Raw genomic sequence first — 135,781 nt, forward strand, 5'->3', positions numbered from 1 at the left:
AAATTCTCTCTTCTCCAAAGATCTGACAGGTAAACTATCCCTTGCTCTCCTAATTTGTTTATAGTATCACTCTTTATCTCTACATAGTAAACTCATTTAAACTGTATTTTCATAAAGGCTCCGAGATGTTTCTGCCTAGCTTCTGCCATACTATTTTCCAGTTTTCTTTAATGGTATTTTTTTTCTTTTCCACAAGACAATTGAGATTAAATAACTTGTCCAAAGTCACATAGCTAGCAAGTGTTATATCTGAAACCAAATGTGAACTCAGGTTCTCTTGACTTTGGAGCCAGTGCTCTATCCACTGGAACAACTAGCTATCCTCCTAGAACATTTTTAAAATAATTTTTATTGTCCCTCCCTCCTTTAAAGAGACCCATCCCATATGACAAAGAGGATTTTTTTAAGCGGGGAAAAAAATCAGCATAAGTAATAGATATACTGAGAAAGTACAAAATGTATGCAAAAAGTATAACACCTGTGGACATGCTCCATCAAGGACTAAGTTCAGAATGTATTCTCCTACCTCTTCATTTGGATTCCACTTGATTTCTATAATTTGCTTCATTTTTGTTTGACTTTTTCATTCCATTTACTTTGTTTTATTTAATGTTTATGTTGTTTTCTTGACTCTCTTTTACTCTGTTTCAATTCATATCAATTGTTCCATGTTTCTCTGTATTCGTTCCATACATAATGTATCAGTTTGTTTAACACTTTTCCAACTCATGGACATCTACTTTGTTTCCAATTCCTAGTGATCATAAAAAGTGCTACTTAAAACATTTTGGAGTATTTGAGGTCTTTTTTTTTCTTACCAATGATTTTCTTGGAGTATAAACTCAGTAATAGAATCTCTGATTCAAAATGTATAGATATTTTAGTCATATTATTTGCATAATTCCAACTTGCTTTCCAAATGGTTGTGTCATTCCATAGTTCAACCAATAATGTATTGTTGTTTAGTCATTTTTTGTAATGTCTGACTCTTCATGACCCCATTTGGAGTTTTCTTGGCAAAGATATTGGAGTAGTTTACTATTTTCTTCTCCCGTTCATTTTACAAATGAGGAATCTGAAGCAAACAAGATTAAAAAACTCACCTAGGGTCACACAGCTAGTAAGTGTGTGAGGTCACACTTGAACTCAGCTCTTCCTGATTCCAGGTCCAGCACTAATTTCATTTTCTGATTAATTTATTCTTTCTATATTCCTCATTGGGGATAAAAGTTTTTAAGTAACAGATTTGTGTCCCTTTTTCTATCTAATATCTTAATGTCTTTGTAAATTTTACCCTGTTCTCTTTTTTCTCCTGCTGTGCTTCACTTTTTTCCTCAGGGTAAAAATTTTCATATTTTTCCAACTACATATGAGGGGGAAATATTTTTAACATTCATTTTTTAAAAATTTTATCTGCTTTAATAATGTGATGATGTGTTTATCTTCTCACAACCTCTCCAACATTGACTGCTGCCATTTTTTGTCATTTTTGCCAATTTTCAGGGTATGAGGTAAGACTTCAGGGTTGTTTTAATTTGTACTCTTATCAATAGGGATTTGGAGTCTTTTTATGTTCTTCCAAATACTTAAAAAAAACTTTTAAATTCTTTTAAGAAAGTTTTACTCATATCCTCTGATCATTTATCTATTGGGAAAAGGCTATTAGCTCTGTGTGTGTGTGTGTGTGTGTGTGTGTGTGTGTGTGTGTGTTATGTGTGTGTATGTGTGTTTATCTTGGATATCAAACCCTATGAGAGAAATTGCATGCAAAAAATTTTCCCCCATTTGACTACTTTTCTTTTTATCTTAAATGTACCATGTTGTCTGTGCAAAAACGTTTCAGTTTCAAGTAATCAAAGTAATTGATTTTATCCTTTAGTAATTGCTTCTATCTTGTTTGGGGTTAAGAACACATCTCTTGCCCAAAGCTGTGAAAAGCTATAAGATCTGTTTCTCATCCAATTTTTTTGTAGTATGATCTTTAATATTAAGATTAACTAGGGACAGATAGGTGGTAGAGTGGATAGCATGCCAGCCTCTAAATCAGGAGGACCTGAGTTCAAATCAAGCCTCAGACATATAACTAGTTGTGTGACTTTGGATAAGTCACATAATTCCATTTCCTCCCTCCACCCCACCCACCACAAATTAAGGTTAAGCATTCATATAGAATAGATCATGGAATGCACTATAAGATGTTGGTCTAAGCCTAATTTCTGCCAAACTACTTTCCAATTTTCTCAGCAGTTTTTCTCATATGGGGAGGTTTTCTCTAATTAAGTTACATTTTCTATTCTAATCAGACACTGTGGTTATTAATTTTTATTGTTTTTGAATCTCCCTTATCTATTCTATTCTATTTTTAACCCCATTTATGGTTATGATAACTGCTGCTATGTATCATAGTTTGAGGTCTAGAAGTACAATTTTCTCTTGGTTCTTACTTCTTTTCATCATTTCCCTTAATTGCTAGATTTTTTTTTCCAAATGAATTTTGTTATTTTTAAAAGGTCTGTAAAAATCCTCTTTACAATTTGATTGGTATATCATTAAAAGTGTAAATTAATTTTGGTATTATTATCATTTTTAATATGTTGGCAAGATCTACCCATGAACACTAACTATTCCTCTATTTGGGTTGTTCTTTCTTTAAGGTATGCATTGTAATTGAATTTATATAAATCTCTATGTGCTTTTTGAAGATTGATCACCACATATTTTTGCATTTTTTAATTATTTGGAATAAGATTCCCCTTTTTATATTGCTTCTTGTATTTTGTTATTATTATATTGAAAGACTATTGATTTTGGAGGATTTATTTTTAAGTTAATTAATTGCCTTAATTGGTATCTTTACTAATTCCTTGGGGTTGTTGTCATTTGTTCTCAAAGAGGACCAAAATATTCTTACTACATTGAAGTCAAAATACAGTGTGTGTCTGACTGTGGTTGATCAGACTCATATGAGCTTGGAACACTCTATCACAGGTCAGGCACAAATAGGCCATTCAAATATTTGGAATGAAAATGTCAAAATTTATGTATCTCACTTTTCTTTTGTTCTAATACAATTCTGCTTCACTCATGGAACATAGTGCCTTTTTAGAAGTATATTTTTTAATTTCTTGAACCAGTTCAGATGTAAGTGAATTTCATATATTGCTCACTACCTACCACTTCCCCATTCATTGTATAAACTCTTCCTTGACTGTCTCATTTATGTGAAATAATTTTCCCTTTCTTACTCTATCTGCCCCCTTCTCTTAGTGCATTTGCCCTACCCTTCCATTTTCATTTTCAGATCATTCACACAAAGTAAATTATGTTCAGAATCTCTTATCAGTCTAAACTCAAGACCTCTAGTAATGATAATTTCTAAGGGTTTACATATATATATATATTGTCTTCATGTAATCATGTAAATAGCTTAATCCTTTTAAAATCCCTTATTATTTCTCATACATGTTAACTTTTTATGTTTCTCTTCAATGTCATATTTTTATTCTTTTCCATCAGAAACCCTTGAAAATTATCCCCTTGTAGGATTATACTCGATTTTGCTGAGTAAGTTATTCCTGGTCATAATTGTATATCCTTTACTTTCCAGAATATCATATTCCAAGCTTTTCATTCTTTTATAGTAGTGGCTGCTAGATATTATGGGATCTGCACTATGGCTTAACAGTAATGGAATTTTTTTCTTTTTGACTGCAGTATTTTCTCTCTAATTTGTGTTCTATGTTTGGCTACAATATTACAGAGAATTTTGATTTTAAAAAAATTCTTCAGTAAAGTTTTTTACCTGTTTTTATCAAGTTGCTAATTCTCTTTTCACAACTTTCTTAGCTTTCATTTCTTTCCCCATTTTTTCTACTATTTTTGATTCCCATTTTTTGTTGTTGTTGTTGTTGCTCTCTTAAAAAATCTCTTTCTTGATCTCATACTTTAAAATCTTTTGGGAATTATTGTTGAGTTTGTGTCCAAGCTGTATTTTTCTTTGAGGTTTTGCTTATAAATATTTTGAAGACATTGTCTTCTTATGCATCTGTGTCTTTTTCTTGCCATGACAAGATTTTTATGGTCAGTTTTTGTTTGTTTGTTTGCTTATTCTTCCATTTTACTTCTTGACTTTGGATTTTAAGTTAGTATTGAGCTCTGTTCACTTCTGGGATTTGGGGGGAGGGTAGTATCATGTCTGGCCTGAGCTTCAGCTGCTTTCATAATCTGAAGGTCTGCAGGTTTTCAATGCCTCCAAAGTGGTATGATCCAGAAAGAAATCTATTCCTATCCTTCTTGGTCTGAACTCTTTTGTTCCTGACCCAGGTTTGGATCTGTTGACTTCTGTTGAATTTCAGTAGATTTTTGTTGATCTCAGAAACAGCTAGCCCACTCTGAGGTTCTACAGTTCAGAGTAATTAATCTACTAGTCCCCTCTGGTCTTATTCTTTAACATTGGTTTCTCTACTATAAGATTTTTGTGCTAAAGCAAAGGTGAGAACTGAGTCACCATTCTGTTCCTGTTTTCAGAGTCACACAGCTGAGTTTCAGGAAGTTGGTTTGTGCTCAGTACTCAGCCAGGGCACTGATTCCTTCACAGCTGTTCCTTTCCACCCTGAAATAGTGATATAGAACTGAGTAATGGTTGACAGAGGTACCAGATGGCACCTGTTCCTGCTCCTAGAACTAGATCTGGGATCCCCTAGGTACTCCTATCTTGGTGCTCTATCTTAGTTCCCTTTCTGCCTCTAGGAACTTGAATGCTCCTACTCTACTACAAGCTTATATACTGGAATAAAGGTTAAAACAGAATCATCACTCTGCTCTTTTGATAAGATCTACACAAGGAAGTTTCTGGTATTTGTTTTGTGCTCAGGACTTAGGGCTCTATGATCCATTGAGACTACTCATCTCCACTGTGGATTGGACCTAGAAATGGGTAATGGGGTAATAATGCAGCCATAGTGCTCCCATTCCAGCTTCCAGTACTAGTTCAGGGATTGCTGGGCTCTCTTTCTGTCACAGTGCTTCCCACCATGGTGTTCTATCCATTCCTTTTACATTCCTGGGCACCACAATTTTACAGTTCCACTGTGCTACCACTACCACTATGCCTTACTCTTAACCAGTCTCTACACCAATGTCTCTACACCAGACATTTTAAATCTGTCTTCTTAAGTTGCTTTGTAGTGCAAAAATGATCCACTGTGACTTTTTCTTGGTTTTCCTGATCAAAATTTGGGGTAACATATTTTCTATGTTATTGTAGAAGAATTGTATTATAAGAGCTAGACAAAAATGCTAACTCTCACTCTACCATCTTGACTCTATCTCCACTTTATAGCATCTTCTAAATCTTCTAAATGGGATTGCAAAAAATATATACATATTTTTCAGCACTTCATGGAACTTTTACAATAATTGATCATATATTGGGATACAGAGATATTACAAATTTTAAAAGGAAAAAATAGTAAATAGGTTCATTACAGACTATAATATAATTTTTTAAAAAATCATTGATTTAAGGCCTATACACAAATGGAGGCTTAATAATGAAATCCTAAATCCTACTCATAAATGGACCAAAGAACAAGTCATAGAAACAATTAGTAGTATATGAAAATAATGATGATGATAAAACAATATATCAAAATTTCTGGGATTTAGCTAAGAGCAATCTTCAAGGGGAAAAAAATCAGATCCCTATAAGCATATATTAACAAACTAAACAAAAAAGAAGATTTAATTAACTAATATACATTTCAAAAACTTAGAAAGTCAATAAATAAAAAACCAAAGAAATTATATTCAAAATTTGAAGAGAAAAATAAATTAGAAACAATTCCCCCATAGAAACAGTAAATAAAACTAAACCTGGTCATTTGAAAATATAAACAAAATTGACAAACCTTTAGCTATTTAGCTGATTAAAAAGAAGGCAGAAAATCAAATCAATAAAATAGCAAATCAAGCTGCAAACATAAATAGCAAATGAAGAAGATGAAATCACAACAAAGGCAGAAAAAAAGTTTTAAATAATCAGAATATGTTCTATGCAAATATATGCTTAAAAAAACTCTGAGAACACAAAATAAAGAGGAATGTCTACAAAAATATAAAATACTCATAGTATCAGAAAATCAGATAGAAATCTTAAGTAGCCCATTCTCAATAAAGGAAATATGTCTAGAAGTAAAGGAACTATCAAAGAAAAAAACTGCTGGTTTTTTTTTTGGATTCATAGGAGAGTTCTATCAAACTATTAAAGAATAATTAGTAACCACTAACATATTTTCAAAAGTTGATAAAGAAAGCATTCCTCCCTAAATCCTTAATGAGACAAATATGGTCCTGTTATTCATCTTTCATCCTTGAAGAGGACCAATGACATCACAATGTTGGGATCAATGTACAGTGTGTCTCACTGATCAGACTGGCTGATCAGTCCAATATGAGCTTGGAAGGCTCTAGCTCAGGTTAGGCACAAATAGTCCATTTGAACATTTGGGATAGAGATGTCTCCAGATTTATTCATCTCACATTTCCTTTGTGCTCTTGTGATTCTGCTTTGTTCATGGAGCAAAGTGCCTTCTTTGATGTGGACATGCCAGGCTGGGAAGTCCAGTGCCAGCATCTCCCCATATCTTACAGAGAGACCTTGCACCGTTACAATTGACCTCCAAGGGAGCTTTTGTCTTGTGTGAGTTCTTTGTAAAAAAAAAAAAAACAGTCTCTTCAAACATAAAAAAGGGAAAAGTACTTGTGTGTAAAAGTTTTTGTAGCAGCCCTTTTTGTAGTGGCAAGGAACTGGAAACTGAGTAGATGCCCATCAATTGGGGAATGGATGAATAAATGATACTATATGAATATACTTTCTATAAGAAATGATGAGAATGTGATTTTAGAAAAGCCTGGAAAGACTTACATGAACTGATGCTAAGGGAAGTAGCAGAAACAAAAGAATTGCTCATAGTAATAGCAAGATTATGTGATGATCAACTATAAAGGACTTAGTTCTTCTCAGCAATGCAGTGATTCAAGATAATTCCAATAGACTTGGGATGAAAAAATGCCATCTGCATCCTGAGAGAGAGAACTATGGAGGCTGAATATGGATCAAAGCTGAAAATAGATCAAAACATATTATTTTTACATTTTTGTTTGTACTTTTTCTGTCTCATGGTTTTTTCCCTTTTGGTTTGATTTTTCTTGCACAACATGACAAACATGAAAATATGTTTAAAAGGATTACATTTTTTTAACCTATATCTGATTGCTTGCTATCTTGGGAGAGGGGAGGGAGGAAGAGAGGGGGAAATTTTGCAACACAAAGTTTTACAAAAACGAATGTTGAAAATTCTACATGTATTTGGAAAAATAAAATACTATTGAGAAAAAAAGTAAAACAAATAAAATAAAACAATCTCTCTTCAAGTGATGGGGAAGCAGGCATTGTGTACTTAGAACTTAGTCAGACATGGAAGACACCAAAATCATCTATTACATCCTAGGCCATTGTCAGTTGTCCTGACTTTTGATCTTGCCACTGAACTTCAGTGACTGGAAGAGAAAGTGAGGTTGATGATTTTATGCAATTCTGCTTCACTTAAATCCAATTCATAAGCAAGTCATCACCTTGTGATGTTATTGGTCCTCTCTGAAAATAAAGGACAAAAAAAGAGCCAATATATACATACCTATATACCCATATAGATACACACATGTATGTATATGATTGATAACTACTCTTCAAAAGTAGTCAGAGCTTACGAATTGTCAGTTCTCAAAAGAAGAATGGAAAAATATTACCACCATATGAAAGATTGCTTCAAATATTTAATAATAAGAAAAATGCATATCAAACCAGACCTGAGGTTTCACCTTATACTCTGAAAATTAACAAAGATACCAAAAAAATGGCAATAGTCAATGTTGGAAGGGATGTGGCACACTAGGCACACCAATACATTATTGGTGAAATTGTGAAATAGTACAATTATTTTGGAAAGCAATTTATAATTATGCAAATTAAGATGTCCATACCATTTGAACCAGAGACTATATTACTGGGTTTATGCCCCAAAGAAGCTATTGATAGGAAGAAAGTTCCCATAATATTCCAAAATAATTATGGCAGCACTTTTTGTGATAGCAAAGAATTAGAAATAAAGTAGATGTCCATCAATTGGGAAATGGCTAAACAAATTCTGGTGCATTCTTATAATGGAATATTTCTATGCTGTAAGCAATGATATATGGGATACATACAGGGAAGCAACAAAAAACTGATATGAACTCATGCAGATGGAAGTAAACATAGTCAAGAAAATATTATACACAGTAACTACAACAATATAAATAGAATGAACAACCCTACATACATAAATCTAAAGTGAACATAATAAAATTATAAATTTATTCCTAGTTCTAGTTCTAAAACTTATTGATATGAAACACTTTCTTGGTGTTCAATGCCCTATGTCTATGTGAAGAACAACATTAATGAATATGAGAGATAGAGGAACTCCAGTTCTTTTCAAACTTCAAGTTACTTCAGATTCTGTAGTCACTCTGGGCTTTGAGCCATTTCAGAGGCTTCTGGCTTCCTATTTCAAGAGAGAAGATAGATGAAACCAATTCCACTTGAAAGGATAATGTAGGAGGAGCTATCAATCTCCATCAGGTCCATATTCCCAATTCTATAACAAGAATTTTGGGGAATTTCCCTGTGGATGAGATCTGGACCACTCTCTTGGTTAAACTGAGTTATCTTGCTTCAAATGAAAGCTGTTGTCTAAAACATACTCTCCTATGTATACCTTCTCTTTTTTCTGTTTTGCCATGGATTTAGGTAAATGGGTTTCTTTGAAATTTTCTGGGTGTTTATTGTGGACCTGGTATTTAGGGGGGAAAGAATCAAACTGCAAACATAAAGCATGAGGTCCTGTTTTCTACCCAATAATGAGTAGCTATCAAAAGTTAACCTAAATCTGAAAACTTCATCCCCATAAATAGTAATATGTAAAGAAACAGATATAATTCTATTATATCTCTATGAGGAGAGCAGAGTGGCCAAACCATTTAACTTTCACCTCCTGCTTCCTCTCCTGGAAGGAATTAAGTCTCTTTCAAAGAAAAGTTAGGTATAGGCCAGAAATGGGTTTTTTGCCTTCTTTCTACCTACATAAGCAAACTTTCTTATTACATATAGGTAACAGCCCTCACAATTAGAGAGGCTCTCTACATAATAAAGATCAAGCAGACGATATTCCAAACCCACTCCTTCATAAAGATGGGAAGTCTACAAGTGTTACACATTGCACGTGTTTTCAAATCTTTTCAATGACTTGATCAATTGTGCTGATCTTTCCCCCTCTTTTTCTTTCTTTTATTCTTTTTGTCTTTTAAAAATATATATGGGATGACCCACTGGTAGGGAGAGGGAGATGGGAAGAGTTTTAGAGATAACTATGATGTTGTGTAAAAAGAAAAAAAATGCAAAAGGGGCTAGCTAAATGGTATAGTGGATAGAGTACTAGGCCTGGGAGACTCCTTTTTTTGAGTTCAAATTTAGCCTGAGACACTTAATAGACATGATGTATTGGTACTCAGGAAGCTTATGGAAGCATAACCTTCATAGGAATTGCTTTTCTCATCCCTGTTGGGATCAGGTTGGAAGCATAGCTAGTTGTCAGGGTGGGGTAGGAGAGGCACTGCTACCTCCATTAGGGTTCTAGGAGGGGTAATTGAACTTGTAATCATCATTTGGCTTAACTGGTATATGTTGTCTCCTGTCACTTCCTCAGAATGCTTAAGCTATTTGGTCCAGTCTGGCTGCTTTTCCCATTTTTGGTCTCACCTGCACCATTTTTACATCTTCTATAAACACTTCAGTGACAGGGATGGTAGGAGCTAATTATACTTGATGGAGAAAGTAGTTTGTTGAAATGGTTTTTACAAATCTATTTTTTCTTGTTAATTTTTTCATTTTCATCTTTGAATGGCCTTAATAGAACTTTGCATAGTTGAATATTTTTCCAACTGGTTTTATTAAACCTGTTTTTATCCCTATACTCTTTTTTTCTATTGTATAAGATAATAAAGTTATAATCATCCACCATCTTTCTTTAATAAAATTTACAAATGAATTTATATTCTAATCTGGGGTTGCTTTTTGCAACCATCTTTTCTCTTTTTGGCAAGGAAGTTAGAAGTTTGTTTACTAAGGCATATTCTGGATTCTTTTGCACTCTTTGTTGTGAAAGTTTATATTGGTTTAACTTCTGGATAAAATTATTGTGAACAATGTTGAGATCAGTTGTGTTACCCAATTCCCCATTTTAAAATTCATAATAACTTGTTTATTTCAGAGTCAAATTGCTTTTTCCATTATATTTTTTTCACAAATATTAGCTCTGAAAAATCAATAATCTATTTGCTCAGACATTAATAAGTCTTTCCTAGGTCAATGTCATACTAGACATACATAGTGTCTAGGTCATATGTGCCACTCATATTATGTAAATAATTGAATTCTACAATCTCAAAAGAATCAAAATTGGAAATGACCCAAATGACAATAGTAAGTAACAGGATTAATAGAAGCAGATGGCAGCATATTTACCAACAGTGAGTTACATATGATAAAAAAAATATGATCTGGGAGAGAAAAGCCAAAATGGCAGAAAAAAGGGAAAAAATTGCCTGAACTCTACCCCAAATTCCTTGAAACAACTTTAAATAATGCCTCAAAACAAATTCTGGGGCAGCAAAAACCACAAAAGAATGGGGCTAAACAATTTTCCAGTCCAAGACAATTTAGCAGGTTGTCAGGAAAGGTCTGTTGCACTTGTGTGAGAGTGGAACACAGTCCAGAGCAAATGGCCTCAGAAAACCAGTAGTAAGCCTTGGAGGCAAATGAATCAGTAATAGCAATAGTGGTTTCCTGATGTCCCAGCCCTCACAGGGTAAATGGTCATTTTGCTGGAATTAGGGGCAAGAATCTGTTGCATTGCCCACACTTGGATCTGAGTGAAAGACCTGGGTCTTAATCCCATAATAAAGAGGAGCATTACCACATTAGACCTTATGGCTTCCAGATAATCCTGGACCCTGGCCACAGTTCTGAAGCAGAAAAGAGTGCTTGTGGTCATTCATGGGTCAGGAGAATAGTACACACATCCATTCAAGGTGATGTGATCTCTCCCTAGATCATACCATCTTAGAAGAACTACAGAGGGCACAAGAATTATCTCTGAAAACAGACATATACACACACATACACACACACACACACACACAACACACACACACACACACAAAACCTGAAACTTGGGGAAATGCCTTCTCCACTTCAAAAGCAAAACCCCATTTTAGCATAGAATTAAAAGTCAAGAAATAGACAAAAAATGAGCAAACAGTGAGAAAAGATCCTGACTATAAAAAGTTATTATGGTGACAGGAAAGCTCAAAACACAAACTCAGAAGACAAAAAAGTCAAAAGTGCTACATCCAAAATCTTAAAGAAAAATAAAGAATTTATAGAAATAAGAACCATTCCTCAGTTGATAATGATCAAAGTATATGAACAGGCAGGTTTCAGGCAAAGTAATCAAAACTATGTATAGTTATAGGCATATGGAAACATACTCCAAATCAAAGCTTAAACTGTAGGTCAAGACCTCATGGGGTCTTATGGGGTCACATAATTGAATGTGGGGGTCAAGAAAAACTTGGCAATAGTAAGAGATATCAAATATTACACTAAGATTTAATTTTGTATGTAAAAACAAATAAGCACATCTCAGTAGTATGCAAATGTGTTTTCATTTTTAATAAATGATAAAATTATATGTATACCAAAGAACTGTTTTAAAACCAATTTCTTTACGATTTGTTATTAATAAATGCTTGATTCGTATAACTATATGCTTAGAATCCCATAAAAATTTCTTGGGCAAAAAGGGGTCAAGGAAAAGTTTAAGAAGCCCTTCTCTAGATCACTATGAATTAAAGAAATACAACTCTTAGCTACCATCCCACAACTATCAGATTGGCTAATATGACAGAAAATGAAAATGACAAGTGTTGGAAAGGATCTAGAAAAATTGAAACACTAATGAACTATTGATGAAATGGTATACAAAATTGAACGTTTTGTAGAGCAATTTGAAACTATGCCCAAAATATTACTAAATCATGCATACTCTTTGATGAATTAATACCACTACTAGCTCTATATCCCAAAAAGATTTAAAAAAAAAGAAAAAGACCTTTATATGCAAAAATGCTTATATCAGCTCTTTTAGTAGTGACAAAAAAACTTGGAAATTGAGGGTATATTCATGAACTGGGGAATGGCGAACAAATTATGGTATAAGATGTGATGGTATACTATTGGGCTATAAGAAATAATGAGCAGGATGCTCTCAGAAAAATCTTCAAAGATTTATAAGAATTGATACAAAGTGAAATAAGTAAAACCAGAATATTGTACACAGTAATAGCAATATTGTATGATGATCAATTGAGAATGACTCAATTTTTCAGCAATACAATGATCTGAGACAGTTCTGAAGGACTTATGAGAAAAAATGCTATCAATTTCCAGAGAAAGAACTGGAGTCTGATGCTGATAAAAGTCATATATTCTTTATTTTTCTTGTGTTTTTTGGTCTGTTTTTTTTTCAAAATGAATCTAGTTTGGAAAAGTTTTGCAAACTGCACATATTAGTATAACATATCAAATTGTTTCTCAAATGAAGAAAGTGGGAGAAAATTTGGAACTCAAAAAAATTTTTAAACATGTTAAAAATTGTTTTTACATGTAATTCAGAGGAAAATATTTTTTAAAAAAAATTTAAAACCACATGATTTTCAGCATGTATGATTGGAAAAGGAGATGAGCTTTTCATGAAGTAAGAATGAGGGAATCATCAAACTGAACATAGCATTGCTATCAGCAAATTATTAAAAACTCTAAAGTAAGACTTCCTGCAGGTTAAGGAGATCATAAAATCTCAGGGTAAAAAGAGTTCTCAGAAGCCATCTAGTCCAACAAGATCTGAACAAGATTCTCTTCTACAATATATGTAAAAAAATGGTCATCTATTCATCCTTTTCTTGAAGATCTTCAGAAAGGGGAAACCTACCATCTTCCAGAAGGGTTTATTTCACTTTTAGAAAATTCTTGTCATTATAAGACCTAAATCTGCCTTTCAGCAACTTACTCATCATACTTAGTTTTTACTTCTGGGTCCAGAAGAACAAGATTAATTTTTTTTCTATAGAAAAGTCTTTAACATACTTTTAAACAACTATAATTTTCTTTTACATTTTACCTCTTCATTTTAAAACATCCTCACAGTTTCCTTACACATCCTCCAACTCAAATCCTTTTACTATCTTGGTTGAAATCTTCTAAACACTGTCTTATTAATGAATTTCCTAAACTACCTTGCTGCACTGAACATAATACTCCAAATGTGATCAGATTGGGCAAAGTCCAGTAGAACCAGTAAATCCTAATGCCCATCAGTTTGAGAATGACTGAACAAACTGTGGCTTGTGACTATAATGGAATACTATGATGAACAGATAAGATTTCAGAAAAACATGGAAAATCTTGTATAAACTGATACAAAATGAAATGATCAGAATTCAGAAAACATTGTATACAATATTAGCAACATGGTATGATGATCAACTATTAATGACTTAACTCTTCTCAGCAACACAATGATCCAAGACAAATATAAAGGGGCCTTGAGGGAAAAATGTTATCCACATCTGGATAAAGAAAGAACTGATGGATTCTAATTACAGATTGAAGCATACTTTTTTAAACTTTATTTTTATGAGGTTTTTTTCCTTTTGATCTGTTTCTTTTTTCACATGTGTGACTAAAATGGAAATGCTTTACACAATCACCCATATATAACCAATATCAAATTGCCTGCTATTTTAGAAAAAGAGAAAGGGAAGGAAGGAGAAAATATAAAATTCAAAATCTTATAAAAATATATGCTAAAATTGTCTTGATATACAATTGAAAAAAATAGAATACTATTTTTAAAAAAAAGAACTAGAAGTCCTATACAGAGAACCTCTCTTGATCTGCATAAGATTGAATTTATTGACTACATCTTTATTGATTCATTACTCATTGATTCATATTGATTTGCAGTTCACTAAATCCCTAGATAGATTTCTAGTGAATGTTATTTAGATATTCCAGATTTAAAAGTTGTTTTGTCTAACAGCATTTCTTTTACATTGATCTCTCACATTTCACAATATAAGAGCATTTGGAAATACAACTAATAACACAAACATCATGTATTTAAAACACAAAACAAAACTCCACATGATAGCAATACTTTTCTAAGTTATCCCATGTAAAAAATCATTAATCTTACTACCTTTGACATTAAAACCATTTTAGAGTTATGAGGTATAGAACAATTACATTCAATTAAAGAAATAATAATATAGTGATTACCACATGTCTTCTCATGTTAAGCACTTTGTAATCATTATATTATTTTGATCTCACAATAACTCTAGGAGGTTGGTACTATTATTATTTTTCTCTTTACTGATCAGGAAACTGGGGCAAACAGATATAAGATAACTTGTCTAAGATTACACAGCTAATAAATTTCTGCAATTAGAATGTAATTCAAGTTTCCCAACATTTTTTCAACACCTTTATTTGGGAATATCTGAGATAAGAAGCATTAATGGGGAGGGGGGAGGGGTAGAGAAAGGGATCCTCTAACCTGCAGTAGTCACAAGAGATCTTTGGTTTGAACAATCTTTTCTCTTTTCATGGTCAGAAATATTTAAGAAAGGTTAACAAAAGTTGCTTATAAAGGACAAAGTGTTTACCTTTTTTTTTCTTTCATCATTCTCTGATTACTTCTAAACTAGCTACTTTCCTTCTTTGCCCTAAAACAATGAAGCTATTAATCTTGCCATTTACTTTTCAATTTTATAAAATCTAATCATTATTTTTTTCCTTAAAACAAATTCTACAGTGGTACATCAAAACTAAGGTATTTCAAAAGGGAGCTCGTTCCCGGAATTATCCCCAAAGTATCTAATTGGCTCCTGCAAGCGTAAGGATAATAATTCTTCAAACCTCCAAAATATGCTGAGATTTTTAGCAGTTCTACAAACTTGGATTTCTGACTTTTTTTTCCTATGAATCCAACATAACTAAAAACTGAAATGACAGGGGGGAAAATGTCTTACAGGTTTTTTCTTTTTCTTATATCCTAATCTCTCGTGGAAAGCCTAAAAGAGGAATTAGCCCTGCTTACTGGCACAATACTTCAATTGTAAAAGTCCATTAATCTTTCCCAGTGTTCTAAACTCTCTAGCTATAGGCTGCATTTTAAACCTTTCAGGATAACAGAATCTAGCTCACAACACAAACATGAAACAAACATTTTACTAGCACAGAGAAAACAAGACATATGGAAACACACAGTTTTAACAAAGTGTGCCATATATAATACATACAGAGGCACATGGGTTCAATTTTACAGAGGCATGCAGTTAAAAAAAAAAAAAAAAAAAAGCAGAGGCATAGAGAAAGATTGACCCAAGACAAACTGGGTCGCTGGAGGGACCCTAGAATTTTCCTTACAAAAAATGGCAAGCTGGACTAAGGCAGGACCTCAGAGGATTGGAGCAGGGACAAGGGCAAAGGACTCACCAGTTTGGGGGGGGCGGAGTAGGAGGACTCCAGGGAAATAAATCTCTGGTGGCACCTAGTTCATTCCCACTGGTACTAGAGCGTCCATTGGCCCGGTTCCAAGTCCAATCCCACTTCTGACACTAATTAATGTCAACCGGATGGAACTGGCCTCTAACCTGTGGGTGGCCAGAGCCAAATAGAACAGGCTAGAGACAGGAGAGTCAGGAATCAAACAGAAGTTTAATTTCAAAGTGAGAGAGACGGCTTGCCAACAAGACCCCATGTGCTAGGGCCCCACCCCTAGTGAGAGGACCCACTTTCGTGGGGCTGAACCTTGATTTATATACTTGTGACTGACTAGACAAAGAGTCAAACAGTGTAGTGTAGCAACAGTAGTGAGGCACAACAGCAACAGTGAGTTATAGCAGCCACAGTGAGGCAAAATTGCCTAGTGACAATAAGACCACTCACAGCAGGGCTTCGTGGCTGAGCCTGTTAGTGCTTGCCCAGGCTCAGGGACCATCAGTTCCAGAAGGTAAAAGAAAAGGATTGTTGTTATGTCAAGCTCAGGGCAAAGCTTGCTTGCTGGGCCCTCGCTCTGAAAAACAGGATGTTTCCTATTATCTTAACAAAAGAAGGGCAAAAATAGTGCTTGCCCTCATAGAGTTCACATTTCAATCAAAGAGATAACATATATAAAAAACAAAATATGTAGAATATAAATTGGACATTGTTGTTCATCCTTAGTTCTCGAAAAGAAATATGACACTACAAGGTGATTGAGGTCTTAAATTGCACATGAACTGAACATGACTGAGGCAGAGCTGTGAAAGACATCAGTCCCTACTTTATCTTCCAATCCAGTGGCAAGACAAAATCAAGATGACAGCAATGGCTCAAGATGCAGTAAGTGACTTTGATTTTCTAAATTTAGGTCTTTCCCAGGTTTCAGTTGGTCTGAAACAATGCCCATTCAACGACTAAAAGCTGGGTGAGAGTCGAGATCAAAGATACCCCAATTTACCATCACAAAGATATCATTCTGGGAAGGGAAGACCTCTGGCCAGAGAATTTCTGTCCAGAACAAAAAATAATTGATATTTATACTCATCCTAAACCATCAAAATCTAAAAAACCTTCAATAACCACAAAAGCGATTATTGGTCATTCAATGTAAGCCAGAGTGTTTTGGGTTTTAAGACAAGTCAACAACAATTTTGTTGTTTTATTCCTAACAATACATTTTTATTTGTCATAAGTATACTATATATAAGTGTAGTACCAACTTGAAAATAAGTTGCCTACTTATTCTTAGTAACAAGTAACAACTTTATATATTGGTTTAATATACAATAAATGATTCTCTTAATATTAATATCATTGTTTAATAATTACTTTTTGTTTGAGAAACATGATGACACATTTATGATTTGAGTACATGGGGAAAGGAAATATAATAAAGTTGGTATTGTATTCACAACAAAAATTAAATGATCAAAAAATAAAAGTGTTGTCCACCTTCATGAGCCAGATTTTTAAAGGTGATAAATTTTACATAAAGAAATTTGAGAATTAAAAAAAAAAAAAAAAAACGAGAATAGCCTATACAGAAAAGGCAAATGAACAGTTTGATATTTCAAATTGAGGTATTCTTATTTTTAAAGATTTTTTTTTAAAGAGTATAGCCTGTACAGAAAAGGTAAATGAACAAATTTTTAGTTATTTCAAATAGAAGTATCCTTATTTTTAAAGACATATGGTCACTATTAAACTAATTTAAAGAGAAAATTATAAACTTCTCAGTAGTTCATGGTATTATAAACTTTGGGTTGCTGTAATGAATAAAGGGCCAATCTTAAGAGTCTAATTTCTAATACAAACTCATTCTGTGATCTTGGCAGTCATTTAAACTCTCAATGTCTGAGGCAGCTCTCAAAAACCATAAAGTTATAGAACAGTTATTCAACTGCATTGGTAGAGAAAGTTTGGAAATTAAATATACTGTACATGTAAATGCTAGTGTTGCTTATATACTGAATATAATACCAGAGGGAAGGCACTTGTAGTGATGAGAGAAAGCTAGCAGAACTCTTGAAGAAGGTGGGATTTAAGATAAACATTGAAGAAAGGTGGATAGAACAGTGGGCTTGGAATCAAAGACTCATTTTCCTAAGTTCAAATCCAGTCTCAACTTAATAGCTGTGTGACTTGAGCAAGTTACTTAACTCTGTCTCAGTTTCCTCATCTGTAAAATGACTTGGAGAAAGCAATGGCAAACCACTCCAGTATCTTTGTCAAGAAACCATAAATGTACAGAGAGGCTTGGAGAGACTTACATGAACTGATGCTAAGTGAAATGAGCAGAACCAGGAGATCATTATACACTTCAACAACGATATTGTATGAGGATGTATTCTGATGGAAGTGGATTTCTTTGACAAAGAGACCTAACTCCATTTCAATTGATAAATGATGGACAGAAGCAGCTACATTCAAAGAAAGAACACTGGGAAAGGAATGTGAACTATTTGCATTGCTTTTTTGTTTTTCTTCCCGGGTTATTTTTACCTTCTGAATCCAATTCTCCCTGTGCAACAAGAGAACTGTTCGGTTCTGCAAACATATATTGTTATCTAGGATATACTGCAACATATCTAACATATATAGGACTGCTTACCATCTAGGGGAGGGGGTGGAGAGAGGGAGGGGACAAATCGGAACAGAAATGAGTGCAAGGGATAATGTTGTAAAAAAAAAATTACCCTGGCATGTATTATGTCAATATAAAGTTATTATAAAATAAAATAAAATATTAAAAAAAAGAAAAGAAAAGAAAACATTGCATAAGGGGAAAAAAAAATCATGGGACATTGTGATCTAAAATTAGAATTAACCTAAAGGACAATGGAAAGATGAATAGCTAGTTCAAGAAAGTTGCAACATGTTACTAATGATAACTTGTACATAAGAACTCCATTCTACTCAATAAAGATGTACTACATGATTCCCATGGGAAAAAAAAAAAAACCATAAATGGAGTCACAAAGAGTTGGACACAACTGAAAAAAGAATGAACAACTTTAAAAAAAGACAGAAAAGCCAACAATAGTATTTGTTGAAGTATTTATTAAATTCCCATTAAGTATCTCTTGCAAATTTCAAATATGGAATCAGCAGATAAAAAAGGCTGGGATCAGGGGAAGGTCATGTACAAGGTCAACATAGCAGCAGCAAAGCTTGTATGGAGGGGGGGAAATATAAAGTTTTAGTGATGGGTTAGAGTATAGAGAAACTAGAATCAGAGAGCACTGGAAAGGCTATTGCAATCACCCAGGTAAAGAGGGACTGAATTAGGGTGATGGTTGTGGGAGTGCCAAGTACTGAGAGGGGAGATTCACAACAGTTGTGGAAATAGGCCATGACTCAGAAACTGGTTATGTGACATGAATGAAGAGGGGTTGAAGATGATAACCACTTTTCTAGTGTAGGTAATTAGGATGTAGTACTTATGATAGTAAGAAAGTTCAAAAGGGAAGGTTTGACAAGGGACCTTGTAAAAAGTTGCAGACCTAAATATTAGCAATTATGAGATCATCAATAATCTTGTAGAGAGGACTCTTCAGTTAAATGAGAACTTAAGCCAGATTGCAGGTGATTTAGAAGGGAATTGAATTTCCCATATGCTACATTTTGCCTTCTGCTTCTGAACCATGCACAGACTATCTTTGAGACTGTTCCTAAACCCCACCCCACTCCCAACCTGGATGGTGTTCTCTCTTCACCTCTATTTCTTAGAATCCTTAACTTCAAAAATGTTCCTTCAGAGTCACTTCCTACAAAAGAGGATTTTCCTGATTTCCTGAACTGTTATGATCCTGATCTCTGTAAATTACTTTTAATTTACTTACTGTGTATATATGTTTCATCTCACCTACCACTCATTCCCACTTCCCATTTGAATGTCCTTGAGGGCAGACTTTCATTTAGTCTGTCTCTATCGTGTGGTCAGTGTGTGGCACTTAGAAAAATTTAACATTTATCCAAATTCAAATTTGAATTCCCTGAATGATTTTTTTAAAAGTCCATTATATACCATAAGTTCTTCAAGTGCATTTAAGAGCTGACAGTACAGCAGGATATTTTTCAATGGACACAGAAACACTATTGCATAATGATTAACTATGAATGACTTATTTTCAGCAATATGTGATCTAAGACAATTACAAAGGACTTGTGAAGAAAAATGCTATCCGCCTCCAGAGAAAAAACTCATGGAGTCTTAAGTGCAAATCAAAACATAATTTTTAAGCTTATTTTGCTCCATTTGTAGAAGGTTTGGGGGGTATGGAAGGACTCTATTTTCCTTTACAACATGATTAATATGGAAATGTATTCTGCATGACTGTGTGTGTGTGCGTGTGTGTGTGTGTGTGTAAATTGGTTATATATGTGTATATATAATCAATCTGCTTGCCTTCCCAATAAAAAGGGAAGGGAAGGAGTATAGGAGAAAATTTGGAATTCAAAATAAAAGAAAAAGCACACATGTTAAAAATTGTTTCTACATGTAATTGAAAAAATAGAAAATAAAAAGATAAAATGTTTTAAACTAAACCTGATTCAAAAATCCTCAATAATCAGGAGACACAAGATATGAAAAAAAATTTTTTTTATTTTAAATCAAAATATCAAGCAGATACTGGCAAAAACAATATACAAAACAGAACTCAAAATGTCAACCCTTCCTCCCAAATCATCTCTGAGCAGGCACTGATAGGAAACAAATATTCCCTTAGGAAAAGCAACTTTCAATTCCAGATCTTCTGGAAAATGGAAGTCAAATAAAACCAGTCTGTCTATATTTACAGTTTTCATTTTATGGCAAACCTGTCTCTTGTACACGGTTTCAGAGTATTCTTACTTTTAGTTTTAGGGTTAAAGTCCTGACCCATGTAAGAAGAGCAGAATCCTTTGAGGGGTTTGTGAGGGCAAAGAATGCTAACTGGAACCTGTGTCCTAAAAAGACAGTATGTAGAGTACATGTGCTACTTTTAATTTACATAAATTAAATACAGCAGGGGTTTTGGGAAGGGGGCCTGCTGTGTGCTGCTGTATATGAAAATATTAGCTACAGAAGCAATAATTTGTTTGTAGATGAGTTTAAGTGGGGTATGATTTCTGTAAGTATGTATCACTATCTTCCAGAAATCATACCTTTCATTATCTAATACCGTATCTCGGCCTTAGCCCCATATTTCCAAATGAAGCAAAAGATTCAATTATTAAAATATTACTTAAGGGTTTGAAAAGAACAAGAACTTTTCATTCAGTTGAAGTCATCTTTTATTAGGTACAATGAATACTAAAAGTTAACTAAGGAGTCTCTACTGACAGGGTTCAAAAATCATTGTAAAGAACAAATGGATCCATACCTTTGCACATAAAAAAAAAAAAAAAATCTCTCCCTTTTAGGAGAAAATCATTTACTAATTACGTTAGAAACTTAAACTGGTAGCATCATCCTCTAAGACTATGGCCCAAAGACTGGGGTTGTCCTTCTCTGCTTGATTTTATCTAGCCAGTGGCAAGTCCTTAAAAAAATACAGGTCTTTAAAAGATGCACTTTTAGAAAAACACTTTTTAATGTGTGTGGTCTATCAATTCTTTAAAGGTACTGATGATGGAGTGAGGGAACAGAGTTAATGAAATCATGAACTTGAAGTTGAGAACATGTTAACAATAGGCAACAAATTTTTAAATTTTGTTTGTGGCACTTCATTGTTGCTTTTGATTTGTGCTAGATTGTAAAACTGAATTTCTCCCTCATGGGTCAATAGGTCAAAAGGGGGCAAAGATGGAAAGGTTTCCTGCTCTTGCTTTAAGTGAAATTAACCCACTTACTCCATTTGGTCCTTTAGCTTCATATTTATTAAAGATCATAGGATCATAGATTTAGAGCTAGAAAGGACCGTGGATGTTATATAGACAGCCTGAAAAAGGTAGAGTGCAATTAAGTATTTAAAATAGAAAACCATATGAAAGGCTTTTCCCAAGGGTAACAACCATTTTTTTTAATTAGTGACATGATTCTTATCCCAACAGCACCCCATTAAGAAAGGAAAATATGAGGATGACTATTGTTAAGTCTGATTCACTGTGTATACAGAGCCTTCAAGAATGAGGACATTGATAAGATCAGCATAGGATTCTATGAGCATCAGAAAAAAAACCTGTTGCTAGATTGGCCTGCTGAACCACTGTTAACATAGTAAGGCTACAGGGCTTAATGAAAATGGTAGGTATACTTTAACCTACAGCACTGAGAGAACATTTAGCCTTTGGACTTAAATTTGTTACATCATATATAAGATAATGAGTCAATACCACCACTCCCTTTTAGTCCCTTAAGCTAATTATGTCAAGTATAATCAAATTTCTACAGGTAATATGACTCATAACTGAAGCATGAAAAAATTATTTTAAAAGTGAGTATAATTAAGTCATTATTGGTATGTAACCAAATGACTCATAACAGAAAAGTGAACAAAGTTTAACAGAGAAGACACCAGGGCTTCAGTAATTTGACACAGTGAGAGAATAGCAGTATTGGATAAAAGTCTCAATAGAGAAGTGGGAATGTCTTAGGAAAAACAATAGATTTATATATGAATCAATTCGAAGGAATATAGTGTGATACGTTTTAAAATAAACTCCACTTGAAGCCACACTATGTTAAATCAAGTCAGTTTTCTAATAATGGCTTCAAATAGAGTAAAGAAACAATGAGTGACCTACTGGTCTCCTCATATAGCCCTGATGTACTTAAGAAAAAAGATACCCACAATAGTCACTAGTCAGACAATGAATGAAAGGGCTGCTGGGCTGCTGGGCTGCAAGACTGTTATAGGAAACAAACGTTAAACTGGCTTGACCTATAAGCAAAGGCATAATTAGTCTATGAGGGCAGGAACTGGGCTATGGCCAAAATTTCCTTCAAAATACATGCACACACAAGTACACGTGCATGCACAAATAAAGAAAAATATGTTTTAGGCCAGTGATGAGATTGTATACTTTTAGCTGCCCTAATAAAGTAAACTTACAACACAGGACACACTCTATAGCCAGAAAGAAGTGTAAGAAAAATCACTTCAATAAATATTTTCACTTCCTTCTATTTCTTAAGAAATTATACCTGACAGACTTCAACTTCCTTATCACCAAGCTCCCTGGAATAAGCTATGAGGCTGCTGGAAAGAATAACACATGCTGGAGCTAATCAATCCTTCCCAATAAATCAGGGGACAATTTGAAGAAGGAATTTAAGAGTCAGCAAAGGCCAGAAAATTACAAAAAGTAATAATTTAAATTCAAGAATTTCCAAATTTAAAATTGTGACTCAGGCACTTTGATCTTCCAGATTACTGCAAGATATTTTCCTGCAAGAAAATGTCCTTAGTCTTAAGAAAGAATTTTTCTTCTTTAAAAAATAAACAAAAAAGACAAAGGAAACTTCAAAATTAGTTAATGAAAAATAACTTTTTCTTTGACCCAGAATGTAATTTGTATTCTTTATTCTAAGACCAATCTCTCTAGCAGCTCAAGAGTATCTTATGAGCAATGCTTTCCCTTTACGCATGTGACACGGAACACAGAACATCTCAGCAAGTTGCTTACGACCTCACAATCAAGCAGAATTCAATGGTTTGTTTCCTTACTATATTCTGACTATGAGCAGAGTCCTCCTAAACCCAGATCCCAGAGCAGGAAACATTTTCACTGCACATGATCTTTCTGCAGCCATATATTTGTGCCATTTTAAACTTTTAGTAATAGCCAGTTGGACTTCATGATTTAAATATTATTGGCAAATCCAAAGTAATGCTCTGAGGCCAAGGATATGCTTAAGCATATCCAACTCTGCTATTTAAACAGGATTTGTACACACCAGACTTCCAGTTGTTGAAGGCTCAGGTGGCAGAGAGAGTCAGGCTATGTCTGACAAAATGTGCTATAGTGGTGGCTCTTGAGATAAATCTATGCTAAAAAGCTGTATGTGTGAGGTATGAAAGCAACACTGAGTAACCACCAAATTTAAATCTTATAACCCAGTAACATTTAATATACTGTATGTATCTTATTCATAGATTTACAAAGAGTTGAGTGCCCTACTATTATCAAAATTTTAGTTATATTTCTGGTAACCTGTTATTGTTTTAATATCTATTTAGTATATATCCCAACACTGGGCAAAGCCTAATCATACTGGGTTCCTAGATGATAGGTGTATTCTTATGTTCCTGGGGTTACTTAATGTGAATGTAATACAATTTTAAAAAATAACCTACTAGCTGTTGTGATGGCCACTAAAAAGCCAGAATTACTTCTTCTCAGTGCAAGGTCCCCAAGTCCCCAAGCATAGAGAAAAGCAAAGTAGCCCAAGAATTTTCAATATTGGTTCAGATAAACTTATGAGATTATCTTCTGAGGATTCCAATACAATGCTAGGCCATTTAAAAATATAAAACATACAAACTCGAGTCATTTTAGGAAACCTATATATCTAGCATTCTTTTGTTAAAAATGTTACAAATTTAACTTTCCCTGAATGTTGAAATGATTCTTTTTGAAATATTCAAACTACTTGTTTAATCTGGCCTAGTCAGGATCATATATAGGACAAATAGACTGACTCATTAGCTCAATCTTCCTAGATTGGGGGTAAAATATTCACATTTATTGGCCCCTTTTATGCCCTCTCCTTTCTTAGTACCCACCTTGAGACAGAGAAAGGAAGTTTGTATCTCAATGTGGCCTGCTTTGAACTCATTCACCTGCACCTTGAAAGATTCCTCTAAAGTTTTCTCCCAGACCTGTGTGTGTACACATATACATTATATAAAAATATAATGTATATATAATTATAAAAGGAAGGGGAAGGAAGGAAACTATTCAAATTAAAACCTACAGAAAAACTGTGGGAAGACACCAAATCCATAGGATCCATGGATTTTCCACACTTGGGTATGGTCCCCAAGACCTTTATTATTGTCCCTTTTTTCCCTTGAACACTTCTCAGACCTCAGGCAAGGAACTTGGCTAGAACTGGGAAAAAAAAACAAAAACAGGCACATGTGACTACTGATTTGCACCAAGTTGTGCAGATATTTGCCATCCCAAGCTCCTAAGTCTTATATAGACCTCATCTGGTGCAAAAATGCATTAACTGAACTTTACCAAATACCCTATGCTGTAAACCAAACTAACCTTCACAGGAAATGACAACAAAGCGACAGAAAACCCTGGGATCAAAATCCCAAGAACTGATATGTAATGTTACTCTTAGAGAATCAACATTTTCCTGAGGCTCTTTAGGTCCACATTCACAAATATCTCTTCAATTATTTTTCATCTTCTACTTTTCATCCACCCTCCTATTTTATCTGGACTTGCTTCTTGCTACTCATTTTCCTGTTACTTCTAAATGTGAAACCATGTTATTAAGCAATAGATGGAAAAATACATATCCCAGGAAAAAAGGGGGAGAAAAGTTTAGTACTTGAAAATTTTTTATAAGTTGTAATAATTCATCTAACCCTTTTTTGTTTGTTTATTTTTGGTGTTTTTTCTCTCTTTTCTCTCTCTTTGGTTCAGCAGCCTCACCATTACCCACTTTAGCCAAGTTATCTCCAAGTTTTGATTCCTTCTACCTTTTTTACCCTCATTTTCTTAACTCTGCAGCACAGACTGGGAAAAGGCAGCTCTCAAAGACACAATCCATTTTTAAGTGTTCTGTTACAGGTCCATTTCCTTCTTTTAAAAAAATTTTTATTCTTTTTACTTCTGATCATGATCTTCTGACACCGTGGTTACCTCAATGGTGGTATGCTCCTCTGATGTTGCTCCACTCTCCACAGCGCTAGATGGCACGGTCACAATTGTACTACCACTAGGAGACACCTGTGTTACGTTCTGTATGGTGGTACCCAAGCCAGGCAAAGTGAGCAGTTGGAAAGGGCTCACCACTTTAACCACAGTGCTGCCATCCTGCATTGCTGCTGTGCTGAGTACAGTGAGATTGGAAGCATCAGGATGGATCTCCACAGTGCTGGGGAAATTAGAACCTGAAGAAGCCAATACAGTATATCCCCCAAGTAGTGGTGAGGCTGGGGAACTCGCAGGAGAAACTTGGGTTGAACTTTTCCCCAATATGGTAGATGGAAGAGTAGATACCACTTTGCTCAGGGGTAGGTTGGCAAGCTGAGAGACTGGTACTCCTTGAGTGAGGGCTATCTGTGCAGACTGGGTCAGTACTTGAGAGGTTATGGCAGCTGGCCCAGATGTAGCCCTTGTAAGTCGGGGACGTTTCATTGGTGGTGGAAGAGAGACAGGGGTCAAAGTCATTAGTACATTATTCAGGTGTTGGGATTTATGCTTCAGTTCCTTGGCTCTTTTCCGGTGCTCATCACACTGCTGCTCTAAAGCTGAGGGGGAAACAAGAAACAAAATGAGACAAGCCAATGATTGTGGGGAAAGAGTACCATCTGCAACTGATGAGGAACCCAAACACAACAAAAATGTATTGAAAGACATACAATTATGCTGAACACTGTGCTATTATCCTTGTTTAATTAAAATACTACAGAGGAAAAAAAAAGAAAGAAAGATAAGTATAATATGAGTACTGTGGTTTGACAGGAAAGGTTGTTCCTACCATGAGAACACAGGTTTCATGAAGAGGTGATTATTTTAGTCAGATGTTAAAGGATGGGTAAAAATTCAGCATGTACAGAATGGGACAAAGGATATGAGTAAAAACATAGAAACCAGAAAACATAATGGAGAACTTCTAAGGGGATAAAGTGATTCAGTTTGATTGAAATGGATCAAGTTTAGAATGCAAAGAGGAAAATAATATGAACTTAAGGCTAGAAAACAAAGGTGTTAAGATGTAGAGGGCTTAGATTGTAAGCAAAGAAATTTCAGTTTTATATGATGGTTAATAGGGACCCACTGGAGATTCTTTCTTTTTAAACTGGTATCTTTTTGTTTTTACATTAGCTTCTTTGCAAAATATACCTTCTCCCTGCTCCAATCCTTTCTGTAAAGCAAAATTATCTCCTGTAACAAAATTTTTTTTTAATGAAGAGGAAAAAAAAATCAGGTCAGCAAAACTGACACATCATCCTACACTAGGTGCATTCTCTTTCCATCCACCATGTTACACTCTAAAACAAAGACCATTATCTAGGAAGTTAATACTTTCAAATCTTGAGCTCTTTACCCAAAGGCTCATTCTATTCTCTTAGTGTCTATATCTAAGATAGCTCTAGTCATTTTCTTGCTATCTAATCTGTCACTAAGCAAATACACTATTTTCTCTTGGTGTCTATATCTAAGATGGCTCCAGCCATTTTCTTGCTATCTAATCTGTCACTAAGCAAATACACTATTTTCTCTTGGTGTCTATATCTAAAATGGCTTCAGTCATTTTCTTGCTATCTAATCTGTCACTAAGGAAATACTATTTTTCCAGCTCTAGACTCATCATCAAATCATTAATAGCACTGGAAATATGGACCACCCAACATCACTTACCAAAATATTCCTTACAGACACCACTACCCTACATGTATTATCTCCCATTATTAGAATGCAAGCTCCCTGAGGGAAAAGAACTTTTTCTCTTTTTGAATTTGTTTCCAGCAGCATTTAGTACAGGACTTTGTACACAGTAAGTCCTTAAAAAATGCTTCTTTATTCACTTTTATTAACCAAATATGAGTAAATACAAAGGGAAAGAAGTATATTTTCTCAGTTCTTCTCCAGAAGCAAACTTAGTCATCATAATTTCACAACACTCAATTTTGGTTTTTTGTTTGCTTTGTTGTGCTCATTGTGGATATTACTTTCCTTTTTCTGCTTAGTTCTCTAGGAGCAAGAATACAACACTTTAAGTTGATATAAATGATATAACAATAATTTCACATCTGTGTACCTCTTACCTTTAGAAAAAAAGGGAAATTATCTTCTTTTATCTCTCCTTTGGGACCTTGCTTATACTCTGTAATTTTGTAACATTCACTTTTACTTTGTGGCTGCTGTTCTTTACATTGATATTGTCACTGTTTCCTTGGTTTTGCTTACTTCATTTTTTATCAGTTCATTTAAATTTTACACTTCTCTATATTCATCACTTACAATTTCTTACAGCATAGTAATAATCCATCACATCCTTGCATCATATTTTGTTTAGATATTGCCCACTAGATGAGAACCTATTTTGTTTCTAGATCTTTACTGCCAGAGAATGGGTACTACAAATATTTTGTTGTACAAGGAATCTTTCAACCTCCTTGTGCTATAGACCTAACAATGAGATCTCTGGGTCAAAGGGCACAGACATGTAAGCCACTTTTTTTTAACCACTTATCAATTAATCAATCAGCAGGCATTTATTGAGCACTTACTTGCAAAGGTGATATCTGGGTCAGGATGGGCTGAAGTAGGGAGGGACCTGAAGCAAGGACCAAGTAGGCTATTGTAATAGCCCAAATAAAAGGTGAAAAGGGACTGATCAAGGGTGATGGCTGTGACGATGCTAAGGGACAAGTATGCAATTAGATGTGAAGAAAGAATATGATTTGGCAACTGACAAGAGTGAAGAGATAGAGATAAGACTGAGATTGTGAACTTGGGTGACTAGAAGAAGGATGTTAGCATCCTGGACAGTTCTAGAGAAGTTCAGAAGAGTAGGATTAAGAGAAAAGAAAATGAGTTCTATTTTGGACATGTTAAGTTTGAGATGTCTGCATCTCAGTTCAAAATACTGAATAGATAAGTTTATATTTAGGATTAGAACTCAGGAAAAAAAAAAAAAACTAGAGCTAGAGATCCATATAGATCTATTCAAGCTAGGCACTGAAAATTACCTTTGCTCCTTCACACAAAGATGAAGCAACTGTTCTAACTGGGTTCACTATAAATACATGGCATGTATCACCACCTGGGTCCTAGTTGCTTCTAGGCAATCCTTCTACATTACCCTTATCAATTCACTGTTCCACTCTCCACAGAGGCTCTTCCAAACTTTTTCAACCTTCCTCAAATCTCTCATGGCTCCCTCCTATTCCTCTCCTCGCAGATTAGAATCTTCATATTTTATAGAAAAAAATTGAGGATATTCATTGTGAGTTCTGTCATCTCTTAAACTCAGATGCTTTCTCCCACTATCTCCTTTCACTCATCTTAGAAAAGATGTTCTTAATTAAGCAAACCCCTTTCCCTGTAAAAGAAATTCCATTCCCTCCTGTCTTCTCTAACAGATTGACCCCCTCTTGTCATTCTCACTCTATCTTAATTTCAACTCTCCCTGCCATCGATAAATATTCTTAAGTTTCCTTCTCTTCAAAAAACAAAACATTCTCATCTGATCCATCCCCACTATTTTCCTCTATTCTTTCTTTTGTGACAAAATATAACAGGTGTCTCTACTTTTTTTCTCTCTTTCTCTTAAGCTTCTACCAACACCATTCTCTCCAATGATCTTGCCAATCCTTCTTGACTGCTTTGCTCGCTTTTGACACTGTTGAACATCATCTCCTTGATATTCTCTTCTCTCAACACTTTTAGGACATTACTTGTTCCTGATTCTCTACCTGACTACTCTTCCTCAGTTTCCTGTTAGATTTGCTTCCACATCACATTCTCTTAACCATATGTGCCCCACAAGGTTTGTCCTGGACCGAATTCACTTCTTTCTCTATATTACCAAGTGAAGTCATTTGGTTACCTCATTAGTTCCCATGGATTTAATTATCATCTCTATAATTCTCAAATCTTAAGATTCTTATATCTACCTTTCTCTCTTTTACTAACCTTCAGTTTCCCTTCTACAAATGCCTTTCAAACATCTCGCAACTGGATGTCCAGTAGATATCTTAAACTTTAACAGTCCAAACTGAATCATTATTTTTCCCCCAACAACTTCCTTATTATTGTCAAAGGCAACACTATCCTGCCATTACCCTAGGCTAACAACCTGAGTTGTCAAGCTTGACTTCTCCCTATCTCTTACCACAACCATCACCCATCCAATCTGTTGTGATGTCACTTTTAACTGTGCAACATCTCAGATACGCCCCTTATTCCCTCTGATACTGACGCTACCACAGTGTAGGCCTTCATCACTTCACATCAGGACTACTGCAAAAACCTGCTGATGGGTCTGCCTACTTCATATTTCTCCCCATACCAATTTATCCATTAAAGTGACTTTTCTAAAGAATAGCTCTGATAGGGGCAGTTAGGTAGTGCAGTAGATAGAGCACCACCCATGAAATCAGAAGGATCTGGGTTCAAATTTAGTCTCAGACACTTAACACTTCCTGGCTGTGTGGCCCTGGGCAAGTCACTGAACCCCAACTGCCTCAGGAAAAAAAAAAAGAATAAAGAATAGATCTGATGTTCTTCACCTACTCCATCCCCACTCAATAAACTCTGATCTTTTGTCATTTTTTAGGATTGAAAACAAAAATGTCTGTTTGGTGTTCAGAACCTTTCATAATAGAACCTCCCCATTTTCCAGCCTTCTTATTCTTTACTTCCTAGCAAATACTTTTTAATTCAGTAACACTGGCCTCCTTCTTGTTCCACAAATCTCTGGGCTTCAGACATTTTCTTTGGATAGACCCCATGACTGAAATGCTTCAAAATGGTTGTACCAAATCAAAGCTAAACCAACACAGTATTAAATACATGACTCTGCTTCCACAACCCTTCCAACACTATTACCATCTTTTGTCATCTTTAATGGATGGAATGAAATCTCAGGCTTCTTTTGATTTGAACTTCTCTTATAATGAGACATATGGAGCAATGTTCCATATAGCTAACAATATATTTTAATATTTCACTGTATTTCATGGAGTCATTAACTTTCGTTGGGTCAACTTGAATTTTCAGGGAGTATTTTTTTCCCCTTTGCATAAGGTTTTGTATAACTTGTTCCAAGCTGTTAATTCTCTTCATGTAGTTTTTTTTACATAGCTCTCATTTCTATTCTACTTTCTTCCTCTATCACTCTCATTGAGTCTTTAATTACCTTTAATTCTTTTCCCTTTAAATTCTTACTTTATTTTTTCCAGAAATTCTGGTTGGGACTTTTGCCCAAGCTGCCTTTTTTTTTTCCCTGAGGCTTTGCTTGTAATTGTTTTGGAATCATACTCTTCTGAATATATCTCAAGTTTCTTGTCACCAAAACAACTCTTATTATTACAACCTACTTTCTGACTCTGGACTTTGTTAGAGCCAGTCTCTCTATATTTCTAGGGGTAATATCTGAGCTGAGCTTTTGTTGTCTTAGGACCTTCTCCAACTTTCGTGGCATATTGAATGTTGTATCATTCTGGTTCTTTCAGGGATCTGCAAGCCTTCAGTGCTCCAAAAGTGGTGTAATTTAGGACAAAGTCTGCTAATTGTCCTCCTTGTCTAAAGTTCTGCAGGTTTCTGACTCTGATTTGGGTTTGTAACTGAAATGATCTATTTGTGATCATATCTATCCTTTGTTTTCTTAAGAACTCTTCCCTAAGCCATATTTGGGAATACCTGAAATCATTCTCTGTAATCAAAGAATAATGGAAATTAATGGACTATTACAAAAGTCCAAGAAGTAGAAAGATTATATAATAAGATATTGTTAGTAGAAACAGAGAAAAGGAGATACAAAAGATATCAGAAATAGAATCAAGAGGATATGGAAACTAAATAAACAAAACAGAGTAATCAAAGATAAGACCAGTATTTCAAACATGGGAAGAGCTTGATGTAATAGAATAATCATATTTATTGTCAAAAGACTCAAAATACTTGATTGAATTTCAGCCTCATATTTACAATGTAACATGAAGTAACATTTTTCTTATTTATAAGATCAATCTAAAGGAATAATTACCTCAAATGATTCCTTTCAGCTCTAATATTCTGACTTTATGGGTAAAGGCTGGTATTCCTTCTTGAAATAATCAAGTAAAGAGAAACAGGTTTATAGTTAAAGATAATTTTGATCTAGGGCACATTTAATGTAAGCTAATAGTGTAACATCCAGCTGGAGTTATCTTGCAGATATAGTTGAAATGAAGGTCTAGAGCTAATAAAAAAAAATGAGAACCACAGAGAAACATTTTGGAGTCATTTAAATAAAGATAGAAGCTAACGCTATAGGGGTGAATGAGAATGCCATGTAATAAGATTATGAAAAGTGAAGAGAAGATGAAAGAGGACAGAAATTTGGTAAGCATCCATTATTTTAAGTATCTGGAAGAAAATAAATAACCAATAAAAAGACAAGGATTAGTTATTTAGGTAGGAGAACTATGAATGATATGATTACTCAAAAGCTTTTCAATTTTTTGTTAACTCATATTAACAATTTCATTCTTTGTTACGGATAACCTTTATCCCTTATATGTTTAAGAACTTCCCTCAGGCACATCTGTGAAACATATCTAAAAAAGCCTTAATAGGAAGAGTCAAAAGTATAAAATGTCATGCAGAGGTCACAGAATACAGATACTTCACTGGATCTATAAGCTAAATGATATGGCTATTTTTCTTCAATGATGAAAACTACAACTCACCCTTTGTGCCTCTTGTCCATGTTCTCCCATAAATTTGCCATACGACTCAACCTAGTAAGCCAGTGGCCTTCCTCAAATTCTTTTCATATTGCATGAATACCAATGAAGAAAGTACAAAGCCTGTCAGTTATATCTTGTACTTGTTATGTGACTAACCCTTTTTTTTTTGGGCTGTGTATGTCCCCAACAACATTCTTTATACCGATTCCTTATTTGTATAACTTTTCAGTCTGTTCACATTCACCACAGACTTCTTCTTTGACCTTAGGGTGATCCTCAACTTCAGTTCTCTGGAGATTACAGTACTCCATGAATCATAGTTACATATCACCAATGGAAGAAAACTGGTGTTTAAAAGATGCATCTTTAATTTTAAAAAATTGTAGCTTCCCAAAGGCAAACCTCCATTTCCTGTTCAATTCTGAGGTGCAACTCATTACTCATTTACATTTATAAAAAAATATGGAGGATAGCTTTAAGTTGTCCAAGAAAGTGAATAGAGTGTAACAATAAACAATCTTCATCTTTTTGGTTTTTCTATTTTGATAAGGCAAAAAGTTGAGTGATTATGAATTTAGAGACTACTCCATGATATTCTGAGATTTGATGTGATCAGTATAATATCACCCATCTGGTAATATCTGGAAGGTACTCATTATTTATGTGAAATCTCTCTTAAACTTAAAACTGTTACACTGATTATTTTCCAGGGTGCTGGTAAATGTCTGACAAATATACATCTCCTTGTCTATGCTTTACTTTATATAAATAATCAGAGAATTGTTAAATTCTCTCATTCTCATATTCTTTCAAGGTAATATCTGATTTTCAATATACATGGAAAAACCTTCTAGAAAAGTACATTTTTGAAGTATATTTTTGCCATACAAATTTTTTATAATCATCAAATAATAAGCACAATGGAATTCTGTAATCCCTAGAATTCAGATAAAATTATGCAACCATACAGCTGTAATCTAAGGAAGAATATCATTTATGAAAGCCAAATTTCATTAGAAACTCCCTTTATGTGTACATGTGTATTATTCTCATAAAAAGACTGTAAAGATTGGAAAACAGGCATGTGGATCAATAATTATTAATGTCCTTTCTGTTGCCTTTTCAAAATAATAAAAGTTTATAATTTCTCTTCACATCTTTGGCCATATACCTTGAGACTTTTACATGCCAATATACTCTCACATACACACATATAGACATATATGCTGTTTATACACATGTGTTCTTACATATACTCTTAAAAAAGTATACATAGATATATGCATGTGAATATATATATATGTACACATATATATATGTATATATGTATATATACACATACACACATACATGCTCCACAATTCCTATTTTGATCTACTATCATCTATACCAATCTGATGAGTATTTATCACAAGGGAGCACTTCTGCTGAGCACTAGGGATAGGTAGACAAAGTGGGTCAAGTGATGGAAAAGAAAAGAAAAAAGTGATAATTCATTCGCTGAAATTAGTAACTAAATTTTGCTATTAAACTAGTTTAAGTAATTATAATGATGTTTCAATATTAGGATTTAAGTAAAAGCTTAATTAAACAATTAAACATTTGAAATTTTGAACTAAATTACTAAAAATAAGAGAAATTTAAACCAAAACAATTCTGAAATTTTAGCTCATAGGCAGAAATGTCAAAAGAGGAAACAGCCATTGTTAGAGGGGTTTTGAGAGGGCAAGGTCATTAATTCACTGTTGGTAGAGTTATGAATTAATTCAAACATTCTGGGAAACAGTTTTGAAATTAATATCCCTATAGTCACTAAACTTTTAATCTTACTCACATGTCTACAATTAGTCATATACTCCAAAGGACATGAAGAACAAAAGAAAACTATGTATGTAGAGAAAGAATATAGCAACACATTTTGTGGTAGCAGAGAAACTAGAAATAAAATAGGTGCCCATGAATTGAGAAGTGGCAATACAACTCCTGATATGCAAATATGATGAGACTTTATTGTTCCATGTGAAGTGAAGAATATGATGGTTTCAAAGAAATATGAAGAGATTTATGTGAATTGATACAGAACCAGTAGAACAATTTATATCAATAATAATAATAATGTGAAAAGAGAAGAAACAACTTTGAAAGACCTCAGAACTCTGAGGTTGGTAATGAAACAATTTCTCATCTCTTAGAAAAGAAGCAATGAACTAGAGGTACAGAAATCAGACAAGTATTCTCAGATGTGATCCATGCACTGGTCTTGTATCAGTGAAAAACTTTTATTCAGGAATTCAGAGGAAGAACTGTAAGTACTGATAAACATGGGGGGAAAACATCATTAATAATTTTTATTTTAAAAGATGCACATTCAGAACGGTAATGTTAAAGTTCACACGTTCATTTCACTATCCTTATAGCTTGGTTCCTGACCTCATCAAAACACTAAGATTGTCAACAATTTCTTAACTGACAAATCAGCAGCTTTTTCTTGACCTCGTCTTCATCCTTCTTGACCTGTATAGTGCTTGATACTACTGACCATCCCCTCTGGATACTCTTTTCTTACCTGGACTTCCCTGGTTTTCCAATTACTTATCTGTCTACTCTTTTTCTTAGTTTCTTGCTGGCTCTTCATCTATGTGCTATCCATATATATTCCTCTAGGGGTTTTTCCTAAATTCTCTTCTCTTTTCTCCATGCACTCTCATAAAAGCTCCCGTAGATTCAAATATCTTGTGAGAATCATTTCTAAATCTATATATCCATATCCTATTTATCTACTGAGTTTTAGAGATTACATATCTATTTGAACATTCTATGGAAATCTTAAAAATAGAACCAACCCCTCTTGACCAAGGACCAGAACAGTAGAGTAGAAAGTCAAAGGATCTGTGTGACTTTAAGCAAGTCAAATAATTACCCTGGGCCTCAGTTTCCTAATCTGTTAAAAGAAAAAAGTGCAGGTTAGATTATATGGAATCTCAAATCCCTTGATATTCTAGAATTGTGATCCTAAATTCCCTATATTTAGTGTAATCACTACTATCCTCCAATGGCCAGGTTTAAAATCTCAAAGGAATCTTGGATTATTTTCTTTCTCACCCCTCACAACCAACTAATTGGCAAGTTTTGTTTTTGGCTTTGCAACATCTCTCTCATTCACTATTTCCCTCCACTCACCTGATCAACAAACTACGTCCTTGGCTCTTATCACCTTTAACATAAAGTACATAGCTTCCTAACTGATCTGACTCCAATCTGTCTCCTCTCCAACTTGTCCATACCTTCAATTGCTAATATTCTCTTCCCATCCTCAAATTACTTTGTATTTACTCTATACATACTTTCAACATACTTATCCATCTACATGTTGTTTCCCCCAACAGAACAGAAGCTGTTTAAAAACAAGAACTACTTTGGTTTGTCTTTGTTACCCGTTTGTTGGACAGTCTGTCTAGTCTATAGAAAGTGCTTAATAACTGTTTGCGGAATTAAATTGAAATAAACATTTCATACTTATTATTTTGTTGTTAAAATACATTATGCATCAACACAGCTATGACAGCACATAATCTAAAAATAATACTGGGCAGTTCTGAATTTTTACAATGTTCATTTGATGCTAATAATGGAGATAACCGATGTTTAACAGATTTCTTAACATGTATTCTGGGAAACCATTCTATTCTAAAGCATGATTCTTGGCCATAATTATGGCTGAGTTTTTCTTTCCCAGTGGTACATACCTGCCAAATCTCGAGTGTACTGTTCTCTGGACCGGTCCATCTGGCACTTGTGACTAGCCAGGACTTTCTTCACTAAATCCAACATTCCAAAATTCTGTACAATATTGTTGAGTAAGACAGCATCTTTAAAAGAAAAAATGTGAGACAGGAATAACAATTTCTAAAAGAATATTGAAAATTTCCCACAGGAAGGGCCTATACCTTTTCTCAGAGAGAGAGAATGGTTTTCTAGGACATTGAATTGTTCTTAGGAAAACATACTAGAAACTAAATCCAAAAGAACTTTTTTAATAAGCAAATTATTTTGGCATGTTTCTTGGGAAAACAACAAATCAGGATCCCAGAGTAAGAACTAATGGTAAGAGGTATAAAATGTAAAAAAAAAAAAAAAAAACTTCTTGAAATCTGGAGGACTCTTTAATGTAATAAAGGCGGAATCTTTCATCTAGGTGTTACTTTGTAGCCTACATTTCCTTTAAGACTTTGAATGCTATTCATATAATACAAAAGACTTAACTTAAAATAAATAAGGTACAATTTTCTTAACTGGCAGAAATTACTAAAAACAGACTTTTGTAGACCAGTCAGGCCCATGCTGTAGGATGTATATTAGGTATGATTCTCCCAAACTTACCTCCATTTAGGCAGGAAAATGGAAGAAGAGGGAAGTTACTATACTAATCATCAAACAATATAGGAACAAAATCAGTATCTATTATAATGATTACTATCAAATTCTTACCTCGAAGCTGTAAAGGAGGATCCTGAACACGCTGCTGCAATCCCTTCATCATCTCTACCAGCTCCTGGTGAAACTCTTGAATCACTTCTTCTAAGAGACCAGCATCCTTCAGCCCTCGCCAAAAGGCAAAAGTCTCATCTGGAGAAATAAAAAGAAAATAACCTCTGGTGTCAAGAATAAAGTTCAATGCAATTAACAATGTCTCTTCTTCCCAGAATTCAATTCAACAAAAGTTAATTACATACTTTCTATACACACAACATAATGCTAGCATCTAAGGCTGCAAAAACAAAACTGTAACAGTACCTTCCCTTGAGGAGCTAACATTCTACTGGGGAAAAACAACATGCCAACAATTACAATGTAATTTGAAGAAGGAGAGACTACTTGTAACTAGGGTGAGAAGGGAAGGTGTCACATAGTAAGTGGCACCTGAGCTAAGCCTTAAAAAGAGGTAAAATGGAATTTTTAATATGGTCCTAGCACATAAGAAACAGGTCTTTCATTTCAGGATTTCAGAATCCCAGAATAGGAAAAAAAAAAAAAAAATCCAATCTCCTCTAATCCAATCCTCAGTTGAACATTTAAGAATCTTCTCTTTAATGTTGCCAATGAATACTTATAATAGCAATGGGAAACCTACTATCTCCTAAGGTATTTCATTCCTCTTTTAGATAGCTATAATTGTTAGAAAGCTTTTATTCACATTAAACTATAAACTTCATCTGTAACTTCCATTCATTGCTTCTAGCTTCATCCTCTGGAAACTAAAAGAATAATGACCTTTCCATATATTTAAATATAGCTATCACATTCTCTTCTCCAGGATAAACAAATCCATTCTTTTCAAACAATAACAATATAGAATGGTCACCATCCTAACCATCCTCTTCTGGACCACATCTAATTGGTTAGTCTATTTGCTAAAATATAGTATCCATCACTAAACTCCATACTGTAAGGTTATCTGACCAGAACAGTCATGTCCCATGTTCCAGGATATTAAATGCTTATTAATGCTGCCATCCTGTATTTCTGTTGATGATTTTTTTGAATCCAAATACAGAACTTGACATATTTCTATTTCTTCTTTGTGGAAAATACCACAGAAAAAATAATGTACCACTTCCCACCCCACCCCCAAAATGGCAGAAAAAATCATGGACTATATTAATACCTAAAAGGTGATTAAGATTATCAATAACTATTGACCCATTATATCTATTTAATCATGTTTATAGAATCTTTAAAAGAATATCTACATCTGTATCTTTGTCTTACTTGGTATTAAATAAAATGAGAATGGGGAGAATTTCATAATGGATTATATATCTTTTTAACTTTCAAGTGATGCAAAAGTACACATTTACTAGATTCTTTTTTTATTGTTTGATGGTTTAAAAAAAATGGTCAGGAGGACCCGAGTTCAAATCTGATCTGGCCTCAGATACTTAAGACTTCCTAGCTGTGTGACCCTAGGTAAGTCACTTAACCCCAATTGCCTCAGCAAAAACAAATAAATAAAAATAAAAGCATTTGATTTAATGGAGTAAATCAGAACCTTAAGAGGACTCTGAGGATTTTCTTGTGCATATGCTCAAATTACATGAGTCATTGATAAATGTAACCACAGAAATATCTTTGTTAAATGACCTTTTGACTATTACTATCTAATGAGAAATATAGCAAGAAAGTGTGGGCTAGTCAAAGATGTGTGTACTATCATGAATCTCTTGAACAGATAGGGTACCTAAGGGAATGTCCATAAATGGTCAAGATATCTAGGAACACACATACACACACACACATCCCATTTGACAGGCAATGAATGGGATTTAATATACTCTATCACATTACCAAGCTTCCTCAATGACAAGACATTAGCCAATCAATCTTGACAGGAAAAACTTGTGTGGACCATGACAAGCCTTTGGACAACCAGTTCACTACATTAGTACAATATATATGGAGATATTTGGGGATGATACAACAATGAGTTGATAGCAAAATGAACAAGAGAAACAGAGTGGGCTAATAGATTAGAGTGCTGGCAAACAACAGAATGCTTTTAATGATCCAAAATACTACAATTTCAAAAAAGTCAAGGGAATGCATGATTCAAAGAATGAAGTATATGGTAAGTACAAGGAGGCAAAAGCATGTTTCAAATCAATCCAATTCAACATGTATTATGTGCCTACTATGTAACAAATACTATGATGGGCACAAGATGATATGAAGACAAAAATGAAACAAACCCTGCCCTCAAAGCTTACATTCTATTATGAGGATACAATATGTATTCAAGTAATACAAAGTATGTAAAAAGTAATAAAAAGTAATTTCAAGTTGAAGAGACTGGTAGTAATTAAAAGGGTCAGGAAAATGCTTTTCACATAGGTGGTAGCACTTAAGCAGAACATAAATTTAAGCGTGCTTGCACCTAATCTACACAAAATGCTTCTAACTTAAGAATGGAAGAAGGAAAAAAAAGAATTTTCTATAATTTCCTGCCTTCAAATATATACTAATTAGTACTGAAACAAAAATTTCTTATGTTGAAACTCATTATGAATAAGCAAATGATACCAACTAGACTCCTTTAAAGGAAAATGAAACATTACAAAGATGACCTTCATTACTGGGAAATAAAAAAATAAAGGATCAAGAAGCATCTATGATTTCCAATGATGATTTTCCTTCTGCAACTAGAGTAAGAAATGTCATTAGAAAAGATGAGTCAATCATATATGTATTGATAGCCAGTGTTCTACCAATATTCACAAAATGTAAAGTCCTAGAAGGTGGCCCTCTGGATCTTATCTGGACTCTCTGTGGGAAGGGACTCTTACTATGAAAGATCATTGATAAAAGTAGGATGAATTGAGATTTGGATCATGAGATCTCAAATCTTTAGGCACTGAAGTATAAATTTTATACATTTGTTTCACAATTCTAGGCCAAGGTTTTTTAAACCCTTACATGGACAGATTTCAGAGGATATATGGACTTAAAATGGTGGAGGGGAATTACTATTTGTTTCAATATAATTTATTTTCTTTGTACTTGTCTATTTTATGCAATTAAGAACATTTTTTTTAAAGAACAATGGTTTTTACCAGACTTCCAAAGGGATCTATGACACAAAGAATTCCTGTTCTAGTCCATCAATTTTTTTGAATCCTCATTATATTATCCAATTGAATTATCTATCCTAATTCTGTGTCATCTGCAAATTTAAAGCTGTGTTACCTATGTTTTTAATCTAGGTCACTGATAGAAATTATTGAGTAATGCAAGGGGAATCAATCCCTCAAAAACTAGGTAAGACCTCTTTTCATGCCATGCTACCAGAAATTAAATAATTATAGAATTTTCCCCAAAATTAAAGGTAAGCTTACACACATATAAATACTGATGTCTTATTCTGAAAATCAAGACATTTGACTATGTCTCTCTCCAGTCTTGCAGCTTCATATTCATTATCCATGATTTTTCAGAAAGTACTTAGGCAACAGTTCAGAACATCAGCCAGTTCTTCTGAACTCTAAAATGTGACTTGAACACACTGAAGACAGTTAGATGCTCTGTTTCCTCACTTATCTTCTCCCTCAAATGCCTGTCAACCACTTTTGCTGTATCCTTTTCAACAAAAAAACGTTCTCTTTGGTGGAGAGTGCAGAAGCAAAATCAGAAATAACTAGTTCTGTCTTTTCTCGGTTAGTCTAGTATAACTTCCTCTGTCCAGAATCTTGGTGGTTCCATCTCTTCTTTAAACTTTCTTATACTCTTAAGAAACTTTTGGTTGTCCTTGGCAGTCACTACAAGTAACAGTTCATTTTAAGCTTTAGCATACTTGTCACTTCCTTACAGGGCGTGACATTTTAAAATATTCATTCTGATAACCTATCTTTGCTTCCATCTTTTATATTACAAAAAAAAAAAAAAAAACCCAGCCATGAGCTGATTAAGAAATTTCTTACACTTCCATATCTGTCACTTCCACTCTTTCTTACTTGACAAAACAGTCTATTTGCAGAATTGCATTTACTTAGTTTCTCATCCATCCTCCTATGCCACTTTTCTCAGTAGAATTTTAGGCATTGGGATCCTACCTCGCCTGTCTCTTAATTCTTTGAAATCAATTCCTCCCAAATATAAATGTGCAGTGCATAATGCCAAGCTTTCCCCTTCTTTTTCTACAAGGCTCAAAGATGCAATATTCACTTCCTCCCAAGGTTTCCATAGGTTCTACCTCAGCAACCCGTTCCTCTTAGCTTATCAGAATCAAGTCCAGAATAGGAGTTCCTACCATCACTTTATTTGCCTTTTGAAGAACGAAATAATAATTAAAGCAAATCAAGAATATATTACATGCTCTTTTTTGATAAAGAGCTCCAGCAGATATCCAGATGACCTTTGTATCAAGTTTGTGTTAGGTTTCCTTAAATTTTCATCTACTTCATCCTTTTGGTTAGTAGTCCTCAGTATCATTTACGAATAATCTTTATTTTCATTGAAATATGTTCCACCATGTTTTTCCCCTATATTTCATATACTTCCTTTGTTTTTAATATACAATATTTACTAATCCATTCCTTTTGAATAAAACTTAAACCTTTAATCATCAAATTCCAGTCATGAGTAGCAACCCAGCAATCATACCCAGGAGAGGTAGTAACTAACTTTCCCACATTAATAACTTTTGTTCATCTTGTTTATTACTCATATTTTGCATTATGTGGAATATGAGATTGCATGTTTCTCTCTTCTTGGATATCATCTATTTTGAAATACTAGTCATCTTGAGTTCAGAATCTTCTTCCTATGTACCATTTTTTATATTCTGTAATGTCTAGTTGGGTGGGTATATATATATATATATATATATACACACACACACACACACATTTTTTTCTCCAACACTTTCCATTTTCAGTTAGTTTAAAGCCTTTTTGATGAAATTCACAGGTTTCAAGGTAAAGAAATTTTTTTTACTAGCTTCTGTTTGTTATACTCCATTCCAGAACAAACTATTTATATTTCTTTTATTTTAAGCTATATGAAATCTATTCTTTGATACCATCTTCTTAGATAGCTATTCATTCTCCTATACTTAAAAAATTAGTTTCCAAACCCTATCTTACCATGTGTACAAGTATAACAAAATATAGTTCCTATATTTTACCTAATTGTTTACCATACATAAAATTTTTACAATGCTGCATATATAGCACCTTCCCTTCAGGTTCCCTTTTTCATTTCCTCAAAGTTCTAATAAGAGTTTCCAATTGTATGATTAATGACAAATAAATGGTCAACAATCACTACCCTTTGTCTTGCAGTTTTCATGCATTATACCTCCAATGGTGGTAGTCCAGTCACCAGTGTCCTCACAAGTTTCTATGGTGATTGTAGCAGGAGACCCATTCACTGCAACCAAAACAAAAACAAAAACAAAAACAAAAACCAAACCCATAATCATTTATACAGATTTTGTTTTTCAAAATAGTAGGCAGCTTTTGTTAATTTTGATTTATTTCCTCTCTGTTATCTGTTATATCACTGCTCTCTTTAATTTTCACTCCAAGATAATGCTATATATAGAGACAGATATACATATGTATATCTATATCTATCTATCTATATATGTATCTCAGAATTTGAATATTAAGTAGTCTCAAATAAAGTTCCTACTTTTATTTTCTCTATTATTTACTCTCTAATTTATAACATCTTTTCCATAAATATCAATAACATGATAGAATGTCAATATTTTTCTGGCTGAATCTGTTCTATTTAGCACTGTGTAGGCTCATCCTAAGAGAAGTCATTTCTTATTATCATACAGGACTATAATAGTCATTTTTAATTTCATTGACTTTTTTTCATATTTCTATACTTCTAAATTTAAAAATTGAAGACTTTGTATGTTGCTAGGAGAAATATCAATGGTTAATCAGTAGTCAATCTTACATCTAAGAAAAGTAGCACAGTATAATGGAAAGAAACACTGGACTACAAATCAAGAGACCTAAATTCTAGTCCCAGATTTGTTAGAAAAAATCTGTGAGATCACAGGCCAATCAACTAACCTCATTGGTCAAAGGTTTCTTATCAGTAAGGTAAGGCAGTTGTATTAGAACAGATCTAATCTAATTTATATCTCTCAAGGCCTAGATTCAAGGCACTGTTAAGCAATGAGAATAAAATAAAAAATAAAATAGCCTCAAGCTTACATACTAAATGACCTAGAAAGTCTCTTTTGAATCTAAATTTCTGATTCAATGTAAAAACAACATATAAAATATATTAATCCAAGTGCCACCTTATTTAATACTGGAGAATTTTACTACAAATGCTGATATGCCATTCAACATTCTAGACCTGATTTATCACAATTTCTTCAAATCCTATGACTTAAGAGTAGCTATTCCAAATACCTTTTCTTCTCTCGTTAAAGCCTTCCAAAATAGTTATCCTTCCCACTTCCTTTAGAGAACTCTCATAATTTTTTGAGAATACAGAGGTCCTTCACTTGGAATTTCCTCTTCTTCTTTTCAAGACCCCTTAATTGCATTTCCATTCTCTCTTCCTCTACTTTTGCCCTAGGTTCTATTTCTTCCAGCAGGTTACATGCTGCTCCTTCCACTGCTTCCATCCTTCTACCCTCATCCCAAATTGATTCTTTCCCCTCCTCCTTCCTTCCCAGTTCCTTCACTTTGGGCTCAAATTATGCTCAGCTTTCCCCCATTCTTAAAAAAACCTTCATTTGATGCTACCATTTATTCAAGCTCTGTCATTAAATCACAGCCATTAGATTCACTGCTTCTACTCCCTCTCATTTGCTTCTTAGCCCCTCACAATCTGACTTCCAATAACATCATTCATCTAAAACTTCTCTCTCCCAATAATCGTTTAGCTGCCAGATCCTCTGGCATTTTTTTAATCCTCTTCCCATTTGATCTCTATGAAGTATGTGACACTATTGACTACCTTCCTCTCATCAATACTCTTCTACTTCTCTCTTGGTTTTCTTCATATTTAGACGGCTATTCCTTCTTAGTCTCTTTTGCCCGATCATCATCTACAGCACTCTTGATTACTATGGGACTACTATTCTATACCTTTTTTCTTGATAATCTTATCAGTTTTCTTGTAAGTTCATTTATCATTTCTACAAAGACAACTCAAATACCACACACACACACACACACACACACACACACACCCTCTCTCAATCCATCCAACTTTAACTTCTCTCTCTTGGGCTCTAGTTCCAAATCATTAATGGCTAACTGGACAATTTCAACTGAAAGGCTTGAAGGCATCTTAAATTCAACAGGTTTTTTTGCTATTTGCTGAGGCAATTGGGGTTAAGTGACTTGCCCAGAGTCACACAGCTAGGATGTGTTAAGTGCCTGAGACCAGAATTGAACTCAGATTCTCCTGACTTCAAGTCTGGTGCTTCATCCATTGTGCCACCTAGCTGCCCCCTCACACTCTACATATTTCAAACTGAATTCATTATCTTTCTCCTAAAACTCTTCTCTTCTGAACTTCCTGATTTTACCTAAGAGTACCACTGTCCTTCCTATTGCCCAGATTCACAGCTTAATCTCTCCATGTTCTTCCACTGTTGCCAAGGATAATCTAGTCTATTTCATATCTATCTCCTTCTTATACACATGGAAAGCCTCCTACTTCAGTCCTTCTTACTTGGTGTATTGCAATAGCCTCCTAATTGGTTTCCTTGCCTCAGTTCTCATCCATCTCTAATTCAACAGTCACACAAATGAAAAAGTATTTCTAAATTAACTGTATCATTACTCTGGTCAAAAAGCTCTAGAGCAGTGGTTCTCAAAGTGTGATGCAGTGAATCCTAGAGGGTCTCTGAAATCCTTTCAAAGGATCTAAAAATTCAAAATTAGTTTTTTTTTTCTATTTATGATAAATATCTATTATGTAACCCATATAAACAAAAACTCTTTGGACATATTCTCAATAGTTGTTAATACCATAAAAATACTGAGAAAAAGAGTTTGAGAACCATTGCTCTAGATAGAGGCTGGCTCTGTTTTATCGCTAACTCTTCTGTTTGGAATTTAAAGCTCTTTTCTTCCTGATTCCAGCCTACCTTTCCAGAATTATTACATATTGCTTTCCTTTACCTAGTCCACATGCCAGTCCAAATGATCTCTTTGTTGTTGTTCCTCCCATATAATACTCAATTTTCCAACCCAATGCCTTTACATCAGTCCTCTACCACACATAGAATGCATTTCCTCTTCACTTACATCTATCAGAATGCCATTTCCTACAAGAGCCCTTTCCTGATACTGTTAACTATTTGTTCTCTCCCAAAAGTACTTTTTGTGTTTTCTATTTGTGTCTTATTGTACACAAGTTGTTTCCACCAATTGAATTCAAGACCCTTGAGGGCAAGGACTATTTTAGTCTTTGTATGTTTCGTGCCTAGCGCTGTACAAGGCCCATAAGAAGAATCTAATGTTTGCTGAATGAATAAAAACTAGGGACAGTGGAAAGGGCAGAGGATTTAAAAATTATTTGAAAGTTCAAATTCCAGTTACTCCGATTCTTCTCTGTATCTTGGACCTTGGCCAAGTCACTCAGTCTCTTTGACACTTATTTTACCCATCTGTAAAATGAGGGAGCTGTTCAACTCTTCTTGTTCAAGAAGAATTCTATAGTCTCTTTTCGGTCTTAATTTGATTCTACAAAATGGAGGTTTTGACAAGGTACTTTGCTAAATTATTTGAGTATATCTCAATTTGGCCATCCTGGATTTTCTCCAGAATTTCCAATCAAATCTACCACTTACACACAGTATTTTTAAAACTGTACGTACTCTAGCCTTAACTATATAAAATAATTTAATTTAAAAAACTATTAATGATTGGTAGCTTAATTTTTTTTCTCTAGACAAGACTAACAAATTTTTATGAGCATTTTCCACATTACATTGATAATGTACAATTTAGCAAAGAACATAAATAATATAAAGAATGATGAGTTAATATTCTCTGATAAGCATATATTCTTGCTTGTCAACAACCTGATTTATTTTAGGCCTGGATTAATTTTTAATTTGTTTCAGATACTAGGGTCTATGAACTGATAATAATTCTAAATTAGTTTAAGTACTCATATTATAAGTTACTTAGAAAAGAAAAATCTCCAAGCCCTCAAGGAGCTGTATTACAAAATTTTCTTATTTTATACATAATGGATATTGGTTACAGCCATTATAAGACCCCTTAATTATTTCAAAAGTAATTTGGGTTAATGTCCCTAATTTGGACTTTTATTTGGTTAGTTTGCACTGACTAGGAAAGATCAAAAATATAAGAGTTATTTTTAACATAACATGAAGCATATTTATTTCAGTGTTGTAGCAAGTATAGAACTGGGATCTGTGATATTAGTGCAACAAAAGCATTTTTCTAGTAATCAGAAAACAACTAATTAACTGACTGTATTTAAGTCATTTTAAATATTCCTAATTTCAGTGTCTTCCTCTGTAAAATTAGGATCGTTAAGTTACGCTTATCCTTTACATGCCTAATTCTATTTCCAATTATATACCTCAATATTGATAAACCATCTATTGGCATTAGGTTGCTTTTTTCAGAAATTGGGATAAATTTCTGAAAATCCATGCATGGGCTCTGAACCAATCATATGATCAAAACCACTGATTTGTGAGACTAGGAAAATCTTTGTAACAAGTTTCTCTGACAAGAGACCCATTTCCAAGCTTTATAAGGAACTGAATCAAATTTGTAATAGCCATTTCCCAACTGGATATGAATAGGTAAGGAAAAAATTCAAGCTATGAAGAGTCATATGATCTGAAATCACTGATAATCAGAAAAATACAAATTAAGGTAACTCTGAGATATTGGCAAAGTTGACAAAAAAAGGAGAACGATTTGCAAGACTTGAGGAAAAATGTTTTTAGCAAATAAAGCTAAATAACCTTTACATAGCTCTAATTCACTATCAACACATTTTAATTAGCACTTAGTGAAAGTCCACTCTACTCTCATAAAATGCAAAAGAAGTATCAATGACCACATATCTAACTTGCCTAAAGCTTTTAAGTCTTACCAGGGTTTCTTGGGCACGACTTTTAAATGAGATACTGTATATCACACATTCTGCATAAGAAGGAACATGCAAACTTTTAAAGTTAGTGTCAGATAAAATGGATCTACAACTCTCAAAATTCTTCCCTCAATACTAAAAGGCATGAATGTACAATAATTAAAGAACTATCAAGAAAAGAACTACTGCTTTAGGACTAGTTACTAGTTCCAAAAAAAAACCTCTTTCAAATGAAGTTCTTCTTCAGTAACAATTGAGAAAATATTAATTTTAATTAATAAGAATTGAAAACCCAACTCAGCCCACTGAAATATTATTAATTAAATTTAGGATTTAATCATGGCTTTCAAAAAAAACCCACACCCATGAGATAGAATTCTAAGGATTACTTAATTCTATCAGATGAAAATGGCAATTCAATTAAGGCAAAATAGTGAAAAAAGTTATGATTTATTAATCATTTGTTCAAACTTCATATGCTGATAGAAAATATGAAGTAGTAAAGTTACTGTATAATATTCTTAATAAAAACAAAGATAAACAGAAAGAAGCCAACACAGTTGAGACAAAGAGGACTTCTTGTAATTTTTAGTAGGCAGTCTCACTTGTTCATCTCTCCTTTTGCAACAGAAGCCACTGAAAGGAAGAGTTTGCTATACTCAGATCTTATTTACCTGAACTGCCTAAATAAGCTTATTCTGGGCAGTGATTATTCTGTTATACTTAATTGACAAATAAATTTAGAGAAGGAAACAGCATAAATATGGAACAAAATATAATATGAAACAATCTTGTATTTGGAATATAGTCACATAGAATAAAGCCATATTTATATAGCTCAGTCAGTAATGGGCACAAAGAAAACATACCATCTGCAGAAGCAGGAGTGATAGGGATGTATTCTGTTGAAGTCTGACTACTTAAAGCCACTCTGGCACCAGACAAGTCGATTTTAGTGCTGCGGCAGGTGTTGGAACAGACCTTGTCATGTTGATAAAAGTCCAGCTCTCCAGAATCCATGATCTTCCTGTGGCAAAGGATTATATATACTCACAAGTTGATCATCAAAAACCAAAGGGACACTGAAGTAAAAAGTTACAATTGTCCCAATTAAAACAAACTATTTATCTTTCTACTTAATCATCTTTTATTCCTTCTTAACTTGGAAAAAGGAACTTCAGCAATGACTTTATGGCAACTAAGAACATGTTGAAACTTCTGCTAAGCAGCCCCTACAAGGTTTGAGTCCCTCATGCTAAAGGATCACAGAATCTTTTCTTTGATAATCTAGTTAAATCCCCTCATTTTAAAGATGAAGAAAACTGAGGTCCACAGAAGTTAAATGACTTACCTATGGATAGAAAGGTATAGGTGGCAGAGCTAGAATTAGAAGCCAGGTCCTCTGACTCAAAATACAGCACTCTTTCCACTAAACTAAAAAGCCAAACAGAAAAGTCACAGTAGCTATCCCAGTTAGCAATAGCTTCAACTTACTAATTCATCAAAAGATATTTACATTATTATCAAAAATCTCTTAAATTCTATAAAATCAAGAGGAAATATTATATGGAGAAAACAGCACTGGGCTAGGAATCAGGAGACCTAGGTTCTAGTCCTGGCTTGCCACTCACTGGTTCCTTAAACTTTCCTGGGCTTCCATTTCGTTATTTATAAGAGTAGCATACAAGGAAAGCTTTTTCTAAGATTCCCCCCTCTATCCCTAAATCCCCATGACAGTGATTTCTCAGAAACATATTACTGAAACTGCATAAATTATCAATTTGACCAAGATTCTCATTCTCTTTCTGCATGGGAAAAGTAAAAAAGCTAATGGAAAACAAGAGTAGAGAAATCAGAAGAAAGAAGTAGCTAACTAAGGTTCCTCAACAAACTACAAATGCTTACCAAATCCCTGCACTGCAACTAGGTTCTGCAGAGTATTAGGCTTTACAATGAAAAGATAAGATTATCCTTTTTTATGTTTTTGCTTGAAAATCCAAATGCCCTATTACATATTTGTAAAGCCAATGAAGACAGAAAAATAATGGTGTTTGATTCATAATGTATTATTATCCAATTCTTGATTGAGCAAAAATGACTCAGATAGTGGTAAGAAGTAATTTTGAAGAATGTTTGTGGAAACTAGAAGGAAAGGAATAGTATTTAAGAATTATGGTTATTAGTGCAAATCCCAAAAGGATATGTGAAGAAAATTACTGTCTAACAAAAGGAACTGTTAGAGAATCCCCCCTCCAGAAGCTAACTAGACAATCCCCAGGCCATTTTCTCATGTCATTTTAGAAGCAAAATTCAAACCAAAAAAAAAAAAAAAAGGTTGGGGGAAGAAGGAATAAGCAACAAAGTCTAAGATATTGGAACATAAGAGCTTGTATAATTTATGCTAATTAAACCCTAAGAAATAAATGTGCTAATTAAATCCTAAATGTCAGAAAGCCTACTACAGATAACCCTCTGCCTTGAACTCTGGTCAATGGAGACAACCTAGCAGATCATTTTCATCTCTGGATTCCTTAACACTTATTATTGTTAGATATATAGTATCAGCTGTATATATTTTTTAAACTTCCTATATGAATGAGGATTCTCTAGTTCCTCCTTATAGCAATACTACTCAAGCAGAGATTATTCAAAAATGAGATGAAAAAATATCAGAAAAACCAGTTTGAAAATATATAAAAGTGTTATACAAACATAAAGTGTTACTGAAAGGAGGAAAAAAAAACAAGTTATACTTTAAGAGAAAAACTAAGATATAAAGTTCAGAAGGGGGTCAGGCTTAATTTTGAAGCTTATTTATTTGTAAATCTATATCTAAAATCTGTTTGCCAATGACAGGCACAGATGGATTGATCATTTTGCTACTGAGATTCTACCAAAAGGTTCCATTTTTTCAAACAGAAATTTATTCTGCTAGAGAAATAGTTTCTTCCTCAGAAAGTAAGTTCTGACAAACCAGAAAATAAGAATGGGATAACAAAAGTGATAAGCTTTTCTGCCTTAGGACAAATTTGAAAAGAAGTTATCACTGCTAAAACAGCCAGGCAGAGATTTGGCCAAAAATTAAATAGACTGGAAGGAATATAACATTCAATTTTACTTGATAATAAAAAACCTTTCTAGAAATATCAGCTGAAAGGTATTATGTTTTTACATTCAACCCGAGTGTCCCATTCCTTCTTAAGAATATTGAGGACAGTGTGTTAAACATTCTAGGACTGACTGTGCAACTAGGGAACTCTGGGTACTTAAGCAGATTGTAAATTATCAAAGAAAAGTAAAGAGGGCTCATTTCAAAGTATAGACCAGTAATTCTAAAAGTATGGTCGAGGGACCTCTAGGGGTCATCAAGATCCCTTCAGAAGATTCAAAGGTTTTAATTTTTAACATGGTAAATATTAATAGATTAAAAATCACATAAAAAAACCTCTCTGGAGATCCTCAAAATTTTTTTAAGAGCATAAAAGGATCCTAAGATCAAAAAGATCCTAAGATCAAAAGGATTGAGAACCACTAGTTTTGACAGACACAGATATACTCAAAAGGTAATGGAAAAATATATCCAGGAGACCACTAATGAAAGAAGATGAAGAAAGTTGCCATTATACAAAGTGGGCAACTTGAAATTATATCTGTAAACTGGAAAGTACTTAAAAGGACCTTAAGGACTATATAAGGTAGTAGTATTATATGCCTAAAAATGTCAACAAATATACTTCTAAAACTATTAATAATAAACATTTTAATTGACAAATCCCTATATAACCCCAGAACAATTCCAGAACCTGTTACAGATTCTGTAATGTAAAACACTTTGCAAACATTAAAGCACTATATCAGCTATTCTTACTAAACAAAGGAAACATTAAGAGGAAGTCTAAATTAATTCAACTTTTCATCTTACTAAAATTTGTTCAAAAGAATGGGTTCAGCCAAAATGAAAAGGGGGGAGGATAGAGAGAGAGAAAGAAAGGGAAAAGAGAAGAGAGAGAGGTGAGAGAAGGCAGAGAGTGGAAAGAGAAGGAAGAAAGAAAAAAAAGTTTTTGAGAGCCGTATTCTAAACATTTCAAGCAAGATGTTTATGGAAGAATTGTTGATCAGAATAAGTTTCACTTACACTCCCTGTAGGAGGACAATATGAAAAACAAGAGTCTTAAGAGCTTTGCCACTAATTTTGGAATGACCTGCCAGAAAAAGGATAAACATAGAAAAGAGCCACAAATGCCTGGCTGATGAATAAGAAGTAAGAAATTATTATTAAGCACTCTTTTCTTTTGGCAAATATTATTTCATTGATCCTCACAACAATTCTACAGTTGAAGATATTGAAGCAGATAGATGTTAAATAACTTGCCCAGGGTAAACTAGTAAATGACTAAGTCTACATTTGAACTCAGTTTTTCCTGACTCCAGCTCTATCTGCTAAGCCACCTAGCTATTTTAAGGAGGTAGTTAGATGAAAACATGGAACTGAAAGCCAGGTGAAATAAAAAATTTTATCAAGTTGCTTTAAATTTCTTGTCATGCTAAGACAAGAAGGAGCTAGGAAATTATTTGTACAGTAAAGTATCGGCTTTCTAAACATAACAGAGAAAAGAAAAACTGAAATGTCTATAAATAAAATGGGCTCTCTCAAACTCTAAAGTAGAGAGTTCTCTTTTCCTCATCTTCCTTCTGTCCTTATTTAACTAGGGAATTAGTCTCACTCATTATCTCCAATTCTCCAAATCTTCTGTGATGGGTCCTCCTGCTAAGTCATTACCTGTCCTTAAATCAACTGCAGAGGACAAGCAGCCTCATGCCAAAGATCAAGGCCAATTCCAGAATAGTTGAGGATTTTAAACTACTAATTTTTAACATTCTGTGCAGTAAAAATTACCCGCTACTAAAATTTTGTTTGTTTGGCCTTTTTTAAATGGAGAGAGACTTTTCAGTTCCTATCACAAAAAACTTATGAATATTGATAGCTTATCCTTAAAGGGCTTACCCAGATGCAAATGAGCAAAGAGAGAAGGAAAGCTTAGGCCCTAGCAATTGAGCTGCTTACTTTGGGTATTTCTGATAGTAATCATAATGACATATATAGATGATTACTTTGGGTATTTCTGATAATAATCATAATGTCATATATGGATGATTAAAGTTGCAATGTCTTATCAGTTCAACTTATGGCTCAGAACTTGTTGTTCAGCCTGAGATTCTCCCTATCAGAGGGAGGCTAGATTGTCATCCAGGTGTTTGCTACCAAATAGGCTGACCTGAGCATGATCCCATTCATGCGGATTGCTCTTTTCCAGTCCTTCAGAGTTGACTTGCCAGCCAAGTGGACAAACTCCTTAGGGCTGATCACATGCTCATCATACTGAAGAAGAAAGAAAAACAAAACAATCAGTAGCTACGTGTAAAATTCTGACTATATTATATTAGCAAAAATCTACAGAGTATTCAAAGATTACCAGAAATTTATTCACTCATTACATTCACCACCTTTGTGCTTCTTAAATGCAAAGTACAATGCTAGATACTTGAGGAGATACAAAGAAAATTAAGAAGTAATCCTTGCCCTCATGAGGCTTACAATCTGTGTGTGACACACAAATGTGTTTATTATTGAATAAAGCTATAATAATTGGGAAAAAAAATTTAAAAAGAATAAGACAGATAGATACAAAGAATTATGCAAGAATATAGGAAATTTAGGATCATTTTCTATATTAGCAATCTTGTAGTAATAGTAATAACAATCTTCCAGTAGTAAGTAATCTTTACTGCATAGAATGTTGGAAGTTATTTGATCAGATAAAATCTTTGGTTCTATCGAGATTTGGCATGGTTTTAGGGATAAACTTGATTATTCAAAAAATCTAAAGTTGATGGAAACAAATGACTGGCTAACAGGAAAGGGGCTAACAGGAAGGGGGTTAAGAGCAGAAGATTTTCATGGAAATGAAAGGTAGCAGAGACTAAAGAAAGCATCTGACCTTGGAAATTAGGAAGAACTAGGTTCAAATCTTGTCTCTCCTACTTAATTAGTTGACTAACCTTAAGCAAGTCATTAAACCTCTTTAAACTAAGGCAGCTAAAATTATACTATTTTATATGGATTAGAATCTGCCTTAGTGGAGGGAATTGTCACACCAACAAAATCCCAAATCCTTAAAGTACTAATGCACTCCAACTTTGGAAATTTGGAGGAGATTTACTAGAGACCCTGACATGTAATCTGAATCTTGAAAGATAAGAATTCTTTCAAAGGGTATAGAAATGATGACAGAGGTAACTCCAGGCATAAGAAAATACTGGCTATATAAATAAGAGATTTCATGTAATCTAGTTTGCATGAAGAACAATATAGACGTGAGCTATGGACGATAAAATTAGAAAGATCGTGTCACATCATTCAGTGAAAAGAATAAGCTGCTATAGAAATGCTTTCACTCATTTTGTTTCTATATGTCCTGATTTAATCTATAAATGTCTCTGGAATAATCTGGCTTAGTTGGATTTCATGCCCAGCTTTCTGGGGACTTGTTTTCCTTTTATTGTTTTTCACTGTTGTATAGCATTGCTCAAAATGTTCCATCTTTCTCAATGTTTTACAATTGAGCTTGTATTCTAAACTGTTGTTACCTTGGCTACCATGCTTCTCCACTTGGCAAGGAAATTGTTTGCTGGCTAAGGCAGTTTCTAGATTCTTTTGGTCTCCTAGTTAAAGTTTAAGAAAAGGGAATAATCACACTCAAGTCTTTACTTTTGTCTATTTCCCATTTTTAAAGGTAATATCTCACCTAAATGAGTTATTATAATAACAGCATTCAGTTTCTCATCTTTTTTATCATAATTTAATATTTCTGCCTTTTAAAACAATCTATATATAGATGTCTATAGGTGTGTTAAAATATAACTAGCTTAACTTTTTGTGATGTTAGTAAGAAACTAGTCATAATATAAATCTTTTTGAGTAAGATATAAGCTTTTGGCTTCATTCCTTATCCTGAATTATATTTTCCCAACATAACTTTTATACTTCTGTTTACTCACCTTCACACTGTACTAATCGAAGCACAGGTTAATATGGTTTAGTGGAACCTGGCTTGTTCCTTGTAGAATTTCTCTACTTTTTCATCCACTGCAATAGAGCTACAACTATGTTCATGGCAGGGTAGTGCCCTTACCTATTTTCATCATGAATGCTGCAAATATAAAATAGCTAAGTGTTCTTTGAAGAAGTTTTTCTTGTTACTATTGAGTGAACAATAAAATGAATATGGCTAACTTCTTTAATTGCCTTTCAAGAAGAGTTTGTGAAGCTATCCTTCCATTTAGCTTGGAACTTCCTCTTGTGAACTGGTTTCACTTGTATTGAAACTGATCTTACAAACATAATTTAGGGGCATATCAATTCACTAAAGCTCAGGAATGACCAAAAAAATTAAGAAACATCCATTGTCCCTTTGCCACTATGAATATGGAAGAAAGCTACAAAGGATTAAGAGCCATTTTGGATTTTTACTTGTTTCATTATTTGCCTTGGTCAAATAAATCATCATTTAGTGACCAATCAAAAGTTACTATACTTAGATTGGTACTGGGTTTATAGATAAACGTTTTAAGACCTATATTTTACATCATTCCAGTTTGGTATGACCTGCCACAACTTGCACTCTGCTGGTATAGCCTTAGGGGGAAAAAAAAAAATTAGGGCTTCTTCCACAACATAAGAGGCATTAAAGAAAAATTCTAGGAATATCTTTACATAAAGAAGATTCATCTGGCAATAATGTGAAAGACAGATGGCATGGGGGGCGGGGGGGGAGGGGAATAAGTAGATATCAGCAGGAAGACTATCAAGGAAGCTTTTGTGGTAAAGCAGGCAATAAGGCCCATATTAGGATAATATTGGCAAGAACAGAAAAGCAAAGTGCTGAAACTGACTGAAATGGTGGAATTAAAGGCAATTGGTAACTAACTGGCTACAGATGATGAGGGGAGAGGAAAGAATCAAAGATAACAGACTTTGAATGTAGATGAATTCACAAACGGCAGTGCCATTGACAGACACAAAGAAGTAAGGATGAAGAGTCAGTAAGTTTTATTTTGGGTATATCAAGCTGTAAGTGCTACCAGCACATGAGGGTGGAGATATGCATCTGGAGTTCAGGATAAAAATTTGGGAGTCATCCCCACAAAGATGAGAACTGAAGCTGTGAGAGTAAATGAAAATGTTGAGAGGATAGAACTCTGGGAAGCCACGAATTTAAGGAGTTGGGAAGAAGACTCAAAGAAGGAGCCACAGAAAATATCTAAGAACATTAAAAGAGAGACAGAGAGAGAGACAGAGAGAGAGAGAGAGAGAGAGAGAGAGAGAAATGAAATCTACATTTGTATCCATATAGGATTATAAATACCTTGAGAGTTAGTGGTATATCTGAATATCTAGATATAGTCACTACCCTCAAGGGATTTATTATCTAATACCAAATCTTAAAAGTCTAAATATATATAATATGGAAGACTAGAAAAATAAACAAACAGAATCAGATTCCTCTGGACTACATGTTGATTTAGAAAACCACAAGTTTATATTATTGATATTGTAATGTATTTTTATTTGTTTTGTTAAACATTTCCTAATTACATTTTAATCTGGTTTGGTACTTGGGTTTTTTGCAAGCTAATTTTGATATCTGGTAGAAAAAACAAAAATAAAATTCATAAATACTTATTAAATATTACTTATACAAAAGGAAGGGTTAAGTCGAATGAAATAGTTTGATATAGTTTATGAGGTATGTTTGATTAGTAAAAGAAGGTTTCCTAAAGGAGATAGAATATATGTTATTAAAAAAACAAACAAAAAAACCCAGGGCAATATGGCATGGCAATCTAGTTTAAACACAAGGCAATTTAGATAAAACATTAGATGTAGCAAAAAGGATAAAGGATGATGTAGAGGTTGATCTGATTACAACAGTAGGAAGCAGCTATAAGTAGAGTAAGACAAGTTTATGGAGTGTCCTGGAAATATGAAAGATAAATCAATGCTTGCTAGATCTATAAGGTAAGCCTCAAGAAATCTAAAAGTGGTTATGTACAACTGATAGATTGTCTTGTCTTCATTACATAAATTGGACTTAAATAGGGAGAAAAACGCTAAAGAATCCAAAATATTCAGAATATAAACAAAAAGACTTTCCCTCTAACAAAAGACTTTATAATTACAATTATTAAAGCTAAATATAAAATATTTACAATTATAAGATATATTAAATATAAAAACAACTGTTAAGATTAAATAGTCAAACCAAAGTGTTATTTACTTAAAAAAGTAAAAAACTGAGGATGAGTTACTGGGTCTTGGCAGAGACAGAAAAAAAAGAATTCTCTGATATTAGTTTTGCTTATTAAGAACTATGCTTCAGGGAGGAAGACTGGACAATTTCCTAACAGAATTTGAATAAAGAACCATTTGTAGAAAAGTATCTAGCTTTCCACCTCTCATCTTTAATTGTATTTTCTTATTATTTTCTTAGAATAGTCTTTTATAAAACATCTAATGCCTTTAAAGATTATTTTCTTAGAATACTCTTCTATATAAAATTCCTATTTCAAAATTGGATTTTTTTTTCTTAAAAAGCTTTACAATCTTAAATGTGATAAACCTCTCCATAGGCTCCATAAAAATAACTGTATATATATAAATACTCTAAGTATATGAATATACTCTGCACACAGTAATCATTTAATATTTGCTGAATTCCTAAGAATAGTGAATGATCATAAATGAAGGAAACTTTACAGTCTTAAATGTGGTAAACCTCTCCACACGCTCCATAAAAATAACTGTGTATATATGAATATCATGAATATTATGAATATATTCTGCACACAGTAGTCACAGTAGTAATTTAATATTTGAGAAACCAAGAAGTTTTCACTAACGGAATAGTGAAAGATCATAAGTAAAGGAATAAGAAATCTCATACTTAATGACATCTCATTGTTGACAAGTAGCCTAGTAAATAGTTTTCTTTGTAGGTACAATTCCAATTAAAAATTTTCTTCAGAGAATTGAATCAACAAAATGGTAAATGTTACTTTTCTTTTAACTAGTGAGTAAATGGAGAAGATACTTAAAGTCTACGTATACAAAGGGCTTGAAATGTCTAACAACTTTTAATATAAAATTTCCACTTATAACTTCCTCTTGTACTCTTTCAAAATGTAGACCTTATATACACCTATATTTATATACATATTGTCTCTCCCTTCCCTATGGCTACCTTTAAAATCTAAGTTATTTGAGGGCAAGAAACTTTTGCCCTTTTTTTTGAATGCTATGCAATTAACAATTCCTGGCCCATAGTAAACACTTAGTAAATTCTTGTTGATTTAATCATCTAGACATCATAGAGCAATCCTACTATTATCACTGGAGTGGAATATGCATTTTCTAATCCCTAGAACCTATTAGTCCACAGGAAGAGTTTAATTCCTATTGCAGAAGGAAGTTACACTTTAATCTTCTTTAATTTTTCAACTGAAAGTCTAGTTGTAACTCAGGATTGTATGCAACTTCTGGTTTACTCTCAGAAATATATTATCATCACTAGTCTTCCCACTCAAAAATAAGGTCTATCATCTTTCAGTCTCATTCAATCCCAGAAGAATGTTATATATCCTCACCTGAACACATTTCACATTAATGCCAGGACATACAAACTTCCTCCATATCAAGTTGGCTTTACTATCTCCACAGGTGATGGGATAAACAATCTCAGTCTCCAAACTCTCCTCCTCTTCAGCCATCTTCACTTCTCACAAAGTATACAGATAGGAAGAAGGAAATGAAAGAAAATCAATTACAATCTCTCAGTACCATTTTCTGCAAATGCAGAAAGCACAACTAATTATCTACAGACTAAAAGAATTAATTATAGGCAATTCCTGAGATAGGACACTTAGTTTACAAGTATCTATTATACTCTGGGGAGGAAAAAAAAAAGACAAGGGTAAAGGACTCCCTTTTGCTGCTACTTACAGATGTGTTCTCACCATCCTGAATTCCAGTTTGGCAATCCAAAAATCTTCTCCCATAGAAATAATGCCTAAAAGTGGTGGTAGTGTTCTCAGGCTAGCCCATCAGTTTCTATGTCAATTCAATTTAACAAACATGTTCTGGACCTTAGGGACAAAAAGGTAAAACCTGCCCTACAAATCTACATAGGAATAAGACACATATTTAGATAACTATTAAAAAAAAAAATCCACATGTAAAAATTGCCTAATCCCATAAGAGAGGTCACTAACAGAATGGAAGGAGAAATATGAATAAGAGATGATTACTTTATAGCTAGAAGGTATCTGGAAAGATTCTATGGATGTAGTGTTATCCAAACTGAGCTGTAAAGGAAAAGAAAAATTTCACATTTGGAAGAAGTATATTCCAGCAATGGAAGGCAGCATGTGATAAAGCACAGAAGAAGAAATCATAGAATGAGATTAGAGAAAGGCAAGTAGTCTGATTTTGCTAGCATTTAGTCAATGATATAACTTAAAATTATAGTTTAGCTATAACGTGGGCTTCAATATGGATTATTGATAGATGGAACCCATCTATCACCTAAAATACTTTTTCTATGTGAAATTGTGATCTAATTTCCAATCAATTAATTTACAAATCAACTTTTGGGTTGCTTATAAAAACTTCATAGATATTCATGAAATGCCCCAAATTTAGTAAAGTCGAAAGTCCAGAAGCTGAAGAATTCCTTTAGAAGGTAAAATAAAGTTTTATTTAAAACAATTATACTGAAATTTTCTTATACTGTTTTCAATGATTATGGGATTTTTCATTTTATGGAAAGAAAAATATTAAAATTGTCATAAAAACATCTACTAACATTTTCTGTAAATAATTTTTGATTGTGAGGTATCAACACAATCCTAACAATCCTGATAAATTATTCAAATGAACAAACAATAAAAGATTGAAACAGAAGAGGGCAGCAAAGTGCTGTGATAAGCTCTCTATCAGTTAAAATAATAGTAAAGATATACTCATAGACTCAGATTTTTAAAGCTGGAATAATATTATAGAAATAATCTTTTAAAAAAATTACTACTGTAATGGAAGTTAAAAAGAAAATTTATTTAAAATAACAGCCTCTTCCAAAAATAAAACAAGTCTTCTAAGTTAGGATAATGTCCAATTATTGATAAATGGCAAACAGTTCTTTAAAATATTATGATGTAGAATAATGGGAATAAATTATGAAAAAATGCTTTGCATGTTTCCTACCTAATACTGCTTCCTTCAGCTGTGAAGAAGCTGTGAAAGCAGCTGCAGCTGCAGCTGCTGCATTTTCTGTTTCCATATTGTCTTCTGTAAGGTCTCCCCTAAAAAGCAATTAAAATTTAAATCATTAGCATGCATATAAAAACTACTGAACTTTAGCAGACAATCTAATCTGAGCAGTTATTTCTCTAGAACAGAGTTCAAAGCTTCCCTTTGAAGTGACTTTCATTATTCAGTATATTTTCTATATATTTAGTTATTTTCAAGCTGTCTCCTCCACTAGAATTCAAACTACAGGCAGATCTATACTGTAGCCCTTCTTTTTTGTCCCTTGTAGCACAGTCCCTAGCACTTATTAAGTGCATACATGTTGGCAGACTGATTTATCTTGTTAATTAAATGTTTAGTCAAGACCATTTTCTCTTTTAACATGATATGTCCCATGTTGAACTGATAATAAATACATTTTTGGTTTCTGCTCTTTGACAAAGAAATAAGTAGAAACCAGAGAATGCTGAAAGGGATATTAGGAATTATTTCATCCTCAATTTTACAGATAATCAATTTTAATATTCTTTTGTTTTCAGTCACATAACTACTGTCCTTATTTAGCATCCCAAAGAAGGCATGCCCAGGACATTGCTTTATACTTAGATAAAATAGATCTCTAAAGTCCTTTAAAAAAAAAAAAATTCCTGAAAATTAAGAAGCATTATTATGACTAGATAGCACAATGGGGTGCTGGGCCTGGAGTCAAGAAGATTCATTCATCTTCCTGAGCTCAAATTTGGCCTCAGACACTTACTAGCTGTGTGACTCTAGGCAAGTGACTTCACCCTGTTTTGCCTCAGTTTCCTCATCAGTAAAATGAGCTGGAGAAGAAAATGGCAAACCATTCTAGTATCTGCCAAGAAAATCCCAAATGGGATTAAGAGTCAGACACAACTGGAAACAATAAACATACAAGAAAAAATATGAACAATGACATTTAATCCATTCATTAAAATAAATTAATCACAGTTCTGGAGCTAATTTCCTAAATAACTTGGTGTTTCCTGATCTTTATCTTTAATTTTCTTTTTTGAATATCTGTTCAAGTTACTATAGAACCAAATTTCCTTTCTAGTCAGCATGCAGAGTCTGTAATTTAAGGTTTACCAGACTCAATCTTTGTTCAAAGAAAGTGAAGCCCTGGAAGGATAACAGCTTTCACATTGTCAACATAGCATCATCATCATAAAAACAACTAGTAAAAACTTGAAGATACTCAAACACTTATTTCATTGGAATGTTCTGTTTCTGTCTACCATTGCTCAGTCATAAGCATCATCACTTGAGCTAGGTTGTTTGGAACATGATTCAATTAATAAGTATTGAGTTAATCAATAAGCATTTATTAAGCACTTACTATTTGTTCAGGCACCATGCTTTGACTGTTTACTACATATTAAGCACAGTGCTAAATGCTAGAAACAATCACAAAAATGAAATATTTTATACCCGCAGGAGTTAATTGCATTGTAATGTGGAATTCTATGAGGTAGAAATGAGGAAGAACAAACCAAGCATGGGGAAACAGCCTGTTCAAAAGCATAGAGGTAGAAGAGATAAATTTGGCAAAAATATAAAAGTACATAATATTAATGAGAAAAGGCGACATTAGGAAGGCCCCAGTATGGGCCAGTTAACTTCATTCTATTTCACAGTTTAAGGACTGTGTCACCAATAAATGACATAAATACTATCTTATCAGTTTCACCAAAAAAAAAACCCTCTCTCAGAGTCAATACAAATCCACACAAGCTTATGGAAAAGATTTCAGAGTATGTTACTAGGCACATCACTTGTTCAACCTCAGAAATAAGCTATGCCAGAAACTGAAAGTTACAAAGATAAATAAGATATTCTTACTGAATACCCTCAAGAATGAGTGTAAACTGTAATAAGGCACTTTGGAGTATGGGGTTAGGGATGGGAGGTAGAGATAAGATATGTACACATAAACATATTGGGTATCCCAAAGTCTTAGTGCAGTTGAAGCTACTGGAACACCCTTTATAATACAAAAGAGAATACGGTTACTATATAAGGAGTACAAAAGCCTCAGGTATTTTCTTTATCTTCCTCAGGCATGCTGTCTATCCCCAAGGTGTCTGTTGATACCATGTGTTTCCATATTTTCATATATACATTTATAATAGTCAGGCTAGAAATAGAGCATACATACTTTAGAACAGTCTGTCTTTGGCTGACATTCAGAAGGAAGCTACCACAGACTGAGTTCAAACCCTCTTGTGACTAATAACAATTCTTGTTAATATAGTGTTTTAAGATTCAAGGAGCAATTTTCTCATGAATCTGCAAGATAGGCATTTTCTCCCAAAAAATCCTAAGATCCCTTCTGCAGAGCAAAATGGGCACAAAGACTACTTTAAAGATTATGTATAGTAATGTCTTGCTTAAGATTGTTCTCTCCATCCTAAGGGCCATCAGCAATCTCTTCCAGTCAAAGACCTAAATTAATTGCTATGGTAACACCCTTCTGTGCCAGAGAGTTCTGTACTAAAAAGAGATAATCACTTTCCAAAATTTCAAAGTTTTGTTCTACTTTAAACCAGGCTAGAAATTAGAGTTTATTAAAAATGCAAACTTGGAATCTGTTCATTAATACTCAGGACTTATTATATTAATATGATTATTCATTATTTGATTCAAGAATAAGGCCATGAGGTGACATTACAAAATTATCTCCCTAGGAGTTTCTTCTGCAATCTCACTCAATAACAAGTGTTTGGGAATAAGTATGTCTGGAATCTGAAAGAAGAGAATCTGACAACAAGCATTTGTTAAGCACCTACTATGTGTTAGGCATACCAGACCCTGAAGTCAGGAAGACCAGAATATAGGTTCTGTAGTAGATTCATATATGACCTCTGGACAGGTCATTTCACTTTGTGGTGGCTCTAACTCTTTAAGACTAAGTTGAAGAGCAGCTATTTATATGCTTTGATAAAAGTTCCTCACTAGGAGCTACTTATTTGTTCAGTAGTGTCCTACTCTTCTTTGCCGGTTTTCTTTTTTTTTTTCTTTTAATGTATTCTGTATTTTATTTCTCCTCAATTACATGTAAAAAACAATTTTTAACACTTGTTTTAAAAATTGTGAGTATCAAATTTTCTTCTTCACTTCCCGCCCCCTCAATGAGAAAGCAAAAAATTTAATAAAGGTTATGTAATTACAGTCATGAAAAATATATTTCCATATTAGTCATGTTGTAAAAGAAAATACTGGCCAAACTCCTCCTTCTCCCCCACCCCACCCTTCTATTCCCCCACCAAAAAAAAGAAAAAAAGAAAAAAGAAATTAAAAAATATGCTTCAATTTGTAGTCAGACTCCATCAATTATTGTAGGGATGGTAGAGCATTTTTCACTGTAAGTCATTTGGGGTTTTCTTGGCAAAGATAATGGAGCAGTTTGCCATTTCCTTCTTGAGTTTAAACAGGGTTCAGTTGCTTACCCAGGGTCACATAACTAGCGTCTAGGTCAGAATATGAACTCAGGAAGATAAGGAGTAGGACTCTATCCATTGCACCACCTAGCTGTTCTTATACAGATGAAATTATAGGCTATTAAAAAAAAAAAAAAAAAAGTACCAGGCACATCCCTACTAGCTACTAGGAATACAAAGACACAAGTGCAACAATCCTTGCACTTAAGAAGCTTACTTTCTACTGGAAATATATACATTTATAATTACATAAGGTATAAATAAAAAATAAACACAATAAACACATGGTAGTTTAGGGAGTTGGGAGACAGCAGAATCATTAGATTAGGAAAGGTTCTTTCTAAAAGATGGGAAACTTGACATTGAAAATCCCACATATGTGCCTCTACATGTGTTCATGTTACTTCAAGGTGGCCAGTTTGTGAAGCAAATTAATATGTAAGACCAGAAAAGTAGATTGGGGATGGGCGATGAAAGGCTTTAAATGCCTAAATATCAAACAAATTGACTCTAAAAGCAATAGGAGCAGCATACTGGAGTTTATTGAGTGGGGAAATGAAATGACCAATTGCACTTAGAAATAGAGGATTTATTCAAATGGGAAGAGATCTGAGGCAAGAGGTCAGTATAATAATTCAGGTAAGAGGTAACAGAAGCCTGAACTAAGATGAAGGCTATTTAAGTGGAGAAGGGGTAAAAGAAACTGTAGAGGTAAAAAACATCCAGATTTATGAATACACTGGATAAGTGAAGTAAAAGAGAATAAGGCATTAACAAAAGTGCCAAAATGGTGAACCTGTAGGGCTAGAAAGATTGTAGCACCCTTAATAAAAATAGGGAAGCTAGAAAGAGGGATGGCTTTAAAGGGAAAATTAAAACAAATGTTAAGTTCAGTTTTGCATATACTGAACTGAAAATGTCCTCAGGACATCTAACTTGAGATGGCTAACAGATAATTAGTGATGTATGACTGGAACTCAAGAGAAAGATTAAGGTTAGATATATGCAAACTGGAATCACCTGCATAGATATGATCATTAAAACAATGGAAGCTGATGCAGTTCACCAAGTAAAAAAGTAGGACAGAGCCCAAGGGTATAAGCACTATGATATGAATGATGATCTAATAAAGAAGACTGAGAAAAAGATCAAATAGGAAAGAACCAAAAGAGAATATAGTCACAAAAACCCAGAGAAGATAAAGTATCCAAGATGAGGTGTTCATCTAAGCCAAATGCTACAAAAGAGGTCAAGAAGACTAAGAACTGGGAAAAGACCATCAGATTTGAAAATTAAATGGTCAATAAAAACACTGAACAAGAGTTCATTCAGTTGAATGAGGTAAGAAGCCAGACTGTGGAAATCAGTCAGCAAGCATTTATTAAACACTTACTATACTGTGCTAAAAGCTAGGATATGAAAAATAAGGCAAAAATATGGTCATTCCCCTCAAGGATTTTATATTCTAATGTGGGAAGGATAACATTCAAACAATTATGAACATATGAGCTCTGTAGAATATAAAATAAAAAGTAATCTCAAATGGAAGACACAAGCAGTAGGGAGGAAGAGCCTCTTTAAAAGGAATAAAGAAATCAATGAGGAAAAAAAAAAAAGGGGGGGGGGGGAATAAAATAGGCTGGACTTAAAGTTAGGAAGACCTGAGCTCAAATCTCACTTCAAATATCTACCAGTTATGTGACCCTGCACAGGTCAGGTGAGCTATGTGTGCCTCAGTTTCCACTCTAAAAATAAGGAAATGAAAAAAAAATTAAAAAATAAAAATAAAAATAAGGAAATGGAACACAACAGACTAAAGCCACTTACCATCTAAATCTAAGACAGATGAGTCAGAAGACCCAGACTTTACACCCCATTTTGGTGCTTTACCTCTTTTAGTGTCAATTTCCTCATCTATAAAAGAGGTTTGCATTTTGCACTTTTTATAAATGCTTTCTAAACTTTTAGCCACATGAAATGTTATTCTGATGAAACCAGATAGCAAAAACAAAGCAAAACAAATTAAAAAAAAAAAACAACTCAGGAAGTTTTAACCTTCACCTCAAAGCAAGTTGGGTGCTGTTTATTTCCAGGGTCAACCAATGTAAAAATCATCATACTTTAAAGTGAAGGTAGCAATGTGAATCTTTCTCAGAACTTTATTTAGGTGACTTAACTTTTTAAAAAATTTCTATTAGTAGAGTCTACAAAGCATTTCACAAGGAAAATTCCTCTTAATCCTCATTACCCCCTAGTAAAGTAAATTGGGTAGCTATGATTTTACAGAGGAAAGAATTGAAGTTCAGGAAGGTCAAGGTCTCAAAGTGACAGAGCTAATTAAGTCCAAAATCCTCTCAAGTTTATCCAATGCCCTTTCTGTTGTTCCTATTAAGAAACATGAAACTTCATTGATTTAGTTATAACTTTTCTTCAGAGGCAATTTTTTAAGTGTAAGTGAATAAGATAGTTGATAGAACAATGTGGAAACTGGATAGCATGGGTTGAAAGAGAATCAGATTTAGAGTCTGAGGATCCAAGTTTAAATTCCAACTCTTCCAACTACTAACTGTTTCATCTTACACAAATCACTTAAATTCTCTGGGCCTCTATTTATTCATTTGTAAAATGAAATGCTAAATTTGACAATTTCCCAAGTGTCCTACCAGCTATAAAATATAATATTTTTTGACACATTCCATCAAGTCAGTTTATGGAGGATGGCTTTTATGTGCAAATTGATCACTGCTGCAATACTTCAAACTAACCACAGCTAAAGAGAGCCTAATTCACTAAAACTTACATTTCATATTTTTCTTGAAAAGCTTCCAGTCATTTTTATACAAACCAAGGAGTAAAGAAGCCTTAGAAATCCTAAACTTTGAATCAAAGGTTGGTATATAATGCTGAGCTGGAGAAGTGCTATGAAATGTTCCTTTTAATAGATGTTCAAGAAGACATTTAAAACCAAGAATAGCAGTATAGCATTCCCCTTCCTCTCTTTTTCAGATATGGAACAGACTAACTGTCCATTCAAGTAAGAGAAAATAGGAAGGAAAAAAAGTCACATAAAATGTGTTTCACCCTCCAACAGTACATTATTTCCACGCAAAAGAAATCAACCAGATGCCAAGAAAAAACAATGGAGAGGAGAAAAGAACTACTAGAATGTCATTAATGGGAAAATCTTCCCCAGAAAAACATCCAACACCCAACAAAAGAGAAAATCCAGTGCTCACAAAGGAATTGATTTGCTGATGTTCTTTCAAAACAAATGTCAAACTCAATCAAACCTCTAGGGTGGGGTTGGATAAAAAGAAAATCCCAACAGAAAGAGAAAAAAGTAGACAAAAAAATAGAGTCCATTTTGGGACCCTTTAAACAATCTGCCACAGAATTGGATTTCTGCTCCAAGTAGAATGTACAGATTTGTTTTCCTTTCTGTGACACAGTAAAATGAATGGAGAACTTTAGTCAAAGGATCTGAGTTGAATCCCAGCTCTGTCATTTACCACCTTAAGTAATTTCCAACTTCTGGGAAACTCAGTTTCCTCATTTATAAAAAGGGACTTGGACCAGATGATCCAAATATTTCTTTCAACCTTAGTGCTATAACTCTATGAATGTCTAACAAATAAAAGAACAGTTCTTGAGAATTATACACATAAAAAAATAGGACAAAGTGAGAAGTGACAAACATTTGCCTTTATTGTTAGTGCTTAATTTTCTTTAAAAACCTGTTTAACATAAAACTCAAAGATCATTCGTTAATAGTTTAAAAAATAAACTTAAACATGCTACAATAAAAAATTATAACGTTTGTAAGAATAAAATTGGGCAGTTTCTGGAAAACTAATAAGCCCATGATATAATCAAGTAAAAACTAATGTTTAGATAGCCCCTCTGTAACTAGCAGATAAAGCACATATATAAAGAGACCATGAAACATTTTTTTAATCATAGTTTTTGCATAGATATTTACAGTCACCTACTTTAAAAGTTCTACATACACACACACACACTTCCTTCAGGATTTTATAGTTAGAACTTTCTCTTCATGATTTACAGTTAGAAAGGAAAAAAACCTGTTAGAGCTAAAATGTGGGTTGTGACTTTTGAGGTTGTATCTCACCAACATGAACAAGTTAGAGAAAGAGGGCAAGATGCATGCAAACTTTCGCCTTTAAATCTCTTCTTCAGAGATATTCAAAAGCTCAGATACATACATATTATTTTTAAAGCAGATTTTAACTAAGAGGGGAAAAATCTCAGAAGAAAAAATGGGAAACACCTGGAGTTCAGTGGCAGCTCTAACATTTAATAGATGTAGATGTGTGACCTTAGGCAAACCACTTCATTTTTCTCAGTTCAGTTTCCTCATTTTCAAAATAGAAATACTTAATACTACCTCTTCATTAGTATGCTAGTAGGTATACATTTTTACAAATCTTAAAGTTCTCCCTGCATGGGAACTATATCACCATCATTATCTTTTATGTGGGAATGGAAAGACAGATAATCACTCTGGTGATTTTTGGCTGTTCTGTGGCTGTGCTTTTTGTTTATAAAAAAGCCAGTGAAAACAAAATATCAGTTTCTTATTAATTGGCATTTTTTATGGCTATAGAATATAGTAAGAATAACATAAAAAATAAAGTTAATAAAAATTTAATACAAATCATTAAATTTTCAATTCTATGTGGAAAAAGTTTTTAACAAATAACTAATTTGACTAATAAGAAAAATCTATAAAGATACCACTCCATGGTAGCTAACCTGACATGAAAACAAATACTAAGACATCAATCTGATAAAAGCAAAATTGAAGACAAATATCATAGGGTTACAATGAGGTTTTCTTGGATTTCAAGCAAAGATGGGTATGTTTTATTTCCTCTCAAAAAAAAAAAATCACTTTAACATGTCAATTGATTCAAAAACAACTGTATCCAAGTAAAAGAAATGGTAATAAGCATTTAATAAGTACCTATTATGTGCCAGACACTGCGCTAAGTGTTTTGCAAATATTATTTCACTTGATCCTCATAGCAATCCTACAAGGCTAAGTACTACTATTACACCCAATTTACCTTTCAGGAGCCTGAGGCAGACAGGTTTTTTGGTTTGTCTTTTTTTAATTGAGAATGACAACTAGGTGTTTTTCTGTCTTATAAGGTCAGGGTTTTATGCAATGTGCCATCAAATGGCCCTGAAAACAAAAGCTTGAAGAATGCTACAAATATTCAAGAAAAAAAAGTATAGGCTTCGATGAGAACAAAGCCCTAATAAGATTCTAATTGTTAACCTTGCAAAAAGCAATAAGATGAGTTTCTTACCCATGAGGAGCCAGGTTTGTTGTCACCAACACAGTTTTCACTTCTTCTACACCACTGCCATCAACTGCATTGTCAGGTGTTGTCACAACCACTACTTCCTCCATGTGGACACTCACATCAGGGGTTGCCATGATTAGTCAGATGAGGATACCAATTACCAGTAATGTAGTAACTCCCCCAGGATTATAAGTCCTGGCCAAAAAATAAATAAGATCACAAATGGGTCACACGGAAATCATCTTTTTTTGGATAAAATAACTAGAGGGCAAACCCAAGTATTTTTTAAAATGCCTAATATAATGTAAATAATTCCCCAATCCAACTGATGGCACAATTATTTTGAGCAAAATCTGTTAACATTAAAATTCCAGTACCAACAAAAAGATCACAGCAACATTGTCCAGGTTATCTTAAGAAGTTTTAATACACAGTGACTAGGATATTTTGGTAAAAACTATAGAAAAAAATGAACACTTACAACTACATTTCTCTTACAATAGTTTTCACATTGAAAAGCACAATGCACAGTGTACAAAATTATATAAGCTTTATCTTAAGCCTACTATAATAAAAAATCTTGAGTAAATAGGAATATTCAAAATAAAACTACTGAGCTGCAATTAAATGATTATAGGCAAGGATCCAACTATTATTACAATCCTTTTCCTCTTAGTTAAAATAAGCATATCCTAGCATAACCTAGCAATTTTTTTTTGACTCAGAAATGACAAGACTTTTAAGGTCACATTGCTTGCTAGGAAGCCAAAGTCCAACTCTCTAGTTCTGATCTAATTAGCCCTGCAGCAAGACCCTAAAAGTTAAGGCAGCACTTAAAAGAAAGTGTTACAGGCCTGAACAACTCAAGGTTTTTAAGTAGCAACTCAGGATTGTCATCAGCAACTGAGTTTCTTTCCAAATGATGTGGAAATTGGTGAAAAGAACCTTGTCAAAGAATGTCATTGTGGCTGTGCTCTATCCTTTCAGCAGCCACAAATCTGAGCACAATTCAATTTACTAAACAAGAAAAGCAATCAGCTGGATAAGATAGTCTCCCCTCTTTCTATAATAAGTACAATCCAGAAAAGAATGGACAATCAGGGTTTTTTAAATCATTTAAATTCTCCCAAATAAAATCTAGGAACTTTTTATTAATCTTCACTAAATGATTTAAAACAACACAGGTCATGTCAAATTTTATTAAACTCTCAACTCCAATAATGACTAAGGGGGCCACATTTTAAGAAATTACTGTTATCTTTAAGAGTGCTATCAAGATAATATCACTAACACTTGGGTTTTCAATTGCTTTACTAATAAAGGTGATAAATTTGCCTGGATCCATACTTATTTTCTCACTCGTTTTGTGAGTGCAGACAACTGGCCAATTCAACATTTAATTTCTGCGAAATTGAATGGCTCAAGGCAAATCTAAAATCTTGGTTTAAACCCATACTCAATATTTAGTATCTTCAAGGTAAAAAGTTCTATAAAAGAATATCTCAGTAGTTAGCCCTTCTTTTTAAAAAACTACAAATACTATTTTCTCTACTTAATATAAATGTACATACATGGGCAGTAAGTGGAGCAATAGAGTGTAGGGATTGGAGTTAAAAAGACTCATCTTCCCCAATCCAAATTTAGCTTTAGGGATTTTACTAGCTGTGTGACCCTGGGCAAGTCATTTAGCTCTGGTTGCCTAAGTTTCCTCATGTCAAATGAGCTGGAGAAGGAAATGATAAAGGCACTCCAGTAGCTTTGCCAAGAAAACTCCAAATGGGGTCATAGAGTGAGATATGACCAAAAGACAAAATATAAAAGGAAGATAGGGCAAATTTTAAGCAACTTTGCCTGAATTCTCAGGAGTTATCTCAGGATATTTGACTCTAGCTTTTAAATACAAGCAAAAAAAAAAAAAAAAATTTAGACCACTTAACTATGATGCTCTCATGTTTATGTACAAATATTGCACTAATAACAAATATAACAGCTTTTGATCTAAATTCATTTGGCTGAGGGGAGGAGGAAGAGGAGAAATATGCATACCTTTACCAAAGGCTGGTTAAGTTGGATATTCAGCTGGCTATCCATTCTTGGTCCACAAATAATGATGAAGAGAGTAGGCAACTATAAGGACCATGGTATTAGCCCATAACTTTTAGAATTGTCCTCTCCCTAACTGAGAATGGTCCTCCCCAACACTCCTGATTCAGCCAGAAACAGACAAATTTGGTACTAAGTGAGGTAAAGGAGCATGGTGATCAAGTAGAGTTACAAATTCCATCAAATTGCAAATGACAGTCCTAAATAGGACTCAAGAAATAAACCAAGTATGAAGATAGAACTTAAATTTAAATTTCTAAGATATCAGAGAAGGAAAAATAGCATTTTTCAACAAAATAAATTTTTTCCATGTTTCTTAAGGGAAAGAGCAAGAAAAAAATTATAGGTGGATGTCTTAAGAGTGGCATTCTTCTGAGAAAGGAAAAGTTTCAGTGGGCAGGGAATTCTGAGAAAAAAGTGAAAAGAATTCTAGGAATAAAAATGACATCTTAGAATAAAACTCAAGTAACTTCCAAGTTATTAACAGGTTAAGGAAAAAGATAGTGCTTTAGAGGGCTATGGGAAAGTGACAAATGTGGAAGAGTATTTAAAGAATAAGTTTAAGTATATAAATAAAGAAACTGCTCCAGAAAGTACTCATACATAATATGTTGTTTATTAACATTTCAAATTTTAAACAAAACAATAAGCTAATACAATGTCTGTATAGAGTGGAAGGAAGTGTTCACATGTGCATGAGCATATCTTCCAGTTGCTGCATGTGACCCAGCCTGTGCCAGAATCTCCAGAAGATGGACTCCATTTTCAAACAATTCTGTGAGAGAAGCTGCAAAATTGAAGCTAGTTATATTTACAGTTTTAAATTCATACTCTAAAGTGTATTAAACACTTACTTTATGCACAGTATATGCTTAAAACAAATTTTACATTTACATAAGCAGCTTAAAGCTTCTACACAAAAATCTGTAAATTTAAGACATTCGATCAATTATTTTAAGCATGTCACTTTTTAAAATATTATATTTAATAATCCTAAAGTAAACATCCTATATTGATTCAAGTTCTAGTTCTTCCTTAAATTTAACTTTCCTTCTTGATGTTAGATGAAGAGAGCCTTCAATAACTGGAAACATTTAAATCAAAAGTGACATTCAAATTTTATCTTGTTATTAATTCACCTGCTGAAAACTGCTCTAATTCATTTTCCCTAAGCTGAGCTCTGAACTTTGAAGTTACACTAAAATAGCCAAACTATTCAGTTTAAGAAAACTGACTCTGAGTGTCAAAGGCACATCCTCAAGTGAATTTTTTTCAATTTTTTACATATTTATTTGCATTTTGTCTTCCTCATTAGAATATGAGTTCCTAGAGGGCAGAGACCAGGTTTTTATTATTCTTTCCATCTCTAATAGCACAAACTGGGGCATTGTGTCTGGAATAGATTATTGAATAAACTCCAAATTCCTTACCCAGGGATTCAAGGCCTTCCAAATCTTGCTTGCTTTATTAGTTGCTTTATGTAACAGCACTGAACACAATTCTTATTTTTTTCAAAATAAACTTAGAATACTTTAATACTAAATTGGAAGTAAATTTAATACAGGTTATACATTATTCTTGGCTACAAAATAAATTAACTGCATGGCACCTAAATAGCTTTCCGTATCTTCAATATGAGGTCCAAAGTATCTTTACTGTGTGATAAATCCAAACACAACAGATTTTATTCTATGCCTAAAAAAGAAATTACAAAAAGTACCTGAATTGAAATCACAAAAACTATGAACTACATTTTACAGAAGAGCCTATATACAAAAACAAGGTAAATACAAATACTGTTCCAACTTTAATGTTATACTGGTACACTTAAAATTAAAAGCTTGACTTTTCCATTTATTATGGAAATACCAGTCATTTCTCTTTGGATAAAATGTCATACAAAAATAGAGAAATGTTCATGGAAAACTGTCTTTTATTCTGAAAGTCCATCTGAGGAACCTTGCTTGTAAAAAGGAAAGCTTGTCAAAAAGCTTTTTGGGAGTAAATGAACACACTTAATAAAAGTACTCTAAAATATAAATGTGTGCATGTGTGTGTATGTATATGTGTGTATATGTGTCTACACACACACTCCAAACATTTTTTCCAAGTCTTCTTCCTAAGATAACTTATGAAAGCTTTTATTCCACTTATCTATGTCACCTCTTTCAGATTCTCTTTTCAAAAGATGACTGGCATGACTAACACCCTATGTTGTATATTATTTTCATAGATTTAAAACTTTTGGTCATTTCAAGAGTCAGCTTGCTAAAAGAAGTAGAAGTATGAGAATTGTGACAATAAAACAATTTCATGGCACTTACCCAGTTCTTACTAGTTCAAAGACTAGTATAGGAACTTTCAATATGGTATAGAAGATCTGACACCGAGACATCCAAAAAATATACTAGTATGGTGACACGAATAGGCAATGCAGAACTTATCCTTACCAGAAAAATACTATAAAACATATATACATTAAGCTCTGAAAGCCAAAAGATGATATCTATTTGGGGGGGCTTTTCAATAATCAGTTTAATATTTCCCCCTCAACTATGATCATTATACTTTTTTAAAAAACGAGCAAGCTATTGTTTAGTATTTAAAATTCATCTTTCTTCAAAGGAAAGTAATGAAAAAAATATATACTTTATCAATGAAAAAATGTTTTCCACACAAAATAGTCAAGTCTACATTAATGCAGCTGGCAAACTAGGTCTATTTTTTAAATGCAGAGTTGAACAACATTCTTTAAATTATAGTGCTTAACTTCATAAATTAAACCTTGATTGTTAAATTAGGTGTTTGGGAAAGTAAAGAGTTCAAGACAGTTTAGTTTAAACAATTTTGTTAAAGAAGGCTACAAGTGGAATATATTTTTAAATGTGAATGTGAAGTGAAAGCAAATAGCTTCAAAACATAATTTAACAGTTAAACCCATATCATATTCAGAACTCACAAATTTATCAGAAACCTCTTCAATTTTAATGGCTACTTCAATGTTAATATATTAAGTTTCATCCAAATTAATTTCTTAGTTTTTAAATTAACAGGGACTACCAATTACATGTATAGTTAAATTTTACTAGCCAGCTAAATAACACTGCAACTAAAGCATATAGATCCCTTCACACAACACAGTTTTATCATCAACCAATATTTTGTTCCTTTTAAAACTATTTTAAAATATCAACTTCACCCACAGAGATATGTACTCCCCCACATCTTTAGCAACCAAAGAGAAATACATAGATGAACTTCTCATTTCTACAGATACTCTACACCCACATATAAGTTACATGTACAAGTTCCCACTTGAGCACACCTACGATTGGTTGGTTTGCTCACCCACTTTCCTAAATGAATTCAGTTCTTCATAAAGCAGAAATATTGCTTAAGTTCATCAAATCTCCTAACACGCTCAGTAAGAACTCATTTCACACATACTTTCAGGGTCATATTAGTTTCATGTCCATTAAAAAAGTCTCTTCTATTTTTCTTCAAACACTCATCACTCACCATGCAAAAAAACGACACAGACCAGAATACCCAAGAAAAGTATTGCAATTTGCTTTTTTTTTTTTCTTTTGGAGGAAAAAAAAGCCTAGAAATGGCCATATTTATTATACATGAAGTTTCTCCTTCCCAGTTTACCCACAAGGTTAGCAGGTTTGTCAAACAAGAATCTGTTTAAGTAAAGGATTATCTCCAGATAAACTCAGATTTGGGACCTTACACGTATATAGACAACAGTACTATTATGCATCATTGGTTGTATAATACTGTACAATGCCAATGACATCCCTGTCAAATAATGTAATTTGGCATCAACTGTGGTCATAATAGTTCTGGCATATTAAGATTCTTCTATTATTTTTCATGTTCATTAACTGTTTTAATATTGATTCTGTATCACTAGTGACCAAAATAAAAGAGTAGATTTTCCTTATAGGACTCAGCACGATGCTGTTCTGCAAGGAGTGCAGTATTTTGCCAGAATATGCCGGAAGGGGGGTGGGTAGGTATGAAAAGAGGACTTCCTTAGTAAACAAGGAGCTCAGAGGAAGACAGGCTCAGGGCCGTCCGTGGCCGAGTGGGGTTAGTGTCAGGAGTGTTGGGAGACTGTGACCTAGCAGTCCCACAGCAGCGCCAGGGGAACCTGGGACTGAGTAGAAGACAGCAGGGCTGGGCAGGGAGGGGCTGGGGGCCCGGCGCGGGCGGCGAGCAGCCCCGAGACCGAGCGGCGAGGGCGGAAACACTGCCTCCCCACGGCGTAGCAGAGAAGGGCACAACGCCCAGCCCCGTCCAACGCGGCGCGGGGCCCCCCTCCTTTCTTCTGCCACCACCGCCTTCTCCTCCCAGCCACCCAAGCTGGCCAGCTTGGGAAGCGCCGGCCTGGGCAGCCGCATGGAGCCGGCAAACCCAGATCGGGGGGCTTCCACTGGGGCGGGGGTGGGGATAGAGCTTTTGCAGGCAGCACCATCCGGGGCGGGGAGGGCTTCGGACCAACCTGGACACGGTACATGCAACAGCAGGGAAGCCGCGCGGTGGCGGGGGGCGGGGAGCCAGCTGTAGGCATGTAGTGGAACTAAAAGAGCGCATCGGAGAGCTATTCACGGGGCATGCGGCTGCGGAGGGGAGGCCTGCATGCTGCATGCAACCGGAGGAGGAGCTGCTCCGGAGGAGGAAGCGAGCGAGCGGAATGAGGGGGGAAGCTAAGGGAAACTGCACTCTCCGGGACAGAGAGGAGCTGGCCAGCATGCACGCCCCACCCGCCCTCCCCGGAAAGCTGAAGTTGGAAGATGCGGGGGCGGTTGACGGGGACATCACTAACCTTCCCCTACCCAAGTCGCCTTTTGCACCATGTCCCAGTCCCTTACCTCCCTTCCCCCACCTCTATCCTCCCTTCCCCCACCTCTATCCTCCCTTCCCCCCTTCCCACTTCCCTCCCCCTCCCCCGTGGGGGGCAGAGGCGCGAGGCGAGGGGGAGGGCGTGGGAATGGCCTGACGCACGCGGCTGCCGGCTTCGTCTCGCGCCGTATTTACGCTGTAGTCACTGCCGCCGGCGGCCGTTGCGGCCGTTGCCGCCGCCGTCGCCGTCGCCGTCGCCTCCTCCTCCTCTTCCCCCCCCTCCTGCCGTAACGTCCTGACGCTCCGCAGGGACCCCTGACTGGACGGACGGGTGCGTGAGGGGAGCCGGAGAGGCCTCGCCGCGGGGGGGTGAGAGGGAGGTGAGAGGAAGGGATTGGGCCGGGAAGACCCCGCTGTGGCTGCCGCTTACCTCGGGGAGAATCGAAACCAGTCTTGCTCAAACGCCCAACGACGGGGGCAGGGAAGGGGACGGCGGCGGCGACTCCGCTGGCGAGGACGGCGGCCACTGGGCTCGCTCCTTGTTGGATATTCGGCGGCGGCGGCGGCGGCAGCTCGGGCGCGCGCCTCCCGGGTGACGCAGGAGGCGAGGAGCGCGCACGCAGGAGGGGTGCGGAAGGGGGAGGGGGTGACTTTTTTGGTGCTCTTGTGGTTTGAAAAGCCTCCGTAGGGAGGCGGGAGCAGGGCTGATTGGGAACTGTGAAATAAGTCCTGGGCGGGCCCTTACGCGCTTGCGCGCAGAAGGTAGATCCATGCTGCAGCGAGCAACCGCGTTAGCAGACTCGGTCTTCAAGCTGGGTGGAGAGGTCAGGGCGTCTTCTCTATTAGCGTCCTGCTTTAAGGGAAGCTGATCGTGGGTGGGCCGCTAAGTGAAACTAGAAAGGAAAACAGGAAGGTAGCTCTAATCTAGGGAGAGTGGTGGAAATATCCAGAAAGCACCCCTCCCCAAAACCAGCTGTGAGAGCTTCTGTTTCCCCACCTGTAAAATGGGCGTCATAAAATAAGTTAGCCCTTTCACTTTGTAGGAAATTGGAGACAGGAATACTGTATTTTATGATATATTCAAAACTACATTTTTACTTTAGAAGAAATTCCAGCAGAACTGAATAGGGGACAGTCTGAATTTCTCCTTAAGACCCAGAAAGTATCGTGCAAATTCCTCATTTTTTCCTACAGCTGACCCTGCCCCCAACAATCAGGCCTAGTTAGAAAAGTATGTATCAATAGTCAGTATTTGGACCTTTGCTTTCTTGATTCCCAATTGGTGTATTTTTTTTTTTCATTACTCCTTTCTGGTAGTATGTATGGGTGTTGATGCTTTCAGTCCCAATGAGAAAAAACTTGAGTGGCTGCATATGTAAGCACTTGTAATATTGGAAGAATCACTCCTGAAAACACTGTATTTTCTCATTGTTTGCCAAGAAATGAATGCCTAATGGTTATGCCAAAATGAGTAGCAAAATATTTTGGGCACCTGAGAAACTTGTTTCTCTCCTCTATGTGTTGGTAACCACAAGGTTCCACCTTTGTGTTAATTATATCGTAATGTTTTATTCTTAGAAAGGTTTCTTTACATATGTCATCTTCAGTTCTTTTAACTTTAAAATTTTAGGTTTTTCTTGTAGCTGTTATAGAGAGAGGTACACAAAGTAGGGGGAGTAATTTCCCATTAAATTGTGTGGGGATGCTAAAGTAAAAAAAAGTTGGGACGTTTAGGAATTCGACCATAATGTGGCCTTGATGCAATAGTGCACCTAAGTCCTTAGTTTTTGTTTGTTTGTTTAAAAAGACAAAATTTGTGTTTGATTATGTAAGCCAGAGAGTTTCTATGGATGATAGAAATGAAATTGATCTCGAGTCAGAATACCGAGGTTCCAGTTATCTCTACTCTGGACATTTCTCTTTAATTTTTTTGAGCCCTAGTTTGTGAAGTAGAGTAGATAAGATTATATCCATCTCATTAGATTGTGAGGAAGGGATTGTAAACTTTGATGTGCTTTATTATTTCCAAAAGATTCCCCCAGTTATACTTGTAAAATTTCGGTGGTTTCTATACTTAGTCCAAAGTAACATGAAGCTTGTTAGGGATATTTATGCATATCTTGTATTTTAAAGAAAGCTTAATGAAATTATTTTCTGAGATGTTACTTGTAGAAGGTACTTCTGTCCTTTGAAATAAATCACTTTACAAAATATAGTAAAAGATAAGCTTGGTTTTATATCTTTGCAATGCATTTGTATTCATTTGGTTTTGAAAAGCCAAAGGCAAATAATATGTAACAGAATATTACTGTTAAGTTAAAAAGATGAATATGATGAATATAGGGAAAGTAAGGTAGATATAAACTGATATGAAGCAAAACAATGTATACTATGAGTGTATGTAACGACTTTTTCCTCATGAGGACTACAATGTGGAACACTACTTAGAATGTCAGGCTTTTTTGCTATGTTGGTTACTTTTGCTAAACTGCTTTTTCCTCTTATTCTTGTAGAAGTGGTTCTGGGAGGGGGGATAGAGAAAAGAATATATATGATGTAAAAGCAAAATATGTCAATAAAAGCTGTTTTAAAAGCCCAAGAAAAGATTGGATTTTGTAGCTCGCTCAAAAATATGTAGACTAAGGCATGTTTAATTGTGTTTCCAGCCATTTGTTTTTAAACTAGTAAATATATTGGGTGGTATTGATTTCTTCCGATATTTTACTATAATAAAAATCTCATTCCAAAATTTAGTTTAATATCAACTTTATTTTATCATCACTTCTTTTGCACAACAACAACCTTAAGTTGACAATGAAATGCACTAAAGGAACTATATGATGTCAGATTGGTAGGAAATCCATCACAGGCTTCTTGTTCTATGTATTTGAAAACTGTACACACTGTTTTGTGAAAAATGGATTCTATATAGGGTCAGTGATATTAAAGCCCAAACTTGATCCATTTAGAGCTGTACTGAGCATCTATTTTTGGCTTTGATTTTGTCATGGTCTGGCTTTTTTTTAAAAGGAACTGGATTAGTTAAAAGATATAATCTACCAGTTTAATGATTAAAAGCCTTAATAGTAGCCAGCACTTTTTGTTCCATAAAGGACATCTAACAGATGCAATATTAGTCCTAAAATATAACCTTATCCCCTAGCATGGTTAGGAACTAAATCACTATAGCACCATAACCAGCCTTTCCCTGACCATGTGGGGATGAAAGTGTCAGTGAGTACATATTACATAGACGTACATCTCTATACTTCATAGTGGATGCATACACATTACAGATGTATGTTTGCAGGATCGATACTAAGAGTACAGCAGACAGAGGTGACTTATGCAATATAAGATCGTTAGAAATCACTTTGGCCCAGTGACCAATCCAAATGAAACATTAAGATTTCGGTTTTTAAATGGAATCTTATAGTCTTTGTATGAAGTGTGTATTAATTTGTAAACAACTACTTACACTGACAGTCAGCAATCAGTATTTCTAATTATATTTCTACCACAAAAATTGTTTACAACAAAAAACTTCCCTCCTACCCCATGACTACAACTTTTATATGGTGTGATTATAACAGGATTACCCTGATTTGATAAGGGGGGTTGGGGAGGAAATAACTAAAAATTTAAAGAGATAATGGGCTATAATTGCAAATGTCCTAAGATCACAGATCCATGTCAACTCACACCCACACATATTCAACATTCCCTCCCTCCCTCCTTCCCTCCCCAGAATACCTAATCTCATCAGACAACTCTGCACAGAGAAGATGGTATTGGATTGGCTTTTTTTTTTTTTTCTCCTCAATCTTTTACCAAATCCCAGCCTCTTTTCTGACATTTTTACTTGTCCAGGGTTTCCAATGATAAGTTTTTTTTTAAATCTCCCTTCTTATTTTCCTCCCATAAAGCCATGGAAAGTTATGATAGGAAGTAGCCAAATGAAGCAGTTTTATTTTCTACCTACTCATGGGGAATTGCTATTTGTGTCACACAATTTAAGACTTCTCTTCTGGCTTTAAAGAATACCCATTGAGCTAGTAGCAAGAGAAAGAGGGGTTGGTTGAGGTTTTCTAGTCACATATAGGAGATAGGCATTTTGCCTTCTCTAAGGATGGGGATTCAGAATCTGGGTAAGCTCAAAAATGACTTGCAGATATAATTGAAGGTATAACCCTCATCAATGTTGGTCTTATATAGCTAGCAGTAGCACACTTTTGTGCTTGAGAGGTCAGAAATAATTTCCAGCACTAAAGATAATTAACAATTTCTACTAAGTTCTCCATGACCAAGGGATATTATCTGCCTCTTTATTATAATCTAGGCAATATCAGGGGTTCAGTGCAAAAAGAAGAAATGTCCATAAATTTTTTAAGACTTACTGTTTCTTAATGAAGTTGGAAGAAATGAGGAGAGAGTGAGAGTATAGAATAAGATGAAGAGATAGGAGTCTTTTCCTAAACTGCCCAGACCTGACAGAAGCTAACCAAATAACTGGCATGTACTATAAGAGCAAGTTAGCAAGAGAGCAAAGTAATAAGCAAAGCCACCAAGGAAAAAAAAAAGTCCTTGGGGAATTGCATTGAACTTCCCTAATGCTGGATCATATTCTCTCAGCCAAATGATGAAGTGGTCGAAGAATGCTGTGTAGCATCCAAGGATTAAGATAAGGAATATGAAGTCTTCTACTCACAGAAACATGGAGGATTGGTCTTGATCTATCTTAACCATTTCTTTTTCTTCTAAATTACATGTATCTTAGTCCTTAATAGGACTCCCAAGGAAAACGCTTGAGATTATCATAGGTTACTCTCAGGAAATTGGTAGTTAGACTAAATCCTCTGAGTAGGAGGCACTGACAAACATTCTTAGCAAATCCAAATTTACTCAGAAGGCTCTTTTAACCCCTTTAAGAGTAGCTTCTATACCCCGAGGCTGTCCTATTTCCTAACCAATCCGGCTCCTTTGGTCAAAAGGGGAAATGGTTTTCCTGTATTGTATTCAAACTCATGAGTACAACATTTCTTAGGATTCTCACTAATAAAGAGTATTTACAAGTTTTAGTTTAAAATTTTGTCCCAAGCAAACAATTACAGAACAGGACAGAGTTGATAAATTGCAGACAGTTTCCTATATCCCACAGATATAGGACCCCCAACATTTGGACCATTTCAACTATTACACTCTAGCACACATAGAGATTTTATTACTATTAATTTAAGTAATTTTTAACTTTTAAAATTTACCTTATGATATGAATAAAATGAATCTGAATTATAGTAAGTTTCTGCTACAAGAATTGCTACCTGCTAGAAACTGATGACTATTAAGAAATTCAACCTTCAGTTTCATCTTTTTCCTTGCCCTAAGCAACTTTAGCTTTTAGCAATTGCCAAATCCTAATCATGGCCTCCAGTTTCCGCTGCAACTTTAGGAGAGAAATAACGGCTAAACTTATTCAGCTATGGGGACTCAGTCTTTTTGATGTAGGAGTAGGATCCTTACACGCAGATTTAAATCAACACATTTTGAAATGGGATATGAATGAACACAAAGTAACAATTTCACTTCAACATTGCTCCCAGCATAATGGAAATTAAAAGTAGCTCGTTTTTACATAGAGGGTGGGGAGCAAATTGGCACCAGATACAATTAGCCAAAAGGATTCAGACACTTGTTAAACTTTTGTGTGAGTACTAGAGTAACAACTTTGTGTAAAAGCAATATGTTGGCCAAGGTAAGATAACTGCATGTCTACCTGCTTTGGCTTTTACTCATGAATGTGATTGAGAAGGCAAAAGGAATTAATCCAGTTTTCCCTAATAAGATTGAGCAAATTTATGAAAAGGAAAATTTGTTCTGAGTTCCCAGATAAGACTGAAAGATGATCCCAACATTTTGAAAGAAATTGCAATATTAAAGATGGTCAGCATGGTAATTTGATATTGACTGCTCTCTTTCATAAACCAAAAAGAAAGACCCCACTGGAACTGCTAGAGAGGTTTGGGATTTTTATTTTTCCCATTAGTAAAATGGAAAATATGATAAGCAATGTTTGAGTGAGATTCAGCTAAGGATTTCAGCCCTTTTTACCTTCTCCCAACACTTAAATCACCAGATAACTGAATCTACTAACTTTATATTACTGCCTGTGTGACTTTGAACAAGTTATCTGTGGACCTCAGTTTCCTTATCTTTAAAATGAGGGCATTAGATTACGTGACCTCTAAGATCTCAGCCAACTCTAACTCACAGGGATAGATCATGAGCCTATGATGTAGCCATTTGCTGCTACCTATGTCCTATGAAAGAAAAGAATCCTCAAGTGATTATCTAAATTACACTCATGGACTGCCAGAAAGAAGTAAATAAAAAATTTTAAAGGTTGTTAAAAGTTAAAAGCAAACAGTCTTTTCACAAGTTTTAAAAATATGATAAAGAAAAGAATTTAAATCTTCAGTGTCCTCCAAGAATAAAATAGTAGGTCCTAGCAGATAAAGGAACAGCCCTTAGAGTCTGGAAGTTCTGAGTTCGATCTTATGACAGACAAGCTGTGTTCCCAGAGGAAGTCACTTGATATCTCAGTAGTATAAGGCAATTCTCAATAAATTACAGATGAACTGCTAAGCTCAAAGTCACAAATCTGCTAATGGCCACCAAAGAAACTATAGTTTGGCTATTTTAAAAAGATGAAAAGGTCTAGGTCATACCTAGCAGTTGCCTTTTATTTTGAGTTCTAATATTCAACCTATTCCCATTTGTAGTCTGGATTTGGAATTTGTGTCCACCTAAGCTGTTGTTTTCATAAAACAAGTAGACACGCCAAACCATTCACATCAGAGAATGTGTCCACACTGGTAGCCTCCTCCACAGTTAAAAGAAAACCTGGTCTTCCAACTACTGTGCAGCAGAAGTGAGTCTACCTATTGCTCTTTCTCTTCTAGTTTTTGAGTCCTTTGAAAAAAATAAACTATGAACTTTACATATATTTGTAGATGGATAAAGCAGAGTTTCTAATGAACTCAACTCTGTTGGTACTAAATACTTCATAGAATGTCTGACAAGTTGATATCCCTTATGCAAAGTTTTGGATTTTCAGTGCTTTAGATTAGATTATAATACTCATCCTAATGCTTTTTGAAAATTTCTGCTCTAGGTAACAGCATGTCCATGTTCCTGATTAGAACTATCAAATAGCCTCAGACTTCCCAACTCCTTAGAATGTAGATCTTCAGTTTTATATTCTCTCTAAGCACTGCTATTATGATTAATAATGAAAAAACAGCTGAGTTAATATTTGGCGTCCATATATTCAACCTCTTATATTTGTTTTCTGGGAATAAAGCTATGACATAGACCATCTGAGCAAGTCCACTACCAGTTGTCCCCAGGTTTATCTTTTGGAACTTCAGGCCTCATCAGTGCTAGAAACAGTAACCCAAAAAGAAACAGAATTTTAACTCTCCCATTCAATTTCCTTTCTTCTCTAATCCTGAAGATAACTGGATACATTCATTATTCTTCCTCCCCTGGTTTACCATCAGTGAAGAAATGATTACTTTTGACTCCTTATCCCTTTGACACTGAAAGCCGGCTCAGAATAAATTCCCTTAAATGAAAAAAAAAAAAAAAAAAAGTACCATGAACAAACTTTGGATAAGAAATCCACATGTCCATGCCACTGTTGGTTGAATTTATTAATGTCTCCTTCTTTTACATTATTTAAGAAAGACTCCAGGAACCAAGTAGATTGAATTATCGGGTGATTAATGTGATTGATTATATTTATATGACTAGTGGGCTACTCATTTAGAGTTCTCCAAGGCCAGCAAGGCCCTCCACAAGGACTGGACAGATAAGGATCCTAAAAGAGAAGCATAAACTAGGGAAGTCAGCATAGGAGTAAGCAGAAGAGAAAGGGAAGGGTAAGTAAAGAAACAAAGTTGCATCTAGACAAACAAAAAATTTTTTGTTGTTGTTTTATATCAGGAACCAGGTGGTAAGCACATAGAAAAGCACATTAACCAGAGATCTCCTCCCGCTGCTCCTTGTTCCTGCGGACTTCAGCTGCATGAAGTTCCTGCAAAGACACAGGAAGAGTTAAGCAGAGGAAGAAGAGATCACCTAGAGATGTTGATTTTCTGGACATTCTTGCTTTCCCCCCTGATTGTAGTTTTCCTCCTTCTTTTATCATGGAAATCTCTTATACCTAAGTTCAGATTCTTCAACCTCCATTTTAGACTCCTATTCAGAAGAAGGGTAGCAGAGACCAGATTAATGGAAAGAACTTGGATTAATGGAATTAGTCTAGCCTAATAGGCTCTTAGGCTTTATAGAGTAACATAAATTATCCTTCCCCAATCTTCCTGACATTCTAGTGTTACTGAGCATTGTGATGTGGCAACCAAAAAGAACTAATGTGCTATTAGGCCAAATCAATAGCAATAACAGAACTACGGTCACAAGTATCAACTATAAGAGAAAGAACTGCTGTATTGAGCCCTGGTTGTAGTATCGGGGGATTACACAGACCAATGCCAAATATTTGAGTGCCAAGAATGAGAATTTTTAATTATGGTGGGAAGGTGTTGGGGCTGAAGTGGGAAGGAAGAGAAGGCTTCTGAGAAGAAAGATTACCTGAGGACAAAATGACTAGAGTTCAGGGGATTCTACTCTTCCTCTTAGTCTCTCTGTGCACATAACATACAATCAGGTTATTTATATTGAAAGTAATTAGGCTGGAGAAAACGCTCTTTATTAGGGATGCTTATTACAGTTCCAACCCACCAAAATCGGTACTAAGGGTCACTAATTAATATGGAAACTGCATTTTTCCATGGATTTTCATTGGATTCATTGTATGGGGATTTTTAGAGTGGGGTAGGTAAAGTTAGTCATTCCAATCTGCCAAAAGAAGGATGAAATTCTTCCATAAGGATTCTTAGTCCTAATGAAAGAGAAAGGGAATGGAATGTGAGAGAAGCAATAAGACTCACCTTCTCCCTAAGCCGCTCTCTCAAGGCAGCCAGATGAGCCTCCCGAATCTCTTTGCTGAGTTCCATCTTATAGTTGAGTTTTTCTTCCGCTAAACGGCTGAAGTTGTTGTTTTCCTCCAGGGCCTTGTGTAGAACCTCTCTCTCATGTTCCCGCTTCTCTGCCAGCTGCTTGAGTACCTGTGCCTCCTGAGTCTGGCAAATTAAAGGGCTCCAGGTGAAAACCAGTGATCTATTCCAGAAGAGTCCCTCTTCTTTCCTTTCCCCAACATAAAAAATCTTTGCTTACCTAACTAAATAATCATAGAGTGGTCTTTCCTTGACAGATACCCAACAAGAAGAATCAAAGATGTATGCTTTAAATTATATAGGACACGAAAAAACAACAGAAACAGGACAAATAATTTGCCACTTTTTCAGCAACAGACTTATGGTGCTGAAGCTATTCCCACAAACCTCTCAGTTCACAATCATGCAATTAGAGGGTTGTCCCCATTTCACAAAAACTAATTTTCCCCACAACTGCTATTTTAATGTCAGAACCATGCAGAATAAACTTCAATAGTTCTAAAACATCAAACCTTTCATTTCAATTCAACAATCATTTATTACACCTTTCATCTCATGTGCAAAACCCAACACAGGCACTAAGAGCACAGAGATGAAAATTAAGACAGTTCTGGTTCTTATTGTCTCTGACTTGGACAACTGCCATATCCTCCTAACCAATCTCCCTGCCCAATCTCTGCTTATTTCAGTTCATCCTCCACCAGGCTGCCAAAGTGATTTTACTAAAGCACAGGTGTTGCCATGCTACCTCTTTACTCTGTAATTCCAGTGTCTCCCTGTTACATCTAGAATCAAATATTAAAGCTCTTCATAGTCTGGCCCCTTCCTAGCGCTCCAATCTTCTCCAATCCCATCCAAAAATTTTAAAAGCTAATCATATTTGCTGTTTCTCACACATAACCAAGCATTCTCTGTATTTACATCAGCTGAAGGCTGTTCCTGGCATGTTTATTTCTGTAACATTCTTAAGGTTATTTTCTATCTACCTTTTTATGTATCCTGTATATACTTAAATATTTGCATGTTGTCTAACCTGTTAGAATGGAAGCTTTTTGAGGACACTTTTTTCTTTGTACTGTTGTGCCACATTTTCCTTTTATTGTCCTGCTTCAATTCCTTGAATTGTTCTACTTCAATCCCCCTGCAAGCAACCCCCATTTTCTGTTCATTAAATAATTAGGGCTGTAGAGATCTGGCCTCTCTGGCATTCTAAAAGATAAAACTCCAGATGTCCTATCTCAGATATCTAATTAGCATCCTCTATCTCTTGGTTCAGACTTTCTGTCTCTAATTGACTACCCCCTTTATTCCCAGTTTATCAGAATTTATGGTCCTACCCCCAACCTGTCAGAACCGAATTGATGGTCCCTGACTGGAAATTCCTGCTGTTTACCAATGCTCAGACTCCACCCCTTGCCTTTGTCTCCCCGATCTTGGAGCCACATATAAAAATCATTGGAATCTCACATTTGAGGCGAATGCTGAATGATTTAAAACATCAGCTCTAGGACCAAAATGGATCCTTTGGTCCCAGAAAATCTCTCCCTCTGAGGAATCCAAATAAAATATTAAAAACTCTCTAATCTTTATCTTGCCTCAGTTTCTCTGGCATTACAGTTCCCTAATGTTTAGTGCTTAACACATTGTAAAAGTTTGTTGATTAATTGAAAAATGACAATAGTTAAGAGTATTCTTACCGTCCACAAATTTTCTTTTCTTTCTTTTGCCTCCTTCACATACCACTTGTATTATAATTATCTGTGAATGTTATATTGTCTTATACTCCTCTTTCCTACCTCAATTTAAGGTCATGACTGCCTGGAACTATATTATTTTGTAATCTTCATTACTACCAGCACCACCCACCCTACCCCAGTTCCTAACATAGACGAAACGGTGGATAGAATGTTGACTTAGAATCAGGAAGACCTGAGTTTAAATCTTGCTTCAGATATCTTCATGATTCTATTAGGTCCCTTAACCTCTCTTGTCCTTAGTTTTCTCATCTGTAAAATGGGAATGATAATATTGATGAGGTACTGAATAACTGGGTGCAGCTGGCAGAGAAAGAATGAAATATTGATGGATTTGCTCCTTGAGGCAAGCAGGAAAGGCACTGATGGGGAACACTATGACGTTATGGCTCCACCTTGCTGTGTCCAGCCAAAAAAATCCATGTTACATCAAACCCAAGGTTAAGTTTCCGCTATAAATTTGTCTATGGTTCACACCATTTTTGCTGTATTCCCTTTATAGCCCTCCAATGCACTCTGCCTCTTGGTGTCTTTCTCCTCACCCCTCTCCCATGTCATATGGTGTCTCTCCTCTCAAAATCCCACCATGCCTTATAGTGTCTTTCTCCTTGTAGTTAACTATCTCTTTTAGGGTTCTAAATCTCTTTTGCTATTTCACCTGCTAGCTAAATCCATACTCCAGCCTCATGGGATGTTCCCTTTCCCCTGGTAAATTGTGATTTCATTAGAGAACTTGTCTTTTCTATCATTAATTGTTAAAAACACCTTTCCTTGCTAACTATATGCTCTCTCAACTCATTTCATATTTATCACTCCTAGTGCCTTTTGAATCTCTCCATTTTCTCTGTAACCTCTTCTCCTTAATAAATCTATCTTTTGCCAAAGAGAATTCTTTACAGGTCAGAACCCCAACATTTGATGCCTATACCAATCTCAACCTTTGATGCCCTCCTAAACCAGATCAATATCACTTGTCTTACCTGGTTGTTGTGAAGATCAAATGAAATAGTGTATATGAGGAGCTTTGCAAACACAAAACACTACAAAAATGCATTATTTGCATAAAATAAGTACTTAATGTTTGTTGAATTGAAAGAGCTATGAGGTAGGAAGAATGAGATTATAAATTTTACAGGTATCCCTTATATTTTAGTGAAGTTTTAAGCTTAAAAAGTTTAAACTTTAATTATCCTTTAAGCTTTAGGAGCTTAACCCTGCACCAACACTTTTTGGATAACCTATATAACAGAATTACAATATGAAGAATTAAATAGATGGAAAAGGTCCAATTTTATCTTCTATTACATTCTAATCATATAATCAGCCTATTCTTTTCAGCAATAATAGTTTACTGGCTAAAGTACTATACCAAGATCTTTTCCTGCATAAGAAATTCCCAACGAAAATGGATGGAAAAGACATCTAAATCTTTCAAGTCCCATCTCCAAGAAGTTTTTCCAGTTACTCTAGCCCACTCTTCATTGAGCTTTATAGAGTGTTATAATAAGCATAATTTTGGAATTACTTGAACTAAATTTTGCTGTGGGGAAAAGTATTTTGTAAGCTAGGAGTGGCAACAATAGCAGCAGCCTTTATATTTAGGTAGTACTAAATCATATTTATGGGCAGCTAAGTGATACAAAGGTTAGAGTTTCAGAAATGGAATCAAAAAGATTCATCTTCTTGAGTTCAAATCTGGCCTCCAACATTTACTAGCTGCATCCCTGAGCAAGTCACTTAGCTCTGTTTGCCTCAATTTCCTCATCTGTCAAATGAGATGGAGAGGGAAATGGCAAACCATGCCAGTATCTTTGCCAAGAAAAAGGTCAAGAAGAGTAAGATACAACTGAAAAATGACTGTACAAAAACAGTCATATTTATTCTATATAAATGTATGGCATATTTGTGTATTGCATAACATGTACATTTTACCTAAATGTCATATATTTAGGCTTTCCCTGTCTAATGAGAAAGTACAATATTCATTAAAACACTGTTAGAGGGACCAGTTGGAGCTATTGGATAGATATGTGACCAGCTGTTAAGTGTTAGGGAATATATTCCTTGTGTCATTGCAAATCACTGGAGAAGCAGCTGTGTGCAGTGTATTGTTAGTTAACTAAAGGATGCATAGGACATTGTAAGTGTTAAGGGAGGGCCTGTGTTTCATACTTCTTTTGGACTCTTCACAGCAACCCTTTATCATTCTGTTTTTCCCCCCTGTGCTTTTGTAGATGCTGCCTTCTATGGCTGCAATTTCCAAATCTCCAAATATTATTGTTCACATTTTCTATAGCACTTGAAGATTTATACTTCACATTTTTATCACAATAACCTTGGAAAGGTGGGTAATGCAAGTCTTCTTTCATCTAACTTTACAGACAAGGGAATGGAGCCTCAGAGAAGTTGTGATTTGCCCTTGGACATACCTCTAGTAAGTGTTACACAGCTAATCAAAATCAGAGGTGAAGAGTCTTGATTCTAAGTCTAATCCTTGCCAGTGCACTGTGATATCTCTTACTACATTATGCCTATAATAACCTTTTTCCTTTTAATGTCAAAATTGAGTGTCATTTTTCCTTGAAATCTTCAATGATCTCCCCCCCCATCTCCATCCAATTTATCCAGGTTCATTTCTAGTCCTCTTGATCTATATCTTGCCACTGGATCCAGATGGCTCAGGCAGATGACCTTGCTCAACTCTCCCTCTTTTTAATCCAATTAATTTGCAAGTCATGGCATTATTTTCCTGATGTCATGGTTCTAGAATGAAGGGCAAAAAACAATAATTCCTCCCATTAGAGGGGAAGCCAAGAGGTACTGAGCCTAAAGTCAGGAAGACCTGAGTTCAAGTTGGACCTCAGACACTTACTGGTTGTACAGTTAATACAATCTGGACAAGATACTTAACCTTTGTCCATCTCAATTTTCTCATCTGTAAAATGAGGTTAATAACACCAGTGTAGTAAGAATTAAATGAAATATTTGTAAAAAGTACTTACTTAGCACAGTAACTTGAACATAATGGGAACTATGTAAATTCTGATTCTCCTCCTTAGTAATGATAAGTCCAATTCATTTGCTAATACTGACTATGTGTACCCCTATTTGCCTCAGTTTCCTTATCTGTAAAATAAGCTGGAGCAGGAAATAGTAAGCTACTCTAGTACTTTTACCAAGAAAATCCCAAATGGGGTCAGACAGAGTTGGCTACAACTGAAACAGAAGAATTAAGTGTAAATCATTTAGCTAAGCATTTCAAGTATCTCGTAGCATTTTATTTAGATATCTGTATGCTTGCCTTATTATGCTATATTAAATATTTTCCTTATCTCCAAAAAGGGACTACAAGATTTTTTAGAAGCAAAAATTTGAATGAATTTTGAATACTACTAGCATCTAGAACAGACCAGACCAAATACAGCTTGCCATTTTCCAATTGATAAATGATGAAAGTATATTCACAATTTTCAGATGAAGAAATTAAAGACATTTTTAGTCATATGAAAAAATGTTCTAAATCACTATTGATTAGAGAAATTGTTGGAGACAGGAAACAAAGAGCCAAAAAAAAAAAGAAATGCAAATTAAGACAACTAAGGTACCATTTCACACCGTTCAGAGTGGCTAAGATAAAGAAAAGATAATGATAAATGTTGGAGGAGATGTGGGAAAACTGGGATACTAATGCATTGTTGGTGGAGTTGTAAACTGATCCAACTATTCTGGAGAATAAATTGGAATTATGCCCATAGGACTATAAAACTGTGCATGTGCTTTGATACAGCAGTGTCTCTACTGGATCTGCATCCCAAAGAGATCATAAAAAAAGGGGAAAAGACCCACATGTGGGTCTCCACATTTGGGGAATGGCAGAATAAGTTATGATATATAAATATAATAGAATATTATTGTTCTATAAGAAAGGATGAGCAAGCTGATTTCAGAAAAGCCTGGAAAGAAATATATGTATTGATAGTGAGTGAAGTTTATGAGTAGAACCAAAAGTACATTGTACACAACAAAATCAAGATTAAGCAATGATCAACTGTGATGGATTTTTTCAACAATGAAGTGATTCAAGACAATTCCAATAGACTTGGGATAGAAAGAATCATTGGCATCCAGAAAGAGAACTATAGAGACTGAATGTGGATCAAAGCATAGTATTTTCACTTTTTTTTGTTGTTGTTTATTTGCCTGGGTTTTTTCTTTCTCATTTTTCCCCTTTCTGATCTGATTTTTCTTGCAAGCATGATAAATGTGGAAATATGTCTAGAAGAATTGCACATGTTTAACCCATTTTGGATTGCATGCTGTTTAGGGGAGAAGGGAGAGAAGAAGTGGGGGAAAAAAATTGGAACAGAAAGTTTTGAAAAGATGAATACTGAAAACTATCTTTGTATGAATTTGGAAAAATAAAAAGCAATTATTAAAAAATAAAATTACTCACATAAATAAATAAGTGCTTGTTGAATTTAACTGAATAGAGTTCTACACTGGTATGTACCAGTAAGCCAGAGCTGAGAATAGAGGTGAGTGACTCAATAATAATGAGCAGGTTTTAAAAAAATGATCACCTCCTAGAAAACTAGGAAGACTAGATCCTATTTAGAAATCCAAAATAATGGGGAGGCTTGGGCCATATGGGCAAGAAAAGGGAATAAGACAGCATTTCAGGGATATAAGGGGAGCCAATGAGGCAGGGAATTTGGCAACAAATTTTTCGAAATAATATTAACTCCTGTGGGACCTATTGTATCCTGAGATGCCAATTAATTCTACAAAGATACAGAAAAAGTCTCCAAGGGGAAGCAATAGAAGGGGGAAAAGGCCCTCCTGCTGAGTTATCAGGCGCCTCATCGGCCATAACTTGAAACTAGAAAAGCCTTAAAGAAAACAACTTTTAAAAAAATTATCTTTTTAAAGTGTTTTCCAAAGGACTAAGAGAGTAATTGTCTATTCTGTCAACTAGGCACTCCTGGTTAGTACTCCCATTAGCCCAGTATTAGAATGGGACTTGGGGATACAGAAAAGATACTCCTTCTTTTTAAAATTATTATTATAGCTTTTAATTTGCAAAATATGTCAGCATTGACAATTGTAAAACCTTTTGTTCCAATTTTTTCCCTCCTTCCCCCCACCTCCTCCCCCAGATGTAGGTAGTCCAATACATGTTAAATATGTTAAAGTATATGTTAAATACAATACATATATATATATACACATATGTCCAAACAGTTATTTTGTTGCACAAGAAGAATAGGACTTTGAAATAATGTATAATTAACCTGTGAAGGAAATCAAAAAAGCAAGCGGACAAAACTAGAGGAATTGGGAATGCTATGTAGTGGTTCACACTTATTTCCCAGAGTTCTTTAGTTGGGTGTAGCTGGTTCTATTCGTTATTGAACAAATGGATCTAATTTGGTTCATCTCATTGTTGAAGAGAGCCACGTCCATCAGAATTGATCATCATATAGTATTGTTGAAGTATATAATGATTTTCTGGTCGTGCTCATTTCACTCAGCATCAGTTCATCTAAGTCTCTCCAGGCCTTTCTGAAATCATCCTGCTGGTCATTTCTTACAGAAAAATAATATTCCATAACATTCATATACCACAATGTATTCATTCATTCTCCAATTGATGGGCATCCACTCAGTTTCCAATTTCTGGCCACTACAAAGAGGGCTTCCACAAATATTTTTGCACATACAAATCCCTTTCCCTTCTTTAAGATCTCTTTGGGATATAAACCCAGTAGAAACATTGCTGGATCAAAGGATATGCAGAGTATGATAACTTTTTGAGCATAATTCCAAATCACTCTCCAGAATGGCTGGATGTATTCACAATTCCATCAACAATGAAGATACCCCTTCTAACAATATTAGCTGCAGTGAGTAAATAGACATTAAGTACTATGTTGCAGGCACAATGCCTGGCAAGCCCAGGCAAAAAGCAGAAGTTTTTCAACCTTTTTGGGTTACAGATTCCTTTCACAGTCCGATGAAGTCTATATATTCTTACATGTTGTTGACTTAATTCATAATTAAAAGAAATGCTAAATTTCTTTAGAAGTTAAAAAAAGAAGATAAATTTTTTTACCATCCAGGTTCACAGACCTCCCCAAAAATCTATCCACAGAACATTTGAGGCTCCATGGGCCCCCCATGTTAAGAACCCCAAGGTAAGAACCCCTGCTGTTAGCAGCTGCTTTAGCCAATATCAAGAGTGTATTAGTCTGTTTGTAGCAGCCCTGTTTGTAGTGGCTAGAAACTGGAAAATGAATGGATGCCCATCAATTGGAGAATGGCTGGATAAATTGTGGTATATGAATGTTATGGAATATTATTGCTCTGTAAGGAATGACCAGCAGGATGAATACAGAGAGGCTTGGAGAGACCTACATGGACTGATGCTAAGTGAGATGAGCAGAACTAGGAGATCATTATACACTTCGACAACGATATTGTATGAGGATGTATTCTGAGGGAAGTGGATTTCTCTGACAAAGAGACTTAACTGAGTTTCATTGGAGAAATGATGGACAGAAACAGCTACACCCAAAGAAGGAATACTGGGAAAATGAATGTGAACTATTTGCATTTTTGATTTTCTTCCCGAGTTATTTTTACCTTCTGAATCCAATTCTCCCTGTGCAGCGGGAGAACTGTTCGGTTCTGCAAATATGTATTGTATCTAGGATATACTGCAACATATTTAACATATATAGGACTGCTTGCCATCTTGGGGGGGGGGAGGAGGGAGGGAGGGGAAAAAACGAAACATAAGTGATTGCAAGGGATAATGTCGTGTAAAAATTATCTTGGCATGGATTCTGTCAATACAAAGTTATTACTAAATAAAATAAAATTTAAAAAAAAAAGAGTGTATTAGTCAATATTTAACAACTAGCTTGAGTATAGGAGGGATTGTAGGCAAGATGTACTTTTAAATTTAATCTGCATTAACATTCTCAGTCATTTTCTTTAGTCCAGACAATCAGCAAAAAACAAATCAAACACTGATGATCGATCTGTGTTTGCTGATTTTAGTGGTGTAAATGTCTCACAGAAAATTTAACAATCAGATTTCAAGAGCCAATTCAAGCTTGCTCCAGCATTGTTCTGGAGTCACTTGATAAATACTCTGTCACTCACATTCTGAGATCCAATGATGTTGATATTTTTCATGCAAGGTCTCCAGAATAGTGTGATTTCCATGGGATTGGAGCTGCCTTTGGTTCCTGCATAAGTGCAAAACTGCCACTTCCAATACCTCAGCAAAAAGATCCAGGATGCTAAAAATCCAAGTGCCCTTTCTGTAATCCAATAATCTTGGTAGAAAAAAGTAGAGTAGAAGGAAGTAAAGAAACCCACCTGCATTTTACAAAAAGGTCTGTAGGAAGGAAAAGCCCCATGTAATTTAAGCCACCAGCCCTGCTGAACATTTTCACAAGCAAAACTCTTAAAAGAATAAAGTTGACAATCTTCATTTACATATTGATAGGGCTAGAGCAGGAAAAGCTAAGGTCATAGTCACCATAATTAGGATTTGTAAATAGATAGTATAAAAGAATTCTTTACCTTCCTTCTCTCCTCAGCAGCCTCCAGCCTTTTCTGCAGTTCCTCCAGAGAAATGTCCTTCTTCTTGGGTGGGGAGGAAAGTATAGGACTTTCTGGGGACAGATCTGAAGGTGACTTTAAAATCACCTCAAAGCTCTGGCCAGATGCTCTCTTGTCCAGTTGCTTTACTTCCATGTCTATGAGAAGAAGATAGGTTTGATGCATTTATCATGCTCACTACCTTGGAAAAACAACGGATGAGAGACTTAGGAGAAACCTTAGAAGCTCTTCCATCAGGGTGCATCCCGATGAGGGTGTGGTCCCTTTAAGATTCCTTTCTTTCTGATTCCTAGCCCCTCCTAGTTGTTGTAATTATCAATCCAGGACCTTTTGATTCACAAAATCCTGGTCCCTTTGAATTCCAATAGCCCCATCTGGATCTGAGCCAACTTGGGACTCTACCCACAGGCCCCTCTAGCTAAATCTCTCATAAAAGAGTTGGAATCCTCTCTTGGCAGAGGTTCCAAACATGCCAGTCTTACATCTGGCATGCCAGGACCCTCTGTCCACTGGAACTCTGTGTCTGGTGCCCTTCTTATCTCTACCTTCACCTATTTCCTTTACTATACATTAACCTTAATTCCAAACCCCTTAATAAACTTCTTTTATCAATATAGCTTTTCGGTCCAATAAATTCCTTTATTGGGGACTTGCGCTGCTACTAGACTTAATGTAACTCAATATCCTTGCGCCAGACTCAAGGGGGTTTCAGGAGAACTCTGTTTGACTCCCTGTACCCCGAACCTGCCACTAGACCTCAACTAAACCCTAATTTCATTTAGGTACCCCATATCTAGACCTCATCACATCCAAATTTTAAGACAGATATTATGTTGGAGGAAAGAGACATGCCTCAACTTTTGGCTGGATTTTAAGTCAGCATCTTCCCTGATATACCCTTTAATTTTTTTTCCTAAGTAGCCTCCTTTTCTGTCTGATTCAAAGCTTCTCACTCATCCTGTGTGCCAAGCATTTTAGCTAGGCTTATGAATGAAGGTCCAGAAGCAAATATAAAAGCAGAAGGAGGGGAAAGCAAGCTTTTCTGGGTTCTTACTTCTCTCTTCTGTTTAATCGTATAGCAAATACTGAAGGACATGCCAAAAATAAGCAGTTATCCCACTTTGTTCCTGATCACATAAAGGAGTGCTGGTGTTCCCTAGTCATTTTTACAGGCCAAAACAGCTTTTGTAAACTGGCAGCCATTCTCCTAAGGCTCTGTGGTATGAACTGAAATACTTTTAGTAAAGCCGACTTATGGCAGTAGGATTTTGCTAGCTAAAATGGTAGTGGATTGGATACTTACCTCCATATTGATAAATGGTGTTTGGATGGGGCTGGGTATAGAAGCAGGAGCAGATCAGTGAAAGCACAGACAGCTCCTTCATTTTTTCCTTGTATGCTGTCAAAACAAAAATTAGGATGAAATAAGAATTTAAAAAAGTCTCTGGTCTCCCATAAAAATTAACATTCAAGACTGTTTCTCTGCCTCTCTCTTTCTCTCATGTGCATGCACACAAGCATACATATATATATACACACACACACACACACACATACATACATACCATACAACAGCACATAGAGCACTGGACCTGGAGTCAGGAAGACTCACATTCAAATATAGCCTCAGACACTTCCTAGCTGTGTGCCCTGGGCAAATCACTTAACCCTATTTTCCTCAATTTCCTTATTTGTAAAGTGAGCTGGAAAAGGAAATGACAAACTACTCAAGTTTCTTTATAAAGAAAACCCCAAATGGGGTCACAAAGAGTCAGACACTACTATTGTTTGTTCTTTGTCTCCAAAGAGAATCAATGACATCATGTCAATGAACTTGAACAACCCTGTACAAATCACTTAAACTCTGTCACATTTTCTTCAACTAGCAAAGTGATCATAATGGCACCTACCTCACAGGGTTATTTTAAAGATCAAATGAGATGATAATTTGTAAAGCATTTAGCAAGTGCCTGCTACATAGTCCGCTGTTAATAAATGTTAATTCCATTCCAAATGTGAGAGTTCATAACTAAAAGGACAGCTGTAAAAACCCTTAGCTCCTATATTCAATATACTAAATCAGTCAGTAGAGAACCAAGCAAATGCCTCACAGCTCAGTAGTTTAGAGGGAGCTAGACAAGGTGTTTAAAAAGAAAAAAAAAATGTTTTCTAAGAGGGTTTCATTTTGTGTAATTTTAATAACATAAGATAAAAATTCTAGATAATGTCTGTTGTTACAACTTCTAGGAGAGACAAACTGCTGAGCTACTTAACTGAATGCATAGTAGAATATCAACATTATAGTATTGAGCTTAGGAGAGTATAAATTCATCTGGAATTGAATATTGGACAACTGGATATCAGACCTCAGAAAGTATAGAAGTGGCATAGAAAATGGAATAGATTAATGTTTGTGGATATGGCCAATGATATTTTCTGGGATTTGGTAATGATGGGGGTGAATTGTGTCATAGAGGGTAAAAGAAGGGTGACTCGGGGTCTCAGACTCTCCTCTGGGAAAAGCATACCTTTCCCAGACAAGCCCTTCCCAAGTTAAGTGACTTCATTCAATTGGAGATCTTGGTCAAATCACTCTCCGTTGAAACTGAGATCTTTTGGGGGTGGCCCGGATCCCCTTCAGAGAGTTCCCAGACTCTGGGAAAAAGCCTTCAAACTCCCAGTTAGGTAATTTTATTCCTATTGAGTGACTCAAAACTCCAAGATAAGTACTCTCTTTTCAACTGGAAATCTAGACTGGGGACATTGATTGAAACCCCAGCCTCAGACTACTAATAGAAGACAACTCTGAACTTCAAATCTTTGCAGAAGTCTGAAACAGGATTATGCTTTGCCAAGGAAGCTCTCTTCTTGCCAAAGCTGCGGGCCAGGACTCTTGCCTATTGTGAAGATATCCTCTTCTCAGCATTAACCCTTGTTATTTCCCTGACAGGACCTTTGCCACTAAGAAGTCTGTTTTCCTAACAGGCTGGCTTCTTAGTGAACAATAAAATTCTCTTTTGCCATACAGACTTCTTGGATTTGTGAATTCTTTCGCATTGGACCTGCACCAACCAGAGAGGATTCTCATCCCAATTCTCATATCTCTTCACTACCACTAGCCTCATCATTTGTACCTCATCAGTAACTACATCTATTAATTGGAAATATCTTTTAAAGGGTCTCATGAACAATGGCATCACTACCCAAAAAAAAGGTATAAAGGTTGCTTAATCCAGCATGCTAACACAGGCACTTTTATCCTGACTACTTTTTAAATACATAGACTTTTTATTATTATTATTATTATTGATGTTACCAGGGAATACAAATCTATGAACAGCTTATCCAAGGGTAGGAACTATCCCAGCACTACACAAACAACTAGGAGGTTGACTTCCTTCCATGAAAAAGGATCTAGAGGAGACTTTGGATACTTGATTCTGATGTGTCTCATTTCCATAATTGTTAAGTAATTGTAGCTTATAGAACCTATTTTAAGCAAGCTACTCTGCTAGTCATTGCTTGGTCTAAGGAGATGAGATGTGATCCTTGGCTAAGATTATAATTTAGTAAAAACAAAAAGAAAAAAAAGGATAAGATGTGCACAAATAACTTCAATACAAGGCAAAATGTTCATGATAAACATCTGGGAAAAAATGACACCATTAACCAATCAGTATACATAGTCAGGTACTGTGCTATGTGCTGAGATATGAAGAAACAAGTAAAATAGTCTCTGCCTTCAAAAAGCTTATATTCTCTCAGTAAAGATTGTGTGTGTGTGTGCAAGTGCAGCCAGAATAAAGCCAAGAGAATATGATGAGTACAAATGGTGATTGGACTATGATCATAGGCCATATAAGAATATGTAGAGTACTTAGCTGATGGCTTTTAGAGTATGCATACACATTTGGTAACTGGTTCTGAGTTGCTAACTACATGGTAAATAGGAGCACTCTTAGACTGATTCTGAAAAGAGACCTTTGGGCCCTAGACCAGCAGTGGCCCAGACTAGGGCTATTCCAGCATTTAGATATGAACTTAGAAGGACCAAAACTATGCAGAAATGGTTTCTGCATAAAGTTTGAACTTACTTTCTTAGAGACTGAGATGGTATAAGAGAAGCTGCATCACAGAAGTACTGCCCAGGAATATTGGTGTTTCTGTTCTTGCTAAATTCTTTTTGTAAAAGAAAATGTTTATTGCTTAGAACTGAGGTATTAGTCACTAGAGGTTAACATGAAGGAGAGACACATAGGAATGAGGGCTCAAGCTAATGGCATTGGAGAAAAGATACCCAAAACCTTCTCATGTTAGAAGTAGGAACTCAGATATTTAGGTCAGGGTTCAACATGTATATTCAAACTGAGACTTGCTAACGACTTTAGCTTAAAAAGGCCAAGGTCTCCCATTGTATCCTGGGCCATCTCTAGTCATCCTGATCTGTATCTTACCACTGAACCCAGATGGCTCTGGAGGAAAAAGTGGACAGCCCTCCCTCATTTAAATCCAATTTTCTTGCATGAAATGACATCATTTCCCTGATGTGAGGGCAATGCTATAAGGAAAGAACATATATTGGTATTTTCTAATTTCACTCTCTCAGAACAAGGCCTACTACATTGCCTGCTTACGGTTCAATAAAGGGTTCACTTCTTCATGTGGAAGTATTCGATGTTTTTAAAGGAAACAAAAACTTTTAGGAGACAAAAGGTGAACAAAAGATGCATTCCAGATATGGAAAACAGCCTGTACAAAGGAATGGTGGGTAGAAAATTATGTGTAAGAAATGCAAGAAACTTAGTCTATTTAGATTGTAAAGTAGGAAAATTAGTATTGTATAATGAGATTCAGAAAGTAGGTTGTTACATTCCAGTCCTAAAGAAAAGCAATGCCAAAGAATGTTCAAATTACTAAACAATTTTATTCATTTCACATTCAAACAAGATTATGCTAAGCTTTAGCAACATATGAACCAAGAATTATGATAAGAGTAGTATGATTTTCAAAGAGGCAGAGAAGCTAGAGACCAAATTGCCAACATTTGCTGGATTATAGAAAAAGCAAGTGAGTTCCAAAAAAAAAATCTAGTTCTGCTTCATTAACTACATGAAAGTTCTAGACATGTAGATTACAACTAAAGTGTGGCAAGTCCTCAAAGAAACAAGAGTACCAAATCATCTTACTTGACTCTTGAGGAATCTGTTTGTGAGCCAAGAAGCAACAATTGGAATCAAACATGGAACATCCAATTGTCTTAAGATAGGAAAAGGAGTATGACAAAGTTTTATACAATCATCTTATTTATTTAACATATGCAGAGTACATCATGTGAAATGCTAGGCTGGATGAATCAGAAGAATTGGATTTAAGGTTCCTGGGAGAAATATCAATGATCTCAGATATATAGAAGATACCATTCTGATGGTAAAAAGTGAAGCATTAAGTCTCTTGATGAAGGTGAAAGGGGAATATAAATGCTGGCTTTAAGCTTAACATCAAAAAACTTAAGATCGTGGCAACTGGTCCCATCATTTCCTAGCACATAGAAAAAGAAATGGAAGCAGTGTCAAATTTTATATTCTTAGGCCCTAAAACCACTGTATATGATAGCTGTTGCCATGAAATTAAAAGACGCCTGCTATCTGGAAGGAAAGCTAGGGTAAATCTAGACACATTACTAAAAAGCAGAGACATCACCTCGCCAACAAAGCTCCATATATTCAAAGTTTTGTTCTTCCAGTAGCAACGTATGACTTTAAGAATTGAACTATAGGGAAAGCTGAGTACTGCAGAATCAAGACTTTTGAATTGTGGAGCTAGAGAAGATTTTTGAGAGTTCCTTGGACATCAGAGAGATCAAATCAGTCACTTGAAAAATGTATAGAAATTAATAAAAGTGTTTTATCTCTCAAAAAAAATTATTCAGATTATTCGCTAGAAGTTTGAATACTGAAGCTGAAGATATGGGGCTCACTGCTGTTAGACCCTGATGTTAGGAAAGATTGAAGGTAAAAGGAAAAGAGTATGGCAGAGTAAAGATGGATAGATAGTGTTGTGGAAATAATAAACATGAACATGTACAGACTTCAGGAGAGAGTTGAAGATAGAAGGGCCTGGTATGCTAAGGTCCTTGGGGAGCATAGGATATGACTGAACAACAACCACAACAGCCAGGTTTAAAGTATTTTAAAAACCAAACAAAGGAGACAATAGGGAGCCATAAGTGTTTATTGAGTAGGGCAGTAAAATGGTTAGGAAAACCTTTTAAGCAATTATGTAGAACTATGATTAAAATAGGATGAGGATTAAGAATGGGAAACCAATAAGAAGGTTGTTATAATAGTCCAGTTAAGAGAGAATAAGATCTTAAACTAGGATGGTAACTGTGTGAGTAAAGAAAAGCGGATGGGTAGGAGAGATATTGTAGAAGTCACTATTACAAAATTTGACCGCCAATCTGAAATGTAGGATGTGGAGACAAAGAATTGTTATTATATTGAGATTGTTCAAATATTCGTGTTTGTAATAAGGGAGTTATTTTTCTTGCTTTCTCAGTGCAGGTGAGAGTATCTCTCTTTTTATTTACTGAATTTTTTTTTCTTAATCTCTTTGATAATTGAGTATAAAGTGGATTAAAATGAAGGAGAATTGGAGAAGTGAAACTGATTAGGCCATTGAAATTGTACAAGTGAGAGGTTAAGAGGACTAGAATTAGTGTAATGGCTATTTAAGTAGAAACTAAGGGAACATTTATAAGAGATGTTGGAAAGAGAAATAACAAGATTTTGTAACATTGTATATGTGGGTGAGTGAAACTGAAGAGTCAAGACTATGACAAGGAGAATGGTGGTTCCCTCAACAATAACATGGAATTTGGGAAGAGAAATGAATTCAGGAGACACAGATAAGTTTTGTTTTGGACATGGATTTGAGAAGTCTCTGCAAGATTTGATCATCTACATAGAAATGACCATTGAACTTATGGAAGCTGATGAGTTCCCCAAGTAGAATAATACATAGAGGGAAGATAAGACAGAACAGGACAGAGTTTGGCAAAGATCTAGTATAGGAGACTGAGAATGAATGGTCAGACACTTAGAAGGAAAACCAAGACTAAATGGAGTCAACAAAAACCTAGAGAGAGAGTTTCTAGGAGGAGACAGTAATCTACAGTGTTTGTAGATAGGTCAAGAAGACTGTATATGAAGCTATATTACTTTGAGGACATCAAGATAGCTCTTTTCCAGAAAACTGAGAGGGAGCTTCCAAATACTTTTAAAAGATCATAGATATTATTATGACTGAAAACAGGGTTCTGGGAAAAAAATATTGATGATTACTAGCCAATTCAACAAACATTCAGCAACTGCTATATGCAAAGTAATGTGCTAGGTACTAAGGTCAGGATACAGAAAAACTGTATAAAACATTCCTTTCCCTCCAAGAGCTTACATTCAACTATAAAACATGTACATAAATATAGTATAAGGAAAATTGAGTAGACAGAAAGAATCAACAGGAATAGTATTACTACTTTACCCTCTATATAAAATTTTTATGAAACAAATCTATAGTCTCCAAAGTTAGTCAAAGGCTAATGGAGAGTAAAGTGGAGTCTGAGTAAGCTATAGCATATTACTGATGAGGTGTATGAATGAATGAATGAATGCATGAGATCTCTTCTAGAGAAAGAATTGGCTAACCCCAGAGGCTGTGGCAAAAAGAGATTTTATTTTACAAAAAGAGGCTTTCCTCTTAGCAGACCTATTATGCCACAGTTCCTTTTTATTGTCCTGCCTCAGTTTCCCTAGTTGCAACTTTCTTTTTCTGCCCATTACAACTGAGATCATTAGGGCTGTGGAGATCTGATATTCCAGAAGATAAGACTCCAGATGTCCTATTTCAGATACCTAATTGGCATTGTCTATATCTCTAAGTTTCAGACTTCCTGGAACTAAGCTGGACACCTACTCAACTCCCAGTTTGTAAAAATTTATGATCCTATCCCCCAACCTGTCAGAACCAGATTGATAGTCCCTGCCTGGAGATTCCTGTTCACCAGAGTTTGGACTTCACCCCCCTGCCTTTGTTTAGCTACCTGAGCTAAGAGCTATAAATATGTCATTGAGAACTCACATTGGCTACTGGATGCTTTGGATATCAGCCCTGGGGGCATCATGTCCCCAACACAATCTCTCCTTCTTTGAAATCCAAATAAAATATTTAAAACTCTTTAATCTCTATCTTGCCTCAGTTTCTCCAGCATTACACTATTTCTTAATGAAGGAATATTTTGCAAAGAATGACTGGCAAAGACCCACTTTAAGAGCAAATCTGGGGCGGTTTGAACTGATAATCAGATCAGGATTTATCAACTGAATGAAAATTTAGAATTTCCTGAATGAGGATGTGACTTCCTAAAAGTTCAATGGGAGTTGATTTGTCCTTGAATAATGTTGCTTGTCCCATCCTGGTAGGATGGGCCCCCTCTCTAGACTCCTTGGAGCCTGGGAACTCCCCCTCTCTCTTCTTTGCAGATCAAAGGGGACATGGTTTCAGTGATATTTTACACAATTTTTCACTTGCATCATTACCGCTGAAGGCTTGCCCAGGATAAATGATTAAAGGATAATAAATAATAACCTGAAAATAGGTGGATTCATCATGTAGCAGAAACAAAGGATAACCAATGAAGACTTTAAGGATATACTCAACACAGTGTTGAGATTCAGACAAAGGCAGATTCCCTGTGCAGGATTTATGGGAAGATATAATTGATAAGAATCACATGGGATGAGTTGCAATCTATACCACTATTGTAAATATAATAATAATATTACAATCACAACATAACATTTTCACTCTTTTTGTTGTTTGCTTGCATTTTATTTTCTTTCTCATTTTTTATTTGATTTTTTCTTGTGCAGCAAGATAATTTTATAAACATATATGCATATATTGCATTAACATATATTTTATCATATTTGGATACTTGCCAACTGGAAGGAGGGGTGAGGGGGAAAAGGGTGAAATTGGAAAACAAGGCTTTGCAAGGGTTAATGTTGAAAAATTATCCATGAATGTTTTGAAAATAAAGTTTTAATAAAAAAATAATAAAACCACAGAATCCTGGAAGTACCAAAATAAATATTCCCAAAAATGAACACAGCATCTCACAAGTAGTAAGCATTTGATATGTTTATTAGGTTAAATAACCTAATTCCCTAAGTCAAAAACCAGTGGGTACTGATCATAAGTACAAAGAACCTCCCTGGATGATGTGTTCATAAATTTTCTGAGTGAAATATTCTCTCTGCTGGAAACCAAAACTAAAACTTTCAATCTAAATCAAACATGTATATAAATACAGTAAAAAGACACACAGACTTTTACTATATTTATATACAAGGAATGTGGAGAGAATACTGTGAATAATTTAATGCTTGTTAACCTACATTATGAATTTCTAAAAATAAGAATTATAGCAAGATAATACTAAAACCAAATGAATATAATTTATAAATGATTTTACCTTAAACACAAATTATCACTGTACAGTCATTAGGCACATTATGACACAGCAGAAAAAGTTCAACTTGAAATAAAGAAAACAAGTCCGAATCCTGTCTCTGAGACTAGCTGTGTGACCACAGAAAAATAATGAAACTTCTCTGATACTTTGTTTCCACTACCTATGGTAGCTACTTCATAGTTATTGTGATACTTAAATGAAATAAATATACATAAAGTACTTGATAAACTTTTAAGTGCTATACAAATATCAATTGTTATTATTGTAGGACTATGGGTGTAGAAAATTATGTTAGATCTGTACTGAACCTACTACTGTATAATCATCAAGTTAGGCAGGAATGAATTGTCACCAACTGATTATGATTTTCCTCTTCTTGGCTCCTTACTCTTTTCTTTTCTTACTCTTAATGTTTTTACAACTATAACCAGGAGATGGCTTGTTCCCCACTTTTCATTTTTAAATCTTGACTGGATTTCATTGCATACAATCTCTGCCCTCAAGAAGCTTACATTCAAATGGAAGAGACACATGCATAAGTACATACAAAATAAATATAAAACAATTTATTGCAGAGGGCATGAACAGGTAGGGGAAGGGTGATGAAAAGAGGGAGAAAGACTTCATGATGAAGTGGTACTTTAGATGGGCTTTGAAGGAAAAGGAGACAGAATGCAGTATGAGGAAAAGAAAGAAGCCAATTTAACCCACCAGAGTTCAAGAAGGAAAATAATATATAATGAGGCCAGAAGGTTAGGTTGGGATCAAGTTGCTGAAGACTTAAATGCTAAGGAAGTTTATATTATATGCTAATCTAAAGGTAAAGGGAGCCATTAGAATTTATTTAATAAGTAAGTAACATGGTTAGAACTGTGCTTTAGGAAACTACATAGATGTTTATATGGAGGATGGATTGTAAAAGGAAGAGATCGGAAGCAAGGAAACTAATTAGGTGGGTATTGTACTCATGAAATGGTAAGGTTATGAGTCAAGGTATTAAGCTAAGGGGGAGACTTTACAATGCCTGAAGGTAGGATATCAAACTTGGGGGACAAATAAATAGACCAGCTTGGCAATAATATAAAGTATATGAAGAAAAGTATGTGTGAAATTCTGAAAGCTACATTGAAGGCATAGTTTAAAGAACTTTGAATGCCAAGGGGAGGAGTCTGCATCTTACTATAGAAGCTATAGGGTGCTACTAAAGGTTTTTAAGCAATGAAGTTAACATGGTTAGACCTGGGATTTAGAAAAATTATTTCTTCATCTGAATGTAAACTGAATTAGAGGGAGGAAAGACAGGAAGTGCAAGTGCAAGGTGATGGAGGCCTAAACTAAGATGGCTGCCATGTAAGTGGAGAGAAGGAAAAGAATAGGAGAAATGCTATGAATATAAAATTATAAGAATCTAGGATCATAGATCCTGTATCAACAGACTTAGCAACTGAATGGATATGGGAAGATTAGAAAGAGGGAGGAGTCAAGGTTAGATTTTCCAGTGCAGAGAAGTCAGGAAAACATTTTCTTATCTTGGTTAAAATAAACTTATGAAGTGGGAGGGAAACTGTTCCCTTTACTGAAGCTGTGTTCCCTTTAAGATTTTCACTAAACCTGGGGCACTATCTACTCTTTGGATAGAGTATAAGCCCTGAAGATAGGAGGGCCTGAGTTCAAATCTCATCTCAGACATTTATTTAAATTAACACTTCTTAGCTGTGTGACCTTCCCACAAATCACTTATCCCCAATTGTCTCACCAAAAAAACCCCCACAAAACAAGATTATCACTAAACTGTGTTCCCTTTAAAATTAAATTATGCCTTCTTTTTGATGTCAGAGATCAGATCTCTCAGGCCATCTTCCCAGGAGGAGAGAAACAATACTATTCAAGGGCAAATTCTAAATTCTTATTCAATTGAGAAATCCTGGTCTGATCAGCTCAGGCTGTCCCAGCCCCCCACCAAGAAAGCCATATAACAGGTTCCCTTAAACTCACTCCTTGCAGGGGCCCAAGCAATTTGCTAGGACCTTGCCTGCAGAGAAGGCATTCTCTCAGCGCCAAATTCCATTTGACAGACTATAAAAGTCAGTCTCTTAGCAAATTGGTTTCTATCCAACAATAAACTTTCATTTTGCAATTAATAATTCGGGAGTAAGTGAATTCTTTCACTTTAAACCTGCAGCCAATCAAAAAAGGGGATTTTAATAACTTTCTTATTGCCACTAACCTCATCACCAGGAATTGAGGGGATACAACTTCATTACATAGTTCAGGATCCACAGAGATAGCATGAAATAGTTACATTTACTTAGTTACATGTGTTTAGTTTAATTTCTTAAAATTTTATTTTAATGGTATATTATTTTCCAATTATAAGATGATTTTCAACATTCATTTTTGTAAGAGTTTGAGTTCCATTTTTGCCCTGCCCTCCTCCTTTACCTTCCCTTTCCCCAAGACAGCAAGCAAGCAAATATAGGTTATACATCTACAATTGAAGAAGGGACCCTAGAACTCTAAAACTCCTTGAAGGAGAAAATCTTCAACTCTGCCTCAGTGAGGGACCCCAACCCAGGGAAACGAGACAAACAGTTTTATTCTGTTACCTAGGTGGGGTTGGTTCAGTCCTGAGCAAAAGAATTTCAGCCCTATTGAATTAAAGAAACTCATTCAATTCTATTCAAATTCTAGCTCAAGCTGAAACCCAGCTTGTACATAAGCCAACTTGGGCTGTCCCAGCAGGTCTAACCTGCTTGAGCTGTCCCAGCCCCCACTAAGACCCAATATAATAGCTTCCTTCAAGGAAGGTCTTTTGCAGATGGACCTTGGTAGCTCCCTTTGCTGCCAGGACCTTCTGTCCACTGAGAACTGCATTCTCTCAGTGCAAAACTCCATTTTCCAATAGATCTGTCATAATAGAAATCAGTCTCTTGGTAAACTGATTTCTATCTAACAATAAACTTTCATTTTGCAACTAATAATTCGGGAATGAGTGAATTCTTTCACTCCTAAAACCTGCAGCCAATTTAAAGAGGATTCTTAACAGCTTTCTTATAGCCACTAATTTAGGCCACTCAAACAGCATCACAATCAACTTTTAACTTAGAATAAAAGGGGAAAACCATGAGAAAGAAAAAAACAAAATAAAACAAAAAGGTGAAAATAGTATGTTTCCATCCACATTCAGTCTTTGTGGTTCTTTCTTGGATGTGATTAGCTTTTTCCATCTGAAGTCTATTGGAATTGTCTTGGATCACTGTATTGCTGAGAAAAGCTAAGATATCATAGTTGATAATCACACAATCTTGCTGTTACTGTGTACATTGTTCTCCTGATTCTGCTCACCTCTCTTAGCATCAATTCATATAAGTTTTTCCAGATTTTTCTGAAGACAGCCTTTTCATCATTTCTCAAAGAACAATAGTATTCCATTATATTCCTATACCATAACTTATTCAGTCATTCTCCAATTGATAGGCATCCACTCAATTTCCAATTCCTTGCCATCATAAAAAGAGCTATTATAAACATTTTACACACGTGGATCTTTCTCCATCTTTTATGATCTCTTTGGGATATAGACCTAATAGTGGCACTGTTGGATCAAAAGGCTATATATAATTTGATAGCCCTTTGGACATAATTCCAAATTGCTCTCCAGTGTGGTGAATCAGTTCACAACTCCATCAACAACGCATTAGTGTCCCAGTTTTCCCACATCCTCCCCAATATTTATCATTATCCTTTCATGTCATCTTAATCAATTTGATAGTTGTGAGGTGGTACCTTAGAATTATTTTAATTTGCATTTCTCTAATCAATACTAATTTAGAGTATTTTTGTATGACTATAGTTTTAATTTCATCTGAAAATTGTTTGTTCATATCTTTTGACCATTCATGATAACATTTCTTAAGCAGCTAAGCTATGCCAGCAGAAACAATTTGTAATTATAATTGAGTTGTAAGAAACAGACCCTATAGTTTGTTAAACATGTATCTTGTTCTGTGTTTCCTGCCCATTAGTATCCTTGTACAAGTTCTTTTTATTCTAGCCAATATAAATGGAAAGCAGTCTGCTATATTGGAAAGAGTGTTAGATTCAATTTCAGAAAAATTGGCTTTGAATTTAGGCTTTGTCACCTTCCTGATATCAGGTCCTCTTGGAGAATGAAAGACAAACAGCAGTCTGCCATTCATTAGCTGTATGACCTTAGTCAAAACACTTCATACTCTGGCAGAAACTAGGCTTGGACCCACACTTAACCCATACACCAAGATAAGATCAAAATGGGTTCATGATTTAGGCATAAAGAACGAGATTATAAATAAATTAGAAAAACATAGGACAGTTTACCTCTCAGATTTGTGGAGGAGGAAGGAATTTGTGACCAAAGAAGAACTAGAGATCATTGTTGATCACAAAATAAAAAATTTTGATTATATCAAGTTAAAAAGTTTTTGTACAAACAAAACTAATGCAAACAAGATTAGAAGGGAAGCAATAAATTAGGAAAACATTTTTACAGTTAAAGGTTCTTATAAAGACCTCATTTCCAAAATATATAGAGAATTGGCTCTAATTTATAAGAAATCAAGCCATTCTCCAATTGATAAATGGTCAAAGGATATGAACAGACAATTTTCAGATGATGAAATTGAGACTATTTCTACTCATGTGAAAGGGTGTTCCAAATCACTATTGATCAGAGAAATGCAAATTAAGACAACTCTGAGATACCACTACACACCTGTCAGATTGCCTAAGATGACAGGAAAAGATAATGATGAATGTTGGAGGGGATTAGGGAAAACTGGGACACTAATGCATTGTTGGTGGAGTTGTGAACGAATCCAACCATTCTGGAGAGCAATCTGGAACTATGCTCAAAAAGTGATCAAACTGTGCATACCTTTTGATCCAGCAGTATTACTACTGGGCTTACATCCCAAAGAGATATTAAAGAAAGGAAAGAGACTCGTATGTGCAAAAATGTTTGTGGCAGCCCTCTTTGTAGTGGCTAGAAACTGGAAATTGAATGGATGCCCATCAGTTGGAGAATGGCTGGGTAAATTGTGGTATATGAATGCTATGGAATATTATTGTTCTATAAAAATGACCAGCAGGATGAATACAGAGAGGTTTGGAGAGACTTACATCAATTGATGCTAAGTGAAATGAGCAGAACCAGGAGATCATCATACACTTCAACAACAATACTATATGAAGATCAATTCTAATGGAAGTGGATATCTTAAGCAATGAGAAGATCCAGTTCAGTTCTAATTGATCAGTGATGAATAGAACCAGCTACAACCCAGAGAAAGAACACTGGGAAATGAATGTGGACTGCTTGCATTTTTCTTTTTCTTCCCAGTTTATTTTTACCTTTCCAAATCCAATGTTTCTTGTGCAACAAGAGAACTGTATAAATATGTACACATATATGTATTTAAAATAAACTTTAACATGTTTAACATGTATGAGACTGTCTGCCATTTAGGGGAGGGGATGAAGGGAAGGAAGGGAAAAGTTGGAAACAGAAGTGATTGCAAGTAACAATGTTGAAAAATTACCCACGTATATGTTCTGTCAATAAAAAGCTATAATAATTTTTTTTAAAAAAAGAAACTAAAAATAAAATGCTTCATACTCTTTTGAACTTCAATTTCATGATCTGTAACATGATGGAGCTAGGCTATATAACCTTAAAGTTCCTTCCAAAGAATAGTGTTTTGTAAATAGTAAATACTTATACTTCATTCATTCATTTATTCTAACTCTAAAATCCAGTGATTGTCAGTTCAATAAATAGGAGGAGCAATATAAAAAGGCAGACTGCCATAGCAGATAGAAAACTGGTCTCTAAGAGCCAAGAATATGCGTATTCAAGTCTTCCCTCAATTATATACTGACTTTGTGATCCCTGCCAAGTCTTAACTTCTCAATCACTCCTGCAATCCTATAGGACTATAAATTTCATTGGTGGAGAGTTCCTCACCAATAGATGCAATGTTATCTACAGAAAGCAGGGCAATTTAATTAAAAGATAGCATTTGTGAAGGACAGTAATATACAGTAAGCCTTGAAAGATAAGTTGGTGCCAGACTGTGAACCTCTTTAAAAGTCAAATTGGGAGGAGAGTACTTGGGAAAGAAAAAAAAAAGGGGGGGGAGGGGAGAGAGTGAAATTTCATGATAGCTTTATTATATATTTAAAAGGAATAGCAAATTGTACATAGCAGATTTACAAAGTTTCGTGTACAATCAGCTTTTTTTCTTAATATACTCTGTTATTAAAGTACTTATTTTATTCCAAAAATTAAAAATAAAAAATAAATTTTTAATAAGTCAAATACAGGATGTTGCATTTTATTCCATAGGCAAACAGGCACCAGTGGAATTTTCTGACTGATTTGGTCAGATCAATGCTTTAAGGATATCAATTTGGCAACTGTGTGCAGAACACCAAATAGAAGGGAGCTTAGAGGTAGTAAGACTGATTATGATTTGAAGGCTATTTTAGTAGTCTAGCCAAGTAATAATAAAAGTCTAAATTAGGGCAGTAGTTATATAAGGGGAAAAGAAAGGGAAAGATACAAGATATATTTGAAGGTCAACTGACTGACAATGAGAAGGAAGGTGAAGGTAGGATCCAGGATAATAAGATTGTGAACCTGAAATGACTAGAAGGACTATGGTGCCCTCATCAGGAATAGATATGTTAAGAGAGAGAGGAAAGGACATGGATGAAAAAGTATGTTGTCAAATATAATGTAAGAAAGGATAAAATGGACTTGGAAGGAATCCTGGTAGTAACAGAATGCTTTTAGTAATACTTTTAAAAAAGTTTTTTTAAAGATTTTTTAATCTTGATCTCTAAAAATGCTATCCATCCCCCAAAAAAGAATGAAGTTTGAATACTGATCAAAACATATTTTTTTAAATTTTCCTTTCCTTTTCTTGGGGCTTTTTGTTCTGTTTTGATTTTGTTTGTTTTCTTTTATAACATCTCTATATTTTCTTTTACAACATATACAAAAGTATGTTTTGCATGATACATATTTATAACCTTTATCAAACTGCTTGCCTTCTCAATGGGATAGTAGAGAAGATAATTTGGAATTCAAAAATTTTAAAAATAGTGTCAAAAGTTGTCTTATACATAATTGGGAAAAACAAAATACTAAATAAATAATTTCAAAAAGAAAAAAGAATGCAAAAATAAATAGTACTCTTTAAAAAATGGGGCAGCTATATAGCACAGTAGATAGAGCACAGGCTCTGAAGTCAGGAAGACCAGATCAAATCCAGCCTCAGAGCCTTAAGACTTACTATGTGACATCCAGCCATTCTGGAGAGCAATTTGGAACTATGCTCAAAAAGTGATCAAACTGTGTATACCCTTTGATCCAGTAGTGTTTCTACTGGGCTTATACCCCAAAGAGATACTAAAGAAGGGAAAGGGCCCTGTATGTGCCAAAATATTTGTGGCAGCCCTGTTTGTAGTGGCTAGAAGCTGGAAAATGAATGGATGCCCATCAATTGGAGAATGGTTGAGTAAATTGTGATATATGGAATTATTGAATATTATTGTTCTGTAAGGAATGACCAGCAGGATGAATACAGAGAGGACTGGCGAGACTTATATGAACTGATGCTAAGTGAAATGAGCAGAACCAGGAGATCATTATATACCTCCACAATGATACTGTTTGAGGATGTATTCTGATAGAAGTGGATCTCTTCGATAAAGAGAGCTAATTCAATTCCAATTGATCAAGGATGGACAGAAGCAGCTACACCCAAAGAAAGAACACTGGGAAATAAATTGCTTGCATTTTTGTTTTTCTTCCCAGGTTATTTATACCTTCTGAATCCAATTGTCCCTGTGCAACAAGAAAACTGTTCGGTTCTGCACACATATATTGTATCTAGGATATACTGTAACCTATTCAACATGTAAAGGATTGCTTGCCATCTGGGGGAGGGGGTGGAGGGAGGGAGGGGAAAAATCAGAACAGAGGTGAGTGCAAGGGATAATGCTGTAAAAAATTACCTTAGGTTCTGTCCATAAAGAGTTATTTAAAAAAAAAAAAAAAAAAAGACTTACCGTGTGACCTGGACAAGTCACTTAACCCCAATTGCCTTGCAAAAACACACACACACACACACACACACACACACACACACACATACACAAAATTTTTAAAAATAAATACAAATCTTGCTCTTTGCCAAAGAAAATAGCATATGGGAGGTTAAAACAGGAAATATGAATAAAAAGGAAATGATCCAAAAGTGAGGAAGGCCTTTCAGAAATAAGTTAACCAATTAGATTACTTTAGTTCTATAGATCACAGAGTGCCATATTGGTAGAGTGGAAGTGCAGCATCTTCAAACTAGAATTAGATTCAGAAGACTAGGTGTGAGAATAGACTGTCACTTTATATCTGTTGTGACCTTGTGCAACAATAATAACAGTGATAACATATGCATATTGCTCTTAAAGGTTGCCAACCTCTACCACTTACTAGAAGTAAGCAAGTCACTTCCCATCATCCTATGATTCTCTTGGATTGCATCCAAGGCCACTAACTATAATTTTAGAGAATATATAAAGTATAGAAAATAGGTTTAAAGCAATCAGAAGCAAACTAATATATGTGATGTAGAGGATAACTGAGCTTGGAATGAATAGATCAGTTTTTAATCCCAACTTTTGTTATTTAGAAACTATAAGCAAGTTATTTCACTTTACTGAATCTTAGTTTCTCATCTGTTAAAAATAAAAATAAAAAATAAAATGGCAGAGTGAAGGGAGAGATATTCAGCTAGATAATCTCTAAGTTGTGATCAGCAGACAAAAGGTCATTTCCAGTTCTAAACTCTATGATTCTATAGGACAATATTAGTTAATTACCCATAGTGCTATCAATGAATTCTATTTTCTGTGACAGTGATGGACAAAAGCAGATTAGGAGAATAATAATAGCTTACATTTGTGTAGCATTACAAAGTGCTTGACTTAAATCAGGCTTGTAAGGCAAGTAGAAAAGTATCATTATTTCCATTTTATAAATCAGGAAAAAAGGCTCAGAGAATTGGTGTGAGTTGCTTAGTATCACACAGAAAAAATAAATTCTCGAACAAAGAGGACTTCTGATTCTAAGTCTGGGCTCTTGCCACTTTATGACAGGCCTACCTCAATGCATTTAGTTAGTTCAATTCAACAGACAAGTATTACGTGCTTACTGTGTTTTAGACACTAAAAAAGATCAAAAGATGTGCTAGAATAGGGATTCTTCAGGTTGGAACATATAGTCTAGGAGAAAAATACTGTGAGTAGTAAAGCACTATGTATAAATTTTAGTGAGGTTTTCATTTTTATCTTAATATTTTTTAAAGAAAAGGGAAAAAATTGCATAACACAACAAAATTAACGAAATGCAAATTAGTTGAAGGATTGGACTCTAAAAGCTTTGCTTCAGTATCGACCCAAGAGAAAATTATATTGTTTGGCAGAGATTGGGCCTCATTCCAGTATTATTTAGTTGTTTGTTGTTGTTGTTGTTGTTGTTGTTGTTTTAGGATTCTCAGCAATGGAATAAGAACCCAGTCCCTAAATTTTAAGAGTTTTTCCTCATCAAAATATAAGGCGTTAAATTAGGGGAAAGGGGTAATACTCTGGAGAAAGAAAGGCAAACATAGAAAAATCTCCAGAGAATAAGAGTGAAACATCTTATATAGAGATGAATCAGCAATGCTGGATGGCTTACAAAATGAAAAATCTACTGGGAATACAGAAAATCAGAATCACAATTTAATACTCTTGTCATAGTCAGCATCACTCAACCATTTCAGAAAATGATAGTGTAATAGTCCCCACAGCTCAAAGGGACATTTAAATTTGTAAAGCATTAGGGAAAAAACAGTAATAAAAATGGTAAAAGCCAAAATCTGGTTCTATACCTTTCATAATTCATTTTATCTAAATATGAAAATGCTAATGAAGCTTAATAATTATTTTCAGATTTACAAAGAATTGTTATATAGAGTGACAGCTGTTCCATCATCTCTGGGAACAGAATCAGAAGCAATGAATTGGATTAAACATTGAGGACTAACAGACTAGATGACCCAAGAAGGTGTGTAATTTTTTTTTCTCTGAAGGCTTGAGGCAATAGATTTTTCACCTGTTTAAAATGGTTTAGATATATCCTTGTCAGGAGGTAGAGAGATGGATTAAATGTGATGACTTCTCAAGGTCTTTTCTAGGATTTTCTTTAACCCAGATTTGAAGTCAAAACATCCGGGAGTTCAACTCTGACCTCTGATATTTACTACCTGTGTGACCTTGAGTCATTTAACCTCCCTGGACTTCAATTTCTTCATCTGTAAAATAATGGATATGGATTAGTGAATCTCTGAGATACTTTCTAGCTTTAAACACTATGTTATCAATTTCCCCAGAAATTTAAAATATTCTTAGAAAGGGGAGAAGAGTGGGAAATCAACTAATGAAAGAATGGTAAATAATAGCAAATGCCTTAAAGGGCTCCAATAAGTATACCGTGTCATCCACTCATTGTCTTCATAAAGTAGTTTCAAATCCAGACCCCTGGTGTTTTTTTTTTTTCTTTCTTTCTTTAACTGAGCTAATGAAAGCACACAGAGTCAGTTCTGCAACAAAGTAGAAAAGAACAAGCTACTCTCCACAGACTAAGACTCCCCTCCCACCCCTTTCTACTAGAGTATAAAAATCTTGGAAGGTCAAGGACTAATTTTTTTTCACCTTTTTTTGATCCTCTTCTTTTCTTCACTCCCAGTCTATTTACCTGAACATAGTAGTGCTCAATGAATTGTTGAATTCACACAGTGTCACTCAGAGACGAATCACTGCAATAAAAAATCTTTCCAACTAAAGCTAGCAAAGAACAGAGGATGCATGGGAAAAAATGAGGCCAGGCGCAGAGAATGCTGCTGTTGCCGCTACTGCAGGGAGTGTTCCCCACTCCTCCACCCCCTCCCGAGATGTTCTGGGGGTGGGGCGTGACGGAGTCTTCGAAACAGCCTCCACTATGGCTTCTCTACAGCCCTTACATTACCTCTGTTACAATCCCTGCTTCCTCCACCTAAGGGAACTTCTTAAGGAGGAAGGACAAGAAAAAGGAGGGGCAAAGGAGTGAGAAAGAAAGAAAAAAGGAAAGAGAGAGAGGTCACTAATTTAGAATATCAACGGGCAGGTGAGGAGTTGAATCCTTCAGCTGCAGTCCTAAAAGTAGAATCCGTTTCCGAGGATGCGCATTATCTTTGCTATTAACTGATTAATCGATGTGTCTTTATAGCTTTAAGTTAATCTAACAATCCATTAGTTAATATATCTATGCCACCTTCCTTCCCTTGCTCATCACTTGTATCAGGGATATTGATCCATGCAGCTGGAGTCTGGCTCCTTCTTTTTACTGTATCTACGCAGATCCATTGCTCCCTTTCCTATCCGCATTTTTAGCCCAGACCTGTGTCCCAAGTCTCAGTGGGAGTACAGGACTGAGCAACATTAATTCGTAAAAAAAAAAAAAAAAAAAAAGAAAATTTAAGTACGCTGCTGAGCTTCCAGCTATCCAGACAAGTGCTGCAGCGGCTCAACCTTCACCCATCTCCCACTCAATCCCGGGAGCTTCTTCAAGTGGTGCAGAGCAACTCCGAACTGGGGGCGAAGGGGTGGCAAGGGGTTGGGGAAGGAGGGAAGGAGTGGTTACTGCTAGATAGGGCACCCCATAAAGAGGACGCCTGCTAGCATCAAATCCAAGGAAAAAAGGTGGCCTTCTGGAGTTCTGGGGAAAGGAGATGGGCCGCGCCCTGCTCTTCCATACCGCAAGGGAGGAGGGGGAGTGGATACGCGACTAGACACTGCAAATGCGGGGCCGCTCCCCATTCTTAAGCTCCCTAGACGCTTTCTCAGTTCTCATTTTTAAAATTTTCTTCTCCTTTCCTCTTTCCCCAACCTACTCCGATTTCTCATCCTACTAGGTTAGGGCATCCAGATCCTGAGAATCTGATCTTTTTCGGGACTTTCTATATCCGAATAATCCGCAGTAAGCAGAGATACTCTTTCCCCTCTGGATCCCAGGCTGTTCTACCCCTTCTTTCTCTTTTGCCCCTACCAGGAATGTCTTCACACTGGCACCTTCGGGGGCTCCTATGTCTGGTTGACTTGGTAGCAGACCCTGACTCTCGATTAGCGAGGGGAAGAAACTGAGAATGGAAAACAAACAAAAATAGCATCTATTTCTATATAACCTTATGGTTTTACAAAGTGCTTTCCATAAAACACTCCTGTTGGGTAAATAATGCAAGGGTAATTGTCCCATTTTACAGATGACGAAAGTAAGGCACCCAGGGGTTAAGTGTTTTACCAAGGTCACACAATAAGTATCGGATCCAGAATTGGAATTCCGTTCCAATCTGGTTTCAAGACCAGCATTCTTTCTAGTATAAAAAATAAAATCTCTGAAACATCCAGCCAAGAAGACAATAGCTAGTAGCTACGGTTTTCTCTCTCCCCACCCACCCAACCCCGCCCAGCCGCCCCTCGAAAAGGCTATGGCTCCCTCTGCAAAGACTAGAAGCAGCCGAATTCTGAAGGGCGTACTGGCACCTACCAGATACGGTGCTAGCCATGGTGCTGGGCGTTCAGGCTCTGCGAGGCTATGGGGCTGAAGGAAAAGCTGCGGAGGCCCCAAGACGCAGGTGGCTGCAGAGATGGGAAGCTACTTGCTGTAGGCTCGACTGCTGCAATGCTGTGGAAAAGAGCAGAGAGCCAGCCACTCAGCTCTAGGGGGCTGCAGCCATCCAGAGAGAGGAGGAGAAAGAGAAGGGAGGGAGGACAGGAGGAGGAGGGTGGAGGGAGGGTGGAGGGAGGAAGAAAGGAGGGGCAGGGAAGTGGAAAAGGAAGAGTTGAAGGAAAAGAGGGGTCATCCTTTCAGAACATTAATGGGCAGATCAAAGCAAGTTACTTTGAGGTTTCAGTCATTCCTTCTAGAAACTGCCTTCCTTTCCTTCTGATGCCACGGAAGCTTCCTGTAATGGAGAGGAAAGAACGGTAGTCTCAGTCAGAATGGATAGCCTTTCTTTTTGGAAAACGCCCTTAATTTCCACCCTCCCTCCTCTATTGTAGATGGACCAGCCTGAAAAGTTCAGCCTCCTCTGCCTCCTCCATTGATGAGAGGAAAAAATAGGTGAGGAAGGTGTTATGGATTTGTTTGTTTGTTGTTTTAATTTGACTGTTTGGGGGAAATTCAAGTTTTTAAAAATAATTATTTACTGCTTTGCAGATTCTCTGAATATATATTTCACGTAATTGTAGTTAAAGATTTAGGATTGAGTGGGATTGAAAATTCCTTCTCATTTTGCTGATGAGGAAGCTGAAACCCAGAGATCAAATGACTTTCAGGAATCAACATTTGAACTTATGTCTAGAGACTTCAAATCCTGTTCTCTTTATACTGCACCAAAAAGAGGAGTGAGATTAAACACTGAGGAATGGAGCTAGTGCTGGGCTATAACTACAGTTGAAGAAGACAGGGATATATGAGCTGGGAAATGGGATCAAAGAGCTCCCTTAAATTCTTTTGAACTTTTCCCCAAAGCAAAATAATGGTTCAAAATTCTATAGTTATTTGAAGCTGTTTAAAATATCAGGAAATTGTAAATCTATGATTTTATGTCTCCTATCTCACATCTGGAATAGAACACTCCTTAGTTATCAAGTATTTATTCTGTAATGCTGGAGAAATTGAGGCAAGATAGAGATTAGAGAGTATTTAATATTTTATTTAAAAGGGAGAGATTTGCTGGGACCAAATGGATCCATGGTTTGGTCCCAGGGCTGAATGAGACTATAGTCTCCAAGAATCTAGCAATGATGTGAGTTCTCAATGACATATACATACATGTGGCTCAGACACAAGGGGTAGACTGAGGCAGGGATGGAGTCAGGGTGCTGAGATTGGAATGGGACTCTATAGGGTGGAGTGAGCCACTGGGGATGGGGATGACATAATGGGGGGAGGCATCCTGATAAGATGGTATCTGATATTCTGATAGCTTGGGATGGGGAGAGACATTCTGATATTTTAAATATAAGATTTTTTTATCCTTATCAAATATTCTGATGATTAAGAGGAAGGGGTGATCTTGCAGGATTGAGCAGAACAATTAGAAACCGAGGCTGGACAATTTAGGGAGACTGAGTCAGCACAATTAGGGAAACTGAGTCAGGACAATAAACGAGAACTGTGGCATAACAGTTCAATGCCTACTGTACCAGGCACTGTGCTAAATACTAGGTATACAAGAAAGGTAGAAGTCTTTTCTCTTGAAAAACTCACAATCTAATGAAGATGAATATGTACATATAAGGTATACACAGGATAAATTGGAAATAATCAATTAACAAAAGGTACTAGAAATTGTATGGGAAAGGCTTCCTGGAGAAGGTGGAGTTTTAACCAGAACTTGATGAAAGGCAAGGAAGTCACAAGGAAGATGAAGAGGGAGGAGGACATTCCTTTCATGGTGGATGGCCAATGAAAATACTTGAAGCTGGGAGATGGACTTTCTTGTTGAGGAACAACAAGGAGATCAATGATACCACATTGCAGAGTTTGTAGGGGAAGGAAGGAGGTATAAGGAATAAGACAATTGGAAATTATAGGAGCAGGCAGATTATGAAAGACTTTGAATGTCAAACAGAAGATTTTATATTTGGTCCTTCAGGTGATAGGAAGCCAATGGAGTTTATTACAGGAATGAGGTGGAAAGGCTAGGGTGAAGTGATATAGTCAGACCTGTGCTTTTAGGAAGATCACTTGACAAACTGAGTAAAGGATGGTCTAGAATGAGGAGAGATTTGTGGCGGTTAGATACTTGGGATAGTTTGGATGTAAGGCCATGAGGGCCTGTACTAGAGAAGTACCATCATCAGAGAAGAGAAGAGGGTATACATTAAGAAGATTACAAAGGAAAAATTGTCAGATTTTGACATCAGATTGGAAATGGGGAAGTGATCCCTCATATTCACAGGATACAGTACCCAACATATTGTGTCTCATGGTTTATTGGACATACCTCATAGATGGAACCTTGGACCCTATCTAGACCAGTTTTATTCCCAAATTCTTAGTACAGTCTCAGCAAGAGCTCACTGCCTGTATCTGGAAGAAAATAAAGGCAGCTATTTCTGGACACCAGCATGTAGATCTTGCCCCTTTTATCTTTAACATGGCTTATTATGAGAACACATTCCTAAAGCTTCCTGATGAAAGAAAATTATATGATATACAGAGGCACTCTTATCATCCTGGGTCCTAAAGTAAATAATAATTTGAAAGACACAAAGGTGATAAATTGGGGCCAGTAGGAAAGACACACACACACACAGAGTGGGGTGAGGGTGGAAAGAGTTTCTTTAGACAGGAACTATTTCCATTATTGTCTATATCCATAACATCTGGCACATAGAAGGCACTTTATAAGTGCTTGTACAATTGAACTAAATTCACTTTACTGTCCTCCTACAACCTGACCTTCCAATATGTTAACCTCGATTCGCATTACCTTCATATCCGCTCTACCTTATCTACTCATAAAGGTGAGTAGACTTGAAACCTCACTATTTTCCAAAACTGTTTTACTACCATGACCTTAAATTCAAGAACTTGCATGTTTCTGATCAAAATCTTCCATCCTCCCACTTCTCCCACTACCACATTCCTTCTAAGCCTATTCTTTGTTTCCAAAGGCTTCAGTCTCAATCATCACCTACTTCTTTGCCTATCAGTTCTTTTCCCTGTATCTTGTCTTCAAACCTTTATAGTCTTGATCCTATAGTTAAACAATTCAACTATGCACTGTCCTTCATCCTTGAATCTTTGCCCACTTTTCCTTTTGTCATTTACATTGTGCCAACCTTTAACTCTGTATCACATCACCACCACCTATCTTTTCCAATTCCAGTCATTCCACTCCTACTTATTTTTGGTCCTCTTTGAAATCAAAGGACAACAACCACTCACTTCTATTTCCAATACGCTGAATAAGAAATTATAAAAACTGTGCTAAGTTGGGAGTACAAATTGGGTCTTCACTAATATATGCTAATAATTTTAGTCAATTATTATATACTATGACACTCCTTAGTCTGGTTTATTGGAATATTTCTTTCTCTTTAAGCTCCTAAAGACCCTCCCATATAGCCTTTTTTTTCATCATATTACCTTGGTTCCATTATTAAGTGATGTTTTCTGTCACCAGCTATTGTAACTCCCCTACTGTATCCATCAAAAGTCCTCTTTCCTCTTCACACTTTCTCTTTCTCTTTCTCTTTCTCTTTGCTTCAATTTTTGAGAAAGAGATAACCTTCCTCTTTGCCAAATCCAGCTCCTCTTTTTGTACCTTAGATCCCATCCCTTTCTATCCCAAACCTGAAAGAATTGCCTCATTACTCAAAAAACAATCATCAAGCATTTATTCGGTACCTATATAGGAGGCATTATTTAGGCACTGGGGATACAAAAACAAAAATGAAAGGAATTTTTATTTGAGGAAAACTATATATATATATATATATATATATATATTATATATATATATATATATATATATATATATATATACAAGTAAATGCAAATGATGTACCCAATAAATATAAAGTAATTAGGAGAGCACAATAAGAAGAATGGGTCATGGAAGACTTTCTGTAGGCAGTGGCGTTTGAGCTGAGCTTTGAAGAGAGCTAGAGTCTGTGATGTGGAGGTGAGGAATGACTACATTCTGGGAATGGAGGACAGATGGAAATACTTGGGGGTCTGAAGGGCATAGTGAAAGAACAGATGGTACAGCCCAGTGGGTGGGAAGGTGTAGTTGCAGGGCAGATGGCATGCCCTGGTGATTCTCCATCTTAAAGGAAGAACTGTAGTTAGTGATTCCCTGTTCCTATACATGGCACAGTCCTCTTTGCATGGAAAGAGAATGGAAAGGAGTTAAAGGAACACAGCTCACCATATTGAGGGACGTGGAGCTGTGAGGATTAGAATAGAGTGGAGATTCTGAGTTCCAAGGATGTGTTGGTAAGTGTTTAACAATCAGCTCTCTTAAGAAGCCTTTAAGTTTAATTTGTGTTATTAACATTTTCCCCATCATTTTCCTAAATCTAGACAGACAATAATTTGATTTGATACTTTTATCATTATATAATAAATCAATTAAATAGTATATTCTGTGAATAATTTATATACATATAAATTATTGACTTTTAACCTGTGCTAAATTTCAGAGTGTAAAATGATCACATTGAAAATTTAATAATCCCTCTCAAGACTCAGTTTGAACTGGTTCCAGAACATTCCTACAATGCATTTCCCCCTAGAGTGTGTCCACCCAGAAGACCCAATCCTGGCTTGGTGTCGAGCTGATAAGAAAATCAGGTGGATGCAAGGGAGATTTCCTTTATTCATTGGAGAGACAAGATTTTTACAGAGCAAAATTACAATAGTCTATAAACAGCTGTGGAAGTTATATTCCTCATTCCTTCTGGCTGAACACATACTTTTAGCCAATTTCTTGTCTTTCTCAGTCATGAGGTCTGCACATACATCAAAATCTTAAGGTCATGGAGAGCTGTGTTTAAGTGATGAATAAGCATGTTTTCCTAGGTACAAGTTTCCCCAAAGCTCTGGCCTGGACCAGAGTTTACACTCCACCTCTACCCTCTATAAGGGTGGAGATGAAAGTCAGCAACCATCCAAGAGGAGGAAAGAGAATTGGGACATTCATAAGAAGGTCTGGGGAAAAGGGCTTCGTAGGTGCCTGTTCCTGTTGGGAGGACAAGTAGCAGAAGCTAGAGGTAGGAAAGAAGAAATTCTGTTTATAATATATAATATAATTGAGAAAAGAAAGAGAATTTTTAAAATTGAGAGGTCTTTTTCTCTTTTCTCTCATCTTCAATCTCTCTTTATCTCTTAGTACTGTCTCCTTTCCCATTTCCTATAAACATTCTCATGACTATGCTACTGTTAAAAATAAATCACTGGCTATAATAACAGGAAAAGATAATGATAAATGTTGGAGGCGATGTGGGAAAACTGGGACACTGATACAGAGGTCTTCAAACGTTTTAAATAGGGAGCCAGCTCACTGTCCCTCAGACTGTTGGAGGGCCAGACTATAGTAAAAACAAAAACTATGAACAAATTCCTATGCACACTGCATATATCTTATTTTGAAATGAAGAAACAAAATGGGAACAAATACAATATTTAAAATGAAGTAAAGTTAAATCAACAAACTTACCAGAATTTCAATGGGAACTATGGGCCTGCTTTTGGCTAATGAGATGGTCAATGTCTGGTTCCATATTTGTCACTGTTAGTCGTAACAAGTGATGCAAGTGTGCATCCATTAGTCTTGATCTGGTTGGAGATTTCAAATGTTTCATTCTAGAAAAAGTCTGTTCACAGACATAAGTGCTGCCAAAGATGGTTGCCATTTTGAGTGCATGGTTCCTGAGATGAGGATATGTCTCAGAGGGGAGAGATGCATAGAAATTATGAAGGCTGCTTGACTTGATTGCGTCTTTCAGAGTCACAATTCTGCAGTTCAGCCAGTTCCATTTGGTAAATTGTATCCACATTTTCAATGTCAATAGAAAATGGGTTATGGAAAAGCTGTATGTCCTGTTCATGGAGATGAAGCTCTTTAAATCTAAATTGGAACTCCTTTTGCAATTTTTCCAATGAATCCACACATGTTTTGTTTGGGAATGCAATCAGTGGTTTTTCCGCTAACAGATTTTGAGTTGTGGGGAGATGGCAGAAGTTTCCTCCTTCACTTGTTTGATGAGGAGGCCTAATTTTACTTCAAATGCTTTGACATGTGATTGCATATCACAGATGAGCTTCCCTTGAAGTTGCATATTGAAATTGTTGAGTAGCTGTGTTACATCTGTCAGAAAAGGTGCCATTTCCATTCTGCATCACTGAGCTCTGGTACTTCTTTGTTTTTTGAAAGCAGAAAAGTTGTAATCTGTGGAAGTCATAGAAATGTTTCAAAACTCTCCCTCGACTCAGCCAATGGATTTCTGTGTGATATAGAACATCTTCATACTCAACATTTAGCCCAGAGAGAAATTCCTGAAATTGTCTGTGACTTAGTGCATTAGCTCTAATGAAGTTAACACAAGGTACCACAATTTTCATAACAGAGTCCCACTTCAGTGATTTACTACACAGCGCTTGTTGGTGGATGAGGCAGTGTATGGCTATTGGATGAGAATGGTTATGTTTGTCCATCTCTTGGTTAATGCAAGCAATTACTTCTTTCTTAGATCCCACCATGCTAGGAGCATCATCAGTTGTCACACTGGCTAGTTTAGCCCAGCTCCAAACCATTCATAATTTGGCAAACCTTTTCATAGATATCCTCTCCTGTAGTTGTTCCTTTGATGCTTTGCAGTGCAGCAAGCTTTTCTATGACTTCAAAATAATCATTCCTCCCATGAATAAAAATTATAAGTTGTGCAGAATCAGGAACATCATTGCTTTCATCGAGTGCCAAGGAAAAATATGAAATTTTTTTTATGGAGTTTTGCAAATGCTGATGTAGATTTTTTTTTCCCATTTCTTCAATCCTCCATGTAATTGTAGGTCCTGAAAGACTCACTGTACTAAATAAATTGGCCTTCTCTGGAAACATCTCTTTGGCAACAAAAAGAAGGCATTCTTTAACAAATTCTCCCTCCATGAATGGTCTGCCAGTGCATGCTATTAGCTTGGCAACTTGAAAACTTGCTCACAGGATGAAATATTTAGTTGCTTCTGCTTCACAAAAGTATTTTGCTGAGTTCTCAATGTATTTTTCAGTTTTAATATTTTATCTTTTCTCACTTCTCCAACTGTGGAGTTCTTCTTCTTCTTTATAATAATAATATAGGATGATGGTTCTCTCTGGGTGAGAGGGTAGGTTTCTTGGGGAAGGTTTTTCTGGAGGCAGTCTTAGTATCAGTTCAGATTAATAATTACCCCAAATTCAGCCAACTGGTAAAAATATAAATGTTTATTTCTCCTTCCAAGTCTTGTCTCTTTCCTTGGGCCCGGATAGCTAGATTCTTAGAGGCCTATCTTTCTGCTCGGTTCCAAGAGCTCCCTCAGAATGTCTCCAAACCTTTGGATTTTGTCCTTCAGCCTCTGCCTCTGTTTTCTTCAGCCTCCAGCCAGCTCTACTCTTCATGTAATTCCGGTGAAATCTGTCTGAGAGCCTCTGTCTGTTTCTTTTATACGAGTGAGAGGAATTGTGGAATACGAGAGAGAGGGATTATGGGTTTTCTCCCATAGTGCTCTCTGGCCCTAAGAGCTTCAAGGGAGGTGTGAATTCACAAAGTTACACAGTTAACTTTGTGAATCTCTCATACTTGTGAACTCTAATGAGTAAAGACGTGAACACAAGCATTGTATCAATTAGTTCTACTTAGTACCTTGTTTCAAGTTCTGGCCCAAAACATATTCTTGTAAGATCAGATCAATAATCTATAAACTCTAATGAGTTAGCAGTTTGTAAAGATTCCAACATCTCCCCCTTTCTTTTGTTTTAGAACATAGGGTGGTCATGACCTCCCTGACTTCTCAAGGAGGTGAGAACCCCCCAAAAAAGATGATCACACCTTCCCTGACACCTCAGGAAGGGAGATGAAAACACCAAAGGAAATAGGAAGTCAAATCAGATTAGCGGGTTTCTGAAGGGCTCACTTGAAACAGGTACACATAAATCCATCAATATGGGCCAGAATTTTGAAACAGATATACATGGTATACATAAATCAATCCATCAATATGGGAGGCATTACACATAATTTACATAAGCACATAGCAATATAACACAGGCTAGTAGTAATGTAACAAATAATATGAATCAACCTGAAAATTTATACGTGTACATAAGTCCTAGAAATAGTCCAAAAGGATTCCATTGTCCATTAGTTCATGTGCCAGGAATCCAATAATTCCTGTTAGCTCTGAAGTACTGCAATAGTCTCATCAACAATTTTTCATCTCAAGGAATCCAATGATTCTTGCTGGTTTTTCAAGAACTAAAACAGTCTCATTTTGTGTTAGGAAATCCAATGATTCCTGAAGATTTTAAAAGTTCTTTTAACAGTCTCATTGTCAGCCATGCTCTTTCAGTGTCTGATGCTTCTTAAATCTCTTTTGTTTTGAAGTTTTTCTCTTTTTCTATTTCATCTCAGGAAATCCAATGATTGTTGCTGGTTTTTCAGGAACTGAAAGCTGAAGATTTTAAAGTTCTTTTGACAGTCTCATTGTCAGCCATCTGATTCCTTCTCCACCTATGGAAATATAAGCAGACCCTCTTCCCCAAGCAGTTAACCTATCTAATTCCCTTCTATTTACCATTTTTGGGATTTCTCTTCATCATCTGGTGATTATATTGGAGCTGTTTGCACTGGATACTGCCCAGTTGGGTTAAAAAACTATATTCTCCCCAACTGTAATCCTGATTGCTTTTCTGTTGGTTGATGACATCAGAATCCTGAATTTCTAAAGTCTCTCTGGTGTAACCTCAGCTGCTATCATGCCCCACCTATCTTTTGATTGATACTTTGGAGCTGGGCCCTGCCTCTCATTTTCCTGGGTCAGTCTACATTTAGAGGCCCCGTGAAAACCTTGGTTACATTTTGGACATGGGGTTTGGGGTTTTCTCTCACCCTGTCTTCTCATTTTATCTCCATTTCTACAATGAGCTCTCAAATGTCCAACTTTTCCACACTGAAAACATCTACGAGTTTCTCTAGAAATCCCTTGCCAAGAGGGACTTTGTCTTTCCACGTTCATCATAATTTGGGCATAATAAGCATTTGTGCCCACTGTGGCACAGAGTCTTATGATCTCCTCTAAAGGAGCATTTTAGTCTAGTCTCCATATAATTCTTTTGCAAACCTCATTGGCATTTTCCTTAGCCAAATGTCTAGTCATTATTTCTGTGGCAGCATTATCTCCAGTGGTTCTTATTACAGCTATTTGCAAATGTCCCACAAAATCTGCAAAAGGCTCATTGGGACCTTGCTCTATTTTTGTAAAAGCTTTGCTTCCATCTTGCTGTTCAGGGAGAGAATTACAAGCTTTTATTGCAGCCTTAGAAATTTGCTCATACACTGTTATGGGATAATAAATCTATTCTGAATTCTTTGCATACTGACCTGCTAGTTGGTCAAAAGCAACTTGTACAATAGCTCCTGTTTGCCTATTGCGTTGGGCTTGAATCCTACATAACTCATAATACTCTGAAAGCCACAATAAATTTTGTCCCGGTTCTAGACATGTCTTAGCTATGGATTTCCAGTCATTCGGGGTTAGGATTTCATAAGACAAATTATCTTCACATAAGAGGATGTAGCCCCATAAAGAGTGCAATCCTTTTTCAAATCTTTAATTTTTTCCAAATTAAAAGGAGTGTATTTTTTGTCTTTTTGACCTGAAGAGTCGAACTCTTCAATCACAGGATATGCATTTATAAAATCAGATATATCTTCTCCTTCATTTTTTGCCTTAATTAATGCTTTTTCTAATCTTGTCATATTCTGCTTTGCAGGAGAAGCTGACTGTGTTTCTGCCTCTCTCCCTCTCCCTTCTTCCACCCATGAAGGGTTTAACTGAGGGGGGAGGGTCATGAGATGTGGAATGATTTAATTCCTCCTGCTATAAAGTATCACAATCAGAATTGTACTTAACTCCATTCTTATCTGATTCTTGCTCCTTTTCACCTAGTATAGTTGGCACTTCTCCCTGCTGTTGTTTCTTCTTTTTCCTTATTTTAATACTTATAAAATTTCCTAAAGCTAGTTGTATTAAATTATATGTATTAAGTATGTCTTTGGAAATTGAATTAGGCCCATTTTTATTATAGAATTGACAAAGATCCTCTCCTACCAATTTCCATTCGTTTAGATCTAATTCCTTTTTCCAAAGAGAAACAAGGATATATGTGCTTTACAGTTTGTAAAAGTTCAGTGATCTGCTGTAAAATTATTATTAAACCTTGGCTTTCCATAACTTTGACAATGCTCTCTAAACATTTTCCTTGAACAGAAACAGAAGGCTGTTTTCTAAACATCTGTCCCATCTTAGATGAAATTCTACTTTAACTCTTTTAAAAAATTTCTTTGTTGTATTCACTCTAATTTCTGGGTTGAAGAGTCTTTTCCACTGGATCCGGATCAGAGGCTTTTCCACTGGATCAGGATCCGAATCAGTCCCATGTTCAGGGCACCAAAATGTGGTATTTCTTTTTCTTCTTTAAATTATATAAGATGAAGGTTCTCTCTGGGGGAGAGAGCAGGTTTCTTGGGGAAGGTTTTTCTGGAGGCAGTCTTAGTATCAGTTCAGATCAATAATTACCCCAAATGCAGCCAGCTGGTAAAAATACAAATGTTTATTCCTCCTTCCAAGTCTTGTCTCTTTCCTTGGGCCCGGATAGCTAGATTCTTAGAGGCCTATCTTTCTGCTCGGTTCCAAGAGCTCTCTCAGAATGTCTTCAAATCCAAAGGTTTTGTCCTTCAGCCTCGGCCTCTGCTTTCTTCAGCCTCCAGCCAGCTCCACTCTTCATGTAATTCCGGTGAAATCTGTCTGAGAGCCTCTGTCTGTTTCTTTTATAGGAGAGAGAGGAATTGTGGGATATGAGAGGGATTATGGGTTTTCTCCCATAGTGCTCTCTGGCCCTAAGAGCTTCAAGGGAGGAAGTATCTCTCATACTTGTGAACTCTAATGAGTAAAGATGTGAACACAAGCATCGTAACAATTAGTTCTACTTAGTACCTTGTTTCAGGTTCTGGCCCAAAACATCTTCTTATGAGATCAGATCAATAATCTATCAACTCTAATGAGTTAGCAGTTTGTAAAGATTCCAACATCCAACCAAACAATAATATTTATCTTTATGTTGAGTTTCATAGTGTCGACGCAAATTATATTCTTTGAACTCAGAACATAGTGTCTGGCATATCAGACATACAGCTCTTTCCTTGTACTGCATGAAAAAGTAATCATAAGTCCACTGTTCTTTGGATATCCTACACTCCAAGTCAATTTTTCTTTTTCTTGACATTATTTCCTAGGGATTCCAAATTGCTATTAATAAAATATATATATGCAGCGCTACAAAAACAATATACCAGCAATAACTTTGCCCACACAGAGACAAACAGACTGCAATGCCCAACTTCCTCAAAGCTGCCTCTGTGCTGTGATGCCTCTGTGTCCCGCACTCTCTCTTCCACTCTTCGAGCTCCTGCTTCCAACCTTCACTGCTGCAGTGAATTCCCCCTGCAGCAGCCGTGACATGCGCAGCATGCATTGTACATCCCCTGCGCCTGTCTGTTGTGGTGGCTGCCGTTACTGTACAAGACCGCAGGCCATCACTTCTCCGTCTTCTACATCTCTCTCCCTTCCCCCCACCACACACTCCAGCCTGGGAACTCATCTCCCCTCGGTATCGTCTCACACTCTGTCTCTGCCACTTCAGCTCAGTGCTGGAAGTGTGCGTTGCTAATGTGAATTTAGTCAAATGTCACTTCCAGTCTGATTTTGCCATAACCGGTGGGCCGCATAAACATCCTCAGCAGGCTGCATCTAGCCCGCGGGCCATAGTTTGAGGACCCCTGCACTAATACATTGTTGTGTGTGTTGTTCCCTTTTAATGTCCTGGCTTAGTTTCTTTAATTGTCCTATTTAGTTACTGTGCCTCAGGTTATAACCTTTCCCTCTTAATGTTTGATGAGATAAAGGTTTTATATCTTTAGGCTATAATCATTCCTTCTTAATATTTGACAGGATAAAGGTCTATCCATTTTAGACATCATTAGAATATCAGTAATCTCTCCAGTATCTTTCTCCATTGTGTCATCTTAGGTGCCTCCCCCCATTAGGTTATCCCCATCCTGGTACCTTCCCCATTATGTCATTGTTATCCTATAAAAGAGTCTTGCTGTCTGACATTCAGGGCTGGATTCTTTGAGGCGATAGTCTCATTCAACCCTGGGACCAAACATGGATCATTTGGTTCCAGTAAATCTCTCCATTTAATAAACTATTAAATTGTTCTCTGATATTTGTCCTGTTCAATTTTTCCGGCATTAGAGGTGGAATTGTGAAATGATCCAACCATTTTACAAAATGATTTGTAACTATGCCCAAAAGACTATAAAACTGTGCATATCCTTTGATCTAACAGTACCACTACTGGATCTGTATCCCAAGGAAATCATAAAAGAAGGAAAAGGACCCACAAGTGCAAAAATGTTTGTAGCAGCTCTTTTTGTGCTGGCAAAGAATTGGAGAATACCCATCAATTGGGGAATAGCTGAATGATTATGGTATGTGAAAATAATTCATATTATTGTTCTGTAAAAAATGATGAACAAACTTATTTTAGGAAGGCTGAAAAGATTTACACAAACTGATGCTGAGTGCAAAAAGTAGAACCAGGAATACATTGTACATACTGTGTTTCCCCAATAATAAGACCCATCCCGAAAATAAGCCCTCCCCTTACTGTGTAAGATTCCTCTAAAATAAGCCCTCCCCCGAAAATAAGCCCTATTGAGATTGCTACTGTAGTGAAAGTGATCCCCTGTGCTACACGCTACATTATGGTACCCTCTGTATGCACTGTCCCCTCCTCCCCACCTCCCCGGGTGAAACGCACGCCACGCTCTGAGCTGCATCCAATCAGAGCTGCAGCAGTGAGCGCGTCATCCTGTTCTTCCCCAGTGATTTGCTTGCTGGCGCCATTGAGAGCAGTGCCGCAGAGGAGAGCTGAGGCAGGACAACATAAAAACCCGGTATGTAAGCAGGAGTGAGGGGGCATGATGGAGGATAAAAGGGGCATGATGGAGGATAAAAGAAGAACTCAGTGGGCATGAGGGAGGATAAAAGAAGAACTCAGCCAGCACTCACCGCGCTAAAGAAATGAAGAACTTCCTTGCAGAGAGAAGAATAGATCAAGTAATGATTCCTGCAGGAATGACTGCCTATCTCCAGACCCTTGATATTGCAATAAACAAGCCATTCAAGGACTGTTTGCGCATGGAAGTCAATGATTACATTGAAAATAGAATGGAAAGAAATCAGCGTGGAAACTTTGTGAAGCCCTGTCTGCAAGAAGTCATGACTTGGGTGAAGAAGTCATGGGATAAAATTACTGACAGCTGTGTCGCCAAGGCACTACGAGCAGGTTACCTGGACAAGACATGTTCATTTAAAGAGAGTTATATTGCTGGACATGACAGATTGGGTCCACTTCTTCTGAAGGAAATAGAGGCGCAAGACATCCAGGATGGAATTCAGGGTATGGACACTTAGAACGATGTTGTTGTTGGTGAAGATGACATGATCATTATTGAATAAAGGTACTTTTTTTTGTTCACATTTACCTGTTTATTAAAATTGCTGTCAATGTTCATTAAAATAAGCCCTCCCCTGAAAATAAGCCCTCTGGCGTTTTTCTGTCCAAAAAAATTGTAAGACAGTGTCTTATTATCGGGGAAACAAGGTAGTAGCAGCAAGATTGTGCAATGATCAACTATGAAAGTTTTGGTTCTGCTCCATAGTTCAGTGATCCAAAGCAATCCCAATAAATATGGGGTGAAAAACATCAAGAGAACTATAGACATTGAATGAAAATCAACACTGTTATGTTCACTTTTTTTTCCTGTCCAGATTTCCCCCTTTTGTTCTGATTTTCCTTCTCAACATGATTCATAAGCAAATGTGTTTTTTAAAAATAAATGTATAATATTTAACATGTATTGGTCAACCTGCCATCTGGGGGAGGTGGTGAGGGGAAGGAGGCGAAAGATTGGAACAAAAGGTTTGGCAATTGTCAATGCTGAAAAATTACCCATGCATATATCTTATAAATAAAAAGCTATAATAAGAAAAAAGAAAAAAGAAAAAAAATAATGCACAGGGGCAGCTAGGTGGTACAATGGATAGAGCACCAGCCCTGAAGTCAGGAGGACCTGAGTTCTAATCTGGCCTCAGATACTTTAACACGTCCTAGCTGTGTGACCCTGGAAAAATCACTTAACCCCAATTGACTCAGCAAAAACAAAAACAAAACCAAAAAATGAATGTACATGTATAACCAAAAAAAGAAAAAAAATCATTGCCCTGTTGTTTCTTCAAGCTTTTTTCCTTTATCTCCTCTCTTTCACTGCTACAGTAAAATAAGTGATCTATAATCACTACTTTCTTCCTAATCACCTTCTTACTCTCTTTAACCCTTGTAGTGTGTCTACTCTACTGAAGTTGCTTACTTAAAGTTACAAATAATCTCTTAAATAATAAATATATTAGCCTTTTCTCCATCCTCATCATCACTGACCTCAGTAGGGTTTGACATTGTCAACCACCTCCTCCTACTTGATATTATCCCTTTTCTTACTTGTGTCACAGTACTCTCTTCTGGTTCTCTCACTTGTTTGGCCACACCTCAGTATGCTATGTCAGTCCATTATCCATCTCCTACCCTATAAGCATATGTCATCCTTAGAGATCTGTCCTGGGTCTTTTTTTTTTTTTTTGCTATTCTTTTTCCCATAATGATCTCATATATTCTCATGGATTCAATTATTAAATCTATGCAAATGACCTCTAATGTGTATTTTAAACATTAATAAAGCTGTATAACCAGAAAAAATAAAGTAATTAATAAAAAATTTCATAAAAAAGAAATGATAAGCAGCATGATTTCAGAAAAATCTGGAAAAACTTACACAAACTAATGCATTTTAAATGAAGAGAACAAGGAGAACATTGTACATAGTACAACAATCTTATTTGAAAAACTATAAATGACTTAGCTATTCTCAGCAATACAATGACCCAAGACAGTTGTAAAGGACTGTCCTTTTTGTTGTGGCAAGGAATTAGAAATTGAGTGGATGCCCATCAATTACAGAATGGCTGAATAAATTATGGTATATGAATGTAATGGAATGCTATTGTTCTAAAAGAACTGATGACTAGCTTATGAAAATTTTCTAACATTTTCTAAAATCATTAATATTAGTATGTTTAGACTTATTAGGCCTACAGAAGGAACACTTCACCTGTAAACTGGTTCTCTCACCCAGGTAACTGAGTTGGTATTTTAATTAACTCTGTTTTGTTGTTGTTTTTGCTGAGGCAATGAGGGTTAAGTGGCTTTCCCAGGGTCTCACAGCTAGGAAGTGTTAAGTATCTGAGTCTAGATTTGAACTCAGGTCCTCTAGATTTCCCAACTGGTGCTCTAACCACTGCACCACCTAGCTGCTCCTTTAACTCTGTTTTTTAACAGATCCTATGGTTAAGTTACTATCTCAAAAAGATTCTGTTTTTAGCAACCTTAGTATTCCCAACATGGCTTAGAACCAAAATTTTGGTATAAAAGCTTTGTTCCCTTTGACTTGAATTGCCATTTGTTACCCATGCTATTTGACCCATCTGCTTGGCAAAATAAAACTTAAAGAGAATCCTGTGCCAATGTTCTTACTCCCACTCCAAACTAAGCATCCTAAGATGCCCAAATGTTAATCAAGGATGTCAGCCAAAAGAAGCAGAGATAGATGCTTCCTTTCCCCCCTCTCTTATCCCTCAATCTCATGCTTGAGTCCTTGGGAGAGCCCCTAATTCTCCAAGGGCTACAAGTTGCTTTTGGTTTTAGAGACTGACTGCTGTGTAGTCCAACTAAGGTAGCCCAGCTACCCCAACTTCTCTAGAGAGAACACCTTCTATGATGTCTTTTTTTTTTTCTTTCACTTTCCAGCATCCTTAGGATGCTGAAGTTTGGAAAGAAGCCATGAGGCATGGAACAGGGACCTTTAATCCCCAGAGATTACCCTCTGGGCTACTTGCTGAGGAATTGAGAGAAATTTGGGGCATAGCATCTTTAAATGGAAGTACTTAGTTTTTCTTTGCAGTATGTTCTGGCTACAATATATCTTAGAAGGTCAAGAGAAATGTCCGTGAATGGGTCACTGAATTATATTATCATTTTATAAGTAGATTTGTTCTATAAACAGGTAAAAGCCCAAAGAATTTTCCTTTTAACAATTACTTCTGGGTATAGCTTAAGCGGAAAAACAGGTCATGAGAATTGAGAAGATTAGGGTAAACCGACAGACAAAATTCTAAGCATTATCAATTTATTAGTTAGGCTTTTGTTGTGAAGTCACTTTAGTCATTATGATTCCTTTTTGGGGTTTTCCTGGCAAAGGTACTGGAGTAGTTTGCCATTTCCTTTTCCAGATCATTTTACTGATGAGAAAATGAGGCAAACAGGGCTAAGTGACTTGGCCTAGGATCACACATATATTAAGTATCTGAAGCCACATTTGAACTCAGGAAAATATGAGTCTTCCAGATTCATTTGCCAGGCATGGAAAAATCACTACATTCTGAAGAGTCCTCCAATTTGGACAGCAATATTTTTAGCTTTCCACTGTTGTTCCTGGTTCTGCAAGCAGAACAAGTTTAATCACCCTTAAGGAATAGCTTTTCAAATATTTAAGGAATTTAATTAATTTTTAAAATTTTATTTATATATAATATTATAATATTAATAATACATATAATATTAATATACAACATTAATTTAATTAATACATTAATTTCATTTAATAAATTAAATGAAGAATCTGAAGCTTATGGGTTCAAATTACATTTTGCTATTCTCTTGGACAACTAATTTCCCTGTCTGCTCCTTAGTTATTTCATTCACAGAGGGGGAGACATGGAAAAAAAGTAACTGCAGATAAATGTTATGAAGAGCAACTAATTAAACAAATATACATAAAATCTAGCAGGGCAAAATGTCTTGGTATTACTCTACCACATGCCAGTTTCCTTCTGTCAGACAAAATGTATTCTCTTTTTGTCATTATGTCTTTTTTTAAGCCTAAAAAGGATTTCACGATATAGTTATTACAAAAACATTGGTTCTCTTGGCTAACTTGATCTTTGGAGAATGAATGATGCAAGAAAGATTTTGCCAGGTAATTTTTTCTGGGTCAAGGCAAAGGATTTTTTTTAAGGCAGAGGATTTTAATATATAGTTGGATCCTTTCAGGGAACATAACAGTCTTATGGAAAGCAGAGAGCAAGGAAATAGGTCAATTGAGTCTTGAAAATTTACAGCTTTTCTACATGCTAGAGGACCTTGAGACAATGTCCTGAACTTCAGCGTAACACAAACTCTGAACTATAATTCTGCTATACAATCTATATTTTTTCCCAGACCCTGTGTTCTTCATACCATAGGTGCTTTCTGTTTTTAATGAACACTTCAGTGAAAATCACTGAAAAGACAAATAAATCAAACTTTTGGGGCTGGTCCTACTTTACTATTCTGTCTTTTCCTTTACTTTCTCAGCAGATTTTGGGATCAAAGAAGTTCTTAAAAAGAAAGGTATATCAGAAGAACTAGTCCAGTTAAAATAATGATCAAAAAACTCAAAAAGATAAGAAAGAACTTACTTCATAATATTGAATCATACCATCCCCATCCACTGACAATTGTACTAATTCAGGCTGATGATTCTCCAGGTTTTGAGCACTTGAGCAGACTTCAGTAAAGAGAGTTCTGGTTCTTTTTAATAAATACTTATTATGTATCCTACTATGTGCAGGGTACTGATCAAAACCCTGGAGATTCAAAGAAGAAAGATGACACTGATCTTGCTTTCAACAATCTTACAGTTCAATCTTAACAGGGGAATAGACATGAACATAAATAAAATATAAATTAGACAGCCTAAGTGAAAAAGAGCTGAAATAGTGGTCTGATTTTAGATCTGAATGATTCCAGGGAAGTAAAAACACTTTTAGTTGTGGGAATCATAGAAAGTTTCACAAAGAAGAATTGACTTCTCTCATAAGTGTTAGACTTCCAACTGTCTACATCTCTACCTGGATATCCCATAGGTATCTCAAATTCAATTGATTAAAACTGAACACAGGAACTTATCTTTTCCCCCAAATCCAGTCTTCATCCTATTTTCACAATTTTTGTTAGAAGCATCATCCACTCTCTTGCATTCCAAGCTTTAATGATTTATTTTTTTCTTTTAACCTTCACTTTGTCCAAAAAAGATCTTTCCAAATCCATGTTGATATCTCTCTCCACCTAAGTCACACAGCTACCATCCAAGTACATTGGGCCTTGGTTATCAGTTAAATTTCCTGGAGTCTAGTAACCTATTAGCAGGTTTTCTCATTTCTGTTCTCTCATTCCTCTTATTCATTCATCCTACCACTCTCAGATTAATCTTCCTTATGCAAAAATCTATCATGTTACTCCTGTGCTCAGAATCTTTCATGTCAGGTCCACCCCAGCAGACACAACCCTGGCTTAGTGTCACAGGGGGATGCAATTAAGTAATCTATTTGTTGGAGGCAAAAGATTTTTATAGAGCAAAATCACAATAGCATATAAACAGCTGTGGAAGTTATGTTCCTTGTTCCTTCTGGTTGAACACATGCTTTTAGCCAATTTCTTGTCTTTCTCAGTCATGAGGTCTGCACATACATCAAATTCTTAGGGTCATGGAGAGCTGTGTTTAGGTGATGAATGAGCATGTTCTCCTAGGTACAGGCTTTCCTGAAGTTCTGGCCTGCGCTGGTGTTCATGCTCCATCTCTGCCCTCTACACTCTCAAAGACTCATTATTGTTTTTCTAGTAAAATTCACATTTCTTCAGATCCTCTGGATACTGGTGCCATACTACTCCCCAACTCAACTATTTTTCTGTAACTACCTTGTACTTTCTCAATTCTGTGCCTTTACTCACACAAATCACTCCTATGTACTGAATACTGTCCATTCTTCCCTTAACCTCCAATTTACATTTATTGAACTCCTATCCATCCTTTAAAACCCAACTAAAATGCCATTTCTTTCATGAAACATCCATCATCCTTTCAGTTAATAATGATCTCCTTTTCTACCTCATATTATTATATAGCAAGGATAAATTTCTCTCAAGTTATTTTGATAAGATCATGAGTATGGATCTCTTAGGTCATTGAGTAACAATCCTAAGCTTTGGAGGCTTTGGGCTTATATTGAGGGTGACTCTGATGATTCTATACCAGCTTTCCAGAGTAAGATTTTCTCAACAATGTCCTTCTTGGAAAATAAGAGAACCACCAACAGGAGGACCATTTTGTAGCTGAAGGATTGAAGTTGTGTTGTGGCTGGATGGGAGAGCTGGACCTTGCTAACCTTCTCCAGTAACTTCCATGAGTCATTCAGACAGTATAGATGGGAAATCAATGGGAAATTTCATTTCTTTCTTTCCTTTTTTTTTTTTTTCTGAGAGATAATTAAGGTTAAGTGACTTGCCTAGGATCACATAGCTATTAAGTGCCTAGTATCTGAGGCTGAATATGAACTCAGGTATTCTTTAACTCCAGGATCAATACTCTATCCATGGTCATCTAGCTGACCCAGGAAATTTCAATTGTGCACAAAAAGTCTTTATATTTCTAGGCAATGTAATAAATGTAATTGGCTATTTGATGATTTGATGTTTCTTTTACGATTTTATGTATATATTGGTTCCTATGTATCCTTTGTATTTTGGTATTGTCTGTATAGAAAAAATAAAAAAT

General features: G+C 35.6%; 3 protein-coding genes and 1 long non-coding RNA gene across 4 annotated transcripts; 1 reads left to right on the forward strand and 3 right to left on the reverse strand.

Moving 5' to 3' along the window:
- Positions 1-16,122: 16,122 nt before the first annotated feature.
- On the forward strand, positions 16,123-37,027 carry LOC127549042 (uncharacterized). The gene is made up of 4 exons (XR_007950507.1): positions 16,123-16,238; positions 16,451-16,609; positions 34,533-34,645; positions 36,836-37,027. It is a non-coding gene; the product is annotated as an uncharacterized LOC127549042 (long non-coding RNA).
- GMEB2 (glucocorticoid modulatory element binding protein 2) lies at positions 20,356-77,732 on the reverse strand. Its single transcript, XM_051976778.1, has 10 exons — positions 75,496-77,732; positions 68,115-68,306; positions 59,276-59,373; positions 57,661-57,788; positions 52,233-52,336; positions 47,826-47,983; positions 42,190-42,261; positions 36,829-36,966; positions 36,087-36,209; positions 20,356-26,187 (listed from the first exon to the last, which is right to left on the reverse strand). The coding sequence occupies exons 2-10, from the start codon at positions 68,243-68,245 to the stop codon at positions 25,541-25,543; spliced, it is 1,599 nt and encodes a 532-aa protein (XP_051832738.1). The 5' UTR covers positions 68,246-68,306; positions 75,496-77,732; the 3' UTR covers positions 20,356-25,540.
- On the reverse strand, positions 70,809-75,221 carry LOC127549038 (uncharacterized). The gene is made up of 2 exons (XM_051976792.1): positions 71,824-75,221; positions 70,809-71,001 (listed from the first exon to the last, which is right to left on the reverse strand). Exon 1 carries the CDS (start codon positions 75,039-75,041, stop codon positions 74,256-74,258), a length of 786 nt encoding a protein of 261 aa, XP_051832752.1. The 5' UTR covers positions 75,042-75,221; the 3' UTR covers positions 70,809-71,001; positions 71,824-74,255.
- Positions 77,733-77,814: 82 nt separating the features above from the next.
- On the reverse strand, positions 77,815-115,955 carry STMN3 (stathmin 3). Its single transcript, XM_051976797.1, has 5 exons — positions 115,728-115,955; positions 94,832-94,927; positions 93,490-93,665; positions 84,077-84,268; positions 77,815-83,160 (listed from the first exon to the last, which is right to left on the reverse strand). The coding sequence occupies exons 1-5, from the start codon at positions 115,744-115,746 to the stop codon at positions 83,101-83,103; spliced, it is 543 nt and encodes a 180-aa protein (XP_051832757.1). The 5' UTR covers positions 115,747-115,955; the 3' UTR covers positions 77,815-83,100.
- Positions 115,956-135,781: the final 19,826 nt, after the last annotated feature.

This window comes from Antechinus flavipes, chromosome 2 (assembly GCF_016432865.1).
Source record: "Antechinus flavipes isolate AdamAnt ecotype Samford, QLD, Australia chromosome 2, AdamAnt_v2, whole genome shotgun sequence".
NCBI lineage: Eukaryota > Metazoa > Chordata > Mammalia > Dasyuromorphia > Dasyuridae > Antechinus > Antechinus flavipes.

Bases quoted from the DNA above. Each gene is read 5' to 3' on its own strand.
- GMEB2 (XM_051976778.1), bottom strand. From the start codon at position 68,245: ATGGCAACCCCTGATGTGAGTGTCCACATGGAGGAAGTAGTGGTTGTG. The intron at 57,789-59,275 runs GTAGGAAACATG...CTTTGTGAGAAG, and splicing joins GCTGAAGGAAGCAGTATTAG to TGAAGATGGCTGAAGAGGAG. The intron at 36,967-42,189 runs GTATAATGCATG...TTATTTCTCCAG, and splicing joins CTGGACTACCACCATTGGAG to ATGAGACTTTTGCCTTTTGG.
- LOC127549038 (XM_051976792.1), bottom strand. From the start codon at position 75,041: ATGTCCCCGTCAACCGCCCCCGCATCTTCCAACTTCAGCTTTCCGGGG.
- STMN3 (XM_051976797.1), bottom strand. The intron at 84,269-93,489 runs GTAAAGAATTCT...TTAATTTGCCAG, and splicing joins CTGCTGAGGAGAGAAGGAAG to ACTCAGGAGGCACAGGTACT. The intron at 83,161-84,076 runs GTGAGTCTTATT...GTGTCTTTGCAG, and splicing joins GAGAGCGGCTTAGGGAGAAG to GAACTTCATGCAGCTGAAGT.